This window comes from Dermacentor albipictus, chromosome 7 (genome assembly GCF_038994185.2).
Source record: "Dermacentor albipictus isolate Rhodes 1998 colony chromosome 7, USDA_Dalb.pri_finalv2, whole genome shotgun sequence".
Lineage (NCBI taxonomy): Eukaryota > Metazoa > Arthropoda > Arachnida > Ixodida > Ixodidae > Dermacentor > Dermacentor albipictus.
This window is the reverse complement of record NC_091827.1, coordinates 99,642,942-99,787,120: the sequence shown is the minus strand read 5'-3', so window position 1 is coordinate 99,787,120 and position 144,179 is coordinate 99,642,942. Positions and strand designations below refer to the sequence as shown.

Sequence of the window (144,179 nt, the reverse complement as noted above, 5' to 3'; positions counted from 1 at the left end):
GAAATCCATGCAAGGCTTGAAGCGAACTAATACAAAGCCGCTAAAAACCCCTTGCGAATACTTGAGCAAATGTCCTCAGCATTTACATGGGCGACGGAGATGAGGTGGTGTGCGAGGCAAAGGCCGGGTACTCAGCCACCAAATTAGTTGACGCCGGTCGATCTCATGGCTGCCGTTACGCGGTATAGCGGGCATTATCCGCCTTCGAATATCACAGCTTGCCAACCACTGTTGTGACTACGGGGTGGTGGACGAGAGACGGACTGTTGGAGCAGACGAAGAGGAAGTGAAAAGCTTTATACAGTATGCACAGATAGAAGATAGTGACAGATAGCTGTAAGAGCGCAACAGACCAACGGGTCAACTGGTGACGATTCTCTGATCTAGAAATGGGCCGGTTCTCCTTTAAATTCCTTTGGGAGCCCATCGTCAGCAGGAACGAGGCTGCACCGGTGCTGCCGTCAACTGCGTCGCCTTCCTCTTTTGTCGCGGGCGCACTCCAAGTTGCATACCACTGGACTCCACGGCTAGGGGTCAGCAGTTTTCTGGAATTTTGAAGGCTGCCAGTAGATTCGTCGTGCGGCTCTGCGCCCCCAGGCTTCTGAGGTCGAACCACAGGAAGCGTACGGCAGTTTCGTGGAACTTTGAAGGTCTTAAAAGGATGTTTGAAGCCCAGCACAACAGTAATCACTTCAGAAGGTGTCGCCTCGATGATACGCACGCAGTGTGGCGCGATGACTACTTAGCGCAGAGGAAGGGGAATGTATTCGCAATGACCCAGCAGCTAGGCAAGCCCACGTTCACTCTGACCCTTATCATGTCCGAGCTGAACAATGAGCGCCTACTCTAAGTCATCGAGAGACTCAAAAAGGACAATCGGCTGCTTAGGGCCGTAACTTTTCTTAAGTCACGAGCCAACTAGCTCGCCAACAGGTTTTGTTAGATAATAGAGAGTACAAGAGCCGGTCGAGGCGCACCGGCGAAGGGTCGATGATATAGCCAGCTGCCTGCAAAATGCTTTCCATATCTTCGATTCCTATAATAAGTGGATGCGCACACTTTACTCCTTCGCAAGTTTGTTCCTGTTCGCTAGACGTCCTGGTTTTACTGCTATATTCTTAGCAGAATTCTTAGCTCTATATTTAGCACTGCTTAAATTGAACCCCTGTTTTGCACCAATAGCTATTATAATCGACTTACTCTGTATCTATGTTCATATCTTATAACGTGTTGAGACTCGACTATTTTGCAATATATCTATGCGTCTGTCTTATTTGCGATTTCTTCATTTAATTTGGCGGCCTGGACACAAAGGTTTGCCTTTGAATGAGTGCGCCGGCTAATTGGCAAAGGCTGTCCTAGGTGTTCCTATAGCTTCTGTCATTCCCCCTACCACCTATGTCACTACTGTTAAGTTTTGGATGTAAAGATTGATGAACAAGTCCAATAAATCTGGCCTGGCTTTGCATTCTGACTACCACTATCTGGAGCCGTAAATTGTACGCTACAGGCAAATCAAGAGATTACATTCAACGAGGCTACGCTGGCGCATCCGGATACTGAAATTCCATGTGCACAAGACTGGTTTGGCAGCCCCTCCTTTTGTGAATACACTGGCGGGAACCGGAAACAATTGACAACTTTCTCTTTGTCGGTCATTTTCCTCATTAAGAATAAGGTTACTTCAGGTCCCTGTAAGCAATGCTGGCCTAAGCCTTAACGTTCGCGTCCTGCTTCCATTGGGACTTTCCACGTTGGCATACAACATCCGGAATGTTTGCTATCTGATGAGTCCCTTTATGCTTGCCACCCACCAACTGCCTTCCTGAAAAAAGTAAATTATTTTGATAATGATTTGTTCTTTTTCGCACACTCTAGCATAACGACCCTTCTGCTTCGAATACCAAGCATGCCTTGGACACGTCTTTCCCCACTAAAGATCTCGCTCTACTTTGTTACTCAAAACAACTTCCACTATTTTTGTGCAAACCGTCTAAACTCTTGGCCAATGCCCCGCGGCAGGTATGTGTCCCTTTTTCAGAGGAACAGCACCAACTACAATGCGCTTCATGCATGACGCGTTTTTGGCGCTGGCGATACGGTGTGTTGCTGCGTTATTTCAATGCTAGTCGTATTAAGGTCGATATTCATCGCGCGATGGTGTATGCCTGAATTTCAAAGTCAAGATCTCTTCGGGAGACGAGTCCATTTGGGGGTCGAGGTAGCTGGTCATTATTGTCGCATCAAATTAGACGATTCGAAGCCTTCTAGCGCTCCTAGGACAACAAAATAGGCGTCAAAATGAAAATTGGGACATAAGAGACGCCCCAACATAGCGCCGAGCTATGTATGGAGAAGAAAGAGGGCCATCGTTAGCTCAACACAGCGACATTAAGCTCAGATGCACTTGTTCAATCGGCGCCCACCTAAAACTGGAAGAGGGAATGTGACTTTACACGGCGAAAAATAATATAGGTCGCTCCCGCAGATAGCGCAGTCTAAACATGTGGGCCAATCCTGCAAGTAAGTGAAAGTCTAAACAGCAAACCACAAGGTACACTATATAGCGTCTAAAGATACCTTGTCTTTCTTGGATGTCAGCCACTGTTGACTCGCCTTTTTATTCAATTATATAGACACTCCAGGTGCACTTCTGCCGTCGGCGTCGCCGTGAGGTTCTATATAAAATGCAAGGGCAGTAAAATCGTAGCGGCGCTCTATATGCTAAACTTGTGCGAGTAAAAGCGTGCGAAGGTGAGTCGGCGATCGCGGCTCGATCTCGCCACGTGACAGATGAAAGCGGGGAGGAAGCGCCACCTTCCGGCGCGCTCAAAGCTTCGGAGGGAGGGTAGGGAGGGCGTGCGCGTTCTACTGGGGTGGCCCGTGCAGTCGCTCGCTCCTGCTGCCGCGCTTCCTCACTCCAGCGTTTTGGCAGTGGGTTTCCGTGGTCATCGAGTGAGATGTGTTCACGTTTGCCTGTGCGAGCGTGAAACAATGCTCGTTAATTTAGTTAGTACGTGTATGTTTACAAATTTTTACGGCCGATAAAGCTACTATCCTTACTTCGCATAGCTGTGCACTAATTTGCTAGCGCAAGCGGTGCTTCACTTTTCGTGCAAAACTGTGACTTTCTTTCCTAACCAAAACTTTCCTTGCCTTGACGTGTGGCTGTGGGGTAGGCCACAATCTCTGCCGATATATATATATATATATATATATATATATATATATATATATATATATGTATACATGTGTGTGTGTACACATGTTACATGTGCACGGAGGGAAATCACCCCAGCATAGGCTGACATAAAGCGTGTATGCTGACCCAGTATGCGCAACAAGAGTTAGTGGAAAACAAAGTTTCTTCATAGAGCCTGCGAATATAAAGTCGGCTTGAAGGCACGCCATTCTGTTAAAACAATGGTTAGTAATACCTAACAATTTTTAAATTTGTTCGTATACCTTAGTGCTACTGGGTCTGTGCTCGTTCTTGAACAATTGTGTAAGATACGCATGGTCTACTATGATTTCTACAAAAATCCAGAACATACAATGTCGACTCAAAGATATCTCTAAAACACACATATCTGTTCACAGAATGGCAATTTATATTTAACGTGTTCTTTGATTTAGTTTACTTTCTTTGATTTAGCCATTCGGTATGAGCCACTGGGGCTGCTGCTGCTTTTGACCAATCTTCCACGACGGGTTTGTTCAACTGTGGCGCAAGAGGCACAGAATCCCTAAATGTTGCTTGATACTTCTCTTACTTTCCGGCGCATATAACTATCATCACAATTCTTGCCTCGACAAGCATCATGCATGGTCTTCGTCCTTGGGCCATCGCTGTGTGTGGTCTTACACTGTGCGCCACCCTGATTTGAAGTTTCTGTTTCGTCCTAGCTTGTGAGCAATGTAATCCAAAAACATGGTTTGTCTGGCCGCATGCTTGGTCCGCGCATGGAGAGCTAGAAGTTTTCTAGAGACAGGCAGTGCGTTCTGCTGCAAAAGTCTCGCCGAAATGTTCTTTGTAATCACGTACCGTATGGTAACGTCTGATTGCAGCCGTTATCTCGACCAGTCTTGCTTAGGTTTATAGCATTACAAATTGACAGAACAGGAACAATTACACAGCACCAGTTCTGGACCACGAAATCTGTTCTCTATTTTTCATGCAGACGCTATTTTCGCCGAAGAATGTGAAATACAAAAAATACAAAAGAATTGGCAAGGCAGGAAACTTATAGGCAGGCAGCAATTCAGCAGAAGAGCTACGAACGAAGGCTATGTAAGGTATGAAGAGGATACACAGTCTACATTTGATATTTAGATTAAGGTGAATATTTTTATTTTTACAAGGGAGCTAGTTGGTCCAAGGGCATAAACCATGGACAACGGGGTGTGGTCAAGCAGATATAATTTTGGAAGCAAATGCCAGTCGTACGTCATGTGTATCGGCACGGCGCACGATTAAGGATCGCACTCAATAGCAAGCACACCTTTCTACCTTAACTTCTCGTGAATCTCTTCGCCTCTTCCTGCATCTCTCGACTGCTTTCGTTTTTCTGACGAATAATATCATTCATTGAATTACAGATGAGGTCTCGCAACCACTGGTCGACAAACTCATTCATGAGTCGATTAACTCAAACTGAGACAGAAGCGTGAGTCTGAGTGAACACGGCGAAGTACAGTTTTGGTGATTTTGAGTCCGAGTGAGCCCGGCTTAGTAGAATTTTGGTAAATCTGAGTCAGAGTCAGCCCTGATCAATAGAAATAGTTTGTGAGTGAGTCTGAGCAACTTTTTTTTCATTTTACAGACTTATAATAAGAGGGGAGGCGTCGCCATGGCAACACCAGGGCCTTCCTTTTGTGACCAAAATATGAATGTATATTATATGTGAAACGTATGATATACATTTATTACCTTGGCACCTATAGTGCAACCGACTCCTCCCCGAACAAGAACGTGTTGAATGGTCAACGGATGCCGTAGGTACGTTTTGTTTTTCAGTTCGTCTTTCTTTTTCAATCCGAAACAAATTTACCGTTTCTTTCGGAATAGTACCTGAAAAATCAAGGGAGCTCTGTTCAACCACGTCTCTCCATTTGTTCCACGCTGCGATGCTTCCAACACATTGTCATATTCCGCCGATTGGTTGACCAATCGAAAGCATAGATTTCCTTTGATTGCCACTCTTGCGGTGCAGGGAAAGGAAGTGTGCGACCTGTAGAAATGAGCGTCCTGTCTACGCCGGCTTGTGCGCGTCACCGCGCTCAAGCGACGCTAATGGTCCACTGTAGGACGCCGCGTGGAGCACGTCACCGCTATGCCGCCCTCTCGTCCGACCTCGCACTCCTCGCAGCCACAGGCGGCGCCTGTTCCACGCCAGGATACAGAAGAAAGCGACGAGCAACAGCAGGAGAGCGAGCAGGAGAAGCAAGGCTGCTGTAAGGGCTGTGGACATTGTCGCCTTGCCTGCGCAAATGGTGGAGGTAACAACGGTGAGCCTCGGTTTAGGTACATGCCACCAGTTGATTAGTGGCAGCAACGGTCTGCTGCAGAGTGCAGCGCCGCAAGCTGTAGTTGCGGCAGGACCTCCGCTTTCATTATAATGGCACAAAGAAACTGCAATATACACATACATTCTGATGCACATTTTACAGGACTAAAAAAACGCTCACCATCCGTGATCTGCTATAGCAATGCCATTGCATGCCGCTGTTCAGCTGCCGCTGTTCAGCATTGCCGCTGTTCAGCTGTGATGTAGCTCGACAGTTATGGCGTTGTCAGCAGCCATTTTCTCACTTTCCTTTTCTTCATAAACTTTCCTTTTCTTCAGATAAACAACCATTTACTACGGCAATGCTTGGTGCCAAGGAGCCATGTGACTACGCACACGAACAAGAGCCATTGACAGAGCCAGGAGTGGCATTCGGAGGCACTTTCAGCCTGCTGTTTATTTCGGGCATTGTCTTCGAACTTTATACAGGTACGTATGTTACGACGTTTTCACCAGGCTTCAAATTTTAGACATAAAAAAGGGGGCTGTGGGTAGAGTTGTAGCACCGAAACACTTCAGCCTTCGAGTCTCTCCTATACGCCACTGTCCAGAGCTACTGTTCCTACTGCGGGCGGCACCCGTCGCAGATCATTGTAGCCGACTGCTCTGCGCTAAATGCGTTGAATTGGTCATTGTCATGCTTTCCTTCTGCATTGAATTTCATAACAACTTAAGGAAGTCTTCCACGTGAATTGCGCTCTTCTACATCCCGTGTCCCAACATGATACCGCATTTTTGTAATACGATTGCAATAAAGGCGGACTGCACACCCGCTCTCTTGGTTTTCGTATCACGAAAAATATGGGCCGATCCCAAAGGCAGAGCAGTCCAAAGTCAAATCAAAGCGCTAGCTATCATGCATGGGGCGGGGAGATATCCGAGAAAATGACACGTAACGCACACACAAGAAGCTTCAGATAGCGTTTTCGGCACGATAAAGGCATCCGTGTTATCGTGGCCTGATATACAGAGCATTGGGCTCCTCTGCTATAGTAGACCGAAGTCGGCTCCAACTACCGGTCACGTGTTTCTTTTATAACTTAAAGCTGCACTTCACCCATTATTCAGGTATCTAACAGGAAACTCGAGGTGTGTTCAGTGTATGAGAGCGGCATCAGTGTGTGTAACCAATCGCAAGTTAATAAAATATACAATGTATACAAACGTCACTATATTATATAAGAATGTGCGAGGTCGCCCGTTAAAAAAAAATTAATTATGGGCTTTAACGTGCCAAAACCACTTTCTGATTATGAGGTGCGCCGTAGTGGAGAGCTCCGGAAATTTCGACCACCTAGGGCTCTTTAACGTGCACCTAAATCTATGTACACGCGTGTTTTCGCATTTCGCCCCCATCGAAATGCGGCCGTTATGCACGTGCGTACAGCTGCGTGCTATCGCCTATACTTAGAAGGCTAGCATGCGAAATTCTGGCCTAGTTTTCTACTTTAAGATTACCCAGGCAAGTTCGTCCAAAGTGAAGAAAAAAACACGATCTAAAGCTGAAGGCGTTTTTTGTTTTGCATTTCATCTGCTGAATTTCAGGAATGTATGAGCCAGAGAGCTCTGTTCATGACCATCGAGTACAGCGTTTGCTTTGCCGGCACTGCCCAGCGTCCTGGTGCTTACTCATAGAGAAAAAAAGTACGAACGAATGAATAAATGAGCAAAAAACTCGAATTATACTTCCGAAAACCAAATAAGGAGCGCGCGATGTAACATAGCGGAATCGATAACGTGATCTATCTCGTTACCGTGTTTCTCGAGTAGAATGAGCCCCACCGGCCGACTAGACGCTGCGCCAAGAGGGTTCTCGGCTGTGCAGGCATAGTGCTCGAGTCGGCCTTGCCTCTGGCGCCAGCGAAGCACAGTGGACAGCGGGGGCACGTCCCGCAACGGCTCACCGTCACGTGTCCAGGTGAGCCGCAGCGGGGGCGGGTTGGCGTCCACCCGGCAGCGAAGACACGCCCAGCCTGCTGCTGCATTGCACGTCTCCAGCTGCACCTCGGGAGCGTCTGCACGCAAGTACGCCGAAGAACCTCAACGATTCGGGCCCGGAGTTTGAAAGTCGCGTTTGAAGTACGTGCGTTATTCGCTGCTAATGGCCGAACAAACAATTGTCGAAGCATGCGTCTAAGTTGCCTAAGTATGCCTAAACATTGTGCCACTTGCTTATCGCCACGCACCTCATGTCGTTATAAACGTTATGAAACTTGATTTGACCCGCGTAAACCCTTATTAACGCTTACCGATTGTTATCAACCTTACCGAACATTATCCGACCTTTATCAACTCTTATCGGTCCTTATCAACCTGGATGTCAAGTGAAGCTGTTGCAAAACCACCACATTTGCTGGGGGGGGGGGGGTGCATTCAATGTTTTATTGATGGTTCGGATGCCCGTCCTGTCTTCTTCTAGTCTGTGTCAGTGTCAATTCGCGCTGCAATCCAAGATCATGTTACCGTACCAACTCGCCCAATTTTCTATCCTTTTGGATTACATTTCTTGTTTCCTCTGCCTTAAGGGAGTATCAGCCATTACTTACGGGAGTATGACTCATTGTTTAAGGGGGTGTAGCTAAGAGAGACGCTAGTGGGTTCAGCGCTACTGGCTCTAAACAGTAGTGGGTCGAGCGCTCCTGCTCAGCAACGGCTCTCGTGTTTGGAAGCTGTGACTGCCCTGCCCGTCGACGTTGCGCTGCTCCGAGCTCTGCCTAATAAACACCTTTAGAATTAGTGGAGTGTGCGGGGTACCCTCAGACGATCATCCTGGAACTCCAGTCTCGTACCCTACTATCTACCATGCCCCAAGACGCCTCCCAGCACACGCCTCTTCCTGCACCCACTGCGTGTCCCGGGGTGCCTCGTCATCGCGACCCTTCTATCTACACTGGAGCGGGCAACACTGACGTGGACGAATGGCTCACGGCGTACGACAGGGTAGGCGACCATAACAAGTGGGATGAAGCGGCCAAACTGAGCCATGTTCTGTTCTACCTCGCTGGAGTTGCCAGCCTGTGGTATAACAACCATCAAGCAGAGTTCCAGACATGGTCGGAATTTAAGACTTCCCTCGCCGATGTATTTGGTCGCCCTGCTGTTCGCAAGCTGCGTGCCGAGCAACGTTTGCTAGAACGAGCTCAACAGCCATGCGAAACGTTCACCAGCTATATCGAAGATGTCCTGGACCTATGCAGGAAAGTCGATTCGACCATGGCGGAGTCTGATCGAATCCGAAGCATCCTGAAGGGCACAGAGGACGACGCCTTTAACATGTTGCTGGCCAAAAGTCCACGCTCTGTGGCTGAAATTGTCACACTGTGTCAGAGCTATGAAGAACTCCGCAGGCAGCGCTCACTGACCCGTCGATCTCTACCACGTGACGAACACCTCGCTGGTTTGGCTGCCATGTCCAACCAGGCAGCGTTGCTCGCAGAAATGAAGGCGTTCGTCCGCGAGGAAGTTGCCCGGCAACTCTCGCTGATGGATTTTGCACAGCCGCAGTCGGTACACGCGCCTACGCCAAGTTTTGCGCCTCCGCTTCGCCGTGTCATAGCGCAAGAAATGCACGAGGTCTTGCCTGAGCACCACCAGCGTGTTCTTGCGGCTGCGCCTCACAGCTACACCGAAGTCATGACCAGGCCCCAACAGATCCCGACAGCTGTGCCACTCAGCTACGCGGAAGTCGTCACCCAGCCTCAACAGCTCCCTCAGCGGGGACCTCTCACGTACGCCGAAGTCCTCGCTATGCCCCGACAACAGCCTGCTATGCAATCGATTCACCAGCCGCCACGTCCAACGCGTCCTTCCACATGGATGGGACCTGCCGCAACGACTCGGTGGCGTACAGCGGACAATCGATTGATATGTTTTGCGTGCGGCTACGCAGGCCACGTCGCACGCTACTGTAGTCGCGTGCAGTCGCCTAGCGCTACACCATATGGGCCAAGTTCTATGGTGGGTTCTCCGCGCCCTTATTACGACGACGAACCTCGGGCTGCGTCACCACCATTCCGCCGGTCCGCCAACATCCGCCGCTCAACTTCTCCACGCCGACGCTCCCCATCACCGATGCGGCCTCGGCCCGAAGCTCGGGATGAGGAAAACTAATCGTCGCAGTTCATGAGGCAAGGACTGCGACCCCATCGAAACGCGGAAGTCCTCAACGTAGCCCGACCAATGTGATAGACGTGTTAGTTGACGGTGTGCGCACATATGCCCTCGTGGATACCGGAGCCGCTGTATCGGTTATGGACGCAAAGCTTTGTCGCTTCCCTCGAAAGGTTACGACGCCCATTGCTGGACTCGCCCTCCGAATAGCAGGCGCACAGCGTATTCACCCGATTGCGGCGTGCACCGCTCGTGTTCTCATCGAGGACGTTGTATACGCTGTCGAATTTGTTGTGATTTCCTCGTGCTACCCCGAAGTTATTCTGGGGTGGGACTTTCTCGCCCGCCACGATGCCGTCATTCATTGAGCACGGGCCGAACTAGAACTGTCGCCGATCGCGGATGTGACACTTGCCGATAATGCTCCTTTTGCGAACAAACTACTCGTCAGGCACGACACAAACGTTCCAGCCAACTCATCAGTGATTGTGTCAATGCAGTGCAGCAGCCTCTCTGACGCCATCGCACTACTTTCTCCGTCGGGCCACTTTTATACCCGAAAAGGTCTACTGCTGCCTTTTGCGACTGTGAACGTCAAACAGGGCTCCACAGCTATTTTTGTCTGTAACCCCTTTCCATACCCTGTGATGCTGCTTCAAGGCGAATGTCTTGGCCACGTGGAAGTGATCGACGCCGTACAAATTACGGTTGTTCCCGAAGACACGTCCTGCGCCAGCTACAACACGCTCGGTTCTCTCTCTACGTCGGACCCTTTGCCCACAGGTGTGTTCGATTCATCTATTGCCGATGGCCTCACCCCACCTCAGCGTTCACAGCTTCTGCGCATCTTAGACGAATTTCGTTCTTCTTTTGATGTCGGGCAACCTTCCCTTGGCCGGGCGTCTGCTGTCACGCACCATATTAGCACTGGCTCCCAACCGCCATTGCGGCAACGACCATACCACGTCTCTGCCACAGAACGTCGTGTGATTAATGAGCAAGTGGACGATATGCTTCGCCGCGAAGTGATCCGACCCTCGAACAGTCCATGGGCATCTCCTGTCGTCCTTGTTACGAAAAAAGACGGCTCGGTACGGTTCTGTGTAGACTATGAGCGCCTTAACAAGATCACTCGCAAAGATGTATACCCGCTGCCGCGAATCGATGACGCCACCGATAGCCTACACGGAGCAGAATTCTTTTCATCTCTAGATTTACGCTCCGGCTATTGGCAAGTACCCATGGCGGACGTCGATAGGCCGAAGACAGCCTTTGTCACACCCGACGGCTTATACGAATTTAACGTCATGCCGTTTGGACTTTGTAATGCGCCAGCAACCTTTGAACGCATGATGGACACAGTTCTCCGCGGTTTGAAGTGGCACACGTGCTTATGTTATCTCGACGACGTTGTTGTTTTTGCCTCTGACTTCACCACGCACCTTCAACGCCTACAGCGTGTTTTGACGTGCTTAGCAAACGCTGGCCTCCAACTGAACCTAAAGAAGTGCCGATTTGCAACGCGGCAGCTCACGATACTAGCTTACGTCGTCTCGAAGGCTGGAATCCTCCCCGATCCAGACAAACTTCGTGCCGTAGCTGAATTTCCTAAACCGACGTCCGTCAAAGAACTGCGCAGTTTTGTAGGTCTGTGTTCCTACTCCAGGCGCTTCATTCGCAATTTCGCCGCCGTCATATCGCCCCTGACGAAGCTCCTTGGCAGCAACGGACCTCTCCATTTGTGGTCGTCCGAGTGCGACGAGGCGTTCACTAAGCTCCGTCGTTTGTTGACGTCTCCTCCCATTTTGCGCCACTACGACCCAACGGCACCTATTGAGGTACACACAGATGCCAGCGGTGTTGGCCTCGGCGCTGTCCTAGCGCAGCGCAAAGAAGGGTTTCTTGAATATGTTGTGGCATATGCAAGCCGTATGCTTACTAAAGCCGAGACCAATTACACCGTCACGGAAAAAGAATGCCTGGTGATCATCTGGGCGCTTACCAAGTTCCGGCCCTATTTGTATGGTCTACAATTTGATGTCGTCACGGACCACCATGCACTATGCTGGCTGTCGTCATTGAAGGATCCCTCAGGCCGTCTCGCCCGCTGGGCGCTTCGCTTACAGGATTACGATATCCGCGTACTGTACCGGAGCGGACGCCAGCACGCTGATGCTGACGCCCTCTCACGTTCTCCCTGGCCAGTCGACAATCCCTGCTGCGCAATATCCCAGTTTGACGTTTCTTCCGTCGACATTGGGACCATCGCTTCTGAGCAGCGCAAGGACCCCTGGATTGCCTCCATCATAGACTGCCTTGCTGATCCGTCATCGCAGCTAACCACTCGTGCATTGCGCCGTCAAGCTCGCCATTTCGCCATTCGAGACGACCTGCTTCACCGACGCAATTACACCTCTGACGGCCGCCAGTGGTTATTAGTTGTACGTCGAAGCATGCGTTCTGAAATCTGCGCATCGTGCCACTCTGATCCACAGTGTGCTCACTCGGGAATTTTTTAAAACCTACCAGCGCCTCCGACGACGCTACTACTGGCGGGGAATGTACAACTACATTCAAAAGTTCGTTCGCTCATGCCCCGACTGCCAGCACCGAAACTCTTCACCCCACCACTCGGCAGCTGGTCTGCAGCCTCTACCCTGCCCTATCCGGCCGTTCGGGCGCGTTGGCATCGATTTGTATGGGCCACTTCCCCTGACGTCGTCTGGTAACCGCTGGGCCATTGTGGCAGTAGATCACCTTACACGATACGGCGAAACCGCCGCTCTCCCAGCAGCTACAGCGCGCGATGTTGCGTCATTCCTGCTACGCCGATTCATCCTGCGGCATGGTCCACCTCACGAACTGCTCAGCGATCGCGGATGCGTCTTCCTGTCGGAAGTCGTTGAAGCGATTCTCAAAGAGTGCCACGTTGTTCATCGTACGACTACGGCTTACCACCCTCAAACGAATGGCCTCACAGAACGCTTCAACCGTACGCTCGGCGACATGCTTTCGGTGTACGTTGCCTCCGACCACACGAACTGGGACGCCGTTCTGCCATTCGTCACCTACGCGTATAATACCGCTACGCAGAGCATCACTGGATTTTCACCCTATTTCTTGCTGTATGGTCGACACCCTTCGCACACTATTGACACCATTCTGCCGTACCGGCCGGATGCATCCGAGTGCGTGCCTATTTCTGCCACGGTCAGACATGCAGAAGAGTGCCGCGACCTCGCACGGGCCTTTACTTCCGCTGATCAAGAGCGCCAGAGGAGCACTCGCGGTGACGCCACTGCCACGGTCACCTTCGATCCGGGAGCGCTCGTGTGGCTCTCAGTTCCTCTAACTGCCCCTGGCCTCTCATCAAAACTGGTCCCTAAGTATGAAGGCCCTTATCGTGTTCTCGAACGTGCATCTCCTGTGAACTATGTCATCGAACCAGTTGAGCCATCTTCAGACATGCGCCGCCGTGGACGAGACATTGTCCATGTCGACCGTTTAAAGCCGTACTACGACCCGCTCATCGTGACGAGCTGTTAGGTCGCCGGACGGCTCCCTTCTCGCTCCAGGGGGGGGGGGGGGGGGAGGGGGGGGTTGATTGTAGCGAAGAGAGACGCTATTGGGTTCAGCGCTACTGGCTCTAAACAGTAGTGGGTCGAGCGCTCCTGCTCAGCAACGGCTCTCGTGTTTGGAAGCTGTGACTGCCCTGCCCGTCGACGTTGCGCTGCTCCGAGCTCTGCCTAATAAACACCTTTAGAGGGGTATTAACCATTGCAGTAGTCTTATGCGACACACGGACAAATTTCTTGTTGGGTGGGCATAGAAATGCTTATGCATTTAATAATTTAGCGCTTACCTCACTTTTACCCTTGCTGAAATTTCGCAGACATGTTTCATTTCATGGTCTGGATCATTCAATGTAACTTTTGTTCTAGGTACTTGCATTGTCTTTATCCCTGTCAGACGCCACTATATCCCCTTGATAGAAATCTTGCTTTCAACACTTTTACTGAATCTTCAGAATCATAGAAAGTGTACAGCTGCAGGAAAGACTAAGAATTTCATACTGTTTATTGACTTTTGTCAAGTTTACAGAATGTGGACTCCATGAGAAAACGCCCTACAGGAACATCCAATAAGAGAACATAAACCATTTCGCGTTTTCAAACGCTTAAAAAGCACTCATCCAGCCACTTGAAAATTATGCCTGGCGCATGACACTATGATAAACAATGAAAGAAGTAAAGCCGCTACATACAGCATAACGACACCGAGTAAAAACACCCAACCTTCCCACTCCTTCTGCTAAAACCTTCTGCACATCATTCAAAATTGCAGCACAGCTCCAATAATATATGTTTTAAGACGTATGTGATACATTTGAAATATCATTACTCACATCAGTGCTTTTGCTATTGATGCACTATCTTGCTGTACACAGTAGTGTAGACAGCGTCTGAAAGAGATAACCCTTTCAGACTGTCTGAAAAAATGCCTTTCGGCAGCTTCAGAAACAAGCTGTTCCGGAAAGATTGCTGCGTGTTCAAGAAAAGCGGCCAATGCGCGACGATCAAAAAAATAATTGTCAGTACAACGCAAATATTGGATTCTATATGAAGGGAAGCTTGCATAAAGCGGCTAATTTAGCGCCTTACAGGTAACGGCGACGCGCACAATTTGGCGATGGCGAAGGAAGGCTTCGCTCTAAAAATTGCTCCCTACACGATGGAATCGGCTGATACAGCATAAGGGTGCTTGTCCTCGAAATCTCCGAAAGAGGCCTCCGTCAGTAGCATGCGGATGACGACGGCGGCGCCCTTACAGTGCACGTCCAGTCGTCGCGAGTCTTGCACGGGCAGGACGGTGGGGGTCTTAGGGTTACTGGCGGCGCACACCAGGCGGCGTCCGTGGTCCGCCGGTGTCGGTCTCAGCGTGACCGTGGCCGTGCTCACGTTCCGGCCGTCCCAGTGGCTGAAGGCCGAGGCCAGCGGGCGGCCGCCCAGCGTCCAGCGCAGTGTCGGCTCGGGACGCGAGCCCCAGGCGACGCACTCCAGCTCGGCGCTCACGCCGGCCACCAGGGGACCCCGGCGCACGAGCAGGGCCTGGACGGGAGCGACTGCGCCCGAGAGTTCGAGGCCCCTTCAGTGAACGCACGTGTTGGTAAACACGCATAGAGTTGATTTGCGTCGAACGCCGATTGCATGAATATGCATGAATAAACCGAATATGCATGAAAATAACGAGAGGACGGCTAAAAGGTGGGAGGTCTCTGAAAAAGACAGAAAAAACGTATATTACGATTATAATGCGGAATGATACCACAAAGGAGCACGAAACGACGCATTACAGCGCATACACGCATGGTGCTTTAAACATCGTTAGTTAGATCTGCATTAGCAGAATCAACTGAAAGGACGAGTGTATGCGCGGTTTAGTCGTTGCTACAATGGCAAGAACGACGTCGTCCTCCGTACCACCACGGTGATTAGGGAGGCAGCATTTCAGAAGTGCCGGCGGCAGAACGGAACACGGATCCATTCACGGTAGAGATCGTTTGGTGCCTTTTGGTTTAGCCCACTGCAGTTTCAACTGCCAGAAAGAAAAAAAAATGCATTATATTTGTCTAACGAACCAAAAGAAAACGCGAGGCACGTTCCCAGGCCGAACATAAAAAAAAACGCTCCTGTTACATTTGCGCTAATACGGTAGGTTCACTGAGCACATCGTATATAATATGCCCAGGTGTATGAAGCTAACCATGGTAGAAGAAGATAGGTTTCTGAAGCCAACATTTCGAGAAGGGTGCACTTGTTTTGCCACAATTAACATTGCAAGCCTCTATCTTCCTGTGAACCCATCTATTTGTTATATGAAAGCCAGGAAGACAATTGAGCATATCTTAGAGCTCAGTAATCTTTCTTACTTTCAAGTGGCGGTGCGCTGAAACTCATTTAAGCGCCCATTAGACAAGGAAACATGATTGTAGGGGGCATGTAATGGGGACAAGAAAGAGCTGTTGGGACGACAACGAAAGAAACGGCCGGTGGCACTGTACCCTGATCCTGTTTACTTCACGCTTCGTAATTGTCACACTACAATGACGGATGAATGCCGTTGCTAATCATGAACCATATATGGTAAACTATTAAAGCTCGCACTTGAGCCAAAGTATCGCGTGATGCCAAGTTAAGGCGGAACCGCATGGCGCGATTTCAGGCGCGATTGACGCGCGGATGGTGGGACGCGCGCGTCATTTTGACGCGTGCCCAGCAGGATCCATCACGAATTCGCGCCGCCGCGTGCTGCTGTTCGGAGTTGAAAAAAACGCGTCGCGCGGGCGCGTCCACCAATCAGAGTTCAGGTAAGTCACGTGGCATTTGCTCACATGACATTGTGGTTATTTTTTTGCCACCAGATGGCCCTAGTCTCTGCGCATCTCGACGGAACCTCCTTGGCGGAACTTTTTTTTTTTTTCTCGGCAGTACTGGCGCGCGCGTCAAGGAAAACATGTGCTACCGTGATTTCGTTCGCGCATCGTGTTCACCTAAAATGAACAAAGCAACCTTCAACGAGGCCCTAATAACTAAAGTGGAGAAGCGTCGCGTCTCATCGCTAATACTGGCAAGACAATTTGCTAATAATACCAGTGTATGGTGCTCGCTCTCTTCTCAACCAGGCAGCCCGCACCCACATGTACCTACTGACCCGCATTTTTTCTTGCTTCAGTATCAGCATCCCCCTTAATAGTAGCAGTCGCCTCTTCTGCTCGGTAGTAAGCGGCCGACCCTCCTTTTTAAATGTGAAGTTGTAAACAAGCAGCGGCTTCTCAGCATGCGGAAGGTACATAGTCGCAGTTTCGCACACTGTATTGCTGCTTGAAATTAAGCTTGATAAATACACCTCGGAAAGAAATGTCGCTGTCTAATTACACTCAGATTATTTTTATTGTAGTGTTCTGTAAGTTTAAGGGCATATTATATATGCGGTAACAGAGACAATACATGTCGTTGAGAGTTATGTTGTCTGGCGACCCGGAAAACGCGGCGCGAAAGCGCCGCTCCTTTTTTTTCGTACGGGTGCTCGCGCGTCGGCGGCAGCGCGGGCGTTTGCCGCCCGTCGCGTTTTTCGCGAGCGAAAAACGCGCCATGCGGTTCCAGCTTTAAGGTGTTCATGATGCCGCTTGTAATCCACATCTAGGAAATCTATGCTGGATGACATCTTCATTGAATTTCTAAAGCCTTTGATTCTGTGCTTCATTCTAGGCTACTATAGTAAAACTGAACGCCATAGCTATACTTAATAAATGTCGTCTTGTTTCCTGGATAGCCAGTTTTCTTCAGTTGTTTCATTCAATTCAGTAGAATCTTTCCATGTTGACGTCACCTCCGGTGTTCGTCAGGGGTCCGCAAAGGCACCTTATTACTCCTTATTAGTTTTAATACATATTAGCGACCTCTTTTGCAGCCCCTCGTCTAAAGTTAGTCTTTATACAGAGGATTGTTCTCTGTATGAAACCATCATTTCATTCAAGACCATTACTTTCTCGTCCAATGTTTCATGCCTTCTTGCACTTGGTCTAAAACATCGTAAGTTACCGCCATCTTTAGTGAAACAGTCGTGGTGTCATTTACCAACCGATGGAGCTCCTTTTCTTTTGGCTATTCTTTGAATGGCGTTTGGGTTCGCCCTTAAAGAGTGTCTGAGTATAAATATTTAGGCGTCATTCTAACAGAAAGCCATTCTTCGTCTAACCACATTGAATATGTAAACGGAAAAGCACTAGAATAACCAGGCTATTTGTGCCGCGCTTTAACAAAGACGCTCGTGACATAAAACTGCCTTTATATAAAGCTAAGTGTATCCACGTTCTCGAATACGTGTCCGTGACTTGGTACACCTAAAGCACTGTGGAGCATTTGCAGCAAAATTGCTGCGCAAACTGCAGCAAGCATGCTGTGCGAGACCTGGAAAAAAAAAGAGCTCTTTTGGACAGCTTGAGGAGACCTGGCCACCACAACGCTGAGCAGCACGTGGAGGATTGGTGAAGAGTTCGGCACAATACAAAGCACAGTGCAATGCAAAAACCTCTAATCTTGCAGATTCTAGAAATTAGATACATGCTGAAAAGCTGAGAGAAAAAAAAACAGCTTCAGATCAGACATGACATACCAACAGAGCCATAAAGCTGTACAATATCACATAATACTTAGTAAAACAACATAGAATACTTGAAGAAGTTCAAAGTACACAAAAAAGAATTGTATCACGGGTTAACAGGAGTTCGCTTCCAATGGGCTCCTATCTATACGAATTTTTGTCAGTTCGTTTAATGAAGCATTAGACAAGTTAATGTTTCAAGTTAAGTTATTGTTTGTACCTATAGTTACCGACAGCCAAATCTAACAGAGAAAGTAAGTGGGCATGTCCCGAAACGATTCCCTGCTATGTGCCATGGCACGCTTAGTGGGGGTTGCTTTAAGTGCGCTATGGCGCGCTGCAGTCAACGGCAGCTCATTTTACGATAGAATGAGCCATGGACGCGGAATACACGAAAGGTGCGCAGAAAGCGAGCAGCACTGCCTAGATCAGTGCACGGTAGTAATCGTGCTGTGGGAAGAGAGGAAGAGAAAGTAATAGAAATGTAGAGGGATTAACGACATTCCTACGGGTTTGCTACGCCACACTGGGGGAGCGGGAGGCAGGAAGAAAAATGCCCGATTATGCAATCGTTGGTGCTACGGAACTCTATCAACGGGAACTCACAGACCTCTACGTGATTTCCAACAAGCGCCATGCGCGAGAGGAAATGTATAGGTGTGTGAAGTGGTAAACTAGTTTATCTCGTTGCACACCTGGCTTAGTCATTCTCCACTTCGGAGCTTTGAATAGTGCAATAGGCAACGTGCACCCCAGCCATTGAGACAAATTTTATTCAACGTATAAGTCCTTTCGTTTTCGTTTCGAATGATAAAAGGTCCACTAGTACACTGGCAGACCTAGAAGTGGTTCCGCAGTCCTCTACTATGGCATGCCTCCTAACCGTATCGTGGTGTCGGGGCGTAGAACACCATAATTTAATCACTTACAATCAGGATTTCATTGCCTGCATTTGCTTGGATGAGCCTTTACACTTCTCCCCCACCCGCTTTTTTTCATTTTGTCCTTGACCCTCGTATCTTTACTAGAGTTTCAAGGTTCAGTTTATTCTTCGGCCTTTACCTGTAGCGTTTCCATGACCTGTCTTCTTGCTTTGGAAACAATGGGCAAGTTAAAAAATTGCGTCACTCACGTCGCTCTTCAAGGCATGCCTTGAACTTGGACCAGCTATTTAGATAACGCCCGCCGAAACTAGTACGCATACCACTCGCTTCTTTCTCGCTCACAACATGGCGTCAAGCGACGTAAGGGTCGTTTTGTGTTGGTCTCCTCCCAATAGAGGAATAAAAAGCACTGATGGAAAGGATCTCGGTCGCGCTTACGGAACACGTCCAGCGTGACAGAGGCCGACGCAGCCCCGGCCACGGGCCGGCTCGCGGTGCAGCGCAGCTTCAGTCCGTGGTGGCGCCGGTCCAGCGCCTCGACGCGCAGCAGCGACCCCGTGCCGCTCAGCAGCACCGTGGTGCCAGCCGCGGTCGAAGACGAGGGACCCCACTGGTCTTGCAGCTGCCAGCGGATGCGTGCACTCGGAAACTCTGCGGCAGCCGGAGGATTTGAAATTTTGTTAGCATAAAGCTAATGGTGCACGTGCGCATAAATACATATTTACAAATTAGGGCGCCAAACTCCGAAGACGTTTGCCCAAGACCAAAGCCTAGTCCGAAGACCGTAGGTCTACCGACGTCGAGAAGGGCAACGCTAAAGCACAGTAGGTAGAGAGCAAGAAGGCGAACGTAACACTGAAAATAAAAGCACCTTACAAATAATTACGAACAACGAATAAGAGTATGAAGATAAATATATGAAACCACCACAAGGAAGCTTAATAACGCGATGCAATGAGGGCAGTATGGCCATAAAATTACGAAACGGAGACAGATCTTAGGACTTTCTCTAATTTATGATAGCTGAGTCGTGCACTTTACATATATACTGTATTTGGCGTTACTAGCGTATTATCAATAGGACATGAAAAGAAGAAGCGGACACCAGCAACGATGGCGAGAAAGAAAGAAACTGCGTTTGTAATGTATGTGCCTTGTATCTACGTACTCTTTAGACTGCTCTAGTAACGTGAATCAATAATCCAGCAACGATCTACTGTGTTTAGCAGCGAGACTTCATGTTAGCTGGCAAATAAATCCAAAATAATATCGGTGATATTAACGACTATTTTATTCTGCAAATATTGTGAACTCGTGGTAGTCACAAACTTTTCTTCGTCACTAAACGAGTATTATTAGTGTTAGGTAGTGAGTTGTTGTTAATAGCTTTAAAATACAGTTGATTATTAGTAAAAAACGCACAGGTACGATTGCATTGAAATAGCTTGCGTAGGTGCCCGCAGGTGCATTCCCTTACGGAATGCTCCAGAAGAAAGTTTCCAAGCGACGCTTTTGTGTGAATGCAATCTACTGCCTGTTGTTTGCTGCTGACATTTCATTGCAGTTCCTTGTGTATAATCGTTTAAAACGTAATAGAGACATTAAATTACGTGAGAGGCATGGTCGACCTGGCGGGTTTCGTTTAGGCTTCTCGTGGCCAAAGTTGTGAATACTGTTTCTGCGTTATGAATGGCGTTTCACAACAACGCCGTTTTGTTATTTAGAACAATTATGCCAAATGAAAGTTGTAATTTGTCTTGTTTTCTTTATGCATATTAATCCCACCTCCGCGCCACATTCAAAGACGGAATGCACGCTTGGCTTGAGCACCTGATCTACACAATTAATGGACCGCACTCCACGTGTTGACAATTCGACACTATTGATTCAATAGCAATGAGGTAGCAATGAGGTAAAGGTACTGATCAGCCACATTATACTTGCGGCCATTACGCTACTCTGCGCCGTGCTTGATAAACTATATTTTGGCTTAAGGGGAAGCTGGGCTCGCGCCCAACTTCAATTTCCCCGTTCAAATACTTGTAAAACCCAAGAATGCTTAAATGAGAGAGGCGCAGCACCACTCTGACTGAAGCTTGTTGCATATGAAAGACAAGGTTTAATTTTAGCGTCTCTTGACCCGGAATTTCGCTTTAGTGCGTTGAACTTTCACAAAAATGTTTGAACATTTGTGAGTTGAAAACCATTTCAAGCGCGAAATTTAAAAATTCGTAAGTCTGCACCAAAAACAAATATCGTAGTTCCTTAAGCGGCATCTGTTAAGCTGTAAACTCAACAAATGCCATTTATGATTCTACAGCTTACATGAAACTGTTACAAAGTGTGTGACGGTTTTGCATAATTCCTACTTACAGATTACTGCTATATTTCAGAGCGATGTATGTTACGTAAACGTTCGTCGCTTCACAACTAATTTCGATAACGTTCTTTTTTGGTGAGTTACAAAGTTGGAAACACGATACTAAACGTTTTTCTTTTCTACACTGTGAGCTTTTCAGTAATTTTTCCTAAATAATTGACAAGCTAAACAAAAAGTTTCCTTACTACAGTCACTGCACTTTAACTTTTTCTTTTGAATGCAAGCAACCTAGTTCTAATTCGGTGCAGTGGTTGTCGAGAAAAGCGATTTTTCCGTTCTAATGTATTTAGATAAAAGCCGTCGAGCTAAAGCTGCATCTTTAGTACGTGCGATCGCGTTGGGACGAAATGACACACATTTTAATTAAGGGTACTTGCAAAAATAACAAAATCTTTTTAGCGGGGGGGGGGGGTTGAGAGTTGAAGGCTGTGTTTTACTTAACAAGGCGAATTTCTTTTGCCACCTATGTGTGAAATATATGCTGGATCAGAGATTTTGAAATTATGTCATTATTTTCGTGTCCGCAAAAGTAAAAAATTTCACGCTCGTATGCCTGGTTCCGTGCTCGCGGTAAACAGCTTTCACACGCTGTTTCACCAGCCCCTTACACCGAAGAGTCAGCGTAAATTAGACACGTACGAGTGCTTGACTACAGGGCTGGAGGAATCGCTAAACGGGGGTTGTTCTGGTATTGTACGTTTCCCTTCCCCAGCGAATTCTGTCCCAGTTTCAGTTCACCGGGGCCTTTCATATCTGGTAGCAGGCCAGAAAAACCTCACGCGCGATCTCTAACAACCCGTGCACCATTTACGGTAAGTGCACATGCACCTTGAGTGTAGCCATGAAGCATTACCTGTTACGCCGAGGGATTTGCTTCCAGCAAAGATATGAACGGAAATGCTTAACACGTGGGCACCATTCTCTAACTGGATAAGCGTCAATGATGTGTTTCCGGCTGGGAGTGCTGTCACTGGAGCATGTATTTGGACACCACCATACCCTGCGGTGGGCTGCAAAACAGCTCCAGTGCCTCGCCCTGCACGAGAGAGCCTAGCTTGGATCCGACAGCATTTCCGTCGGAGTCAGTGATCTCCGGCGGCGACATCGAACCTGCACATAAAAGTGGAATGATGTTTTCGAACAACAACAAGAGACGAGGGGATGGAGGGGCTGCTGTTTAAATTTTAGTGCTTTGATGCGCCGCAATGCTGATTGTATAATGCTGATATATAAACAAGAGGCAAGGCAAATGAACGAGACACACTGTAGACTTTCTGTTGCCTTTTGTGAGAAAAATACGCATTTCCCCTCAAGATTGCGTTGTCTTGGTGCCTGACCATGAAAAGACGAGTTGTAAAGCAGCGTGACACTCAAATTACTTACGAAAAAGCCACTTCGTCTTTGGGCTTGAAGTTAAGGACAGCCGCACAATAAAAGATCAATGTTCTCCTCGCATCCGCAAGCATCACATGCAGGACTATCAGCCATTCCAATTAGTGTTGACTAAGCTTTTGTGAAGGAAACTCCCACCCACATTCGACACAGAAGAGGCGCTTGGGGTCGGTGTAGTCCGGCCAGAGGTCAGTGTTGCAGCGAAGGGTTTAGTCTGTGCAGTATGGTGCGCCTTCTATGCGCGGTATTCCACTCAGCAAAGGATAATGTGCTTGCTAAAATCCGAAGCTGTCTCGCAGGGTCGGTCCTTTAGAGAGGTATGGGGACGCAGTGTTCTTCTTGGTTTGACGTTCGAGCTGCCCTATCTGCGTCATCATTTCCAATGAAGCCGCAGTGGCTTGGTATCTATTGAAAAGAGATATCATGCTCTTTTTCTCCCAAGTGATGGATAAGTTGCACAGTTTCATACGTCAGATCATCGCGAGTGCCATGTCGAAGGAACTACTGTACGCATTACCGTATGAAGTGCAACAAGTTCTTATACAGCTTGTCCCACATAACTTGAGCCAAAGTTTTAAAAATGAAAGCCACTCCGGACGCGAGTTGAACCGAATGCATAATGTTGACACTGGCCTAGAGTTACTAAGGCTATCTTTTTTTTTATTTTCCCCTTAACTAGCGCATAAGTTATGTTTAATTAATCAACTATTTAAGTATTGGCTGCAGACCCCAAGTGTCATACGCAAAGTTGTAGAGCACCGTGAGAAACCTCTCAATAAATTGTTTCCAACACGATATATCTCACGTGGTCCTTTTTCCGCGTTTTAATATTCCGCGAAATACGAAAAAATTTCACGTGATGGGGCGCTTGCGCACTGTTATTGTGCTGTTCTCAAGCGTGCGATGGATGAACAAGGTCGCCTGCAGCGAGATCGGCCCGTAACAGGGCGTTACGCCTGGTGTAGGTATCTGGGCGTGCGGCTCTTATCGCATGAGGGTGCAAATGCATGCTGCTGGCCGAGCGTTGCGGACCTTGTTCATCCATCGCACGCTTGAGCGGCGCACAATAACAGTGCGCAAGCCCTCCGTCACGTGGTATTTTTTCATATTTCGAGGGCTTTCTTGGAACGCAGAAAAAGGGACCACGTGAGATATATCGCGTTGGAAACAATTTATTGAGAGGTTTCTCAATGTGCTCTACAACTTGGCGTATCGGACTTGGAGTCTGCAGCCAACACTTAAAAAGGTAATTAATTAAACATAACTAATCCCTCAGTTAAGAGGAAAATAAGAAAAATAGCCTGAGTAGGTCTGGGTCAGTGGCAACATCATGCATTCGGTTCAACTCGCGTCCGGAGTGCCTTTCGTTTTTAAAAGTTTGGCTCAAGTTATGTGGGACAAGCTACATAGCGCCAAACGCGGGCGACAAACAAACATTTTGCTGCGAACGAACAGTAGTCCAGAGGGGTAACCACTAGAATAAAGGAATGGTAACTTCCTTCTGGAAAGCAACAGTGGGGAATAAATTGGTCATTCAGTTAAGTATAAACAGCGCTCAAGGTGTAACGTGAGAAACTTGCGAGAAAAGCAACTGCGAGGGCCAACAAAGCACAGAGAAAGCGACGGCACGGATCGCAGAGCGTAAACGACCACACGGCGTCCTCAACAGGAAGTTCCTGCAGATGACGCTGCATCGCACAATTCTTTGCGAGATACTGGTCTGCGCTATCTGCCTATTTTTATTTATCTCCGCTATGAGTATTTCTCACTCTAGATATGCAGCGGTGGTTACCGCGACACAATAAAAAGTCTGGGGTGGCAGACCTTGGTGTCAGTGTTGCTTCCTTTATCCGAGAACTATCAAGCAGCGTTCACCCCTGGCATGAAACACATGCGCTTGATAGTCTGTGGTGCCACTCCTGCGAGGAATTTCTCGTAAGGATATAGTAACCTTCGGATATAATTCCCCTTGCCAAGTTTGCCTCGTTTGTCACTCGGCTACGTACTATGGCGGCAGCATGCACCAAGAAACGCCAAATATTTTCTCATTAGAGGATAAAATGCTTCGGAAAGCGATTCCGAAGTGAACATGATGGTCCAGGCCAGCGAAAATCAATTTCCCTGATAATAAAGCGGGGTCCACATGCCCGCGCCCACTTTTGTAACCGTGTTGAAAGCAGTGCAAGTCAGAATGAGTTATCTAAGAGTATGAAAAAACCAAAAAGAAACCGGGGACAGTAGTAGGGAAGCACTAAAGTTATAAGTGTTCATTACGTGACATTTGTGACATGCTCACAGCAATTAGGCGCAAGTATGATGTCCATTGCTGAAGGTTGTTCAAACATATAGCGTAATAAACACTGGCAAGTCTAACGCCTTTCCGCCGGATCTCTTTCCCCTTCTGCTTCCACTTTCTTGACTTCACCATACGTTTCGTTTTCTCGTTCTGCGTTTTTCTGTGGACAATACTATGCAATAGATGCGAGCTCGCCAAAACCGCCACCCTTGCGACCTTTACCGTTCTTAGGCTTACCTATAACCTCGAGAGCATACGAGCTCCAGCGGCCGTCGTCCCGTAAACATTGGTAGCAACCGGAGTCAGCCGATCCCAGTTGCGTCAGCCTGAGAGAAGAGCCGTTCATAGCCACGGGGCCTTGTTGCACGGGCAATACGAGCTTGCCTTCCTACGAACAGGCAATGTTGAGAGTGCCTTGAACACATTTATCAATACGTACTGGTAGGTCTCACAGTTGAAGCAGCAAATGACTCAGTTTACAATAGCATGAGGTGGGGCGAGCCAGGAAGGCAAGTGATTCAATGTATTTGCGGCTTCGCCATGTTGACATTTCCGCAACGGCTTCCCAAGAAGTCAAACACTTTGTTAACCCTTGTTCAGCTCTGCCTCCTTTCCTCCTTTTACCTATCTTTCTTTCACAGCACTTGCTCGGAGCTAGGTAATTGTTTTTTTAATGCATTGGGTTAACACTTGATAAGTAAGCAATGAAATCTCGGGAGCCATTCTGATGCAAGGTTGCCACTAAAGAAAGCGTTGTGATATCGGCGCCTTAACGCGTTCGCGAACGCAATCCTTTGAACGGCAAATTGACAAGAAAACTTCAGTCGACTTCTTGCCCTCAAAGAAATTAAAGCAGGCAATGTTGAAAGTGCCTTGAACACATTTATCAAAACATACTGGTAGCTCTCACAGTTGAAACAGCAGAAAGCTTTTGAAAGAAACATGTTTAAACGTACGAAATTTTTGTTTTTCCTTCGCTGTTTTTTTAATATTGTCACGCACAATATCAATAATGGCGGTTAGGAATGGAGCCTTCAACCAGGTTAGAAGTCGCTCATTGTAGAAACGCTAACGCACTGGCAGTGACAGAAACGGCAGTACGTCAACCACAGGAGGCATGTCTGTTTCGCAAAAATATAAGACCCGCACTAGTTTCGAAGTATCCAGCCTTAAAATGTGTTACGAAATAAACTGCTGTTCCATCTAACAGTTTCACAAAAGGCTCCTTGAACAAGAGAAAGATCATCATAAACAGTAAACAAATTGGCTATTTAACTACTTTAGTTGACGGATATCTCAAAAAATGGCGGTTGATTTAGTATTTCTGCTAAGTAGATATGACGTCACTACTGCCCAGCGACAGTTTCGCTATGGCAATGAGTGCCCTAAAGCTGTTAAATAAAACGGAAACAGTGAATACATTTATTACTTTTCCTAACATGCCAATTCCTCATCAGATACATTGTACCTGTTCCTTAAATGATCCCCCAAGTGATCCCCCCTCCCTTTGGAGGAGAGGGGCATGATGCTACTTGTCATCGACGACTTTATTTTTAAATTAGCATGTGCTAATGGAAGAATAGAAACTGATGAACACAACCCCGAGAAATAAATTCGGTTTATCGAAAGTGCAAGGCAGCACACAGTGATTGTGTATGAATAAAGAAACATCACCAGCACACTGCAGACGCACAGCATCACAAGGAGCCGAAGCTCAAACAGATATCGTGCGAGGGGTCAATTTACGTTACCTTGTGTTAAGCAGTGAGCTCAGTTGAGGCGTATAACTGAGCCTCTGTACGCACCATAACTGCGCTGCTTCGCTTTCCTCTGAGGCCTCCTTTATAAGAATGTGCGTGTATAAGAGCAATGGACGAAGCCAATTTCCAAGCATCCGGCCAAGGTTTAAAAACAACTTTGCCTTTCTCCGCACAGTTTACGCACCTTCATTGTAGCCTTCGCATAAACAATCAGCACAAGCCAGTGCCTTCACGTGACCTTATCCACATAACGATGAACGAAACTACTAAGTTAGGAGCAAGGCAGCGAGGCAGAAATATCACTCGGGATTGCCACACCACTGACTCAAATTGGGTTGACACTCAAAGCTTCCTTACATATAGTGCTACCATGTCAGGCAGTCCGCGCACGTTATTTAGCCTAATTACCGTATGATTTCATCCGAGGTCGCCAAAGTTCAAGCTATCTTCAACTCGTAGCAAGTTGCGGATCTCTTAGACTATTCCACATGTTTGCGTAGATTCCAGAGCGGTCATTCAAGTGATCAAAACATTTCACAAAGCAGTTTAAGTCTGCCAGTCGATGTTTTACATCTCCTGTAGCAACACAGACTACCTGTGCAAAGGTACACTTGATTCAACACTATGCTGTGAATCCGTTCGCTGTTGCTTCCCAATAGCAGTGACACACTTCTCACCCGGTGCAGATCTGCCTCCATCTTCAATCCCTCACCTTATTTCACTGCTGCGAAAATTCTCTCAGTTAGGACTCACGTGCTTTTACACAACCGTGTGACTTGCCCCTTCTTTTCAACCTTGCAATAGCGAAGAAAGTTGTGCGTTGGGCCCTATGAACCGGGCTGGCCCTTACGTCAGCTGTCACCTGTACTTTGAGCTAGCGATACTTTCCCCTGAATGTAACACATTTAAACTGTCCCCTCCGAGCAAAGGAAGCTGATGCTCACCACTTACTACACAGATATTTTTCATTGTGGAGAGCAAGAGCCTCCTTTCTGAACTGGGGTGCGGCAGTATACACATAGGCACGTGTGACAGCGTCTGCAATACTATTGCGCGGGTGTTCACGCGCAATTAGCACAGCACAGTTACCATTGTGGCGACGCCCAGCGCGGCACCCTTGTTCAAAAGGTCGGTCTACTTCTAGTTTACAACAGCAGAAGCGCTCGAGTTCTCCAAGCTGGCCTACGGTACATTGCCACATCCAGCTGTGGTAGCCGGTAGCGCCATAGCGGAAACACCGAAACGAGGCCTGGTCTCCCTCACCTCGAGTATATAGACCAGATACATTATTTCATTTTGCAGTTTTTTCCTACACCAGCAAGCCCAAATGTCTACACTGATGGACATTATTTTATACGGCGAGTTGCCTTGAAGATCAAAAAACAAATAAGCATAAGCCATGCTGATGTGTTACAAGTGACCTTTTTTCTTATTTTTCGCCCGACAGAGAGACTCCGTAAAGTCTTGCTTAGCAGTTGGCGCTGATGATGGGGTCTACACGCACTGGTGGCTTTTCTGCTGTGCGCTGCAGCTTAGCTATGAGTCGACTACGCGCGCCCGTTCCTCTGCCAACATTTCGATGTGCGCGCATTACAATGAACCGTATCTAGCAGTGCCTAATGGCCCCAGGCATTCGATATCCCTTCGCCTAATCCACTTATCCACCAGGTTGGTGTGGATAAGAGGGGTAGCCCGTGCTCTCGTGCTTTGAAACACAACGGCTTTGGCGTTGCGCTGCTAAGCCCAAGCACGCGCGATCGAAACCCAGGCACGCGGCGGCCGCATTTCGAAGGGGGTAAAATGTAAAAACACCCGTGTTTCATGCATTGGGTGCGCGTTAAAGAACCCCAGGTGGTCAAAATTAATCCAGAGTTCTCCACTACGGCCTGCCCCGTAAAACTGCATAACTAAATAATTTAGGACATTTCAACAAAAAGGCATCGAGCCATTCTTTAAATACATTATTATTTCTCCCTCTGTGTTCGCGAAGTAAAACACATATTATTTAGGGGAGGGAAGGAAGGAGCGACCGTATCCACACATCAGTGGCACACACAAGTCACATGTTGCATTGTTTCCAAATTAAATTGTATGGTGATGCGCAGTTTTAGGTAAGTGCTCCCGTTGTCCTGCAGCTTGGTCCACAAGGGGCCTTTATATTTAGGTTGTTACATTATCCTCTGCCACTACCGTCCTTTTTTTCCCGCAGTGCCAGAGTGCGACAATTATGCGAATTTTCACTTTTTTTAAAAAATCGTCATTCTATTCTTTGTCTATTCTGCTTCACCCATAAATCTCCAGCAAGAGGCTCACCTTGTACCACCTGATCTGACCGCCGCTGTCGTGATCTGCCCCAGCGCAAGGCACCGACACGCTGGAGCCTTGAAGCACTTCTCGGCGTGGCACATGGAGACAAGTGGCTGGCGGAGCGGCCACTTGGTAGGACAGCCCGTGCGATTCACCGGCAGCGATGAGGAGGCACCACGGGTGCACTACTACTTGCAGCGCGAGCCAAGGGACCAACACGCACTTCGTGGCCATCTTTGTGGGACAGAGTACTAACCGCATAGAATTCCCTCGGCACAACTCATTCAAATACTCGCTTTGCTGCGTCTTACTTCGGTTATCGCTCTAGAGAGTAACATGGGCTAGTGGCAAGAAACTTCAATAGCTGTTGCTGCCGCAACCGATTTGACGGCATCAGCTAACAGTTCTTACCATGTGCATAGGCGGTTACCATATTCTCCATTCAGAAATCGGTCGTATAAGCAGACAGATGCCCACCTTTTCAAGGGTTGGCAGGCGCCCTACGAAATGGCGCTTCCAGAGGGCGTGCTTCGGCGCTTCTGATCGTTGGAATTCCGTGCCAAAAATGCTAACAACGTGTGACGACGTTTGCCGCAGCTAAGTTTCAGTGGAGTGGTCCACAGCTACAAAGAAGGCTTTAATCTGTAGAAGCTAGGCTGCAGCCTCAAATGAAGTGCCTGGTTACCATCGAATTCGAGACTAGAATGGCTTATATCGTAGAAACTCGTGCCGCTCCACCGCATTAAATGATTTCGCATGCTCTCAGATTTTGAAGTAACCTATCCGAGTCCTACTTCATGCCTGAATATTGCTAATTAATCACTCGCGGTGCAGATGGAATGACATAAGAGATGTATGTACTCAGACACTCGAAGTGCTGCCGACATGCAGCGTGCGTAGTACGGTTCCGGCGTATAACTGTCGCTAAAATGTTGACATGTGCGTCTATGGTTTATCAACCGTAACAACCTATGTCTTGCAGGTTAAACCAGTTGCACACATATATGGCATATATCACGATGCAGTGGCACAGTGGCAACACGACGACTATTCATAGAAGTAGTACTGCTGAATACTTCTCTTATGGGCTATAGTTACAACTCCGTGCATTACACGTGGTTTTCCGGAGGGTCAGCAGAACACCAAACTTTCTCGTTCGTTGCAAGTTGAAGCTTAGCGCACCTGCTATTGCCGGTAGCGTTTCTTTGCAGATGATATCTTAGCACAAAAGCGTGGCAAAATAGCTTCTTTAAGATAGGGAGGAGTCGTTAACCGTTGTATTCTTGAATTGAGTTGACCAAATGAGCATTTGAAAAAGCTGATTCGTGGCTTGAAACTACGCGGTGCAGTACCGACGCAGTTGAATGTCAAGAAAGGCCATCACACGCCACGTTGAAACTTTTATGACACATTCGTAGAAATACGTTAGGAAAAAGCTAGGGCCGGCCGAGTTTGTTTGCAGCACTCTCAACTGAACTCGCATAAGCTGAAAACGACAAAACGCAGTCTGAGAACGGAGAAGCGTACCGTAGTTGCAGCCATCGACTTTCCTGCGCCGAAGAGATTCTATGGGCTCTGGAGCTTCGAGTAGGATCTATCCCGTGAGGCTAGCAGGGAATAGTGCGAGCGCCACAATCTTGACACACAGAGGCTGAGAGAGCATGGTCAATTCTCGCCAAGCTGGGGCCAACCTATCTGCACTCCGGTCGCGTCCTTTCCTCAGCGATGTCAGATCTTGCGTCAAAGATCGCCTCAACGACTTAGGTGCTTCCGGCCGGCGGCTCTTACTAGAAACCAAGGACTCTAGAGCGAATGAAGGAAGGCTGAGAGCCCGCGTGAATAATGAAGTGAAATTGGAAGCTCGCGAAGAAGTTCCACGATTCAGGTTTCTCAAGAAGTTATGACGAAACGAACTGCCGCTTAAAATGCGAGCCAATCGTCCACGTCCTCCGTAAAGCGTAGATCTTCGAAGGCGCTACGGGCGCATCCTACGCTAAATTCTCCGCCGGACAATTTGCATGCGTTAACGCGTCAGCTCGCGCGAGTCGGGTACCATGCGAGTTGGGGCGCATCTGGCCAGGCGCGTCAAAAACCGTTTAGCGTTTTCCGACGCTGCGACGCAACGCCAGCAGCGTGTAATTATCATGGTTCGTAAAGTCACTCACTGGGCCCCGATTCAGTTTGAATTCAAGCGGGCATGTTAGAGCCTTACGTGTAACTCTAGCAGGGATACTTGCGTATAAGTTGGAGTAAACTCTGCGGAAAACATTCGAGTTCGCAATCTTATTAACATTTGTCTGACGAATACGGATGCCAACCTTCTTGGTAAAGTTTTTTTTCTGCATTTTCTACTTGAGGAAGCCCATTATAAAGAATGTCCCGTTAACTAATGTCATATAGCACCTATAAAAAATGCTTCGAAAGTGTGAGTATGTCTGATAGTGCTAGTAAATTTAAATAAATAAAAATAATGAATCATAATATACTTATATTGGAGCCCGCCGTGGATAGCTGAGTGGCTGTGGCGTTTCGCTGCAGTGCTCGAAGACGCGGGTTCGATCCAGGCCGCACTGACCGCATTCCGATGGAGGCGGATTGCATGAACGCTCATGTAACGGGCATCATTGCATTCTGCAAATAATAACACATTCGGCGTAAACTTGGAGCTTAATGAAGGAGCTTGAGAACAAGTTAAGTAGCGAGCAACGAGCGATTGAACGAAACATTTTAGGCGTATACGTCAAGAGAAAGGAAGACAGCGGCGTGGATAAGAAAGAAGGGGCGTAGCCGATACTCCAGTTGGCATTAAGGGGATAAAATGGAGGTGAGTAGGCCATGTACTGAGTAGGGAAGATAAGCGATGCTCTATTAGAATTACAGGATGGGTTCCAGGAGAAGGGAACCGCAGTCGAAGACGGCAGAGAATTAGGTGGTGGGACGAAATTGGAAAATATGCAGGCACTTCTTGGAATCAGGTAGCCCAAGACAGAGGTAATCGGAGATCGCTTGGAGGGGCTTTCTTCATGCAATGTGCATAAATGTAGGCTGATCATGGTGATGATGACGAGGAGGAGGAAGAGGAGGAAGTCGAGGAGGACTATGCATCGTGTGGACGTAAAAGAGCTTGAGGTGGCTAAACTTAAACCGAAGTACACCGGTTTAATTCCACGGGCATAATAATACCACGTTTCCGGTGCATAACACGCGGGAATTTGATTTGATGTTCGGCGCGTGTTTTCAATCCAAGTAAGCAATATAGCAAGTGTATCGAAATGGAAATGAATAAGTTTGCAAGATTTGCAATTTTCACAGAGGTAGTGGGAACTTTCGTTGTTCATTTAGGGAAAACGAGCAGACCCATCCCACAACATCGCATATATTCTTCCGTAACAAGGTTAGGTCTCCAAAGTGAAATACACGAGTGAGCACGCAGCAAACCATAATTAGGCTCTGAAATTTGTACAATATATACAAGTATTCTTAGCAATGCGTACGAAGCAGCATGAGACGTAAAGCAGTCGATCAGCATGGCAGAGGCAGATGCAAAAAACCACACTGACATTCGCGTTGTCGGCAGTGTTTCTGCACGGTCTTCTTCCGCAAGTGACAGCATAAACAGCTTACAGGGAGAAAATATAGAAATAATGAAGAAAGATAGTTCACCGATGATTTACAGTAGCCCCTAATGCGAAATTTGGGCGCAGTTCTTTACATATGCTTTCATTTCGCGACATATTGAGTAAAATAATTTGAGAGATACATGAAACAGAGTCCGCAATAGTCAAAAATTTCAGCTGCAGGTCAAGCGCGTCGGCTCTTATACATGTTTCGTCGAAGGTTTCTGTGTAATCGCTGGTGCCGCGTGGCTTCCGGAAAGTACTACAGAATTAGCGTCGCGCATACAATCAGATCACAAAGCAATTGTAAACCATGATGATCGAAACAAACGCGAATGAGAGCTGACGCTAGCAGGCGATAGTACGAAACAAGTGGTCAGGCTGATGCCAGATACGAGTAGGCATCGAGTGGTCGGGCGGGTCCGCATGACACAAGTTTCGCGCGCGCATATCCCTAAGGGGCCGCTGTTCTTGGTCTCCGCTGATCGCGGCTCACGTCTTTCATCTATCGATCCCCGTTCGCTCTTTCATCTTTCGCTGTGCTCGTTCGTTCGGTTACGCCGCCGACGCCCACACTCGTCGCAGGGACGGGCGCCTAAGAGCTGTGCTCAAAAAATGGCGGCAGAACCCATTACACGATGGCTGTCGATGGTAATGCGTTAGCATTGACTCAGTAATGTGACACAGCTTATTGGCACTGTCGAAACGTCTTATGCATGAAGCGTGTACTGCTGCGTGACTCCTCTTTCGCACTTCCCTACACTCGGCGCCATTTAGCACAGCCGCCGCGAATTCCGGCGCGTGGCCTTCAAAATGTATGGCGCGTCGGTGAGTGCGAACGCTAAGAAACGCGTCATGCAACTACTGGGCTCCTCTCTGGCGTTGCTTTTCGGACACGCTGCGATGCTTAGTGGCACTACCGAGAACTCCGTGAGAGGCGCCCCGAGACGAGAACCGTGGTGCGCTGGTGTCGGCGAACGCTGAGAAATGTTCCTTCGATTGACGCACACTCAGTTGGCATACACTCAGAGACCCATGTTGGCGAGAGATTCACTGAAGATCGGCACACACATCGCGCCTTAATGGCGCAGCTCGCTAAAGCATTGGCGTGAAAGGCATTCATTGGAAGCGGCACATAGAAAGTGCCTTTGTGGTGCTACTTGTTGATGCGTCGGGTTGCTGTCAATGGGGAGCCATTGAGACGTGGATTGGAATCCACCCAGCATCGAAGAAATTTAAGAGAACTTCTTCGCCATTGAACAGCAGCACATCCCCAGTGGCACGTTAACATGTTACTCGTCATTTGGCGACAAATACATTCACTGAAGAGCGGCACACATCAATTGGCACATATCGCAAGACACAAGTTGGCGTCAAAGAGGTTCATTGAACACCAGGACGCACCGAGTGTCACATATCAGTGTTAAACGGCGCCAAAAAGTTTCTTCAAACAGTCGCACCTACCCAATCCCGCATGTACAGTGACCCATGTCGACATGAGAGAGGTTCTTGAAGAGTGCCATGTCTGTACTACACAATGCCACATACTCAGTGGCCCAAGGCGATATGATGGTTGGGTTGGAAACCGGTTAGCTCAGCACAGCAGCCCGATGGCTAACCAGGCCACGGAATACCCAGTGACCCAGGCAGGCGGGAAAACGGTTGGGTATATAGATAGACAGACAAATAGCCCCCGGAACGAGGGTGAAATAGCCGAAGAATGCCAAGGCATTAAAATAAACAAAGGCTCTCGGGATAGCGAATGACGCTGGCACGCAAGGTCCAGCGTACAGTAGCTCTAGCTTGTGTACACGAACTTGATTAGATGGTTGGCTTGAGGCCGAGTGCTGGCTCTAAGCCCAGCAAGCATGGTCAAACTCTTTTCGCAACCGGTCACTTTTAGAATCCATTCCTTTTCTTTCTTGGCAGGTAAGCTGGCAATGATGAACTGAGCCCTTACACCAAATGCATCACGTTCGAACCTAATTACTGGAATTTTTGTTCAAACTACGCATTCTCAGTGTTTCAGCCGTAAAAAGCGCCTCCCAGATACTATCGTACACTAAAAGATAATCCTGAAAACAGTATAGCTCCACAATCGACCTTTCCATTTCGTAAACAGTGCGGCATCAGGGATTATGCGCAAAGGAAAGTTTGAGACATGTGCAAAGAGCTGGTCAATAAACCCACTCGCGACATGGTTTCCACGTTAGCTGCTGCGATGGATTTGTCGGAGTACAGTTTCTTCCATTGTTGTGTAGATCGCGCGGCGACACCTTGTATCATAGCGAAGGCGCTCGCGAAAAGCAAGCTTTGCAATGTGGCACGTGTGTAACGCCGGGCATGCACCTAGGCAGAGGAAACGTGGGCTATAAACACAGCAGCCGCTGCCAGTTGCCGACCGTGTAACAGAAGCTAGCTGCAGCTGCACTCTCCGTACTGAAAGGGACTGTACTCGATCTCGCTGCCAGAAACTGCCTGTCACTGATGCGTCGAGAAGCTATTTGTTTGTGGCGAGCACTATCCTTATCCTTTCCTGAGAGATGGCTGGCTGAACGTGCGATTTGGCAACACATGAGGTTACTTCGTGAACACGAACACGTCAATTTCTCCGTGCACGTTTCCGGCTTGGCCAACTTCGGCCGTTTAATGCAACGAACACATTTACTGTCTTTGTCTCAATGTGCGAGCGCATGGAGGCACACGTCGATGGCGCACGCGCTCTTTTTTTGGAACCGCACGCTCTGACAGTGATATCGCGGCGGTGGAAGACGCTAAAACTTACCGCGACATGATCACGTGCTGGCCAGGCTTTTTTTTTTTTTGCTTCAACTGTGTTACGGTATGCTCGCTCATGGTGTTTTCCTTTCTCCAATGCAACATTGGTCGGCAGGCAGAGCGTGAAAAAAAAGGCACAAGGACAGGAAAACAGTGTACTTTGGTACGTGCATTTAAGGAGGCGTGTGTGCTTTCAAGTACCAGTGCTCAAAACAGTAAAATATTAGAAGCAGTGATTAAAATAAATACTGTGATGCGTGTGCCAGATTTCACGCACAAAGCAAATGTTCCTAGGAATTCAAAAATTATAGATGCTTTTGAGAAGCTGCGAATGCGTTGCCTCAAGAGTACCGCATTGTAAGCACAAATCTTGTGATCATGGACTCAAAAACCGCACAAACACAGACACAGAAAACTTGGAAAGGAAAATCGATGTGATCCCTTCACTAGAGTTACATCGTTAATCACTACATAAAATGCATTGTTAGCTAATTCAGTATTCTTTATAATCTTTATTTTTGCAGAAACTGTACATGTGTCGAAACTTTTTTTTTTCAATTTTTCAGAGGACCATGGTACAGTTTGTTCATTCCTTCGTCGCGCTCATATCTGCTACTGCCACCAACTAGCCGTAACACACACAGCTTTCTACTCGTGCTGCCTTACCAAGTATTTACTGTGACCAAAGAAGCCAAAGAGGTTACAGCTTGAGGTCTCCCTCTGCATCTGTAGCGTGTGAGAAAGTGCATAAGTCGAATGGCATATCTTGGTAGAACGTCGCAGTGTCCATTCATAAGCGAATGAGCCCACAGCATCTTCGTCCAATGCATTAGGCGTTAGAGCTAATAGATAACATTATATAATCTGGGGTAAAGAATAGCAAACGATGGCACTAATATAGCTGGCGCAGACACAGGGACGCACAGAAAAATAACCTTCTACGGCACAATTTTTTTACAGCCAGGCTGTTTACCTCGAGACCCACATGCGTTTCCACAGGGGGTACTTTGAGTGGCTTACGTCCGTATCCGGGACACGGTGCGTGGACAGGAATGGGGACGGGTAGTGGAGAGAGGAAAGAGTGTTGCGACAGCGCTGCAGCAATAGAGACGGGTAGAGAAGAGGGGGAAAGAGTGTGGGGATAGCACTGCAGCAATGGAGGCGGATAGGAGAGAGGGGGAAAGAGTGTGGTGATAGCACTGCAGCAATGGAGACGGGTAGGGGAGAAGGGGAAAGAGCGTGGTGATAGCGCTGCAGCAATGGAGACGGGTAGGGGAAAGGGGGAAAGAGTGTGGTGATAGCGCTGCAGCTATGGAGATGGGTAGGGGATATGGGGAAAGAGTGTGGTGATAGCGCTGCAGCAATGGAGACGGGTAGGGGAGAGGGGAAGGAGTGTGGTGATAGCGCTGCAGCAATGAAGTCGGGTAGAGGAGAGAGGGAAAGAGTGTGTTGATAGCGCTGCAGCAATGGAGACGGATGGGGGGGAGGGAAAAGAGTGTGGTGATAGCGCTGCAGCAATGGAGACGGGTAGGGGAGAGAGGGGAAATGTGGGGACGGCATCATTGCCCGTGGCCTGCGTTTCTGTGGTTATGACGTGCCGGAGGTGCCGGCGCCGCTGCAGCAGCGGTTGCGGCGCATCAGTGGAGGTGGGGTGCGGCGACCACGGCGGCGCTTGTGTCAGCCTAATCTGCTGGCGCTGTTGTAGATAGCGTCATGTATGCTACATATAAAACTAGGATGTGCGCTTGAAAGAACTGCGAGAAACTGGAGATGGCGAGACGGCGCAGTGCGCTTAGGCCGGAGGAACAAGCGGAGTGGCGTCTACAGCAGAAACGCGAATACAACCAGCGACAGCGGGAGTGATGTAGGAGTTCATAATGTTTGTAGCCTGTATATGCAGACTAAAGTTTCGCTGGTAATCTGTCGCGATATCAATGTTGCGGGCACACGAATTTTTCAGTTTGAATGCTTTATGAGCACGAATCATGGATCTTAAGGACCCATGATAAGCGCAAAATAAGGTAAAATTACCGTGCTCTATGGCATCAGCTACGACCAATTTCAAAGGAGGTGCTTATAGTAGCCATCAAAACTATCCCTCGGTCCGTCCGCCCGTCTATCCATCCGTCCCAACAGCGCAGACTCGACGGCAAGCGCTGATGATTGTAATGACGAGAGAAAGTACTCCAGTGAAGTGCAGTGAGATATAGTTTAATGGAAGCAAATGACGTCAGCCCTGCTTAAATTAGGCTTGCTACTTCAGGTGAGGTTGTTTCAAATGGCACAAAGAGGAGAACAATGGAAATAAAGCAAACAAAACTTTACAAACGTGGATTGCGTAAAAGAAATCAAGCCACCATGAGCAATAGTGTGTAAACAAAATACGCATAAGTCCTGACGAGCGTGAGTATAACAGCCGCAACGTCGTGGCTCGAATTTTGTTCCTACGTCTGTCACACAAAATCATTAGTCCGTATTTGAACTCGTATACTGAGTGAAGTATTTGTTGCAAACCGCGTGGTGGCATAGCAGTAACACAGCACGTGCTAAATGTGATCAGGATGTTTACACTACGTGCACCGCAGCAGAATGAATTGCTCTATGTTAAGCATAAAACTACTGGTGTAGGCTACACTAATATTCAACCAAGTAATTACACCCAGTCCCCTGCAGACGCTGTAGCTGCACTGAGGATCGATACAATAAAATTGAGCGTACTGACGATCAATCCACTCCACACACCAGAGCTTTGGTCCCACACTTCGGTTGGCGAACACAAGTTGCCTGTTGAGCCGACTCTTATCGTCGGTGCTGTAGAGAAGTTTCAACTAAGGGACATGGGGATGGTGTTCCCAGCTTAGACACGAAATAACGAAACCAGCATGAAAGAAAGCCACGGCGGCACATATTAAGCAAGCAGGTGACGCCTTGTGGTAGAATGTAAAGTTTCGCATGAAAAACCGACGCAGCAAACCAAGCAGTTCGCACACGGTCGCGAAAACGCAATATGTCCGTATGCTGGCTGTTGTTGTTGGTCGTGATCGTTTTGCTTCAAGATATGGCTCGTACCCACGAGTGCGAATGGCAACACTGGATTGATTTCAAAGTGCACCCAGCAAAATAAGAAAAGTGGTAAAGGAAAACATTCAAAACGAAGCATTAAGCAACTAACTGGTAACACAAAGCTTGAGAGGGCCTATAGATAATCTCAGGTAGAAAAAATAAATAAGAATAAAAAAAGGTGCCCCGCTGTCGGTACCCCTAGCGGTGTAACGTTCTGGACGATTCAATGAAATTGTGCAGAGCAGTAATCATCCACCCATGGCTTGTACCTAGCTGACAGGCACCAAAGGACAAAATGTTTGATGTAAATGCTAAACTTAGATTACCATTCGGAAATATGAGGAACATTCTGCTGAGGGAGGCGGAAGAAAGAAAGAAATGGTCGATAGTTTCTGGTTCATTACAAAAATAGCAGATGTTAGTTATGGATAAAGCAAATCTATGAAGGTCAAAATATAGGCGGAGAACGCTACAACGGAAGCTTCCTAACGTCACGTCGCATGGACATGAAAGGCATTCACTCGTATTCCACGAAAACTTTAGATGTCTACAGTCATCTGTGGCAAGTAGGGATGATTCATTAAAATTTAGAAATTAAAGACGTTGAAATCTAGCTTCCGTTATGAAAGAGTAATAACGAAGAATATTTAAGACGGCCATTTAGCGGCCACGATGCAAGCGACTCAGCTGATTCATTTAAAAAGCTTGTACTACGTTAGGAGACTCAGACAAACTTGACTTAAGAGAAAGAATCACGGGAAAGAGTCGAAAATATACTCAGAAGGTGTGACCGATTATAAGATAAATATAGAAATATTTAATAACGTCTTCCTCCTATCGCTACAGTTATTCCTTTTTCGCGAAGATTACCCTGTAACATTAATTTTTATTTAATGGAAACCGTTGAGCCCGTTCTAAAGAAAAAATTGCAGCAATGGCTTAGCGAATTTGTCCGTGAGTCAACGCCAATAACGGTCTGCCTAATCTGTTCGTAGCTTCATATGACTTAGCATCATTTCTACAATAGCCCTCGTCCTTGGGTATACAACCACAACAGGCGGTGACTGCATACAGTTAACGTTACTAGATTAGCTAACATTGTAACATTCATCGGAAAGTAACGACGGCATACTGCCAACGCAACGTGAGCTGCACTTAGAGCCTTTGCTTGGAAACCGCGCATGGTGCTCAGTTGTTTTTTGTGCTCAAATTATGGCAAATACCCACCGCGGGGAACGGCTTTCGTGCTCGCATGGTTGAGAGACGCGCAGTCGCGATGCGGATTTCATCCCTTAACTAGGTTTCAACTTCGTGGTAAGAAACGAAATAGCACAACCATTTGCGATGAATAAGACAAGACAAGAAGCTAATGGAACAGAATATGTCAAGTATACATTCCACTGTCGTCATCTTCATTCTTGCTTTTTATTTTCTTCTTTCTCATCCACGCTTTGCGCTGTGGTTAACAATTAATGCATGGTTATACACACAGCGTTGAGTTTTGTTTGCTCTGTAAAGGCGGCCTATAAAAAAACGTACAGAAAACAAAATGGACATTTGTTCATCCATACATCGCACTTTTCAAATACGGAGAGCAACCAGGTTGTCAAGGGTACGCTTAGTCATCATCGCCACAACGACTGCTATTTGTTGGTTACTTTTACCTCTTCTACTGGGTTCACTCTGAAGAAGCCACAGCAAGGAGGCCGGGCCCTGGGGCCGCTCTTCTTGCTGATTTGCCATCAAAACAGAGGAGGGTAAGCGTAACCTTTTTTTTTCTGCCTAAAGGTGCATTGCTCGTACGCCACCAAGTGTATAGCAGCAGAGGAAAACGTAGGTACGTCGAAAGAGGCTTTGAAATGCAGCTACCGCCTTTCTGGTCAGAGATCGCGATACCTGGATACACATGTCACGCGATCGAGCAGGCTTCGGACGTGGCCGTTTAGCAAACACGTACAACTATCGGTGCGCCAATGCCATCGCGAAACGTTCGATTTTGAGACGTCGCCGTCCATCGGGGTCCATGGCTGCCGTTTATGCCGTGGCTTAATGGCGTGGGCGTCTGTTCTAAAATGACCGAGCATACGACAGCCCCTGCACCTCACAGGCTGCCGCGGTCTTCTCTTATTCACAATAGGGAAAAATAAGTTCGAGTGCTTGCATTTAGGCACCCCGATGAAGAAAGGACGCATGTTATAAGTACTTTTTTTCTCCGCACCCGTTCCGTTCTGACGACCGACCAGTCTGGGCAACAGCGCGAACGCGGCATCTTGCGCGCTAATCACAAAGTTTAGAGAAAATAGCAAAAATTGAACAGGCTTTACCAGCGATGCTGCCGCAGTGTGGTGCGTGAAACGTCTTGTGCTAGGCGTCGAGTTTTCACGGGCACTAGCGTACGGAACAAGCGTGGAATTTATTTAACCAATTGAACACATTTATGCCTTGTAACTCACGATGAGCACTAATATGAGTTTGATAGTCGTCGCTATACTATGGCATAGTGAGCTCTCTCAAACGCGACCATCCTGCTCTGTTAGACAAACAAGATGCCGATCTATATGCCTCTCTGAAGAGAGAGAGAGAGAGAGAGAGTGTGTGTGTGTGTGTGTGTGTGTGTGTGTGTGTGTGTGTGCGTGTGTGTGTGTGTGTGTGTGTGTGTGTGTGTGTGTGTGTGTGTGTGTGTGTGTGTGTGTGTGTGTGTGTGTGTGTGTGTGTGTGTGTGTGTGTGTTCTTTTTACGTAGCATTATATTGAGGTCCATTGGTTCGGTGCTGTTCTTTCAAGCGAGATTTTATGCACCAGCCGTTACGCCAAGTAACAATAAAACTACTTAATACCAAAATGAAATGACCAAAGGTGATTGATTGAGGATGCAGATACACTGCAGAAGTAGGACCACAAGAAACGGTGCTAAGCTGTAGCCGCCACCAGTACGGATGATAACACGCACAGCCGTCACGTGTAACGCTTCAGCTGCGTTGAGGCTGTCAACCGGGAAATTAAATTGAAATATTGGCTACAACAAACAACTTTATAACGAATTCGGAAAACAAACTTACCTAAAATGCTCCACAAGCATGCAATTATCGTACGTGTAAACGAACTTCGCTTATAATATTCAAGCAGCTTGATATCTGTACCTTGTACAGATATCTCCACAAAAGCTTTATTTAAGACTGCACTTGGTAACTCGTGGGAACATATTTACAGCGGGCGCAAAATTCAAAGGCAAGCGAAACGACAGCACACTTCCAACTACTTGATCTTCCGAAGAACGGTATATAAAGCTCTAAATGTACGATAGACGACATACAAAAATCACACGTAATTATGCAAGCAGAACCAGCAAACAAACAAAATGGCACTGTAATCCGCGTTGCATGGCTTCCTTGTGTGACTTTCAAAGATTGCTGTTTTCTTATTGACAACTTAGGGTACACTTTTTTGTCCTCGTCTTCTGATAACGCTATTAATCTGTTACCATATCGCCAAATTTACATCAATTCTTCCGCATCAATATCGCAGGATTACTTCGTGCAGTAATCGTGCAGTCTGTACGATTACTTTCATATGGTATATTTTCATAGCACCCCGGTGAACTGCGCAATTCAGCGATTCAGTTTAGTACTAGAGCTCCTGTGCCAGCATGTTTTGTCCTAGCTGCAACAAAAAAAGAAAAACGAACAAGCACGTCAGAGTTATTCATGCTCGTCCATCAGTTAGGAGCTCCTTGGCAGGCGCACCGTGGTACAATGACTATACAAAGCGATGCGTATGTGTCAGTCGTGTGTATATATATAAATATATCTGTCGTATTGTGCTGCTCCGTGTCTATTGTATATTTTATAAAAGAAACAGCCGGGCAACGTGCCCTAGCGGACCAAAGCACCCTGCTTAGGCAACTTTTCAAACACCTAAGCAGTGCGAAACCAAACGTAATTTCTGCGATTTGCTAACGCTCGCAAGACATCATTGTGTTGCGTAGAATTCGATGCTCTTCTCATCGCACACAATAGCAATCGCATGTACCGGAGCAACACACAAGTGAAGACTTACTGTCGCGCGATGTGGCTTCAAGTAAAGGTCTATACGCTGTGTTGCTCTCCCTCTTTTTGCAGGAAAGCGGCTTCATTCGTTCGCCAACCATGTGCATCAAGAGTCGATCCGAGGTCTTCGCCCTGTCAATCTTGTGCGCGGTAAGTACCTCACTTTTTCTCGCTGCAGCGATCTCGTAGTCATACCACTGCCCTTAGTGCATAACCCAATGCAATGTACTCGCTGCTTCCCGCAGATATACAACGTCGCCTACATACTCATACATGCCATGAATTTAGGTAAGTGCACCCAATGAAAGCTCGCCGTACACACCGAGTCTCTCATTCTTTTCGCCTTATTTTACAGCCAACACCTTTCATTAGGATTTCATTCTTTGCGTGACATGTGATATACTAGCGTCATACGTTAAGCTCTCTGCGCATGCGCCTGCTCTCCGCGGGACAACGGCAGACATGCCGAGAAATTGGCGTTTTATGTTATAGCGTACCGTCATCGGGTATGGTGTTAGAGCGTTGATTCATAATGTCATGCAGTGAAGAAGTAGGCTTCTAGACCATTCCACATCGCCGATGCACGAAGAACGCTCATATTGTCACAGCATCTGCTTGGGGGCAAAGGAAACAATTTTCCTGCTCAGTGCCGCCTCTCTAGGCTTAGCTGCGGCAAAAAACAAAAGACATGGAAAACGCTGGTCTTAATAATAACCACAAAATAATCGTTGATAATTTGTTATCGACGTGAGCGGTCACTAAGCACGAGGGCTGATTTATCTCTTATTTGTTGCTGTCAAGACAGAGAACAAGTAGCACGGACGAATTCAGATGGGTCCGCACTCGGTCTTGGCGCTGTTATGTCTTCACGCAATCACGGTAACATGTGCGGCAGTCAGCTGCACAAGACGTACATGCTCAGTAGGCCTAACGCATCGCGTACTGTGGTAACGTACCGCGTGTTGCACATGGGAAAAACTCCGTTTTGTATTTCAATAACTTTAAAGAACTGTGACGCAGGACAAATAAGCGAAGTGGCAGGAACACTTAATTGCCTCGCGTTTTTGCCTTCTGAAAGTAATGGAAGCGCTCGTGCCAACTCGCCCAAGTATTCATCCTGTTGTAGTAGAACTGTGGCTGCGACCCTTGAGCCGATGATGGCACGTTCTCGCTCACTTGGTGCTCTGATTTTCTTCTTGCTACCGCTTCCCAGGTGCATAGGTGTGTGGTTAAATAAAAGCGCGCACGGCCCTCCTCCATGTGGAAATTGCAGTTGTGGTCTACCCAACTTATCTACCATGAGTAAAACCTATAACTGTATGTGAGACTCCTTTCGTAGCTTGACAGTTTTTAGTATCGTCTCTCGAGTAGCCTTCCTTTCTTGGTGGTGAATGTCCGCCGTAGAAGCGGGACATATTGAACAGTTCACTCGTTCTGCAAGAGTTGCACCCTGAGGCCAAGTGACGAAACACACCGCAGTCATAAATTGCAATGTATCTGATATTTAACGCAAAGCACACTATTTCTAAAGGGGCATGGATTAGGTACTCGTGTTTGCAACTCGTGAAGCGCTAAATATTTTCTGAAAAACTTGTGCTGCCAAAAAAGTCGAAAACATTACGTTCAAACCGTAAAATATCCACCGCCCGCAAGCGAACACTCTCCCTAGGCAGTGCAAAAAAAAACTGCTAAATTTAGTGGGGAAGACCGCGAAATTGGCAACACTTCTCTAAACGTCATTTGTGCATATGCTATGAGCTGAGGTAACACAAATGGAAACAAATCGAACTAAAACTTTGAATCAAGAACAGCAAAACTATGGACAAATATTAACTTACACAGAAATGGCACGCACGCTTTAATACAGCTACCGCCCTCGTGTAAAACAACCATGCTGCATTCTTTAACTTCCCTCAGAAGGAGCGCAACTGCCTCACTTGTGCAATCATGTTTCTAGAAAATGTACCAGAGGTAACTGGGACTCTAGGACGTCTATAGAGCTGCACGTTTGGCTGTTCAGGAAGCGTGGGGAATGGTGGATTTGCGCAAACCTCATTTTGGCTTCAAACGCTTTTGTGACTTTGATGACTCATCAATTTCAACGAACTCTTGCGGTTTACCAACTCTGTGATTATTCAGGTGTGCAGAGGCTCATCGCCTTCGTGCGTTTAGAAATAAATGTTCATAAATAACACCCTAAAAAAGATTGAAGCCACAAGCATGAAGATTTGGCAAATCCACGTTGTACCCTTCATTTCCATAATGGTTGAATCATCAGAGTGCCAGAGCTCAAGTAATTCACCCTTGTGTGCCTTTGCTTCATTGTTTGTTAGTGATTGCTACTAACCAAAATAGGGGGCTCTCGGTCACCCTTGTTCATATTAAAGTAATAGTGAGGGTCTTGATTCCAGCAGCTTTGAAGCTTCCATGTCAGATACTGGGTTTTATAGGCCAGTTGCCATTTCCCAATTTCACGTATTAAGTGACGCCTGCGCAGAAAGGATGTTCTACATCCACCGCATGGCCGTGAATTGTGAACTTGGCTAACATACCCGAGGCTAGATCTTGAACACGTATAATACCCAAGACAGTGGATGGAAAAGCGCCGCCGCAACAGGTCAATTGATAACTGCATTCTACGCACAATCCCAGACGTGGGTTTTGATCTCATCCGCGCAAGTTGTTTTTCATCCACTTTCCGCTACATTTACTTCATAACTTCTACATTTCAAATAAAAAACCAAATAATTAATCCTGTTCTTTCCTGTATTTCATTGTCAGTTGGTTTCTAATGATGTCGACTAACCAAAGAAGGGCCCCTTGGTTCCCATTTAGTTGAGTTCACTTTCTGTATGCAACGTCGCTTCTGTGTGGTGACTAATGTCTTCTTTTTTTACGCCATCACGCTTTCTTCTGGGGGGATAAGGAGCATGTACCGCATTCTGGAATTGTCACTGACTATATTTGTTTACTTTCTCGCTATCTGTTGACTATACTACAGCGCAGTACTCGCGCGCTATGATGAAACCGTAATATCATCGGATTCTTGAATACGGCCAAGTGACGACGGGCCCTATAACTTAAAACTATTCCAAACTTTTCTATTCCGATTCTGCAATCTGCCGTCGGCGATTGGTCAAAAACTTTTTGGAACCCCCCCCCCCCCCCCCCCCTTTTCATCTGCCTGTCGCTGGACGTCACGAAAACGGCGATAACTACCTGTCTGATGTGACGTGTACACGCTGATTATGCATGAGTTGACCGAACAAAAAAAATTATTTCTTATTCAACGCATTTTCGCCATTAGCCCTTGGCTATCGGTCACATGTTTTCGGGCTGCGCTCACATTACCTGTCGTCATGCGACATCACAAAACCGCAAGAACTCACCACGTCAACGTGACGTGAACGCGTTAAAGATGCATTAATATGCCGAACAAAACTGAACTTTCTTCTGAATCACCGCAGGCTGCCCTGTTCCAAAAGGAATAAAAGATGGCTGCCTCCGATCGCTCAGGCACTGGCTACTCGCACCTGCCAGAGAGCATGGGTTTATTAGCGTATAACTTGTTGCGTGGCCGCGTAACGTTTTCGAGCAGCTTCGGCACGTTTACGACCTCGTTCCGTCAACTCTTCTTCCTTTTAGCGTCATTCTTAAGCTTCCGTTGCATGCCGCCGCGATTCTCGAGCAGCCACCGCAAGCTAAATAAGGGAAAACGGACTGATTGCAGACGCCAGCACCACCCTCTTCATCCGCTTATCGATCTCTAGTGCAGTGGTTCGGCCCCACCAAATCCCTCCCCACCTGAGCGTGCTCCTCGCCTCTTGTCAGCCAATTAGATAAGACAAGCTGCTCAGGGTAGGAAACGTTATTCGTTTTTCGAGCAGGCAAAAGTGGCCTCCTATGAACGAGGAGAGTGTTTGATTGGTCTGTCAGCCAACCCTGCGGGTCAACGCCTTATGCTTGCGTCGCCTGTTACGCAAACTTGACGTCAGAAGATTGGAATAAAAACTTACTGGAGTAATTTTACGTTATAGGGGCCCAATACTGCCCTTCTTTCTATTCCATGGTGCGCGAGACATTTGGCAGTTGCGCTAGTTGATTGTACAATTTCACGACAAAAACAAGATAGCCTGCATGTGACGTCACGGACGCTCCCTCTAACCGTGATGATTCTCCAATATGACGCCTAGCATGACGTCAGTATACCACATGCACTGCCGCGGGTAACCTGTTTCCATTGAGGAAGGAAAGCTTCGGAGAGGCCCCTGCCCTACCATCACTGTTGGAGAGCACTGGAGCCGCGCACGACGCCAATGCAGGCAGCTGTTGGCCGTGCTGGTTCACCAAGGTGTCGCCAAGGTTGACGGCAGTGCAAGCCATCTATACCTAAATACGTCAAAATGATGACGTCAGTGAAAGCCTCAGTCCACCCTAAAATGATAACTATATAGTGGCTTTCCTACAGTCCGGTTTTTGTTGCATTTCCCGGGAGGTCTCCGTCCCATGACGTCATGATGCAGAAGGTGGTCACGTGAGAGCGGTATATCGTGACATTTCGGCACTCGTTCCTATTCGCTCAACCATCTTCAATGCTGCTACTCATTGCGTTGCCCGATATATTGCAAGTGCTGACGGAAATGTCACCATGTTGTGCTCTTACGTGAGGACCTTCCGCATCATATCGTCGACACCTAAGCCTTCCGAGAAATCAACCGGGACTGTTTCGTAGGAAAGCTACTATAGTTGTTATTTCAGGACGCTCAGTCTCTCGCGAGTATTGTTTCTAAAGTTTCAAGTCCGAGCACTTTCACATAAAACAGAAAAAAGAAACACGTGGAAAGTGGTTAACGTCCAGCCAATACTTCTTTAAAAGAAATAATTCCGTATAAAGTCGGCCCATCTCAATGGCCGCCCGTTAGTGACTGAGGCCTCGGGTTTATTTATTTTCCGCAGCCTACCACAGCAACTTCGCGAAGCTGCACATCATGTACGTGGCCATTTACTCGATGGGCCTGCTGATCTCCGTACTGTTCTTCGTCACCATCATCTCGGTACGCAAGTGCTCATTTTTAGGCTTACCCGGGCTGACAGCACCGTGAATGAGCCGTTCTGCGTGTGATAGCGTCGCTTATTGGATACTCGGGCACATTTTCATGGCGGCGGGTTAAAAAAAAAGAACCCACACATTCCACACGCTGGTTTGGGCGCACGTTGAAAAAAGTTCTAGATAATGCTGAATAAACTCGCTACCCTCCACTACGCTTCTCTCGTAGCAGTAGCTTCCCTTGACGTGTTCAACGTTGAAAAGCAAATACAAGAGAGCATTTCTAAACTTCCAATGCAAAGGAAAACGCCACCCATACTTCCGTCACTAGGTGGGAAGCAAAAACGCTCTGCAGGCAAGAAAGGGGGCTTTGTCAGACGCCATTTGGTTCCTTCGGCCTCAGCATAGCATCTTGTTCATTCAAAGTCCGAGTCAGTCGAAGAGGGGTCTGTTCTGCGATAGCTGCACCGTTCTAGTCTGCCAGATTATTCACATGTAAGAGAATGTCAGCTTTCTTTGCCGCGATACGTGATGCGCTATGCCTGATGCCCTTGCGCGTCCTGCATCGTGGACTACCGTGGCCGCAACATGCGGTTAGCGGGCTTGTGCATGAACACGGCAACGCCCAGACGACCCAGAGCCCCCGCTTCGATCCGCATTTCCACTTTATGTTTGACTTCCGTCGCAACAACGACAAAGGGATAGCAAACTAATCCACCCCTTAATCTCATCTTATTCTGCGAACAAAGTGTGAGCAAAATACTGTCGCTAGTATTGAGATCAGGTGCCCGTTTTGACACTGATAGGCTTACAGGAAACATACAAGAACACACGCAAGAGGCTGGACTTCCAACTGTTTATTCGGTAGAACAAATAAACTGTTCGCAGTTCAGCTTTTTTCCTACCTTGTGTTATTCCTTGACGGTTGGTTGTGATAAGCCGAGTGTGCGATGGTCAAGTGACAGAGTGTCCTTTATAAATTAGAGCACCGTTCTATCGAATAAACAGCTGGTAGTCCATTAACTTCGTTAACGCGTTGGCCATGCGCAAAGCTCTAAATGCCTAACTCTTCACTACATCATTAATTTAGTACTGTGCTCTACCACGGTGCACGCTATGCATGTATGCTAAATGTTCATCTGTCGGCGTGTATATAGCGCGGTGCTGCGGAGTGGTGGCGCATTCATCGTGTGCCTAGCGTACCACGTTTCACAATCATTTATCACGCTATGCGTAAATCTCAACCTCTCCGTTTCAGGCATTAACAAAGTTCAATTGTAGAGAATATGCTAATTTTAATTTCGGGGCTATCACCTATTACTAGTTTACTTTTACTTCCTGCGTTATACCAATCAAACTCGTGGACCTCGTGGTCCCCCTCGCAATTCGCAGCGAAGTAGCCATCGGCCTCACCAATAGCAATGTCGAAAGACCTGACACCAGGCATAGTGAGTGGCGAGTGACGTCAGAAGAGAGCAATGGCGAGCGATTGAACTGTCATTTGCTCGCATGGCCAGCCGACACCAGGACTACATGGTTGTGCACACAGGTGTTTTTTTTTTTTCGTTCGAGGACACAGATTTTTTTATAATGGCCTGTGACAGTACCATAGTTTTATTCCCCGAGCTCGATCGCTCTAAGAGGTGCTCGTTACATAATAAATCGAAGTACATTTAGACAAATTACCAAATTTTAGCTAATCGACTTTTAACTATTTATTTTGGTCACATATATCAATTTACGAATTAAAGCAAGTTAACTCTCAGGACACATACACTCGAAGAATATCTTGAAACAAGTTTCGGTTTAAGGATAAACGCTGTCAAAGTTGACGGTGAAATAGATTGCTGTTCTACTTGCTTTGTTTAGAAAATGTCTTTTTATGCATCGCAGGAGAAAAATAACTGCAACACTGATACATTTCGTCGCCAACTTCTGGAACGCATATCTGAAAACCAGTGCGATTCTAAAAATTCGTTACAAGTGGATGCGCCTGTCGAACTCGCAAGCTACAATTCGTTAATTGCATAATGTGCCCTCAAGTGACTAATTAAAAGGTAATTACGGAGGCTTTGTAAATTAGTCGATTATGCATTTGAATTCATCGTGCAAATAAGGTCCGTCACCTCAACTAGTACAGCTCTAGGAGGGAAATTGTGCCGCTCTATCTTCTGTATAAGCCTGCATTTCTTTTCTTGTTTTTTCTTGCGTTATCTGTGGGTGTCCAATAACATTTCCCCCCCCCCCCCCTTGTGTAATATCCCTGCGGAGTATTTAAAGGTACTGTAAATGAATATTTACCAGTGGAAGAAATATGTTCTGCTGTGCAACTCTTTCAAAGTAAGATACACTACATAAGCGCCCATGTCGCGCTAAGGGATCTGTTCCTTCCTTGCATACACAATGCGGGAAAGCACGTATGCGCTAAGGCTGATTGCCGTAGGCAAACGGGGGCGGGAGGGTGGAGGAGAAGGGAGGCAATGCAAGTAGGCTCTTGTACCCTGCATCTCCTGCACGGTATAGAATTCCAGGAGATTATTCTGCGCTCCTCCGTTACGGTATGCCTCATAAGCAAGTTGTTGCATTAGCGCGTAATACGCAAGAATTTTATTATTCAGCTCCCTAGGAGTAGATCTCTAGATTGTATGGCAACTGGAAAGATTCTCTATTGCCCTTCGCTGTAATCTGCGCTCACATAGTATTTCTTCATAAATTATAGTGGACACTGCGCAATGTATAAAATGAAAACACATGTGGGGCTTCGGGGAAGCGGAAACGCGCATTTCTTCTACCGTACGAAAAGCGGCATTCTTTGTATAATTTTTTTCACATAATATCCACAGTAGGGTGGCGTAAATGGCATTCGAAAGAGAGTCAAAATAGCTCCACTATACTGCTTTGTCGTCACCATGAACCTCTCAATTTGACGCCACCAAAAGGGGGGAAATCAGTCTTGCTTTTTTCTTTCTTTCCTTTTCTTTCTTTTCTATGCTGCTTCTAGACTGGACTGCTATGCGTATGGAGAGTAGAACCGCTCTTCTGATACATGCCCTTAAACTTTGTTATTCAATGCATTGGCGTTCCAGGTAATGAGTCCCCAAAGCAGCCCTCAAACAGTTTGTGAGGACTTGAATTGGAACACCAATTACCTTTTCAGCGCATAAGTGATACATATCTGTTATTTATTTAACCTATGGGTAACCCTCATTTTGGGTGTCATTACAGGGGGTAATACACAAATACAGAACTGATATGGAAGGAACTTTCATGTACCATCCAACAAAACACCATCCAAAAATATCAACATCATCGAACAAGTGGCATGGAAAGATTGACAAGGAATATAGCACATTGCGTGCAAAAAAGCCACAGCAAAAGATTGAGGGCCGATACGGTAGCAAATAAGTGCGAAATGGTAATCACTGCACAAGAAAAAATTCGGTTTTATTAAAAAATTTATATTTTTTCTTCACTTTGTCTCTGCCACGTTCCTTGTTCAGTCGCCACTTGGCGTGCAACTTCCGACCTCTGAAGTACCTCAAAATTAGCATACCTTAGCCGCAGTCGCAAATAAATTTTTTCGGTGGCATCCCGAGTTCCCGTAGACAACCAACCTTGTTCTCCTTTTTCTTATTGGTTTTCGCAGAGGCGAGCCGCGACCATGCAAGTGGGTGTGTTTCTGTGCAAAGTAAGGATCGCCATCACGTCCATAGAGGTTGGTTACCTCGGCTATAGGGTAAGACACGCACAGATTACTTGCCAGCTGCGTTATGGTTTTCAAAGGTGCAACAAAATGTGCTGAACAATTTATTTAGTGTTATTTTTTATGTTTTATTTTTCTCGTTGTTCTTGCTCTAATAGACAGACGATGTTTTGTGCAGCTAAAATATTTGTACGTTTATCACCCTCCGTTTGCTTTTCACAAGGAAAAACGTTCGTGCAGTGAATATTGATTGATTGATTGATTGATTGATTGATTGATTGATTGATTGATTGATTGATTGAATCCTGCCGTTTAATCAAAAGTTCATACTGTTCGACAAGTTCTGTCTTTATTTGTGTGTGTTGCGTTTTCTTACCATTTGTGCTAAAGTAACGTGGCAATTAACTTTTATTGTACCTACAGTGTCGCAGACTCGCGTAAGAAGAAATCTATCAGCCAGCTTCGTACATTAAAGACTGCTTTCGACGTAGCACCAGCGCCATCAAAAAATGCTCTACATTCTATATCCAACGCCAGTGCCACAGCTTGTCAGACACCGCGAAGGCACATAGGGCACTGATATCGCGGTACATTGGCACCTCGTAGGCACGGTAAAGAATACAACACTGGTATTACTGCTAGTGAACAATCGCGCACTTTAATGCGCATACATGCTCTTTGAAAAATCAGTAACATTCAGAGCACAACGTTAATGGCCAGTACAGTCGTTGGTCGTCGAGTCCGGTCCCGCCAGTCACGTGCATCCGCTATTCATGAGTGACTCATTGCACGTTCTAGCGCAAGCGCTCGTGCTCGCTTACATTTAAGAATGCATCGCTGCAATCGCGTCGCGCCGTTGATCTGATCAAACGAGACTACTTGGCTTTACAGAACCGCGACATTGTGCGAGAATTTTTTTGTAAGAATATGCGCGTCTCTCACCGAGAGAGAACTTGATCGCAGTGAAAATACGTCCAAAACAAATGCCTGCAAAAAGTAAACGGATGATGCATGTCTATAGGCATTTGTGCACCGGCCGCCCCAGATAACACGGTGCGAGATTAAGGAGAAAAACCGAAGCCTCCTTTTTTTTTTGCGTATGGGGAGGAAGTAGAACTGCTTGCATGTTGTTAGCAACCTTCGAAAGAGGCGGCCAGTATTAAGTAATTATTGCTCAATAATTAACAAACCTTAAAAATGATCTTCGTTACGTTACGGCAACAAAGTTCATGCGAGGTGTGTAGACCCCATTTGAGGACCCCACTGTCATTTTTCTGTCTCCTTCACGCATTCTTTAACGATAGTTCGCGAAACCAATAAAAAAGGCGTCGCCGCTAGCCGATCGCGCACTGCAGCGTTTTGTGTGTGTGTGTGTGTGTGTGTGTTTATGAGGAAGAAGAAGTTACGTGCAAAGTAGAGCGTCGCAATCAATCAAAGTGGTGTTTTCAAATGTGCTCTACAAGCACTGCATTGAAATTGTGGTCATCAATTTAATAAATATCAATGTAATTTATCGTCGCAATCAATCAAAGTGGTGTTTTCAAATGTGCTCTACAAGCACTGCACTGAAATTGTGGTCATCAATTTAATAAATATCAATGTAGTTTAATAAATCTAACTATTTTTTCTTCCATGCAGATAGCATTGGGCCGCTACGACCTGCCGTTGCACGTAAGTCACCATTTGTGATGCAACTCGTAAGCGTGTGATTTTTGCGAACCACAATTATCTGAGAGCCTATTCACGAACCATATAACTTGGTAGAAGGCCGCAACGGCACCTGAAGCGTCCGTGGCGGTGAATGAGCGTCAAATCTACACGGGTTCTCAAGGCATGAGGCAGTCGTACTTACGGGTTTGGCTCTCTTCTATGGTTCGATGGACTTTCATGGTTCCGCATATTTTAAATTTAACTACTTGCTTGTTTTTGTTTGTACTTTCTTTTTAAACCACGTGAGGCTGATACCGTTGTTGCGTCTCTCGGGTGCATTTTATTGAAGGAATGGAAACTAACTGCATGAGAGATTGACACGTCCAGGTAGCTAAGGAAAAAGATTGCCCAACTAACTTTTTTAATCATTCTCTTTAGGACAGAATTTGAAACAATGAAACTGAAGCTGAGCAGCAGTGAAGTTGTCTTTGTTTAGCGGAACGCGTAAGGCTATAGCGCCACTTTCTAGACATCCGGCCTTAAATCATGCTATGAAATGCATTGGCGTTGCAGCTAACAGTTCCTCAAAAGCGTGCGTGAGGAGTTTCGGAATGGTTTCATGTGTAACGCAAATGCATTGTATTAGTACAGTTCAGGAGTGGGTACACTGATGGTGCCGCTAACCTCAGGATTCCAGCTGTGTATACATGAGGTCGTTTCCGGTGAGCTTCAATTTCGCCGTTGGGAAATGTGCACTCAATATATATATATATATATATATATATATATATATATATATATATATATATATATATATATATATATATATATATATATATATATATATATATATTGAGTGCACATGTCCCAACGGCGAAATTATATATAATAATATATATAATATATAATAATTATATATAATATATATATAATAATGTAATATTAATAATATATAATAATATTAATAATATTATAATAATAATAATATTAATATATATATATATATATATATATATATATTCTTTTTTTATGTGCAAAATTAATGAACGATTATAGTCGATGCGAGCGAATAGCCGAATGCTTAACTTAATCGCTTTATAAAGGAAATGATACGCTAGGAGTCGTTTACTTCCCGCAGTAAGCATTTTTAGGTAGCTTTTGTTCTTGCATTGCATTATTCTTAAAGAACAGAGCCGTTGCGCACATACATAGCGGCAGTATATGTGTCCATACATATAAGGCGATTCATCTTGTGCATGCTCCCTTCAGCGCCGGCGTGAAAGGCAACTAGAGTCCTCCTTTCGTGACGCCTTCTGAGAGTTAGTCTTCTCCTGCCACCGACGCAGGGGGAGAGGGCGGCGAGTGGGGAGGAGAGCTGTCCTTCGCGAGCGCTCCACCACGGCACTTCTATCTTCAGACGCCCCAGAGCTCTCATTCGACAGTACATGTGTCTCAAAGAAAGCTAATTGTTGGCATTCGGCGATGAACATACCCTGCACATGGGATGAGCAAGAAAAGCGTATACCCTTACCCTTACAAATGCTGCTATTCTCTTTAATGTAATTTGACATCTGAGCATACAATTTCCTGCACAAGTCCAGCCCGCCTCTTCGGGTAATTCCCCTGATTTAATTTGCATGTTTGTGGCGTCGGACGCTCTTGTGTTTTCGTTTATTGGGCCTTATCTGCCTTCATTGGCAGATAATGTGTTTGCTCTTTTTTTTAGTGCAAAAGGCAATGAGTCTATGTGAACACGCATAATCGCTTTTAATTGAAATGGTTCTGCTTATTCGTGCGTCCGTGGTGTAATGGTTTCAATATCGGGCATCTGTGCTATAGGTCCTATGGTCGAATCCAGCAGTCGGACAATTTCAGTAATCTTCATTTAATTATTCAAAACGCAGCACTTCCTTGAAAATGATCAGTTTGCAAAGTCACGAAGCCGGTTAAAGCCAGAAGGACGAAATTTCGGCAAATCCATATCATTCCCACGCTGACTGAGGCGCCCTGCTTGCAGCCCCCGCAGACACTAGCGTCACGGTTCCATCTAGTAAATGCATGAAATTATGAGGTTACAACAGTGAAACTCAGAATCGGACAGGTCGAATTACTTCGTCTTGCTTTAAACTCGCTCTTATGTTCACACAAACTCAAACTTATCACGTGAAACCAGTACCTGCATAATGCCGAGGCTTCGACAACTTTGTACATAGTTGAAATAGATGCAATGCTCTGGCTAGATTGATAATTGAGGCTTACCGTATTATTAAGGGGGTGACGTAAGCCACGCTTGAATATAGATTGTGTCGAAGGATCTCGTTTCGTCGCATACGTATGACTTCTGCTTTTCCTTCTTTCTTTTCTTTTTCGCTCGTTCTTTATGCTGTAGTGATGAAATCGCCAATTCGCAGGCCTTGAATGGAGCCCGCTAACGCAAGGCAAGGATCGGCGAAAAACAGAATTTGCGATATCCACAGCCAGGAGTCACTGCTTTATGCGCTGCGGCTGGCGAGAAATACCCATTTCGGGATGGTGTAAAATACTTCAACATCGGCGCTTTCATGACAGACGAGGCAGCGCTATAACACGTAATGTGCTAAGAGAGAATAAAATACCTGCACCGCATGGCACTGCTAAAACAGTACTTACACGCCATTTTGAATTTCACTTCTTGCCGCGTATGTAGGTCCTGTAGACTAATGTCCTTGACACACACAAAAGCAATGTCCTTTGCAGTAAAGCCCTTTTGTTGTTATTCTGAAGGACCCCTTGCAGAAATCTGCAAAATGACCCTTGCAGATAGGAAAACCACCAAACGTTCTTAGGTGGTTCCTCAGATCGACGCTGCAATAAATAAATAAATAAATAAATAAATAAATAAATAAATAAATAAATAAATAAATAAGAAGGTAGCGCTGCTTGTTTGAGCAACAAGAGTGAAAACACTTTAAAAAGAAGCTGTGCATGTAGATTATATTTAGCGATTGTAGAACCTAAAAACTTTCTTTTTCCATTGTTGATGGCTTATAATGCGCATGTTTGTTTATTTTCTTCGTGTCTTTGCGTTCTTGGCCGCAATTTAAATTGAGCTACCAACTATAGACAATCAGTGTTTTGCTGTGCATGCTGCGTATTATCGCGCTGCCATGGTACTTGCCACGTTTCTTCCGTCGTTTGTCACGTTTCTGTTGTCCTACAAGTGACGTGATGCGAGCGTTTCAGAGTATAGATAGAGTAAGCCTTCACTGTTCGACAAATCGCATTACGGCCAAAAATTGAAACATTTTCGCAACGTAAAAAAAATACTTATGGAGCACCATAGTTTTGTGACCGGTTTACCTTTATCGACAAGCTATGCACGCTGTGTACGAGAATAATGCCCTTCCCGCTCGACATGTAAATGCGCGATCTGCTTTCCAACAAAGGAAAGTTGCTGTAAGACAGATACTCCTTTATCGTCTGTTACTCCGCTTAAACGCCTTTCCGGTAGATGTCCCTTTATCTGAAGGACTTTAGAACATTCGCGTGTCAGGAGTATAAGAGCTTTCTACGCATCAGTTGCGGTTTCCTTTTCAAGGAGGAGTGTGTGCCATGGTGTCATAAATCATAAGGCAATCACGCGGGAGCAAGCCATGACGAAGTTCTTGCACTCGCTTTGGCTCGCTCGGTCGTCCGCTATGCTTAAATCGGGCAGCTGATCGAGCAACAGCATAGCAGACGACCGTAGCCGGGGACGAGCCGGAGCAAGATGGCTGGCACTGACGTCATCGTAGACGCCATGTTGATGAACCAGCACGGCGGGTAGCTGCACTCGTTGGCGTCTCGCGCGGCTCCAACACACTGCAGCACAGTCGGTAGAACAGGGCTCTTTCCTAAGCTTTACTTTCTCCACGAAAACAGGTTACCCGCAGCAGTGACTATGTGATTGCATCAGTCAGTACCTGCGTCATTCGAAACGCCATATTAGAGAAACATCGTGGCAGGAAGCTGCATTCGTGACGTTACGTGCAAGCTATCTTACAGTTTCTATTCTAGGACTACTCTGAGGCATTCCAACATACACGTTATCCATAAATAATGTTCAGAAATTTAGATTTCAATAGTTTCGAATAAATGCTAGACAATAAGAAACGGCTTTTCACATGTGACACGTCTACACGTCAACGTGTGCACCCCTAGTGGCACAGACAGCATCCAGTCTGGCCGTCGTACGTATCGATATTGTCGGATTGCTTGCAAACGCCTGCCTTACCTTGTCCACGTTGGCATGTGAAACCCTCCTCCTGTTCATGAACACTACCTGTCTCCATAAATGACCGATAACAAGAAGGATAGTTGGTCGGGACGGTGGTTCTCTTACATACTGTGTCCGAAAGTTTCGTTGCACTTGGGCATCGGACTTCGTTTGTATGAACCAGGCTACACAGTGAGATTTCTCCGGTGGTGCCCACATTTTTCAGCAAATCTGTGTCACCTGAAAAAAATAAAAACAAAATGTTTACGGTCTATCTCGTTACAAGCCTAAAACCGTTTGTTATTATCAAGTGCTGTTTTAAGGCTTTTAAAGCCTAAAGTTGTAAAGGTAATTTATAAACACCCTATGTTCTAGGATTTCGAAGTCGAAAACCTTCATTTAGGGCAAAAAAAAATGCAAAATCCTGAAAACGTCATGTGAGTGCTCGTTTGGGTTAATTCCTTAATCTGCGGTTTACCTTGCGAGTCCGTCACTATATTTACGGCTACTTTTTCTTGCAAGTAACTTCGACGTGCCCTCTATTCTAGTTGCTTACCCTTTCAATACTGAACGAGCAAAACGCTAGTTCCGTCTGTCTGAACAAAAGGCAACTTTGCTATTACCGCAATATCGCCCAGAACCTGGGCCTTAACTTTTCTAGAAAGTTACATGTTGGGCACACATTTTCACTCAAATATATCGCGTATTTAGGCCATGGCAGTCTACCCAACATGCGATTTTTTATAGATATCGCAAGAATTAAGGGCTCGCAATGTAATAGATTTCCTCATTACTTTGAGATGTTCTGCTTTTGCAAGCTCTAAGCACAGTGACACTTTTTGAGGTGCACTTAGACGCACTTTATGGGCTCTCGTTACCTTAAATACCCATGTGACAAAAGCACTAAAGCAGTGTTGACAGATACAGCATTCTTTAGAAACCCTATTTTCAACCACCTCGTGGTTGGGTAATTGCTTACTATAGAAGAGAACAATAAAAACTTCAATTTTTTTATTTTGTGCCGTAACCGAAGTGGTGGTACGTCAATGCAACATCATAACTTTAAAAGTATCTCCCTGCATTTTAGTCGTTGTAAAACACTAAATGTTCGCCATAGTTCATGACTTCAGTTTTCTTGCTCTTTTAGAATGCGCTGCAGTCCATTTTAACGAATGAATAATCGACTAGGCCCAAGCGGGCGCTGCCAAATCAATGACGTCACGACGTCTTGCTGAGAGAACGTTAGGTTGGTGTCGCCAGCTGTCTTTTGTCTTTGCGACCTTTCTGGCTTGCCTCTCCTCACGGCCAGAGTGGCATCTTTTGCTAAGAAGGGTAATTTACAAATATTTTGCTGTTCAACTATGAAAGTTCAAGCTTATTTTTCTCTTTAGTGTTCCTTTAAATAATAACGAGCGTTTTGATAATTTGTCGTCGAGCACGAGGAGAGAATAGGCGTTCATAAAATGTACAAGAAAAATCTACACTTAATTACAGCGCGAGGCATCATGTTTAACATGCTGTAACGTGACATGTTATGCTTTATAACGTGACATCAGCCGTTGCAGTTGAAGATTCTGTGCCTCTACAAAATTTCACTCGGATATATGTCAAATCTGGGTTTCTCAAGAAGTATACGAAATACCAACATTCGGACGGATATTATACCCTTGCACAAGACAAGAAGCATCGACGAACTATGAAAGTGTACACTTTTTTTCGAAGTTGGAGCGTTTGCAGTGCGCCATGGAAGAACCGGCCATACGTAATCACTCTTTTTGTTGCAGTTTTTCAAGGGGGAGAACCAAAAGAACGCTGTGGTAAGGAATGCCCTATAAGTTCCCTAAAGAGATGCGAGGTTGCACTCAAGTTAGCTCACCAGTGTATGAGCACTGTCTGTCAAGGAGCAAACAAAATGGATGCGCTGTCACGTCAGAACACCACCGGCCGATGGTACACTTCGTCTCAGTAGTTCCATGCTGTGCAGTCAAAGTTATCAAGCGTGGCATGGCTGAGCCAGCTGCGCCATTTACCTATAGTCACTACAAAATTTTATCTCTGCGCAAAATTTGAGTTCGAACGAGTCAGCGGTTTTACAGGAAGAGCAATGTATAGCTGGTGCTTTCATTATTGTTTAATTACTGCATAGCACTCATCATAATAACTCTAGGGAGCACCTTGTGATTGTGCGATCAAAATTGACTAGTACTCAAAGCACAACCATCTTGCAGAAAATGTGCGTAGCACCGTTTTCCTGAAATACGGTGAAGAAATGCGCCGTGAAATGCATTGACTTTCCAGTAATCTTTTTCCCCGCATTTTTCATGTTACGCAAATGTATTATTTCGAGCAGCACTCAATTTCGCTGCATATCTTCAGTGCCAAGTCCTATTTCTTGTAACTTGTGGAAGGCGCACACTTTCTACCAGAAGCATACGTTTTCAGTACCGGTCGACTTCAAATTTGGGATTATAGCGTGTCTTCGAAAATCAATAATGAAAAGGACAATTAGTCGCAAATTTCTAAACAATCCCTTTGCGGATAGCGTCAATGTCGCGCTTTTGAGTGCATTCATTTAATCAATCACGAATACGACAAGCGCTAAAACATATGTTGCTTATTAAATGTGCTGATAAATGTGTGTATTACGTTGCTATAGTGATCCGTGAACAAAACTTATATATTTATATCTTATTTACTGATTTTAACTTTGCCTTATTGCCATTACGACGGTTTAGGACTTTAATTTATTCTTCTTTCGAGGATGGGAACGAGGGGGTTTAGTTCACCTTTATCTATCTAGTAACTCTAATAACGATATATTCACTTCGTTATCTCTGTATTGTATTTCTACCTTTTCTATATGTACAGTCGCGGACAGAATATTATGGACCATGAAATCTAAGAAAAAGCTGAATATCTCCGCAACTTCACAACGCAATCTGGTATTTGCATTTTGGACCTGGACTAGAATATGCTAACAACGTTGTCGTGGGCAGTTTTACTGGTTACTGCTAGAGGCTGCTCGGGAATTGAACGTTTTCGGTGATCCCGTGGTCCATTTCATTCTGTCCGCGACTGTACGTTCATGTAAATACGCACTCGTATTACTTACATGTTTATTTCCCCTTGGCGTATATTCTCTCACTATGCTACCCACTTATTTCGAAGTTCCTTAATGAATATGTAGGCTACAAGAAATAAACATGTAAATTCGCAAATATCACACAGTCGTTGCTCAGACACTCAATGTGTCTCAGTATTTGTTCTAATAGCAACAACCCTGATCATTAGAAACTAGGCTTACCATCTCTGAATATGTGCTTAGCCGGAACGAAGATGCTGGGCGGGAACATGGCGGCGTTTTTACCGCTTGATTCACAAATTTCATCGTCGCTTCCGCACTGCCACAGCAGTGCAGGAGAAAGACGAGCGCATGTGACCTTGCGTCTCACGTTTCATGTTCGCGAGTCTTCCTGTCGAAACGTTTGCTCCAGGCTGACGCGTTCCTTTCTCAGCCAGTTGTCGTCACTTCCTAGGGAGAACGTGTTTGAACCTGTTTCAACCTCTCTAAAGTGTATCCTGGGCGGCTCAGTCAGGAGGCTATCCCGCTCAACGAAGAGAAAACATTCGCACGAACAAAAGTGCATTCGGCAGACAATATGCGATCGGCAACGATAATGGGCAACCGGAGCTGAAACTTGGCATGTCAACAGCAGCGCTGTACCACACGGGCTACAATGGGCGGAGAAAACAGCTATCAGCAGGTCAAACTACAATTTCGCGCCAGCTAATCTTTTCCTTTTCACGCCACATAAATAATCAAAAGAAAAACGCACAGAAAGGAAGCGCACACTATCTACAACTTCTTTAATATGGCCACGAAGCCTTCCCGGCATACTATCAGTACTAACGATAAGTGCCGGAAAAGCGCCTCTCAATCTTAGCTGGCATACAGTGCGCAGAATTGGATCACGCACATCCCGAAAAAAAAATCTGTGTACAAGCGGTCGTACAAAAAGTTGCGCCAAGCCCAGTCACCTTTCCTTCACGTGTCTGAACAGATTTGTTCGGCTACACCTTTCCCAGGTAGAGCCCGAGATAAAAACCGCCAACACTCTGTGCAGCCTTTGCACGTTCACCCTTAAACAGTGTAACGTCTGCATGACGTACCACAACTTCACAATAAAAAACATGTTACACACAGTTGCCTTTGCGAAAATGCAGATTGATGCCTTTCCACCTTTCTGCTTTTTCTCTGGTTTCTTTTGCTTGGTTCGTCCAGCATTCGTCGCTGCTTTTGTAAGTGTCCATGGGAACACCTAGATATTTCGTCGGGGTTTTTATCCATCTCACATTCACCTCTCATCTGATACATCATATAGCATCCTTCGGCCGTGCCAAGTGCATGTGTTTTTACCACTACCAAAGGCGAACGAAGCTAAGAGCAAACCCCTCTTCTTATCGGTACAAAAGATTGGGCTAGTTGGTATTGACTGAAGATTAAGTGCCACGTGTGGACGTTAGCAACTTTTTGAAAACACGCGTGTTTACTATCATCATCATGTAACAAACGCCAAGCAGGTCGTGGAAGCGTAATAGAAGCAGACTCTATTCATTCTAGCCGCAACAGGCGTGTAAGTCATTAAGTAGACTAGTGGTGAGTCATTACTTCAGCAAGATCAAATTGCCTTCATGGAAGCCACGCGATAATGTTGTGAATTTATTTTTCTCTTGTTTCATAGCGAAAATTTCTTTGCTTCTTTCCCCACTTTGCCAAATTTCGCTGCTGGCTGAGCTACTTGCTGTCTGGCACGATTGGTTGGCACAGAACATCGGCACCGGAAATTATGCGAAACGAGGTGGTCCTCGGCGGCATTTCATGTAGGGGCTCGGCCGCACACACGGGAACGTCGCCATTCCGTCATCGTCATTTCATCGTCTTCATTCCATTGTGACCAGTCCTTCGTTGCCATCTCATCGTCATCGTTTCGCCGCCTTTACCTGGTAATCGTCATTGCGCTGTCATTTTTGTCGTCATCACACCACCGTCATCATGTCATGATCATCATTCCGTGTCACCGGTTTATTTTCCTTCCGTCATCGCTATTCGTTAGTCGTTACATCATCGCCGCAATTTCATGGTCGTCTAACCGTCGCCGTTATGTCACCGCAATTATGCCATCGTAAGTGCACCGCCATCGTGCCATCGCCTTCACACTTCCTGGATCCTACCGTCACCGTCATTGTGTCGTCACATTAACTTCCAAGTCATACTGTCTTCGACATGCCATTGTGGTTGTTCCATCGTCGCCATTCTATCGTGGTCATTCAACCTTCGTCCTCCCATTGTCGTCACGCCGTCGCAGGCATACAGTCGTCGTCACCGTTCCATCACCGTCATGCCATTGTCGGCACGCCGTGCGTCCTCATAGTTTGTAGCGTCATCCTATTGTCATCATGCTGTCGTTGTCAAATACTATTGTCGTTATTTCATCGTCGTCACTGACTCGTCGTCATTCCATCATCGTGGTGGCTGGGATCCACTTGTTTGGGCGCCCCTTATTCATGTTGAGCGAGGCGTATGATGGTGAAAATGTGTCCAACTTGGTCACGTGGTTTTTCCTTGTATATAGTTGCGAAACAAGCACACCGTTCTTCACAGAAACCAATCAAAGCTCATCGTCAAGTGATTCGCACAGCGCGTGGAATCTGTACACTTCTTTTACTTTGTTATGCTATGTACTTACCCAGAATTTTCCTCGTGCATAGGTATTTATGTCCTTGCAACAAACCTCTAGAAGCGAATGCAGCGCTTCTACTGTAGCGCTTGCTCATTTGTCTTGTGTCGCGTCTGTCGCACCACGGCGCATTATTGTCGACCCTTCTTATTGCAGCCCTTGGCCGTAGCCAGCCAGCGCGTTTTCAGGAAGAAACTTCGGAGTGATAGAGAGTGGAGGAAGGTAAGACACTAATACCACAACATTTTAGTCCAAGTGTAGCGGAAAGGCGGAACCATAGAGCCTATAGTATTTACCCAGAGGCTAACTCGTCCTCCCGTTGCAGTTGTATGTGCACGAAAATGACTAACTTTGGCGCTGAGATCATTCGCTTACGAGGGAATGATCTGTCTAATCTTCCCAGTTGTGGCTTTGAACGTTGTTGATTTTTGTATATACAGAAGGCAAGAAGGCTCCGTACAGCTGCGTAATCATTGGTGGTGGCTACCGTTATAACGAAACATAATGTTGAAAGCTATCACCTCGCAAAGTCACAAATTCGTATAAAGTCAAGAGGAATAAGTTGAGGGAAATTCATGTACTGGCTTTCATCCCAATGGTGGCTGAACCGCCATACTTACAGCTGCCGTAGACAATAGCGAAAAGGACTAACCGCGCGAGGAGGTTTACGTATATTCCAGTCAGGTTCACGCAACGTAGATTTTCTATTGCAATCATGAGTAATTGGGTTTTAAAGCGAAATCTGGATGACGGCCCCCAAGCAGGCCGTGTTGGAGCATCACAGCGTCAGCATTGATTGACTGCCGCAGCCGCGTAAACTTACGTGACCTACAACGTGGAGGCGGTAAAGTGCTATGTGAAACACAATAATCGGGACTACTTGGTAATTAAACGACGCATCTCAGTTGTGATTTATTTGAACTAACTATACGTAAGGTAACCTTTATCATTATTGATCACTACGCGTCAATCGTGTGCCAATCGTGTGTCAATCGTGTACGCATCAATCGTGTAACCAGCGTGTGTCGGAACACCTAGTCGGCGTTCCGTTGCACACGTTGCGTTGCCCTTGCGTTTTACACCGACCACGTCGTCGCACGCCCGCCTTCAGCGCCGCACGAACACAACTGCGGAACGCCAATCAACAGCTTCGCCGTGAAAGACACGTTGCGTGTTTGTATCCAGCGACCGTGACTCTTCACTGCATTTTCTTTGCATCCCGTGCCGCAATGAAGTGATGTCACAGTTCGAGCGAGGGAGTAAAATGTTTCATTATTTCGTTGGAGCGCTTCGCTTATCCTTAAAGCGTTTTTCACTACGAAGACGCAAATAGTTTTCCCTGTTCATGAATGCTTTCATTATTCACAACAATCCCTTTTCGTTGTTCTGTATTCGGTGCAATGCAGTTCTACCACGTCTCCTATCTCGGCATGGAAATCTGCTTGCTGATTATTGACGTAAGTGTTTTGAAAGCACGATGAAAGAAGCAGGATTTGTATAGCTATGTCGAGGTGATTCTAGCTTAGTTCGTAGTATTACTGACTACTTCCGCATCTTCGAAACGTTTCACAATCTCATTTGATGGTATCTTCGGCAGAACGCTCCAAGCTGCGGCTCGCAGCAGTCAGATCTGGAGCCCCTCTTAGTCATAGCCAGAGTCAGGGCCCCTCAGGTGAACACGCCTAGAGAGACGGGAATGGATCCGTGGGAAACCTCCGAAAATACGAGACTGCATAGCCAAAGTCATCGCACACCACAGATCCACGAAAATTGGCGACTTCCGCTTTCACCACTCAGGAAAAGGAAGTGGTGGTCGTCACGTGATCGGAGCGGCTCCAATTGCTAGTGAACAAATCTGATCACATGGAATTAAGTGGCCAATGCAGGCTTCGAGCACTCCGTTTCAACCAGCCAAATACGGTGTCGCCTGTCAGAGCGTCTTAGAGTACTCGATAACTGCCAGCCGAAGATACCATTCGTGTCAACGCTTAGACATTGCTACTTAAGCATGCTTTTTCATTCACTGAGCACTGAGACTTAATTTAAGTACATAAGAAATCTAAGGAGAAAAAAATTATTTGAAATAAAGAACTTGTGGCGTCCGCTTCAGCGGAGTGCCGAAACGGCTAAGAACCAGTTGGTTCTGATATCCTATAAGAAATATACCCGTAATGGCATAGAGCCTGCGACGTCAATAAAGCGCCCCTCACCAGATCTGGCCGCTTTCAGCTGACAAGCGCAGAGCACACATTGCGTGATAACAATCGTGTCTGCAAAGTAATACATCGCTTCGCGCCGCGGAAAGATCTGAAATTGCAATCCAAATGCCGTTTCCCTCTTCACTCGCGGCCTCCGCGCTCCAGCTGGATGGTGACGTAATCTTGCCCCTGCGCCTACGTAATCATGTCCACAGTGTGACGTCGCTCGTGGTGACAAGTGACTTCAAGAATTATTCAAAGCAACAGCTGTCATCTGTGCGATCTGTTGTTTGAATAGGTGAATTGAAGTTGAGAGAAATAATAAAACACACAAACGGAATGTCTGTGTGTTTTTTTGTTTTTGTTTTTACTTCGCACCGAAGCAAGAGACATGTACACCCGGCCACAAAAATTTACGGACCAGGGGATCGCAGCAAACGTTCAATTTCGAAGCAGCCTGTAGCAGTACCCAGTAGAACTGTATACGAAAATGTTCTTAACATATTCTAGCCGATGCCCGAAATGCAAATACCAGGTGGCGTTTTGAGGTTGTGGAGATATTCAGCTTTTTCTCAAATTTCATGGTCCGTAATATTTTGTGGCCGGGTGTACTTCCGCTTCGTCTGCTTGTTCCCACGGTCGTGCGGTCACGTGCGCAGGTACCGAAACAATGTCATTTTCTACCGCGTTCCAGCGCGTGATCACGTTCTGCGATCCGCTTGTTCTGCCTCAGTATTTGTGTAGCACTGAATTATACCGCTAGTCATTTTTCCTTGTGCACAGCGCGCAAAATCTTGCGCTGCGCGAACGAGACAACAGCTCGCGCGCGACACCGTCGTCGGAAGTGTGAAGCGCCGAAAAAGAAGCGAGGAACAAAAGATAAAAATTAAATGCGGGGCCTGTGACGTATATGGGAGAACGCAGGGAAGGAATTTCGCTTGTCAAGGCTAAAACGGGGCGACTGGAGCGGGAGACGGCCTATGCAATGGAGCCCATCTGCTGAAATCATGGGTTCGCGGCACTGAAATATGTCGGCTATTAATGAGCCGACTTGAAAATTGTTTGCGGCAGAACGCTCCCTACAGGACACGTAACAACTTCCAGCGTATAAACAAAATTCGCTATGGGGCCTGGTGAGGGGCCCTTCAACACAAGAAACTCAGTGCCACATGCAAGGCGAGTGACAGGGTCAAACAATAACCTCCAGGTCGTTATTTTGGACTTAGTACATATTCATTGGTGCTAGTCCTGGTGAACAATATATCCCATGGTGGCTTCACGAAGACTTGTTTGCTGAAAACACGTGCTCACGTAATATTTGCTTTATTCTAACTATTTTACGCTTAGGTGTGTAGTTCCGACTACAAGATGTGAATCCGCTATTTTGCTTGTAGTTTTATATCTTTGCTCAATCTTACCAAATCCCATTGGAATTAGGACACTAGTTTAAGCATTATTTCCAGAACTATTTTATCTGTAGGGAATCGGTAAGTTTTTTGTCCGCTAAGTTATAGTATTATAGTGGCTTTACAAAACACTTAGGACTTCGGGAAACACTTGCAACTAAATATTCACCCCTGTCATCATTTTGTCTTATTGTATTATCTTGTTTTTCAAGCTTGTTGTTTCATACACTAGTATCGCTTGAAAAATAAATGAAATAAAGGAACGCCAGCAGTCCAGATCGGCCTGATCGTGTTGTCACGAATTATAACGAGACGCGTTGCCACCTCGAACCACATTTCTCACGCCAAGGAGGCTCCTCCTCCTGACTTGACGTGACTTCTCCAGGTTCACTTCTCAAAACGTCTAACGTTGTCTCATGCTTCCTGCACCCGTACTGCTTCATTGGTGTTTTGCTGCTCAGAAAGAACAAGTTTGAAACGGGACACGCTGTGTTGAGGATTCACGCCATGTTGTTTAACTCGCTGCTTTATCGGCGCAGTAGCGTGCCTTGTTATAACTCGTGACATACTTTTCGGCAGAACTTGTTATCGGGCTAGTCGGTTCTCGCCTATGGCAAGAATATTAGCGTCAACACTGCCAACACAATTAGTGACAGGACTGACGTTCGCAGCGCAGCGTTTGTTTCAATAACGCCTCGCCACCAATCAGACATGCGAGAAATACAACTGTAACGCAAGGTAAGACGTGATGATCAACTTGACAATAAAGAAGCATTGCCCAGTGGTCTGAGTAACGTAAAGTATATGAATAAATAGCATAACGGGGCTTAAGCACACTCGTTCGTGACTATAAGCGAGACGCTCAGGCCTGTCGAGGGCAGTTTCGCACTTGACGTGTATGTCGTTCTGCCACAAATGTATTTTATTGCGTAGGCATAAGGTACCAATGTCGAAAAAAGTGTGCGTGAAGTATGGGAAACCTGTCACGTGTGTGTCACATGTGCGTGCGGGTGTGGGTGTGCGTGCATGCGTTTGTGTATGCCCCTCTCTCCTCAAAGCGGTATGGCGTGTGTTGAGCGAGCTTCTGAACAACACGTTGCAGTGTGATCAACGCGGCACAAGCTATGGATCTGGGACCTCAAAGAGATGCGACGTTGCTAACGCGTTTCTCTTGCATTTACCGCTAAATCGCGAAATAATTTTTCTCTTCTTTCTTTTCTCGTTTTTCTCGTTCGCAGCTCTACGCTACCTGGCGACTGGATTATTTTGTGGAAAATATGGTCTACAAGGGCCTGTTCTACTGAGGCATAAAAATTCAGCGAGATTCTCCGCAATTGCTATTTTATTAGCGTACGAAATGCATTACTGCGAACACATGGTGAAGCAGTTGCACGCGTAATCCTTGTTTTCCACTCGTGTTTGGAAATCAAGAGAGAAAGGAAACATTGTTGTGCCGAGAGCAACAGAATGCACGGATGCAACAACCATCCACAAGCAATGAAAATACGCTCTTCCGGTCACTTTGTCCTCTTTCTCTGATGCGCATTGGCATTCGAAATTAAGTCAAGATTACACGAGAGCTGGTTCCGTAAGGTATACACAGCAGGTAAAAGGCAACCGAGAAAGGACGATGGCACAGGAGAGAGGCGACGATTGACTCGGCGCCCTTCTTGCCAGACGTGCGCGTACTTTACAGGATGTAGGAATTTCTCAAACCAATAACCTTCCCAGAATATCGTTCGGAAATTTTTTGAAGTATTAATCAAAAAAGTTACCCGACTAGCTATTCCTCTCACTCTGAGCGCATTTTCCGCGAAAGCACGATTTATAGACAGTGGCGGACTCTCACAGTGAGAACTGGCCCTGCTAAATAAAGCTTAAAATATAGATAAAATAAATAAGCGAAGGGAAGCCAAGGGCCGTACATGTGCTTTTCTTAAACCTAATTCGCGAATCAACTAGCAGACTAACACGTTTAAAACGCAACAGTACTTGTTTGCAATACAAATAGCACCTTCTCAAGAGCATCTTGCTTCCGATGTGCATATTGCCATTTTTGTACGCTCTGCATTCTTGCTCTATTACTGCGGCGGTAGGCCAGTGGCTGTGGACCTCTGCTGCTTAGCACGAGGTCGCGGAGGTCAAGCGCCAGGTATTCAGCGCAATGTACAGTACCCGCCAAAATTATTCCACAGCTCCCGTTTACGCCACGGCGACGCAAGGAAAAGGGCCGACGTAGGGTACGCACGGCGATCCCAGGTTGCAGCATCCAAGTGTTGTCACAGTGAAAGCAATCATGTGCGATATTTCGATTATGGGACGGGCGTTTGGTCGACAGCAGCGATTTGCCTGTGATTCAAATAGTGTCTGCCCCATGGGTATGGAAAAAAAATTGGTGTCCAATCCACTCTGTGAAGGTGGTTGTACAGCGAAGCTGTAAACGACGCCTAGAATGCTTACCCATTGCGACGTAGCTTGATATTATTCACATGGTGACATCCACACCATGCACTTTCTTTAATTATTAGCCTAAGACGTTTCAACAGCCAGCGACTTGGCTGGCGCTACTTGATGTACCTACAAAGAGGACCAGACACAAGAGAAGTGGACTTAACACTTTCGCTGCGCCTCGTATATGGATGCTCCTCTTAAGAGGAAGCTTTAGCTCGGGCCCAACTCCGACGTCGCCTATTCTTATACATGTAAAACGCAAAAACGTTTTTCTATGGATAACCTCTGGACCGATATTAATGAAATTTGTTGCATTTGAGAGAGAAAGTTAAAGTCTCGTCACTCTTGGAAGCGAAATTTCTATTTAGGGCCTCAATTTTGTTAAAAAGATTTTCAAAAATTCCGAAGTGTGAAAAAAATTGAACCACGAAATATATAAATTAACAGCTCCGCATCAAGAACAAATATCGCATTTCTGTAAACGGCATCCACTAGATCACTGAAAGCGGACAAATTTGATATGTCAAATTGGCCAAATTTGAAATATGAATTTGTTACGTTGTATACAAGGGTCCCACAAAAGCTGTATTTCCATATTACTAACTTTTTTGAGATTCATGTAACATAACAATTTGTAACATAACAATTTTGTCCACTTTAGGGGTACTATGAGATGCAATTCAGGAAATTCTGATATCATTTTTATTGCTGCGTTACAGCGTTGTAAAACTTGTAAATTGTAAATTTACAATTGTAAATGTAAATCTTGTAAATTTTTGGCTCTTCTTAACAAAAAAATTACAACCTATATCGAAAATTTGAAACAAACAGTCACTAGGTAGTTAGTGTTTTCTTTTAAATGCAACAAACCTCGCCAAATTTGGTGCACTCGTTGCCCATAAAATCGAATTCTCCTTTTACATGTATTTAGATAGGAGCACCCGAGCTTAAGCTTCATCTTAAAGAGTCCTCCCTATGCCTGGCCTTCCCACAGCACTGTCACAGAACAAATCCATTGCTAGACGGGTTAGCCTTTTACATACGAAAGTGTAGCTACGTCACTCCCTGCCTCGTATACTACAGTTGCCACTTCCCGGCAACTGCAACTTATGCAACCATAATCTTTTCCTGAAATGCTTGCGGCGAAGGCTATGCTTGAAGGCGCGAGTTCTGCATCTTTTTTTTTATTTTCGCATGGCCAGCGCCGCAGCTGCCGCAGATGCTCGGAGGCGAGCGCCATCTGGTGGTGCTGCAAGGAACCTAGCGCCGCACGCGTTCTGCTGATTAGTTCAGTTTTTGCCCACGGACATGTCAAATGCATTGGGGGGTACACGTATACAGCTTCGCTGCGAAAAAAAGTAATTGATCTAATTCCGTGGTTTTGCATTCCAAAATCACAATGTGATTATGAGACACGCCGTAGTGGGCGACTCCGTATCAATTTTGACAACTTGCGGTTCCTTAACGTTCACCTACATCTAAGTACATGAGCGTTCACGCCTTTCTCCTACATCGAAATGGGGTCGCCGTGGCCGCAATCAAACTCAGGCGCAAGATTTTTCTCTGCTGTAGCGCCGGCAGAGCAGTCAATGCGCATGGCTGTCAGCCATGCGGACATAAATATGCGTTCTATTCGTGACAGCCTCACAGAAACTAGCTGCTGCATTATGGAAGTGTACAAGGCATTATTTGAAAGAGAACGTCAAAGTCGTGGGTTCGTCTCACACCGGAGGGGGTGAGTTCGGATCTCTACCTTCACAATGTCAATTGGAATCTAACTTCGAGATATTGCCGGTTCACCCACATCACCAGCTTGGTTCGACTGCCATCAAATGTCGTGGGTTCGAGTGCCTGGATTAACTGTATCTTGTTACCTGTGCCTCAATTAACTTTGCCGTAGTCAACACCACAGGTCGTGCGGACGCTTCTTCTTCTCCTTCGCTTCACGCTTTCTTACAAAGCAAGTGATGTCCTCATTCGCACTAATTAACACCAAAGGTGCTGGATTCCACTTCCACCAAAGGTCGAGAGTTCAACTCCCTCTAATTTTGGTCTCATGAATTTCGGTGGCATAACGCCGAACGGTGCAATGTCGGACATGGGATTTTTCGCTCCATGAGCAGTCTAAGGCTTTCGCAATAATAAGGAAATTCAGCCATAACATGCGGTCAGTTAGCATAAGACAGAGGTCATTAATACTCACTAAAACATGTCTTCCTTCAGCAGTGGAAAAAAAATGGGCAGAACGCATCTCACGATGACGATCGACTGTAGTGCGTTTAGCATTGAATGAATGCTGCGAAACAACGTATTGTAACCATCGACATGAGTTATCAGGCGTGCACTGCAGCGGGATTACTCTTTCGCGCTTCCCTAAAGAGAGTCGTAGTTTCGCCCGAAAGGCGAAGCATCGATTGCCATTGCAAATTAGCAGACAGCCATACGAAGTAAGGATAGTATCTTTATCGGCCGCAACTACTTGTAAACATTCGCTCGCTAACACGCATGGAATCAGTGTGCGCAGCAAACATGAACGCATCGCACTCGATGACCGCGGACACTCGCGGTCAGTGCGGCGACCTGCGGAAGAAGTGCTTCGGCACAGCGAGCGAAGTGACCTTCGTGCTGTCTATCGCTTCAACGCAAACTGAGCGCCGAGAACTCTCAGCACGCAGAAAGCTACGAGCCGTAGACACACCTGGACTCTGCCCCCAACGCAGATGGCTCTCAAGATGCATCCACGAGACCGCGTGCAGCCGCCATATACGCTGTTCCCACCAGAAAAGCGGCACATGCCCAATGCATTTGTGGCGCAGCCTCCAAATGCGTCGGGTGGCTGTCCTCGAGCAATCCTTGTGACGTGGGTTCGATTCCGCTCAGCATCAAAGAAATTTAAGGGATCTTTATTATCGTTGTATTATTGTCATACCTAGTACCGAAGCTGGCATGAAAGGCGTTCATTGAGTTGCGGCGCACACCTACTGGCATATACCCAGTGACCTTAAGGCGGCGTCAAATAGTTTCCTTGAACAGCGGTACCAACCCACTCTCGCATCTACAGGGATCCATGCCGGTGTGAAAGAGGTCCATTGAGGAGCGGCACGCATGCGCACAGTGTCGCATACTCAGCGACTGAAGTTGCTTTGATGGTAGCTTTCGAACCTTGAACACAGCAGGCCGATGCGACACCCATTCGACCCCGGACTGGCCAGGGACCCAGGTAGGCGGGGAAACGGTTAGATACATAGTTCCATAAAGGATGCTTTACGCAACTTGAGCCAAACATGAAAAAAATTCACATGCTGCGTAGCTGGATGGAACCAAGGTAATGTTGTTTGACGTCGCTTAGAGATAGATTATTTCTTGCATTCCTCCTCCATAGATAATAAATTTTAATTTATTCCTAATTTTATTTCGGCATTACGGTACATTACAGCATGTACAAAAATGCCGGCGGCCCACTTCAACTTCTCAATCATTATAGTGAGACTAAAAGTGTCAATGAGAAAATCGTAGAGTAACATGAAAAACTCTCCATACAGCTTTCTGGTGCTCAATACGTGCTACATAAAAGTGTTTCTATGAGCGTGAAAGCAGCCCGCGAGTAGACGCACTATTGCCGCGCGAGTCGCCACTCGAGGCACTTTGCGTGTACTATGGGCCCGAATAGACAACCTAGTGGCGGCTGCAGTCTGATCTAGGAAACAGCCTGGTTCGTATGTGCCACTTCATATGTTCTCGAAGAGACAACTTACGCTTCATAATTATATACCATAACCGTAATCGTTAAAGTATGTGCCAATAATGAATTCCTCATGCCCCCCCATCATGCTACATATGCACGATAACTTAAACGCTTACCGCAATTACTTGGTTAATCATGCCGAAAAACGTGTTTTGGTTGCTTTTTCTTTGAAATTTATCGCTACGCACTTTGGGATTGCGGCGACGGGCGACGACGGACGCCGCCCCCAACGGCGGGTGTCACATGGACTAGATTGGTGAGTCCATAAGACATATCGGTGTAAAAATACTTTTAGCATTTCCGCTTCGTAATGTTGATTTTCGTTTATAGCGCCCCGTATGCCTACTCTTGCATAGAATGGTTAGTGTACTCGTACTATCACTCACTCAAAATATGGGTCCTACGACACAACCCTTTGAAAATCAACTGAGCCATCTATGATTACCTGTGGCAAAGTTCAGTTGCCTTCATATCTTGTCTCTTATTCTCCTCATTTTCAACGCGATAGCGTTAAGGAGCCCGTGTCGCAGAAAAGCCGGTGTCATCGGTGTCAGCGGCGTTAACCGTGAGCGATAAATCCCAGAAGGCACGTCATAAATAAAAAAAAACAACTTGCAAAATGGGCTGGGTGGGAATCGAATCAGGGTCTCAAGAGTGTGAGACGGAGACGCTACCACTCAGCCACGAGTTTTTTTTTTTCTTTATTACATGGAAAAGAAAACTGAAGGTGTATTACAAAGTGGACACAACTACACACTTAAAACTCAGGCAAACACACACATGCATCCAACAAGTGCATCCAGTCTGGCGGAGGTTCCTGCACAGCGTACACACTTCTTAAATACGCAGCACTTTCGTGAAAGAAAGATTTTGTAGTTCGTGGTAGTTTGCTGGTTCAAAGTAGGGCAAAAGCGCTTCTAGTGAATGCGGTGTTGCTTTAGAAACGTGCCGCAGAAAGTTATACTGCGGTGTATATCGGTAATTATGAGCATGTAAGTTACAGAAGCCGCAGTTACACGAGTAGCGAAGTATGTTTCCGCTACATTTCTTCTGCGCTCTGCGCACACGCAGAGCCATCTTGCGGCCAACACAGAAGACCCCCTCCTCACAATGTACGGCGTTGCCCCGACAGGTGGCGCGCCACTCGCCCGCGCGATAAAGCCCCTTAAACTTCGTAAAGTAGTGCCACGCTTTGAAGAATGCCACCTCCTCCTCCAGCGCTCTGGCCGAAGCCGACGCCGCGTCCCTATTGGCCTAATGGCATCAGGTGGCCCCCTGCGCCGGCTTCGTTTGTTTACAGTCGCGCTCCAGTGCCATCTTTGCTCGAGAAGCGGCGCTTGTTGGTGGCATTCCTTCCGTTCCTGTTCTGTGTTGTTTTGATCTTGTGAACGCCTTGAAGGATGTTTTGTGGCGAGTGCGACGTCACTTCACGTCATTTTCTGTTACCATGACCTGCTGCGTGTTTGGCTGCCAATATAGTTTTAGCAAAGGCAAGAATATGTTCGCGATACCGTCCGGTAAGCGCAACGAGTTAAGAAGAAAGACATGGCTTCACCGAATCGGGAGGGAGAACTTCCGACGAACTTCCTCCGCGCGACTATGTGATGTAAGTTGTGGCTCTCTGAGTATAGTATGTGCCAGGCTTGTGCATTGTGCTGCGGGCAATAACCTAGTAGATATTGCACAGTTCACTGTGCATGTTGTCATTTGTACGCACGCTTTAAGATGATTTTTACGCAACGTCTGCTTTGCTTATATGCGCACTACGTCGTCGTCTTAGTCATATTTGGTGCGCTTAATCGTTTTGAACGCCAACCGGCTTGAATTCGCAGGCACGCGAGGTTGCGTGCGATGACGTGACTACGAAATTTTTAAGATTCAACGCAATACTTTTGATAAAATTTCAGTCTCGATCATAAAAGCGCCTCAGGAGAGCAACTCTCTGCTTTTGTGGTTACTTACTAGCCTTTTTTAGACAGACTAGCTTTGTTTGCCACATTTGTTCGAGTTCCTCGTTGGCGGTAGCCCGGTGGATTTGCGATAGAGAGGCACCGATGAAAAGCGTTCGTGCTCTCCCGAAACCGTGTTACGCGGTGCGTTCGTCGTCGAGCGACCGCATCATAGGTAATTGAGACGTATGTGCTAATTCGCGTGAGCTTTAAAGTGTGCGAAGCTTAAGATGCGGCGGTGGAGCACTCGCAAAGAAAACGTGCGGTCGCCCGCCCGTTCGCTGGCTGGATTAGTCGTCGTTCGTGCTTAGTCGTTTGCTCGTTCGTTCGCGCGCTCGTTTAGTCGTTTGCTCGCTCGTTCGCGCACTCATAGAGTCGTTCGCTTGCTCGTCTATGCCACTATTAGTTTCTACAGTCACTATGCCTAATTGAGACGCGCTTGCTGTAGGACTCATAGGCTGGAGCGTTTATTTACGCAATGAGACAGTAAATGGTGCACACGGACATGTGACTGCAAAGGCAAACCTGTAATGCATCTATGTGAAAATAAACTGTTGACTTGCAACTCGAATGCCGTTTCATATCATTTTAACCGATGGATAAAACATCATTTCACTTGCCGCAATTTCGGCCGCGTCATGGCGGGGGGATTCTTTGCGCGATCATGACTTCACTAAAAAAGTCATGTCAACTCGGTTCACCACAAGTACGTCACTTAGTAAACGGACAAACCAACGCACGATGAAGTGTTATTCGTGATAAGTCATTAACTTGAAAAGATTACTGAAGGCCACAGTGGTCTCGTTTGAGATTGAGTCAAGCATCGTTATCGCGCTCCCGCTTCGCGCACGAATGCTAAAAACTCATTTTATTTTCTTGTGTACGCACAGTCCCGACTCGATGATCGGCCGCGGTATTTCTGTCGGCGTTGAGACACGAGAAACATAATAGCACCAGCGCCCACCTCTGAGGCTTTGCGCGCGCTTAGATTGGGAAGCACGCAGGTTGGCGGCACTGTAGCTTGTAATACACTTTCGAACCTCCAGAGCAGTGATCTCCGACAGCTTTTATACGTCATAGCTGATACGCGCTGCGAATTCACATGGTAAGGGCGGCGCGGATTCTTTAGGCTGAGGGCTTGCTGGAAGCCAAGAGGTTGTCATTCGATTGTAAACGTGTTATTTACAACCATTCGCAACAAGATATTGCGACGCGCCCTTGACAAATGTGACGTACCTAATTGTAGGGCACGCGATGCATTCGCAGTCGTCAACGCACAGCGTTAACACTCCTTCATATACTTTTTTTAAGAAATAGTTATCAAAAAGTGAAACAAAAGCTGCCGTTACCGAATTTGTATAAGCATCCGACTAGAAATTCTATGCTGTACACGAAGTTACGCGGAGCTGGAAAGCCAACGTGAACGCCTAAAGAGCACTGGCTTTCTATGCGTGCATTCACTCTGCGAAAGGTCGTCTGCTGCGCTCGAGCATCGTAGGCGGCGCCATGGTCGAGGAGGGAGCGTGAAAGAGAGGATAAACGAGGAGGCGTGAAGGCGGAGGAGGAGAGTGGCACTACTTTACGAAGTTTCAGGGGTTTTACCGCGCGACGCGGCTCCTCTTTCCGCTCACAGCGCGATTCCTAGGTGCAGCGTTCGATGCGGGACGCCTTTGACGTGATCGCTGTGCCGTAGCGCGTCTGGTGGGAAAGCGTCCCTTGCGATATGTGCCGTGCTGCTGGCGAGGAGCCATGCGTCTTCGTGGTGCTCCCAAGCGAGATAGAGGACGATCCCATCCAGGCGTCAGCCCCATGATCGCGTCCGCCTTCATGGCGCGTCGCGGCCCGGCTGTCTGTGCCGATTGCGACGTTTTGCTCGCGTAGATCGTTTTCAGACACCGAGTTCTTTGGTTGATTCCGCTTTCTCAGGCGCAGGTTTCGTCATTGTGTGACTCAAGAGCATGCCGAGCGAATGAACGGGCGGTGCGAACGGGGCGCTATAACCCTATCGCGTTCCGCTCTTGAAGGCGAGGCTTAAGCGTGCTCCATTTTTTTTTAACCTTAACTCATCCTTCAGAGCTGAGTAGCCAACCCGACCGTTACTGCGGTTAATCTCTCTGCGTTTTTGTTGTTTTTGTTACTCCGCACAGATGGCACATACCCACTGTAGGGACCGGCCAAGCATTAGGCGGTTCGGAGAAAATGGATGAAAAAAGTCCAGAAAGAACGTATTAGGGGAAGACGTGTTCTACCTGGTGTTCAAAGTGTAACAGTCGTCATGCTGAAGTCAGCCCAAAAATAGGTAAATTATATAAAAATTTATTGCTTTATGAAGACGGCTAGTTGGTGCCAATAATAAGGTCTGTCATCGCTGTGCAAACATACTGGTGGCTGTGCTTCAACGTGGAAGTTCCAAAGGAAAGCAAGACGCGGACGTTCATGCTGAGGCCAAGCTTGTTTATAGCGACACCGAGCATCCTTCTTACTGAGGGAAATAGTCGGCATACAAGAAGAAAGTGGTCAGTTGTTTCTGATTCCCCACACTGTGTACACAAAGGAGGTGCCCCCAAACCAGCCTTATGTGTACAGAATTTAATGCCAGGATGTGGCAGTGCAGCCTTGTTAGCGTAACCTCTAATTTGCGTGTCAGGCCCAATTTACAGTCCCAGGGCAATAATAGGTGTTGTTTGTCAGAATAACAGAAGGCCAGGATGTATTTCTACAACTCGTTCATCATTGTCAAACTTCTAAATTTAGCGGCAGTGATACAGGCGGTTGGGAGAACGCCAGATAATAAAGGACCACCCAGAGAAACCTTTGCTAATGAGTCGCCACACGGATTCAAAGGTACACCTTTGTGCCCAGGCGCCCAAATTAAACGAACGAAACGCAAATGAGACGAAGCCATAGATACTTTGCTTGCAAAATATTTCAGTCACTACACGTTGTAGGCGATGAACATAGAGTGAGCGGTAATAATAGCCACTGATGAATTAGAGGGGCTCAATGTGGCCAGTGGCCAATACAGCTCAGAATTCTGTTAGATAGATAAGAATAAAATCAGGAAGCCTAATCGAATAGTGCCAATCTAGCGAGTGAAAACAAAACTCCTATACCTGCCTTTTCTTGTTCTGTGAGGCTTCTGTCGTTATTACAATGTTCGTCTAAATATGACTCCGAGGATCAAGAGTCATTGAGAATTCGTTAAATAAATGTTTTGCATTATTTGGGTAAATGTTATCAAAAATATTTTCAAGAGAGACAGTAGTAGAATTTGCTAGGTTTATCTCATACACTTTACCATTGCAGAGTTCGAGTCATCTCTTATTTCTTTCTCTTTCTTTCTCTTTCTCTCACTATATGACAATAATAAAAACTACATTGGTAATGTATCCTGTATTGTTCATTCTCTACGATTCTCCCACTGCTTATTTCTCCTTCATAAAATTTCAAAATTCAGACTCCAGAAAGATAAATTTGAAAAACTGAGTTCAATATCTTGTGCACACTCTTCTGCTTGTCGTTCTTAACCTTTCGTTTGTCATGTTGTATATAACTTTCATTTTGCAAGCGTAATTCTTTCTACATAGATTGTTCTCTCTTCTTTTGTAATTTCATTTATACTCGTATTACGAATTGATTCGTATCCTATTACCCAAAGCGGGTTTGTTCCATCTTAAGCGTGTTTATCATTATCATCTCCTTTATATGTCTCGCTGCTGGCACACCCAGTACTCCTTACATGCGGACGATAAGACGACGACAAGGAAGAAGAAGCGCGCATGCTTGGAATTCACGCGCTTGCACACGGGAACAGGACAACGGAACCATGAACCGCACCTCGAAGAACGAAGTTCAACGGTTCCCGAAGCATCTTTCTCAGTCGAACGACCGACGAGTTTCCTTCGCCGAAGAGAGCGTCGCGACCAGCACCGACGAAACCACCCGAAGCAACTCGCAGCCGTTCCCAGTGAGCCTGGCAGCCGTTCCCGGTGGCCTACCGCGGTCCTCGTCGACTGCCCCCCGCACCTCGACTGGAGGCGGTTTCAGCCAGCGCACACAGAGCTGCGGGCACGTGTTCGCGCCTATGGATCCCTCGATGACCGCTCTGCTCGGTCTTCGGCTGACTCCGGGTTCGCTCGCTTGTGAACCAGCGATGACACCCAGCGCCTACTCACCGCCAGGAAGGTAAGTATTGCAGCAGCGCCGCCTATCAAGCGTACGTAACGAGTCCTTCGCGATTACCCCGAAGAAGCCTTCTTACCATTTTCTGCGCAGTCCTTACTGGGTACCCCCGCCATTCGGAAGCAGCTGGTCGGACGCCTTCGAGCAGCCTTCCTCAGAGACACGATTGTTCAAAGAAGCGCCACCTGCAGATGACCGCGACAGTTCGGCGTTCCTCTGGCTGCGCAACATCGGCGTCGGCATGATGCTGGCTGCGATGCTGACCGTCGCGCTGGCGCTGGTGCTGACCATGGACATGCAGGACTCGGACATCAGGCCGTGGCCTAGCTCGCCACTAGCGGGCGGGATAGAAAGTATCGGCTCAAGCAGGGTCGCAGTCCCACTGGGGCCGAGGAATGTGCCGCTAGAAGGAAGAACATCACAGGCGCGCGACGTGACCAGGCATCACCGACGCGCGGTTAGAGTCGAGCGCCGCGACAGGGCATTGGCAGTGCAGCAACCCCGCCTACCGCAGCCTGATGCCGATAACCGTACGGTGAGTGACAGGAGCTTCTTTATGGAGCTGGGCGGTGACGTCCCGCTAGTGCATCATATATATATATATATATATATATATATATATATATATATATATATATATATATATATATATATATATATGATGTATTATTCTACCAGCGACTGCATGACTGCGAGGCGCCGGCACCTCGACGGGCCAACCGGCTTTTGCTAAATCTTCAGTAACATAGCATTATGAGAAACCTTACTTAGGATTCCTTGCATAATTATATATATTAATTTAACGTATGTGAACACAACGATAATTTCTGAAGTGTTCTTTACACAAGCGCCCGTTACCTACAACTTGGCGTGGTCAAATTATGGTCACCTTGTTCCACCTGCAAAATTTAGAATAAAGACCTTCGCGGTAGTACGTGTGATTGACGCCGCAACGCGATATTTAAAAGCGTTGTTAAGCAGGCAGGCACCTAGGTGCCAGTTGCTGTGGTACTGAGGATGTCACAAGGGAAGCCGTATTTTTCTTGCGACTTTCTTTAACCAGTCGGACTGGTGGTGCTCCTGCGGCTGGGCCACCAGACAAGCGTCAAGGCCGTTCTGAAAGCTACTTTGTGCCTTATCTCTCAAACTGATGTATTTCGCGGAGCTTTCAGCAACTTCAGCAAAATCATCTTGAGGAAAGCCTGCTCACATAATGCGCCTAACTTGGCCTTTCACACCATAGGTCAGCTGCTGCTCACACAATACCCTAAAAACCGCGCGTTGCTAGTTTACAGCAATGTCTCTCTTCGCTATCTTCAGTTTCTCGGTGTGAGCCTACGATTTAATCAGCGAAACACACGGGCGTCCACTACACCAGCCTAGGACTGATGAAGAAATTCTGTAATATACAACAGCCCATTCTCAAATTCAATGATCAGCAATTTTTATGTCATTCAAACACACACACCCACAAACACGCACACACATATTGCGAGAAAAGATAATCACCATAGCAACATACACGCAGTACAATGATACAATGTGTCACCCCTAATGTTGAAGCAGCATACGGTATGCGGCATCACAGGAAAGCTACCTTGCTGTTCCTGAAAACAGTTTGATGTCGGACTACTTTGCACTGTTTGCACTATTTAGCGCTCGTCTCACAACAACTACCCTTTGTGTCCCATGCAGTGATTTTCTCTAGCACTGCTGTAGGTACATGCAGGTAGCGACGGCGTGCATGGATCAGCTCATGACAGGACAGTACCAAGAGCGGAATGTTAAGTAACACAAGCGTGCGCGAGTATGATGGTGGTTATATTGTTGAGGAACAATGGTACCCTTCAAAAGGCGTGAAAAAGTTTCAGAAAATGTAAGGGGTGCACTTTGAAAATGGATCTCCCAGTAGGAAGACAGCAGCCCTTGACATTATTTCTAATAGCACATAAGAAGAGCCCTCTTTTGGTTTACACTCTTAAAAAAACTTGAGATGTTATTTTCTTTCATAAAAATCTCATAAATTTTCCAAGAATCAAGCCGCAGGATCGAGATGTTGGCAAGCAGTGTTTTAGACTATAGTCTAAAGCACTGCTTGCCAACATACAGCTTCTAAAGATCCGATACGTTAGGACAGCATTGGTGACGTACACAAAATTGACTTTAAAAAGGCACCAAAGGAGAAAATAAGGCCGAGCTAGAAAGATAAATTATTTGTCTAGAAGCCTATCATTGTTTACCGTCTGCCAGTGTGCTAGAATATCAATTTCCTGCGTAGAAACTCTCCGCGGAAGATCCCGCCGTAGTACCTCGCTTTGAACCACCCGAGCCAAGATGACGCAACCTCCAACCCTTTTTGCCACACACTGTGACTGAGCTAGTGCTGACGTCACATGAGGGATACCTTGGTCCACAACAGGTGGCGCCACTTCGACTTTATATTTTCGTAATTTTCTCGTTTACGAAAGCTCAGTCCTGGCTACGAATGACCAATCTTTTTATTACCAAAGCATAATCTTTCAATTTAGCTCGCCTTATTGAACGAGGCCACACAGGAAAAGCTAAAAGTAAGAACTAACCATTAAAGCAATGACTTGCGAAGACTATTACCATGGCCTAGGCGCACGGCTACAGATGTCCGCACGTCTTGGTCACCTTTCGGATTGACTGCGAAGCACAAAAGAAAAATCAGCGGGAAAGAAGTTAGTCTGTTTTCAAACTGAACACTACTTAATACGGTGTGTTTATAATTTATGTCAGCGGGATATTACCGTACACACATTATACTTGCAAGGCCATAATGTAAACATATTCCTTCTCCATTATTAGTCTAAAATGCAAAGGCTCGCGAACGAAAGATTTACCAGGCTTCATCTCACATTATTTTTAAATCCCTGATCACATCCTTGACTATGCATAGATAGTGCATTCTCTCTACCAGAAATTCTTCCATGTATACTGTAATATTATGAATTTTCAAGCGGCTTTATTTTTTTCGTGCGATTCCAGTCTGCATCTTTTCGAAAATACGCGCAAATTGGTGTATGGCAGTCAAGGCAAATTGCCGTTGTGACAGGGTAGCGCGCGGAGGGATATCCCTTAATGAAAGCGGGTACCAGTTGCGAATTTAAATGAAGTTATCATAGCTGTAGTTTAAGATGGCCCGTACAGAAAGCACTATGGGCATTACTGCCGGCGAATAGTGCACTAACGGGGAAGTCGACAGAGAGAACTTCTTGTTTCCACATCCCACGTCCTGATCAGTCTAGTAATCCAGACTTGGATGTTGAAGGTCTCGGAAGGTGGGGCAGGGTGTGTTTCTTTAAAGAGGGCACAAGCGTGGGCTCTCGCCATTCACGGTTTCGCGGTGTTTAAGGCACGTCATTGCTGAACGTTTTCTGTTTCCTCCTAAATGACATAACAAGAGAAAGTTGCACGCAGTGCTTTCTGCAAGAACACCTTCCTTTCTGTCGTTGTGCGTGTCACCTGATCCAGCAGCTGTCGCAACGGTGCCGGAGCCACTTCCACAGCTACTGCCACCGCGGCCGCGACGAGGTCTACTACAGCGCCTCCTTGCGCGCCTCGACGGAGGCCGACAGCGTGCACGTCTGCAACCACGGCGCCAACAGGTTCACCAGCCTCGAGAGCTGCCTCGCCAGCTGCGTGAACGTCGGCACTGGGAGGCCGCAGCGGCACTGCTACGAGTACGCCCTCTTCAGCACATGCTCGTGGTGAGTGTTGAGCAGGCGACCAAAGCAGTAACCTTTAATTAGCACACTAGAGGTTAACGATAGGTCAGACTAGACTTGTAAACTATTCTTTGAAATGCATGTCAGGAGGAAATGGAGGTGAGAATTTTTCTGATCGGTTAAACTGCAGCGTCACTGGCTCCTTCGCAAATATAAGTGCGTTTTGGGCCATTGGGATCATTTTTGAGAGAATAATTTCTGAGAGCTTGCTGTACCTCATCGCAGACCTAACTTCTTGCGCTGCAGCGAAGAATACACTGCTCGTGTCGCCCATGCTAATGCGCTCGCGAAGCCTCCACTCGGGTGGCACCATGCTGACGGCTGTCAACGGCGGACAATGCACAAGCCCTCTTTCTGGTTCTCTCTCGAGGTGGTCCGACGCGTTGCGCAGCCATCTCTGCACTGTGATCTAGTTGGTGACGCGAAGCATGTGTTTAGCCTTTACTTCCTATTCAGCCCGTAGGTAGACACGAGAGGGTGGAAATGAAAATGTTTGTAAAGCCAACCAAACCGGCGACGGACAACCAAACAAGGCGTAATGAGAGGAAACTTATTTGCATAGGACGATCGGTGCCGTGGGTTTGGCAGTCTGTACCAAGAGCAAAAGTTTCTATCTACATACTTCCAATATTGTACACATTGTACCAAATACTTGCACACAATTTTACGGGCCACGTAATAATTTCCAAATGTCTTGCTTTTTAGGGTTTAGAAAGTTTGAGGCGTTTTTAAATGGCCTTTCAGATTATTGTGGCCATTCGATGAGCACCATTACCTATATTCAAGAAAACCGACTCGCTACGGGAGTGTGCCCATTATGGTTGCTTACCTTTAGTCGATAATGATATCCGCATGAATTAAATGCACGAACATAACTGCCTCCTTCTATAAGAATAACTTAATTGTAATATAAAGCGGTTTCTTGCATGCGGTTTTAATCAGGTGCATTTGCAGCGAAGCTATTTATCACTTTATATACTACATTGTCTGGATCTATGCTTTCGATTTCGTTTCTCTCAGATGTGAACCAAATAGCAAGATTGTAACCTTCGACAAAGAAATACTATTGCATACAGAAAAGATGATAGTCAACCAGACAAACATAAATTCGACGGCGAGAATTTTTCCCTGCCCTGCGAAAGTTAGTGCCCGTCATCACACTCCTCCTATCACCTAATCACCTAATCCCGTTTTCACTTTCTGTAAGGCACCTTACCATTCTAGTTGCGGTTCGTCATGGTGTCTATATCGTATGAAACTAAATTCATGTCCACAATCACAAACAAGCTATTCACCATTCCCGACTCCCACTGTATATATTATTACCCAGAAGCTCCGTCGCATAGAAGGAAATTCCTGGGTTACATTAGCAGCACAGCCTGATTAGGCCTGTAAAATACGAACGTCGGCATTCATTTCGTATGTCGACGGCAAGGCACACTCGAGGTGCATAACATGTCACTGCTGATATAATATCGTCCTTCTAGAAGACGACAGAAACGATTCCTGAGAGAGCATATATATTTTTCCTTGAAAACTTTTGCAAGGTCGAAGTGCTTGCAGACGTTTCACGTTTGCATTTTAATGCGAAAGAAGTCATCCTTAGGCGCGTAATGATGAAATTCATACAATAATGATGCTGTGCGCAGTACTACATAGCCAATTTCTATACATAAATCGGCGGATGAACAACAATATGACGGGCAGGCTTTCTAAAATCGCACTCAAGTAGCTGCTCTTATTGGCGTTCTCATTCAGGCAGCGAAACGTAATCGTTCGCTCACTGGTTCTGCAGGCAGGACGTACCGGAAACATGGTGGTTCTTCGACGGCTCCCTCTGCAGCCAGTGGAACTTCCCCCGGGGCGAGTGTCCGCTTCAAGATGGACGCGTGTTCCGCACGCGCCGGGAGTGCGACGCGGCGTGCGTGCATCGTGAGCGAGGCGACAGCGACGAGCGACGCCGCTGCGACGCTCCCGACGCCGGCACCTGCACGCCGCACCAGGTGCAGCACCCGTACTTCGCCGACATGCGCGCTGGCGGCCCGGCTCGCTGCGTCGTCGCGTCGAGCGGCGAACTCGTCACGCTCCGCTGCCTCGTCGGCTCGAACCGATTCGACTCGATGGCGAGCTGCGAACGCGCTTGCCTCGAGTTATGACGGGCTGTAACGAAGTGGCCCGATATTCGTACGTTATGTGTGGCATTAAAAGCCGACGTAGATTTGATTCTTGGCTGTATTTTTCGTGCCGTGGGCTGTATCTAATTTGCATGTGCGGTGTCCTGAAGAACACAACTAGCTGTCGTACACTAAATTTTGGTTTGATACTTTAGTGGGCAGACGACACGGTAGCGGTGTGCTGCCAAGATGAAAATTTCTCTCAGTATTTTAACGCAGCCTACGATGGCGCATCCATCGCGAATTTAACTGGAAACGTATATGATCCGTTTGTTGATGGGACGAACCTATATTCTGCTGTTCTGCACATAGTCGCAACAGTACCTTATTCTGGTAGACTTCCGGTAATTTCACTACGGTTAAAGTAATTTTTCGGTTAATTCGATACCGACTTGCGTCGCGGACCGCTACCACGCAATTGGCACAAACTTTCGTTATTTCGATCCTAGAATTGGCATCGTGACAGGTAAACGGAAGTGAGCAATCGGCATTCACGCGCCTGACCCCTATGGTGACCACAGTGACGACCGCTTTAGTCGCAGCGTCCGTCTCGGTCGAGCTTAGGGGACAGTGCATAGGACACACGCCAACTCCTATCAAAAACGCCTGTTTTCGGCCCGCCCCAGGATCATTTACATGTAGTAACGGTAGCTCACGACGTGTTATTCTAATGAGCACCTTTTGTTTTCTAAAGAAATTGGGCGGTAAATTGCGCGCGCGGTGGCAATCGTACATGAAACCGAAACCATCTTCGCGGCGTTTGTACGCTTTACCACATAATGCTACTAAATTGCGGTGAAGCTTACTTTAAAAATCATGCGCCAAATTAATTTCAGGAAACCGGGTGCCATTCTAAAAATTGGATTCGTGATAGACTTTAATTTTCGTCGGACGCTTTAATATACATTAGTTCTCTATTTTGAACACATAGAAGGTTCGCCTGCGTTTGATTCGGAGGCATCTTCCAGCAAATACTGCCATATGCATCAGCAATGCGTCTTCGCGTTTTCTCTGCGTCGTGTTTAATTCAATCCGCTGTATAATTTCACCAACATCGTCGGTCTCGTCAAGGTTAAATAAACGGAAGGCGACTGCGACACGGTAGAGTTTGCCGTGTGAACTTTTCATTACTGTGTTAGACTTGCACTAGCGCACAGAGCCACGCACTGAATACGGAAATACAGCGATTGGACTGGTCTCAGAATAGGCCGTTGTGCACTCTTGATTAGAGGGAAATCCGAAGTACAGATTCTTCGTTAATTTTATTGTGATATCAATTCTATGGACACTCTAGGTGCGTTTCGCCCGTCGATTTCGCCGTGACGTTCAGTATAAAGTCCAATGGCGATAACATGGGCGCTGCGCACCGTATGCTGTATGTGCGAGTGAAAGCATGTGAGGGTGAGCTGACAATGACGTCTTAATCTCGCGCGTGCAAGGGAGGAAAGCAGGGCGGAAGCACGCCGTCTTCCGTCGCTTGCTAGACATCAAGGGGAGGAAGGGTGGGGGGGAGGGGCGCGTTCTACTCCGGCGGCTGCTGCTTATGGCGCGGCTGCGCGGGCCCTATTTTGAGTACACAGCCTAGGTCCGCGGAGGGCTCAAAGCTTCGTGTTCGCTGTGTTCTCAACGCGTGTCATTGAACCGAGAGGCAGCGCGAAGGTCAGTTTGCCCGCTAATGCTGCCGCCTTGCCTTTTAGACAGCGTTTTGACAGAGAGTTTCCACGGTCGTCGATTAAGATGTGTTCATGTACACTTGCGTGCGCATGGCACCATGTTTGTTAATTTAGTTAGTAAGCGAATGTTTGAAAGTTTATACGGCCGATAAAACTACTACCCTTACTTCGTATAGCTGTCTACTAATTTGATAATGCAATCGATGCTTCGCTTCTTGGGAAAAACTGTGACCTTTTCAATTCTGTAATAAACACTAATGCAATAGGTGTCTCTGAACATGTTTATCGTCATATGTATGGCCACCTTGACACAGCTATGAAGAAAACTGGCCAGATCTCAAGGGAAGGTTGTGTCGCCAGGGTCAAAGCGCTCTCCACTCGCAGTACCGCAATAACGAACGACGCTAGACAAACGCGGACGATGATTCGTTCAATGTAAGGTCATCGCAAAAATCGCAGGGTTGTAAAGTAGGATAAACGTGAAGCTGGGCTCCTTTCAGTAGCGTGACTGGTCGGACACTCGATGACAACGGCTCCAAATACTAGTGGAGTGCACGTAGGCCACTCTTAATCCTTGCAGTAAACATGGGCTTGCTGTAACCACATACTTATGCACTGTAAAGAGCCCGGCACAACTATGCTTATATGCTAAAGCTAATCTTGGAGAAACATGTTGTGAACTGGGGTTTGCAACTTTCTTTGACGTGGTTTTCCAGCCCACCAACAAGCTTGAACATGAGTCCGCTCCGAGAAGCCTGGCAACCACCAAATGTGCGTGTGCCACAAAAACGCTTACGGATACAACGTAAATAGTTGCTCATGATTCTGCAGTGAATGGGCGCACCACCAACGAAGAAAAAGACTTCGGCGACAAAACTGTTTTAAAACGCATCGTCTGCCAGTCTTTTATTACGAGGCGAAGGGATGTATGGATATAGTACGCCTGAGAAATTGCATTGCCGATTTCCAATGAACTACCATCAGTGCAAATTTACGACTTCCCTATATTTTTGTTTCCTGCAGCAACATGGTTTTTTTTTTCACCTTGCTCTTCTTAGCAGCTTTTTTCCATTGCGAGCTGAACCAGATAAATTATATTTTATCGCTAAATGAACCATATAGATTATGACTTCGTTCTTGTTGCTGTTATTTAACATCACGGCTCATACCCACCAAGTAAATTGGACATAACGGAATTGTGAAATAATACACACAACAAAAATAAATGAAAAATGTAACAAAGCGCACTACACGAACAACAGGATTATTATGTGTTGCTTTTGGTCGTCGTTTTAGTTCACCTGAAAGTCCATGGCATGGACATGCCATAATTGGTGGTTGGTAACGAATTAGGTTCTTACGAGAAACGGGCAAGGACGCAAAAAGATTACTGCTTCATTTTTTCTTATTTCTGATGTAGCAACATGGGAGATAGGCCACGTTAGAGCCACCTCAATTTGTGCGTTATTACGAACACAAAAGAAATTTTCGGGTGCTGAAGGTATGAAAATTAAAAAAAATCAGGGGTGGAATTCGCGAATCTCGGCCGTTCGTATACAAGTTCTTAGTCAGAACGTGCTTACGCGAAGGTTGAAACCGATGCCGCAGCGCATTTAATTTACGGCGTCATATGAGGGTCAGTAGGAACCAAAGCTCAGATTAAACGAAAAGGAATGTAAAAAGTACGGTCAACTGTTAGCATGATCGTACACCATGCATCTGTAGTTGAGGCTATATTCTCACGCCAAATCCCGGCACACCACTGTTCGACAGCTTCCTACCCCTTCCGGGCATTTGTTACACCGGCCACCAGCACAACCGGGCTCGCCGGTTCACCGCATCGCCGTCGAAAGAATGACAGTGGAAGTGTCACGCATTTTTGTGTGTGTGTGTGTGTGTGTGTGCGTGTGCGTGCGTGCGTGCGTGCGTGCGTACGTGTGTGTGTGTGTGTGTGTGTGTGTGTTTGTGTGTGTGTGTGTGTGTGTGTGTGTGTGTGTGTGTGTGTGTGTGTGTGTGTGTGTGTGTGTGTGTGTGTGTGTGTGTGTGTGTGTGTGTGTGTGTGTGTGTGTGTGTGTGTGTGTGTGTGTGTGTGTGTGTGTGTGTGTGTGTGTGTGTGTGTGTGTGTGTGTGTGTGTGTGTGTGTGTGTGTGTGTGTGTGTGTGTGTGTGTGTGTGTGTGTGTGTGTGTGTGTGTGTGTGTGTGTGTGTGTGTGTGTGTGTGTGTGTGTGTGTGTGTGTGTGTGTGTGTGTGTGTGTGTGTGTGTGTGTGTGTGTGCGTGTGTGTGTGTGTGTGTGTGTGTGTGTGTGTGTGTGTGTGTGTGTGTGTGTGTGTGTGTGTGTGTGTGTGTGTGTGTGTGTGTGTGACTTCACGAAACCGAAGCCTGACTTAATTCATTGGACTTCTCCGTACATTCATAAATACCGCACGTGCGCATGTACAGCGCATTGCTCAACAAATAGCCATTTAGATACTGGGAAATAGTATAGATCCCTGACCAGCACGCGTAAGTGCCATGACTTGACGTGGTACTTTAGAGGGCGTGCTTTTTTCACACCAAACACACATTAACAGTTTGGAGCGATGAAAGATTCGCGTCATGTAACATTCCCTATATTGGATCGGAGACCACTTTTCGAGGACACCCGGCTGACCTACTACACGACGCTTCACGACGGTGTGAATTTTTGTAGTCCATTAGAAGTTCGAGGTACGCATCATCTTGACAGGTGTCTTCCATGAAAAAAATTGTAGCCCGCAGAGACGAGTGTTCGTAAGCTGTCCTTTAACATGATTGGCTACAACAGGACTGATCTGACAATTATTGGATCGGTGTTTGGCATGTACGTTATTTCTAAGCAGCAGGCTTGTTCAAGCAGTCCAGATGATTTTCGTATCAGTGGTGGTACGTGCTTTTATTCATTTCCTTTTGTTTATTGACATTGTATTGACGTCCCGATTGATATTGTAGGCAGGATTGCCGTCCGCCGTACGCATACGTTCCCTCACACCGTAGGCCACAGAATGAGCAGAACCGTGTGCACAGACAAGACGTCGCTTCGACTTTGTGCTGAATTCAAACTATGGGAAATGAAATAGAAGGCTGAGGCTACAGCACGGAAGAGGACAGCTAATTGCCCATTGGCAACAAGTTTTGATATTTAGAAACGTTTACGCATTTTTTGGTTGTTTCATCTCGCCTGGAGAATTGTAGCCTCCAAAGAGTCGGGAAAATTAATTAACCGCCGCGCTAGGAGCAAGAGAAAACTCAAACTAGAAAAAAAAGAAACGATATAAGTGCTTAAAACAAATTGATGACAAACTTAACAGTTGTCAGGACGGACATCACACGCCTCTTTGCTATCACTCATAGAGTGTCATGACAAGTTTGAAAAGTCAGGCAATTGGGCATAGAGACACACAGCCTAGAAGAATTAGGCAGAATTTCGCAGCACAGCATTATTGTTACTGCGTTCCACAGCAGCACAAGTCGTATATAATTATGCACTTAAACTGCTCAATGCACTTAAAGAGGACAAGCCATAGTGAGCCACAAAGATATAAGCACATGCCATCCTCGATTATCATTTGTGACCTCTGACCAATTCGCCGCTATAGCGCGCTCCAACACTTACCCGCGTCAGCTCCAGAGGCGCAGATAAACATAAATATATTCGTATGGGACTGCTAATCACCTATCGTAAAAATCTCTTCTTATGTGGGCAGCTGTGACTGCTCTTTACGTTTTGTGAATCCACTAGCGCTCATTACTGGCACTGAAGCTCGCACCTGTACTACTATTACATACATGCCTTTTTAGAACTGCAGCTCTGGTATGTGCAGCGGTCGGCAGCACAAGCTTACTGATCTTTGAGGCTTCTATCGCAAGGCTTTTCTTACGCCAAAATATGTGCAAAAGTTTGCTTGGTGAATTCCACCCCCAGAGCCTACAAACAAATATAATGCAAGAAGATACTTCGCAAAATTATGCAAAGGTTTCCATAAGACCAAGGGAACAGAGATAACCATTTCTGCAGACGCTCACCATATGCTGTGGCTCTGTCCAAGGACAAAGGCCACGTGACGGAAAGTGTACGAGCCGTGGTTGGTCAAAGGCTCCGGCGTTGCGCCGCTAAACACGAGGTCGCGGGATTATATCGCGGCGGCTCCGGTGGACCGGATTTGATCGCATTTCCACGAGAGCGAAATGCAAAAACCGCCGTGTAGTTGAAACTGCCCATGTACATGCAGGTGCAAATACCCCGGAGGATCAAAATTATTCCGGAGTCCCCCCTTACGGCGTACCTCATAATCAGATTGTGGTTTTGGCGCGTAAAACCCCAGCTTTAAAGAAAAGCGATGGAACGAGGAAAAAGAAATAAAGAGAGAAGACAGGGATGTTAACCAGAAATGCATCTTGTTGGCTACCCTACTCTGGGGGACGGTAAAGAGGGAATAGAAATAAAAATGATGGAAAGTGCTTAGTCGAGGTACCGGAGTACTGACAAATCACTCTAAAGACTACGACCGGTTAACTAATCGGAGTAGGCTCCGCATGGTAATTATGAAGCTTCTTTAAGAAGAGCGGCTGTACGCATTTATTTATGCATAAGATGCAGACAATCCTTGCGGCGGGAAAACGATGATAGCGGCTCCAAGCTTCAGCATTGCAAGTACAAATCAGCCTAGCCCACGGATGTCAGAAACCAAGGCCGAATCAGGCCCGCCGAGGCGTCCCGACCGGCCCGGTTCCGGCTGCGGCCCATCCGTCAGCGACCGAACCGTGGGTGGCTCGTTTCCCCCGCGAAACTCCACGAATCCTGCGAGCGAAGCTGCTCCACAAAACATTTTACGCCGTTGCCCTTCTTCCTGGGATAAAACAGTGATTTGGGCTTCTTGGCAGCGCATCGTTTCTGCGAATAACAGGGCAGAAAAAACGAGGACGGATAGGACGAATGACGCTCACCACCAGCGCTGCCTAGCTGCTGGATGATTTAATAATCCATGGCCACATATAAACAAGCACAAATAATCGTCCAAATGAGTGAAAGCTTAAGGGATATCTGCTGCAGAAACCTAATAGCTTTATTGTTATATTCCTTTGGTGTTCGGCTAGCACAGTTTTCCTTTTCTTCGGAAATGTGATGAGCTTCTGCCACTTCTCGAGGGGTCTGATATTGATGTATAGGAGCTATCTTCACGTTCACAAAAAGTGGTGAAAAACCGTACGATCGGTAGTGTGCGGCCAGATTGGTGGAAGCTGAATTTTGTTACAGACGTACTACGTTCTATTAAGCATACGTTAACAGAATGTTCTGCCAGTTTCACGTAAGTTTTACTGCATGTAAAATAAATCTAATAAACAGCACCACAATCACACAGTACTAACTTTGCACGTTCATGATTTCACAGTTCTCTCGAGCTGCCTCATGGTGTCAAGTAGCTCGGTTGTTAACAAGAGGGCACATTCGGCTGAGGTTGGTAAAGCGCGATACTGCAATGGCGGCGCTAGGGTCTGCAGTAAGAAAGTAATGCAACTACCTAGTTGAAGACAGTCTTTTTTTTTCAACAAGTGAGAAAACTGCCGTAAGCGCGATTCCCCGTTGCTTTTATAATAGCAGCGTATGAATCGTTCCTGGAACAACTCAAGCTATAGAACCCGCAGAACCACAGAACAGTGCCAGTCAGGCAAGTAAAGATATGTAGTCATTCCGTACAAGCACAAGTTAGCGAATGTATGGGCTCATGAACATAGGAAAATGTCATGACGTCAACGTCGCCTTTTCTGCCAAAGATAGGTTCAACCCTGTGTGCCCGCATACAGCTAAAATCGATTATTATCGGTCACATTTGCTGGAGAGGACATGTGAGGGAGTTGAAAGGGCACCAAGGCCAAATATTAGGTCATTCTAATGTGATAAATTAGTTCACTAGAATCGCTAAAGTGAGAATATTATCGCGAACAGAACCTTAGTAATGGAGCAATTGAGGTAAATGCAGCTCACAAAGACTTCCCCAGGACATCGAAGTACCTTCCCGATGACGAAGGCACTCCTTACTTGAATTCTATTACCGGTGCTCAACCACTCATTATAAAAACACCACTCTATTGCATTATTAGACGAAAGGAAATGCTACTTGTCCAATTCTATTTAATTTTTATAAAAAGAACTGATTGACATTACTCTTGACAACGGCGCCAGCAGTCAAAAGGTTTCGTTTTCGCTCGACTCTGGGCTGCCCTAGCTTTCCGTTTCAGTGATTGCGTATCGCGTACTATTGCACTCGTTTTGCTAGCTCACTAAACCCGCACAAACTATCGCCAGATGCCTAAACGGTCCGCGCCACTTGACCAAAAGCCGCTGCAGCGGCGAATTCACCGCTCTGTCCTGTCTCGGTTTCTCCATAGCCGCGCATTAGCGTTTTCTGCAAAAACTCGTACCGCCGTCTGTCGGGCGCCATTATACTCACCGACGGCAACAAAGGACGATGGTGGTTTATGCAATCTTATCACTCCCCGGTTGAGTGGCGGGAGGTTTGAATTGCGATAATGGTATTCGAACCCTTCAGATGCAATTTTATCATAAGGTAAGTATCTTATTGGCACGAAACAATTGTTTCAAATTTTCGCTAGTTGTATTTGACAGTCCACGTCGATTTAATATTTGCTTTTGGTTTCTCTTTAAGAAAGGACTCGTAGGGCACATCCCAAAAGCTATTGAAGCTGCTGCATTCTCGAAGCCAAAATTCTTGCACTGCATGATTCACGAGCTGGCCGTCTGTGGCAAACACGTGGGCAAGTGCTGTGCTCTGAAGCCTGTTGCTTGAGCTGATAATGTTATGAGGTCGCATGGGCACTATCTGCACTAGTTTCTTAATTTCCCACAAGCGACAGAATTCAAGTTGCTAGATTAGACGTATAACTGAGCTACAGAAAAGCTTTGTCTGATTTCTTTAAGCTTGTGGAAGAAAGAAAAAAAAGACCTCATTTGACAGAATGATCCTATCCGGTACGGCCAAGCTACGAGCGGCTCTGGAAATTGGCCTTTTACAATGGTTTAGCGGACGACATGAATAACCTTAATGTGAAGCTCCAAGGAGAGACACACATCATTCAAGTCCAGTACATTGACGTAAAGGGCTTAAGTGCGAAAGAGCATTCCTGAAATTAGGTGTGAGGCGAAATGCGAAAACACCCGTCCACATATAATTTGGTGAACGTTAAAGAAACCCTGGTGGTCCAAATTTGCCGAAGTCCCTCATTACGGCGGTCCTCATGATCAGACTGTGGTTCGGCACGTAAAACCCCATTATCAATTTTTTAAGTAGGTGAAACATCGAAAGTGAGAGCATTTCGGCTATTTTTCAAGGTCAATTGACGACAATAATACCGCATTTTCTTCCGCATTTGTGATAACAACCTTCGTTAATATGCACGCACAGTCTTGCAAACGATTATCTGAACTTGATGCAAAGAAGGCAGAACTACAAATGTTAAAAAACCTATTACGTACATTAAAAGCACTTCTTGTTGGGCTAGTTGGTAGCTATTCCGTACAAACTGTGAGGACGCCAAATAAACAGACACACACAAGACTTCTTGTTGGGCTAGTCGGTAGCTATTCATTATAAAATATGAACAACGTCAAGTAAACAGACACACACAACGCGCCCTGTCCCGTTTTCTTGTCTTGAGTGTGTCTGTTTATGTGGCGTCTTTATAGTTTATAATGACTATTACGTACAGTATGGTCACTGTCTAATCAAAGTAATGTGAAGGAACTGAAGTCAGACAACATCTTGAAGTAAAAGTCAACAAAGAAAATCTAATCAATTCATATAAAGTAGGTGGCTCTCTACAGTTCCCGACCTTAAAGCAGTTTACCTGGGTGTACATATCAATTTTCGGCACTACCTACCATTGCGAGCAAGCTTTCTACAGAATAAAAATATGGGAAATCGAGACCCAGAGCAAATTTATCTGATGAACACCTATGTTATCCGCTTAATAGGCTTCAGCGTGCTTGCCGCTATACTTCTTTGAAATAAAAAGTGAAAGCGTGCTGTTCACCACTCATATTAGCCCCCATCTGACGTCTTGTCAACAGCAGGACGTTTGCGATGGATTCAAACATTGATTATTCCGCTCACAGCCCCTGCACCATTTTTCTGTTGTCACATGCATCCCCATTTGTATATATGTTACTACTACAAATGTTTAATTGTGGATAATACATTAATATTTTCTTGTCACTTTAGGTTCTTGTGATGATTTTACACCACGTTTATTTATTGCCCCTTTGTTACATAACGCACTTTTCAGATTTTTCGTTATGCAGCTGCTTCTGCTCTGACATATTTCAATTAGTACTGGCTCCGAATGACGCCATTCTGATAGCACAGTCTGAGAGCTTAGTCTAGTTTGCCGGAACTTGGTTGCTGCTTTGGTTTCTGGAATGCCCAAGTTATTTCCTGTGTTAATCAAAGATACTCTCTTCGAAATTCTTTTCTGCTATTGTTATTCATTTTTTTCACCAGAGTGCTAGCCAGGAGTTATAGTTATTAATAGGCCTTTAAGTTACTCATTTTTCTCGATAAATTGGTTCCGGTCATTCTGTGTTTTGGTTACGCTTATAAACTCATTTATTTACTGACGCTATAACATTCTTATGTATTTCTGTTAAATTAACGTATCCGGCCTAGGCCTCCAATGGGTTGCGTCACCTTACTTAAACCAAGCCACAAACGAATCAAGCAGCCGTTCGCTAACAGTCAAGATTAAATGAAACAGAACTCACGTGTATCATTCCTAACATATACCCCATAGTGGGTATGAACCACTAATAGAAGAGGCCAACCAACCAATCCCCCACACTATGTTTGTTTCTTCTTTTTCGACGCGTTCATCACCATCATTAGGAGAGTGCGAGGAGAGCGAGAGGAAGCAGCCATGCTCGCTTCGTCCAGTAACCGAAGGTCGCAGCCACCGAGGTGTTCCTCGCCGCCCAGCATGCGACGAGTGTACTTCCCTAATACGACAATCCAAGATAGAAACGACAAAGCCAGCCCGAGCTCATTGCAGACGTTCCCAGCGCTTTGTGGCAAGCACGTTCTGCTGACCCAGCCTAGTGCTCACAGCAGCTCGGCCACAGATGGCTTTTGGGACCGCTACAGTCCGCAGCACTACAGGCCCGACTTGGCGCCTGTGGATTCCTCTACGACTTCACTGTTCGGGAGACGTCCCCCATCCCCAGCTGCGTTGATCGCGGACCAACAGGCCATCACTCACAGACCCTTTTCACCAAGACCAGGGTAAGCCTTCAGATTTCACGGATGATTACATTCTCAACAGTTGTCACCACCAGACGTACGAGAGATGATGTATACATTTCAAAAATGTCAAGGGTAAAGAAACGCAGTACAGGGTGCAGCAGGATAATGCGGTCATATGTACAGAAATTTGCAATGCAAGGTTGAGATCCAGGAAAAGCCTTTACGCAAAAGACCTAAATGGGATGATAGTGTCGATGACAGAGAATGCGCTCTGAACAGGCATTACCAATCTTATGGAGGCAATAAAGCAATAAAATATTTCGTAGCTCCTTACTTCGTAGGAGCACTCCGGCATCTTATAATCACTAGAAGTACAAAACTCTGTTCGCTTTTGCTTATCTGCTTCTGTAACTTCCCCGCGGCGCAGTCCACACTGCTCAAGCTCACCATTCGGGAGCGGCTGGTCCGATGACTTCGATCAGCCTTCCTCAGACGCAACCTTCCAAGCAACGCCGCCCGCAGAGGACGGCGGCACTTCGGGGCTCTCCTGGCTACGCAACATCGGCGTCGGCATGCTGGTCGCTGCCATACTGACCGTGGCGCTGACCATGGCGCTGACCATGGACCTACAGGACTCGGACATCGGGCCGTGGCCAGCCACGCCGATGCCGCGAGGGATGGAGAACATCGGCTCGAGAAAGATCGCCATCCCTCTGCGTCCGATTATCGTGCCGCAGGACCGAAGACACGGAGCGATATTCCGCCCCGTATCTGAGGCGCACAACGTTACGCGACGTCTGCGACCTGCTCCGAGATCGGAACCACCCCGCCTGCCATGGCCCCAAGCCGAAAACAGAACGGTGAGTGAAGGGGCAGGCACAGTGTGATATAATTGCCGCTAAGGCCCTTTTATAACTTGCATTCTCTTTTTTGCAATATAGAAGGCTAGAGTAGAATTTAATATTTTTTTTTCCTTTGTAAATTTCGTTTGACACTACAGAGAGTCGCTTTGGCTAATAAAATGCGCATCATCACGATCCGCTAGCATCTGCTCTTATAAACAGTCGCAGTGCCACGAATGCTTTTTAGAACAGAAGTGGTTTTTGTCTAGCTTTTCCGCCACTTCCGGTATCCGAATGGAACGGAAACTACATCATCGCTCGATATGGCCACACCGGACCTGTTCACTTAAGGCTAAACCGATGCCATGTCTAAGCCGTTTGCCTCCCTCGCAGGAAGTGACTAGTGTTGGACACTTTCGCTAACCTTCATCTCATCTACAGGCAGGAATATTCGGGCGTTATCTTGGCGGTTTCTTGAGATTCGTTCTCGATATCGAGGCATAAAAGCCTAGCTAAGAAGCAACGCAGCAGCGGCTTGCACTGTCACTGGCTTGGATTAGAATGGCTTCAGGAAGCTTGCATTCTTTGTCCGTATACATGGTAGCTCGAACCTTGAGACTACTGAAACCTTCATTGACATGCGCCGAACGAATGGACGCGTGAAAACAAATAATTTTAGAAAACGCGGGGATTACAAAGATTTAGCGTCATTGCATACGCTACAAATGTGTACTAATGCTTGTATTCAGAAATGCGACGTACCTCAAACGCCATGCATAACTTCGTAAAAACAGAGGCCGTTAACAATTTTTTCCTGGTTGCGAAAATTTTATGGGAAAGCTTCATATGCTGTCGAAGGTAAATAGGCGGATAAAGTGCTTAAGTATCTGAACCTGGAAAGCGTGAATACAAAATTGAGGAAGAGATCAAGAAAGTTGGCAACCAATTACATTGTAATTTATACTGTAAGTAGACAACCAGGAATCCTCACAAAGAATGTGATAGAAACAGCAGTGAATTAGATGCAAAGAATATAAATATAAAAAATCTCAGTGCCCTTCCACTCTGTGAAGAAGGATCACCAGCGAAGCTGTGTATGTGGGCCCCTTAATGGCGAACTGCACCTCCACTGCGGGTCGGCCCGGAATTGCACGTATTGGGAGTGCTTAACGCTTGCTTCACCTCCGCAGTGGGTCGGCCCGGAAGTGCAGTATCTTTAGGGTCGGCCCACGTATGGGGAGTGCGTAATACCTGCTTCACCTCCGCAGCGGGTCGGCCCGGAATTGCACAATTTTCTGGATAGGGCTATTGGGAGTGCTTAACGCTTGCTTCACCTCCGCAGTGGGTCGGCCCGGAAGTGCAGTATCTTTAGGGTCGGCCCACGTATGGGGAGTGCGTAATACCTGCTTCACCTCCGCCGCGAGTCGGCCCGGAATTGCACAATCTTCGGGATAGGGCCACGTATTGGGAGTGCTTAACGCTTGCTTCACCTCCGCCGTGGGTCGCCGCGCATTTCCACTATCTTCGGGATCGGCCCATGTATTGGGGTGCTTAACGCCTGCTTCATCTCCGCCGCTGGTCGGCCCGAAAGTGCAGTATCTTTAGGGTCGGCCCACGTATGGGGAGTGCGTAATACCTGCTTCACCTCCGCCACGGGCCGGCCCGGAATTGCACAATATTCGGGATAGGGCCACGTATTGGGAGATTTTTGCTTACAACAAAAAATTTCATTGGGCGGTGGGGGTATACAGCTTCGCTGTAAAAATCCATACATATTCACATGAAAGGTAAGAAAGAAACTAGAAGATTGCAACTAACGACTGCAACTTTATAATTGCAGTCGTTAGGCGGAATCTTATTGGAGAATTGACATCATGGTAGAGATCATACCCTTTGGCTAGAAGCTTCGTGCGTGAACCTATTTTGAGACAGACGTTCTTAACACGTGCCGTTCAACGCATTGCTCTTCCACCTAACAATTTACATGCAGAATTTCACTTCAGTGCAGAGACAAATTATCTAAAACGTCTATGCATTTCACAAGTCGAGCACTTTGGTTGCACTTTACCAGCGCTGATGAAGTTACTTCTCAATACCTGCACACACGTTCCGCATGGAATTCACGGCCGCGAGAACAGGCGTAATCGAGAGAGCATTGTTTTGTTGGACTACAGCTGTTCGCCGCGGTGTCCCGGCCGCCTCTGTCGCACATTATCATCCACGCCAGCATGATGTTTGAACTCACGTGACCTAAAATACATTTTATGCCAGATTACTGCGCGAAAGTTGCACGGAATTTAAAAGCAATTCACTATTAAGAATTATATGTGTAGCTTGCGTAAAAATGATGCGACTGCTATCACATTTAGAGAATTCGGCTAGGAATTATACAGGTGGACGCGAAAGCCAGAACTTCTACCGAAGATCTCAGCGCTGCCAATTACAGTCTTCGTGCTATCTCATGTGGAACATTATCTGCTGTTACGTGACCTATCACTTCTTTGTCTAAGGGGCACAGAGCGCAATCGAGATGCACGTTTTCCAAGACCACCAGCAGTGGCGCCTACTGCTCCACCTTGGTCTCGAACCTTCACTTATAATTACACGCACTTTGGACATTGGTGCAAACCCACCATGCCGTTGGCATAATGATAATGATTTCAGAATCGCCTTCTAAATGAGTTGTCGCATATGTCACCTAGCTAATTGTTTTAACTTACGGATGTGTCGCAATATTTAGGTATATTTACGCGCTCACCTTCATTCACTAGTAAATAAAAAAAGTATGGCACGATGTAGCCCTTATATGAATTGTTATATCCACAGAACATCTGCGCGCAATTGTGAGCACAATATGTGAATTTCACAGAAAACGATGCTCTATGACGGCTATGAAACAGCAAACGGACACGTAGCAATAAAGGCACTGACCAGCTTCTTTGTGAATGTATCGCAAAGCAGTGCATCGTCAGTCTGCCTCCTTTCATTTTGCCGCTATAGCCCACCACAGCATCAGGTGACCTGCAACCCGCGTATGCTAGAAACGTTATGGTACGCGATGGCAGACATGCCGTGATCACTGAATTGAATAAGACGCAAACTTACGACAAAATCGGTGAATCAATATCAGATGTCAAAGAATCAGAATAATATGCACTATATGCTCTCATCGGCAACAAGCAGGGCAGTATTTATGGCGCCTACTTATTGTGGGTCATGGAAAGTGCTAGAGAATTGCACTTGACATCGATGAGCAGCGAAACAGGAGCCGCTATACAAAGCCGCACATTATCGAGACACTATCGAGATTTTACCGAGGAGTTCCGAGAGGGCGTTGGTGGGCTGGCTCGACGGAGACACACGGAACGATCTCACTGATCACGTTTTCGCATTTACTGCAACAAATATCTCTTCTCTCGTCCTGTTGTCCACTTTTCGTATAGATGGCACAGCAGTGCTTGGTGGAACTGCGCAGCTAGCATCTGCAACGCATTCACACACTTTCAGCTGTTTAACATAACAATCAACACTCTAGTTGCTTGTTATGTTCCTCTGCTCGTGCTTGTTACTTGACTGTATATTGTGCGCGCGATTTACAGTAGCTACAAGCAGGTGCACTGTGTCAAGCAGGTGCACCTCAGATGACATGCACTGTGTCATCTGAGGAAGCACTCTGGTCGTATGGCCAGGCGAACATCTGCCGCTCCCATTAAAAGATGTATCGCTCTCTCTTTCAGCAGCTCTCGCACCGGTGCGGCCACCACTTCTATACCTACTGCCACGAACGCCGCTACGAGGTCTACTACAGCGCCACCTTGCGCGCCTGCACTTCGACGGAGGCTGGCAGCGTGCACGTGTGCAACCACGGCGCCAACAGGTTCGCCAGCATGGACAGCTGCCTGACCAGCTGCGTGCACGTCGCCAACGGGAGGCCTCAAGACCGTTGCTACGAGGCCACTCTCTTCGCCACCTGCTCTTGGTGAGCGCTCCACGGAAGGTTCAGTGTTCAAGAACCAGTACTGCCCTTAAGGCACGCAGCACTGTAATGATCCTAACGGAGCAAAGGTACAGACATGTAGTATACTAAAGCAGCTGTAATTTACTAACGTGTAGCGGAAATCTGCTCATCGTTAAATTTACTATGCCCGCTAGCGTTTGTATCACCTTTGAAAGTAATTTTTAAAGAAAACAATAAGCATCTTGCGAAACACATGAAAGTAGGCTGCACTGAGAAGCTCTACCGCGGCCGAGAATTCTCGATCACAAAACGTGCGATGGTTCAGACGATTATACGTGGCACAGATGTGAATAAGCGCTCCTAAATTAAAAAACAAAACAGAACTACAGCATAATTCCGCCAGTGACTGACACATTAAGTCTATTCCCCAGCTTATAACGGTTCATTGCAGTAAAAGCCAGCGTTAGTCAAAACACAGAGTCTGGAACGCCGGTGCATGCGCACTACGCCGCGCTCTTCCTTCCCCCCTCTTGTATTCTTATGCTATTGCATGTACGCTCTGAGCGAGATGAACTATTTCATGAAGCACATTCGCGAAGTCGGTCAGGAATAAAGGCGAACTCGGCAAACGCCCCACTATTGAGGCATCGCCAAAAGCGTGTTCTTGTGCTGTCGTGCCTACCAATCAATCCTGCTACTGAACTCGAGCCGAATGCAAAAAATAAAATTAGTTCACTCTCATGCTTAGCTAAGTTTTACTTGGAAAATTAATGCTTCAACAGATTTCGGGGTCACCTGCTAACGCTGTCTAGGAATTTTCAGTTCTTTGAAATGTTTCTAGGCGTGCCGGAGGTTCAGGTATCAAGGAGTGTGAGTTCGTAAGCACGGTTCGAGGTAAGCGAGTACAGGGATTCAAAGGGAAACTGACTACTTAGAATGGGGATACGTTTTGATTTCAAGCGGTATAGTGTTTTGGAGTCGGTGGTAGCGAACACTGACAGTCAAGGAACCAGCTACGGTGCAGGAGTCACGGCACGATCAGAATGGTCGGACGAGACATACTTTGCAAGCATGCTGCTATAGGGTAGGACTCAGAAGATCCGTGAGACCATCAGTCTATGGGTGGTAAGACGTAGTCAGCTTGTGCTTGGTTGAGCAAGACTGCAGGTTGTCGGGGATGACTTTAGAAAGAAACGTCTGACCATGGTCAGTGAGCAGTTGGTGCGGAGTGCCATGCTGTAGAATCTCGTCGCGTAAAAGAAAATCGGCGACACCTGTGGCGCAGCTCGTTGGAAGAGCTCTAGTGATGGCGTAGCGATTGACGTAATTTGTCGCCACAGCGACCCGCTTGTTGGCAGACGTGGATAGAGGGAAAGGACTAAGTAAGTCCAAGCCAATGCGAAAGAACGGCTCCGAAGGAATGTCCAGTGGTTGAAGGCACCCGGCAGGGAGCGCCGATGGTGTTTTTCAGCGCCGGCGAATGCGGTCGTAGGTGCGGAGACGCTAAGGTGACCTGCTGTTGGTAAATAGTGAAGTTCTTGTAGAACAGCTGACCAGAGGTGCTTACGAATGACGATGAGAAAGGCAGTACCTTCGGGGCGTACATTGTGGCGGTATATAATACACCATCCCGGAGAACAAACAGGTGGAGGAACGAATCAGAAGGCGAAGATTCCGAGCCATCAATCATGGCACGCAAGGGGGCATCACGGCGTTGCTCGTCGGCAGCGTGTAGCAGCTGAGAAACGGAGAAAGCGCAAGCGGCTACATCGGGGTCAGGGTCAGCGGGTGGTTCGTCCACGGGATAGCGTGATAAACAGTGTGCGCCTTGGTGTAATTGGCTCAACTTCTACACTACTACATAGGAATATTCTTGCAGCCGGAGAGCCCAGCGACCAAGCCGGCAGGTAGGATCCTTGAGTGAGGAAAGCCAGCAGAGCCTGTGGTGGTCCGTGATTACAGAGAAGTGCGTGCCATACAAGTACGGGCGAAATTTGGAAACCGCCCAGACGAGAGCCAGGCATTCATGATCTGTAATCAAATAGTTGCGCTCCGCTGTTGCGAGGAGGCGGCTAGCGTAGGCGATAACATGATCTTGACGCTGTTGGCGCTGGGCTAAGACGGGTGCGATACCATGACCACTGGCATCGGTACGCACCTCTGTTGGAAAGGACGGGTCAAAGTGCGCCAGTATACGTGGCGTGGTGAGAATGTTGATGAGCTGGGCCGACGCGGCAATTTGAGCAGTGCCCTCGTAAACGGCACGTCCTTCGTCAGAAGATCAGGAAGCCGTCGGGCAATCGCTGCGAAGTCTTGAATGAAGCGTCAGAACTAGGAGCAGAGTTTCAAAAAACTTCGGACGTCTTTTACTGACTGAGGTACAGTAAAATACGCGAAACCATGAATTGTCCCTGGGTCTGGTTGAATACCGGAAGCTTCGACGAGGTGGCCCAGCACTGTACTCTGCCGACGACTGAAGTGACACTTCGATTAATTTAGTTGCAACCCAGCCTCGCGGAAGACTTGAAGAACAGCTGATAAGCGCTCATGGTGTTTCTCAAATGTAGGAGAAAATATGAGAACAACGTCTAGGTAGCAGAAGCATGTTGACCATTTGAGCCCTTGAAGCAGAGTCCATCATACGTTGTAACGTTGCTGGGGTGTTGCATAGACCGAATGGCATAACTAAGAATTGATTTAGACCATGAGGGTTGACGAACGCGGTCTTCTCTTGGTCATTTTCATCAACAGAAATTTGCCAATAACCAGAGCGAAGGTCTATTGATGAAAAGTAGTTGGCACCGCGGAGAAAATCGAGGGCGTAATAAGCGTTGTAATACGTGATATTATCAGCATAAGTTCACAAGGTGAGAATTCCGAAAATAGCCCAACACGTCGTGTCCATTGAATGCTCAACAGGCATTGCAATAGTGGCTTAATTGATACTCTAAAACGCACACTTCTGACTACACGCACATTTAAATACCGGCTACATACAGAACGAATACACCCCGAAGATCCACGAAATTGCACGTAACCGGCCACTCTTATCGGTTATCGTCATGTTCTCGCTTCAATTGGTGCTCTTGGTACGTACAGTTATCTTACTTAACCCCGCCACACTGCGCATACAGGCAGGACGCGACCGAGACGTGGTGGTACTACGACGGCACTGCCTGCGCCGAGTGGAACTTCCCGCTGGGCAACTGTCCGCTGCAGGACGAGCGGGTGTTCCGCACCCGCCTCGAGTGCGACGAGGCGTGTCTCCGTCGGCAGAGAGGCGGCGGGCGACGACGCTGCGACGCTCCCGACGCGGCCACGTGCACGCCGCCCCAGCTGAAGTACCCGTACTTCGCCAGCATGCTGGCGAATGGTGCCGCCCGCTGCGTCAGCGCGTCCGGTCACGAACTCAGCAGGCACCGCTGCCTCGTCGGGTCGAACCGATTCGAGTCGGTGGCAAGCTGCGAACGGGCCTGTGTCAATCCCTGACGCACTCCGCGAAGCATCAGTGTAGTTTCGTACTTGCAGCCTGCAGGGTTGGATCCGCGAATAAATATGCCGCAAGCGCTGCTGTATGTAATGAAGCCGCAAGCGTTTCCTTAGCTGATGGGCTAAATTTGACCGCTTCTCCTCCTTCGCTACAACGCTTACAGCCGCTCGAAAACCGGCCACATGGTCACATATACGCACATATTTATTCATTTCTAATACAATGGCCTACAAAAAACTATGGAAATCTAAGGCATCAGTTAACCGCAATATCTATTGGTGATTTCGCGTGAGCGCTGTTTGTGTTTCTGTGACCTAATTGTCCATTTTTTTTACAGTGAAGTTGTTTGTAGGTAGGATCTGCAAAGGACGTGTCCGAAATGTTGACAAAAACAAATTATCATGTGGGCCGTTCTTAGTGCAAGTGCAGAAAGGGTCCGAGTACCAGACGCCCAACACCTGTGTACCCTGCATTGGGCGCACGTTGTTAGATACGGGACCTTTTCCTGAGCCTCCTTCGAGTTCACCAGACCACATCGAATCGCGCCAGACCTAAGTAAGGAACGCAGAAGCAGATCTACCCCGTTCCCGAGGCGCGGCACGTGCAAACGAGTTGGCGTCCCCCATCTCGTGCGCCGCAGGTGGAGCTATTCACTGCTTGACTCTTCCCGAAAGTGTAGCGGGAGCCTGGCACGGTTCCAGGTAACGCAGGTCCCGAGCAAAGCTGCTTTGCAGCACTGAAACGTCGCCTCCTTCAGCCTATTGTGGCGGCGCTTGCAAGCCAGCAAGGCAATACCGCAGAGAGAAGTAAGCACTCGGACAATTGGGGCCCAAGGAGCGACCCTCAGTGCCGGGTGTGACACAATCGCACGGGCGCCTACCATCGGCCGAAAATGGCGACACCTGAGCGAGCTCTCCGATTGGCCGAATGTGACGTGACTTCGACACCGAACGGCTTAAAAGCCAGAGACCGGGAGCAGCAAGAGAGCATTGCTTGATTCATCTCTTTCGAGATTCCTGCCACGGGCCGGACCGTCCTAGTTGCTGCCGGCCCGTAATGACTTTGACTGTTAATTTGTTTGTACTCTCACTGCAAATAATGTAAATAAACCTCCAGTTTTCATCTCCAAGTCTTTCTCAACCTCGGTCAACTCCCGCATCCAGCGGCAAGGTCTAAATATCTGGGGGACAGCAATTGGGATTGTCCTCCAGATCCTACAACTGGTTGACAGCAGTGGGATCATCCTCAACTCCGATAGCATGTCCGCGCACAATGTTTTGCTTTCGCTGTGAGCGCGTTTTCGCACCGTGCCGTGAGGTTTAGGCCGCAGCATATGAGCATTTGACAACACACTAGCAACCATTGTTGCGTCGACGCTATCAGAACTGTTCAAAAATAACTTCGTTATAGAGACTTCGACGCGTACGGCGACTGTGATGTGCCGTCGCGACGATTCAATCTTTTTTTTTTGTCTCCTATATTCTTGGACGTTTCAATATTATGTCTCAAGTTGCGTCGCATCGAATGTTTATCGATCTTCTCAGCGTGGGGTTTCAATCTGCTTCTTTTTCGTAAACCAGTGCATTATTTCATAAGACAAACATGACCATATGCCATGCCTTTTTTTAATGCGCTTCTTACCGCTGCCTTTCCATTCCAGTAGAACTTGTTATAGAGTCTAGGATGCATCACCATGATACATTCCTTGTCATGCCGTCATGACCATGCCGTCCTCGTCACACCAACGTCATCATTCCAGCTTAGTTATCTGGTCGTCATGAGGCCATCGTCGTTATACGCTCGTCGCCATCTAATTGCCCTCATGTCAGCGCCGTGACACTGTCGTCGTTATACCAACTTCACATTTCAAAGAATAGTCATCTCATTGTCGTCACGCTGTTATCGTTATACCGCCTTTGTCATTAAATCGACATCATTCCGTCTTTGTGATTCCATAGTCATTAGTGCGTCGGCGTCACACAGTCATTGTCATGCCACCATGCTTAAGTGTTACTGTGGCAAGCGTGCCATATAGCATCATGGGAGGATACGTGATTATGCCACGCATAACCAAAGCAACGAGTCTCAGAATGTCAACTACGGATGTTAAACATACTTGACTTCAGGAATACTCGCCTTACTCGAATACTAATGGCATTACTATCGACATTCATTGCGAGATGAGTTCTGCCTTATTATTGTTCTTTTTTTTAGTCTGCCGTCATTCCGCATCTGTGAGGAAATACATTTAAGGATCAAAGTTTAGACAAGTACGAGTGCATCTTTTATTTTCGGACATTTCTTCTCGAGGCCCCTCCTCCTCTCGGGCAATGTCACTTAAACGCTCGCTCAGCCGTTAAAGAATTTCTAATCATTTCAAGGAATTTTTTGGTTAAAATTTCTCCCCAACATGTTATTAGAGCAAGCCTTATCAAAATGTTTGCCTCTTCCCCAACTTCTTGTGCGCTGGCTCCTGCTCTCTTGCCGATTATACAACTTGGGCCACTGAATATGTGTCATCGGTTATGTGCCAGAACAGGTAACTTGGGCCACCAGGTACGTCGGACTGTGCATGTGACACTATAGGCACGTTAGCATACTTGGCCACTCCCCGAGAATGGATATATGCCACTGTGTACGTGCCGGAACAGACACGCCGAACAAGGGACAAGTGAAGAAGTGGGCATCAAAAACAGCAGTTTGTACAGAAAGAAGTGAAGTGAACAAAACTGAAACCATAATGTGCATTGAGCGAGGAGCCTTGAGCTACATAGAAAGGAAGAAAGAAAGGAAGTAAACATTCGCTGATCTCGACTCAAAGAAATTTCAGTGAGCATCCAAACCAGCTTCACTTATCCCCGATTTCCACATGCGCATAGAATGCGAAGATTTTCTTTTTCGTTCCTTTATTTTTCCGTAAATATTTACGTTGTTTTCTAAGCAGTGGCAAACGTCTTCTTCTAAAGCCATCCGACTCGCGGTCCATTCCCCATAGCACAGCGATAATAGGCTCGCGCGGCGCGAGCTAAGCAGAAGAAGAAGAAGCGTCCTTTCGGATCGCCTCGTCCGATCGCTCCTCCCGTCTCGCAAGAAAGCGTTCTGAAGAAACCAGCGCGGAAGGCGGCCACCGACAGCATCTGAACGCACGAGTGGACGACGTGCCTCGGAGCAAAACAACTGGTCGTACCGACGGTGGCTGCCGGACTTTTGGTCGGGAGGAGGCGCCTGACCCACTCGTCCAACAAGGTAAGGGCTGCTGTTCAAGATGCCAAGCTCGGAAAATTTTCCCGCTGTGCTATAGTACAGCTGCAATACCATGGCGGCAACATTGTGTTCTAAACAAAATGTTATTTCGCCGGCGAGTCCGGAGGCGAGGGCTCACAGGCGAATAAAGGAACGAAGCTTTACCGAGCGGCCCATTCAATTCTGACGCTGTTACGGTGGGTAACGCAACGCAGTTTTACACATGGTTGTCTACAAGGGGCGCTACACGATCGAAACATATGGAAACTGAAACTGACATTGATAAAATCCACACAACATTGAGGCAGCGGGTCCGATTCCAGTACTGTCCGCACAAGGCAGTTTGACGCACCCTGCGCAATGCAGTTAATCACCATACGATCGCCAGACATGTTAAACTGCGAAATGGCATTATGTAGAGCTTTTGATTGTTCTGTTGATTGCAATCCCTCCTTTTAGATTTCTCGCCGCGATTTGGAGCCTCATATATCTCCTTTTGGAAGCAGACCACGAAACTAGAAATTAGGGAAAGTGCAGCATCACAGAAATATGCAAAGTCGCAAACCGGTTTTAAAATAGACGATAACTTTTGCAGAAGCGCCGCGACGTACTCTACCGAGGACAAAGCAACCACAATAGAAAGCGGTATTTGCTGTAATGAGGCACGTAGAGAAGGGCGCAGAGTAGGTATTATAAAAACTGCGCAAAAACCAGTAAACAATACTGTCGATGTAGGTGAAGCCACTCGTTGTTGGACTGTCTGGCCGCCTGTCGCGGCCGTTGAGATTCCAGTATTTTCCCTAAAACAGCTTCATGTGCTGCATCCCTCTCGATCCATCGACGGGCCACTCCATACGAGGCCATCTTTCTTATGTTACCCTAGCAGACAAGCCGAAGCGCCTATGTAACACACGCCACTGGGGTGCTTTCCTTCTGACGCGAGCAAGCAGGAAGAGAAAGAAAAACCTGTAGGGAGCATTGCGTGCTGCACCTGAAGCCAGGAGAGAGGGCCCAACGCCTAATCGTATCGCGATGGCCTTTAGTTACTTCCAGTGCCGCACTCTGTGCACTCTCTTTCGAAAGCACAATGGATGCGGCCACAAGGCGCATCCTTTTACCATACAACTACAATTACCAACTTTTACCATACAGCGCTTGTCGTATCAATTTTTCTGCTTGCCTTCTGGTGTTCGCGCTGTTTTTGCTCGGTGCAACTCGGAACCCCCGGGTTTGTTTACCGTGCCCCAGTATGTGAGCGTTTGTGGCACGCTGTCCTGAATTGAACCCGCGACCTCGTTCTGCGGAGCAGAACGCTGCAGCCGATGAGTCACTCGTTGCGTGTAAAAAATAAAAGCAAGAAAAAAATTCGTCATAGAACGTCTCTCTTGACCCACAACAGCAACTGAAAGGTGATAATAAACAGCCTTCTTCGACTCCTACCTATTGCTTCCGCCGTGTAGTCTGGGCACTGACGAAAAAGTATTTACCGCTAAGTAGGTCGTGAATTAACTGGAAGGGAAATGATCGACGGAACTCAGTCTCGCTGGGTAAGACTTGTATCAAAATCATTTCACGCTAACCATGTCCGGACAAAAATAAATATATACACCGTGCTCGGGAATGCGTTCGCCTCACAAGCGAATTTGGTCGCAGTTCAATGAAACGACCTGGTCACGGCCCAAAGAGGGGCGCCGCTGGCTGACCAGCAGACTTGAATCTAATCTTGGGTTTCATTTCGTGACAGAGTTAACATGGGATTATCGTCATTTCTAAGCGCGCTGTTTCAGCGAACTGGAAGTGGAGTAATTGAAGTACGTCAGGCCATTGGAACACTTTCATCGCAACCGTAAAGCTTGGCAAATTATTTTTTCTCTACGCACAAGAACCTATAAATATGGGCGATATCCCTCAACATAAAAGTTCACATGCTTCTACATTGCCCGCAACTTCGAAAAGGTTTTCGGAAAACGGCAGTGCTCATGAGGCGTGCGGGGCTAGTATATATTTCGCCAGGACAATAACCTAAATGATTGCCTCTGTGATCGGTGACATGCCAAAAGCTGAAAAAGAGCCAGTGTTATTTTTTCTGTTTCCTGCGTCACAGAAGTAAGGGGAAAAGATCGGGTTCAGCGGTGAGAACAAGTCGAAGTCGTTTAGAGCAGTCATGGACGAAAGGAAAACAGAGGAGATCGCAGGCCTATTGTAACTGCAGTACCATTCTGCCCAGTAATCACACTATACCAACTAAAGCAAACCGCTACCCTTTCAAGAGATGGAGTCGGTCTCGTAAATGGCATAGGAGATTTTAGAATATAGTTATAGAAATACCTTTAGTACGAGAGAGAGTAGAAATGCTCGACTGCAGTACAGGTAGTTATATCTGATTAGCTCAAGCGGACCAGGTGACTGTCACCGCTCCGTCCCAACGGAGATGCCATGAGAGATAACCAGTGATCACCTAATTCCTCGACTTGCGACGCCCGCCCAGCGCCAGGAGACTCGGCTGTCGCCTCAGACCGGCGATGAACGTGCCCGAGGGCACCCCGATGGACACGAGCGTGTCGGCCGTGGAGCAAGCCCGCTGCCTCCCGCCTGGCAGGCTGCGCCAGGAGTACCTGGACCTCCTTGAGCTGCTCGGCCACGGCCGCTTCCAGCTCAGGGTCCTCTTCTGCGCCCACCTGTCCCTCGTCATGGTGAGCGCGAGAGATCCTATTGCAAGCTAATTTATGACCGAAAAACGCTTTTGAATCAGTCATATCCAGCGATTACAAAGACGATGATGATGTCGGTCTAACTGATAAGTTAGAGGAACGTAATAATCTTAACAACTCGAATACGAGTGAGACGTTGGGGTAAAACGAAGAGAAGCAGTACACAAGCAATCAGGCGTTTTAGCCTAAACAAAATAAAACATGAAAACAGCTTTTCATTCCATATCTGAGGCACAGCGGTGCAGGATAAAAATATTGCGAGTCATTTGGATCATACTGGAGAGTGAAGTCTGGTGTGAATTTTTATAGTTTGGTTAAATTGCATACGCTTCAATATCCGACCTCCCAAAACAAAATTCTGAACTCCTAAAAAAATTTCACTTTCGTATACAAGAAAAAAATAAATAAATAACGAGAACAACCCTAGATGCTGCTTTCGTGATGTTGGTGACTTGAGACCTTATCTTAGCAAGAAGATGTAAGTTTGTTAATTTTGGAAAGGTTTACAGATCTCGGCGATATTTATTTAGTGCATTTCTCCGGCATTCTGGTCATGTGCGTCAAGGGGTTTGACGGAAATTTCGTGACTTCTAATAGGCCACCACCCTTGCCATTTCTTACGTCAGCACGGTGGTAGGAGCGCTGGAGCACATATCGGGAAAATCTGTCTGAAAGAAGGACTAATGTGCTTTTACAACCATAAGCACCTGTTGCTGTGCTTACCTGCTGGCGTAAAAGTCCCGGCAGTGATGCAGTGTCAGTTATTTGCACCACCTTAATTATTTGCCTTACCATTAGGATCAGTTCACTGCTACAACGTTTCATGTAATCCTTGTAGCTGGATATGTTTTCTAAAGACTTGCTACTAGCGCTCTTGCTTTAAGTCATCTTTATATTTTTTCCTACATCTTAAATAAAATTTTTGGCTTTTGTCTTTTATCAAAAGAATAGTTCTCTTACGTTCATTTCGTTTTTTTTTTAGCTCTGCGCTCCAGGTGGTTTCAAGTCACGAATTGCCTTAGCGTATCACCGAGATACACCGTTATTGACAGGAAAGCAATAATCAGATGAACATAAAACAGATGACAATAAAGCCCCGAAGAGCGCAAAATGTTTGCACTTTTAACTTTTGTTTTATTAGCTTTTTAACATTTGCAGGGACAATAATTTGCAATGATAACTGACTTCCCTGGTCGTGTTTATGCCAGTAAGTACCGTCCCGGGAATTCCAAAATCGTTTCCGAGAAATTTCCAACAACGAAAATCCAACTATGCGGCGAGAATTGGGACTTACGACCTGGCAGTCGACGGTTATATTTCTCGCAGCAACTCCAACGGTTCTACAACAGTGGAGAATTCTGAAGAGCGTGATCGCGCCAGAAGCGGCCATGGTTGGCTAATGCCCGCTCAACATGAGTGCCGGCTCCCGCGCCTTTCAAGTTGCGGAGGACCGTAGTCTTGAACACGTATAATGACAACAGTTGAGCATCTCTCACTCGTCTTCAGTAGTCTTCTTCTAGCGCTCGGCTTCTTGTAATAATTACTGGATGGCGCTGACGTCGTCTTAACTTTTGTAGCATAGTGAGCGCCCTGCGATAGCCCTCGATAAAGCTTTCGACTATGTTAATTACGATATTTTTCTTTCAAAGTGCTGAATACTAATCTAGGCGTCATCATTAGTGAGGAGATGATATTGGTGCATCCTAACTGCACCCACTCGCTTTCAGCATTTTTTTTCTTTTAAATAAACGTTTTGATATATATATATATATATATATATATATATATATATATATATATATATATATATATATATATATATATATATATATATATATATATAACTGCACCACGTTATGATTAGTCAATCAGGCACTGAGTGCTCCACCATTAAAGTAAAACATTTCGCGCAGCAGGGATGTCCTCTCAACCCGCTATTGTCAGTGTATATATATATATATATATATATATATATATATATATATATATATATATATATATATATATATATATATATATATATATATATATATATATATATATTGACACATGCCATGACATATGAGCACATGCACGCATAGTGTTTGGAAGAAGAGAAGAACGTTCTCTTTGTCAGGTTCCGGTAAAGACGTGGACGCCTGGCTCTGTCTGCTAACGCACACACACACACACGCATGCCTATATATATATATATATATATATATATATATATATATATATATATATATATATATATATATATATATCATAAGAAGCCAACAAACACTGACACCAAGGACAACATTAAAGGGGATGGGAAAACAGCGCCGCGGTAGCTCAATTGGTAGAGCATCGCACGCGAAAAGCGAAGGCTATGGGGTTCGGTTCCCACCTGTAGCTAGTTCTCTTTTGATCCACTTTAATTTCCGTTATTTATCGTTTCATTACTTCACTTATTAAGCACAAGTAATTTCCCCTATGTTGTCCTTGGTGTTAGTGTTTGTTGGCTTCTTATGATATGACTAATAAACATCGGGCCCCTCGGTTAACCCCCTTTCCTCTCATTGATATATATATATATATATATATATATATATATATATATATATATATATATATATATATATATATATATATATATATATATATATATATATATGGTTGAGGAAATCACGCTGGCCTCGGTAGTAAAATGAGGAGAAAGAGTGCGACGTACGTTGAATAAGCACAGTATATTTGACCGAAGTATCGGCTGGTGGACCCGCCTTTGTCAAAGGCTGGTCCGTCAGCCGGAACGTCAGTCATGTATACTGTGCCATACTGTGCCTATTCAACGTACGTCGTACTCTTTTTCTTCATTGTATATATATATATATATATATATATATATATATATATATATATATATATATATATATATATATATGTCGGAACACCGTCAAGGGGCATTACTGAATATCAGTCCATTTATGGCTTTCGTATAAAAGTGACTGAAGTTAAGCTTTTGCCATATGCAGACGATATTTCCGTATGTTACATTGAAAAACAGAGCATCCAAAGAACGATCAGTATTGTGTAAAGCTTCGCGATGTCATAAGTATGTAAACAACAGAAGTGGCGGGGGCTCTGGCATGGCGATAGGCCATCGAACTCGGGCGCTTTCGCCATCATAAAGTGGGTTAGAACTTCTGCCGAATTTCTTCGCTGTCCCGTTCGAGGCTACCAAAAAAACTACTAATATGGGTAAGATGAAACAGCAACAATTAAAGCTAAATCGAATTGATAAAGGGTGGAACATCACTCTATATTTGCCAGGCTACCGAGCGTAACCTACTCGTTGTGTCGACGATCTGGTACGCAAGGCCATTGCTGCGCTGCCCCCTCGTTAGCGCGCAAAAGACGAATGGATCGCACAAATCTATTTTGACGTGCGTGGGTATCGAGTATGGGTTTGTCTCACCTGTCCTTGTAACAGGTGGTAAATCAGTTTGTTCCTTCCGTGGTGTAACGTACACTTTTTGGAAACTAGTTTCCATGTGAGGCTCAAGTGTGCATTACACCAGTGTGCAGCAGACACCAATAGCGCGACGGGCACGACTCGCAGTTGCCTAAAATAAGTAGTGGCAAGCGTATGATTTTTGGGCTGCAAATTGTTCGACCGAATATTTGTTTTGTGCTACTAAAAAGCAGAGTCGAGGTGTACGTCATGCAATATATCTTGTCCCTATGTATAGAGACATGGGCAGTGCAGGCCAGGGCAAGGACGTGCTAAAACTATTGAAATGAATGCAAATTAGTCAGGGAGCGGAGTTCGTTTTCTTGAAACATTGTCGCTGGTACATTTTTTAAAAGAACCTGGTTTCTTTACACCTTGAGAAACGGTCCTCTTTTTAAACTGGTGACTATATTCACCCTGTTTTTCTTGACTTGTAGGAGGGGGTATATTTTTGTGACGTGTTACTGGGAACGCTAAACAAGGGCATTCGCTAAATTCATGTAGCATAATATGTCAGCGGCAACAGACATCGTATGACTTGACAGCTGTAGGACTTCACAATGTTAACTTGTCTGCACTGCCTCTCGCCACACCCTCATCAAAGAATTTCACTGTAAACCGGGCACGCGACCTACCCGGCTGTTTCTATGCGAATGCATGCTATGATCCACAGACTGACAACGCTCGAAGAATATTAAACGAGAATGCAAGTCCGCCGGAATTCATGGTTCATACTGTATATCCATTTGTTATATTCAGTGCATATTGATTTGCTATGTATGTTGTGTTTTTTTTTTCTCTGTGTTTTTGCTTGATTTGCGCTCGTCGGCGACCAGAAATATCAAAAAATTATCGGGCCCTAATGGTTAGAGAATTGGGCTGCTGTACTGGGCGACTAAGGTTTGATTTCGACATTGGACACCTGAATGTTGTTGTTGTTGTTGTTGTTGTTGTTGTTGTTGTTGTTGTTGTTGTTGTTGTTGTTGTTCACGGCGTCTGAAACGAGGCAACACAAATACCTGCCTACAGCAAAGTGCCTCGAATGAGCCAAAAAATACTTCTCATTAAAACAATGACACGATACGCGTGAACCTGTCCGAACCTTATTACTACAATTTGCCGTGACAAAGGAGACGGTAACTGAAGAAAGGTACACGGAAACAGCTGCAACCTCAAAGATACAATCACGCCCATTCAGACATTTTTTCTGCCCGGAGAAGGGGCAATCGCTCAAGTCTTCGGGGCACTCTGGTGTCGTCAGGAGAATGGCTGTAATAGATTATGTGGGAGCCAAAATTTTCTGTTATTATTTTTTAATGGCACAGGCCCACACAACAGTAATGTTGTCTTCTTCTGATCTTTTTTCATTTCTATGGACTATGTGCCCGTATTATGCTCTCACACCTACAAGCATGGCTGGCAATCACTTTGGTAGACTATATTACGCAGGCAGGTAGTGTGGTTTCTTGTGAAATTGCATCTGCAGAGCACATTTTCATTAGAAATGTGTCAAGCAGACGTTCTCGTTTGATCTTGCCTGAAAATGGACAGTGCTGTAGATGCCAAAAGATAAAAGAAGTAGAACAACCAGCACAGAGTACCCTATGGGGAGAGTAAAGATAACAATGTAGGAGGCCAAGCAAGGGTCGATCACGTGTCCACAGACGTACGACTGGACAGAATGAGTTCCCCGTTGGGCGCGGCGCCTGGGAAGATGACACACTGATAGCGACCGACTCGAACTGACAAGGACGTCGTTTATCCAGGTCATCAAGACAAATGCGTGCACGGAGAATTGAGTTGCTCTCCTGAACACCGTCAAATTCTGCCATATTTGCGTTTTCAGACATAGAGGCCCTAGCAGCCCTATGGGCCAGTCGGTGCTGACAAGGTGGTGGAATATGACAATGTGATGTCAAGACGTCATGTTTATTTTGCTTCATCAAAAGGAAGGAACAGGAGCATAAAATCTGCTGCATACGACACTTTGACGTGGTGGATTTTTGGCAGCAGTGAACACATGAGCACTACCTACTACAACACCAAACTTTCGGATCAGCACACAGCAAGAGAAGGGAAACGCCCATATGCGTAGTAGGAACGGGTGCTAGATCCACTAAAATTTCAATAATCAGACAGCGAAGATACGAAAATGAAACAAAGTCAAAAGCCAAATAAAATGGGCGGGAGATGAATGTAGTAGCTTCTCTGAGGAGAACTGTAAGTGGAAAGCGTCAGCATGTTTACAGCTACAATTCCCGTAGAACATTGAAGAAAATAATTTCGGGATCTATTACATAGTTTTGACAGAGTGCATATAGAAGTTCGGGCAACCTAAACTGAAGAATTTGTATAGTGCAATTTGTGTGGCAAGTACAAACATACGAATGCTCAGTATGGTGTGTTCTATATTTTGGTGCTTTCTCTGTGCACTTCGCGATCTCAATGAAGGTGTGATTTTTGTTACTGAATCCTGACTTGCAAAAGCGGGAGATTCCAAAACTGTACAGTGACTTAACAGGGACAATATGAAACTATTGCTACAACGGGTCTTTGCGGGAGCAGTAAGGAACATTGCAAATTAGTCGAATAAAGCACACAAAAAATGCTCATTTTTATTTTCTGCAGTAATGGTTGCCCATACAAGGCACTGCTGGCACGGGTAGCGCTGACAGTGTTGGGCCCATATTTGTGCCGGGGTTAGCCGTGCCATGGCCATGCTGCGGCCAGCCTGGGTGTGCTGCCTGGGCGCGTGACCGGCTTGCCACACTTACACACACACACTTTTAATGCGTGAGCATTCTTATCCGACTCACCCAGGAAATATCCGTCAATTTGTGCGTCTGCAATGCGTATCGCAATGCGCTCCATTCAAAACCAAAGAATATTATCTAACAGAGAAATTCGAAAGGAAGAACGTTGGCAGTGGTGTGTTTCTAAGCTGCAACTCCACGCTCAGAAGCGTTGTGTCATACCCATCGGGCTAAACTCTCACGCTCGCAGAAGGTGAATACATCTAAACCACATGAATTTGTTGTATAGGCGGTACAAAAACTATGTCAAAGGAGAACAGATTCTATAAAGGTTATCTTGACAGATTTGCTCATGGTGGAATAAAATGCATCTCTACGACAACATGTAGACCCAACTTGGATCATTGTAGACATTAGAAAAAGTCCAATTTTGCGAAAATTTTTTGCCAAACATGCCACATTCCCTATGCGTTTCGATGCACCATCCGTTGGGGCTTTTCTTCACCGACCGAAATGCAAACAACCTGTGAGAGCTCATGCGCTTCGCATTGTAGAAAATAGACGGATAACCAGTAAATTAGTTCACAAGTATGATCAGGAGTGATGAGGAATTATATAGGTCTCATCACACTTGATAATGGTTCGACGCGGATGGATAAGGTGTGAAAGAGCGATAAGGGCCTATAATCTTCGGAGCAATTATGATAAGGTTGGTAGGACAGATAAGGATTTATAAGGATCCGATCTATTGCGATAAGGTTGATAACGACCGACGGGGGTTTATGAACGTCGCACTGAATCCGATAATATTGATAAGGACCGAAGGGTTTGATAAGGGCTTATACTGATCGGATCAAGCTTCACCTAAGATCAATAATGACACCCGGCTGCATGGATATGAGCAAGTGGCGCAATGCTTACCCATACTTAGACAACTCAAGTGGAGTTTATGCGTAATTTCTTGCCACTTTGAGACTCCTAATGCCAACGCATTAAAAGAAAAACACCGGGTTGATTGGAGCGGCCAGGAACTTGCATGTCGGCCTCGCCTGCCGGGTCTGCCACATGGCCGTGACCTGACCGCTACCAGCGCAGACACTGGCTGCGGCGGACCGGCCGACGCGGCAGCCATGCGACCCTGCGCCAGCATAGAGTTAGTACAGCAAATCTAGGGGAAAAGCTCGGCGAAAAAAGTTGCAACCGCAAAGGCGCCGCCCTGTAGCTACGATTCACTTTTTAACGCGTTAACCGCTCCGTGTCGCGGAAGATCTCGCGCCGGCGTCGGACGTCGTTTCGGCAAAAAGATTTTCGAACGGCCCATACTCAGGCCTACCTTGCTGGTGAAACAGCGCACTGACACGGACACAGTGAAGACACACAGGGAAATATGACACTTGCTGCTATGTTTCCTGCGTGTCTTCACTGTGTCCGTGTCAGTGCGCTGCTTCACCAGCAAGGTATGATGTTTACTCACCATCTAGCCCAACGTTCCACTTTACCATACTCAGGCCGTCCATGTGGCGCAAGGGAGCTACTGAAGTAATGGGATGTCACAAGCAAAAATACAACCTACAGACATGATAGCGTCGGATTGTAATTTGGCTATACGAGAAAACCTCATTATGTTCCGCGAAAACTAAAAAAAAAATTTCCACCGTTTCTGCCCATTCACAGACCGGCTACGGCGTCTGCCATTTGCGCGCGCCGGCGCGTGGGTAACTCGGGCGCCACGGAGCGTCGCGCCCGGTTGCTTGTAATACCTCCAGCCAGTGCTCGCCTCCGCCATATCGCGGCCCACGCAAGAGGCCGCGTTTCTACCCCAAAGCCCGCCTTCATGCACAGCGCTGGCGGCCAGCTTTTCCCAGTAACCCCCCCCCCCCCCTTTACGGTCACATACGCTCCAGTTGCCGGGAAGAGTGAAAAGCAGTCAGGGATCTTTGAACGATATCGGGCGTTGCGCTCTTAAAGGTGAAGCTTAAACGTCCTACATCTTTTTGCTACTATACATACTCAAAATATTATGCAAAAAGTCATTACACGTAGCACGTGCCTGTAGGCCACATTTAAAGTTCAATGCGCATATTTTTAGAAAGATCAGATGACTAATCACAAAATATGGATGAGAAATTTATGGTTCGTTCAGGTGCCTTTGCATACAGCTGAACTAAAAAAGAACATTAAATAACGGGCTTTTACGTGCCACAACCACGATCTGACTGCTGAACTAGATGGCGCCGCCATACTGATGGAGGCTCGAGATCGCGCTGATTTGTGCGTCTTGTCTGAATCGCATCTCATCGTCTGCGCCAGCGCGCCTGCACAGAGCGGCAACATGACGGCACCCTTGCGGATACCGATGTCAATGCATGGGCGCTACGGGGAGCTTTTTCTCTATTTTTATATTTCTCTATTTTTCTCATCCATCCAACCAGTCTCATCCATCCACCACATCCAACGAGTTGGTCGCGCCTGCGGATTCCGATGCGACGCCGCACGCTGTCGGAACTTGTTGGAAGTCTGTCGGGTGCGGCTGTTGGTGTGAATGGTGGTACGACGGATCGCACGTATGACTCGCATCACGTGTCTCGCACTTCAGAAATGGTTTAAGAGTGGTGCCACTCATAACACATAACGCAGCACAGTGCCACACATAACGGCGTGACAATGCCTTCTGAACGCATTCTTGGATAGCAAAGAAGGTTGATTATTCATAAATTTTCTACAAAACAAAGAAAATTAGAGTCTTTAACGAGTGCTCGGCAATGCTAGACAGATTGAGTGGTTTTATTTACTGTCCCATTAAGGCGACTTCATCGGAAGCTGCACACGTCTAGAGCGAGCACAAAGCTGCTGCATGTTTTTACACATTTCTTGGTCCGTCTCCGCCAGTTGCTGTTCCACAACTGGTCTGCGCACGTGCTGACGCAACCCGTGGACCACTGGTGCAAGCCGCCCGCGCTGTTCGCCCACCTGACGCGCGACCAGTGGCTCAACGTAAGCGTACCAATTGTGGAGGACTCGCACGGCAACCGGCACCACAGCCAGTGCGCCATGTACGATCTCAGCACCATCGTGTTCAACGGTTCCCGCTTGGAGGTGCCCTGCGACGCGTGGGACTACGACCTGCCGCCCGACACCAACACGATGGTGTCCAAGTGAGTACGCTCTCCCAAGCTCACTCTCCCTCTCACTTGCACATCAGAGGAGTTCATACACTGCACTAAAGCCTTGATTCGGCTGAATTAGTTTATGCTTGGTTGAAGCGCCGGGCGACTGGCACAAACACTAGCGAACACAGGACGAGCGCCGAGACCAGCTTTAAAGTAAAACTTCCCTTGCGAACCCTACACGAATTCGCCTGGCCAAGACTGCTGGGTGCAGCTGCTGTCCTGTTCAATAGCTCATACATAATAAAAATATGAAAGTACAAGGCCGACGGTGGGTTCAAACCTTGGTCCGCCGCCAGCGCAGCAGCCCAGTGCTCTAACCGTTAGGCCACAATTGTTCGTGCAATTTCATCGTACCAACGGCAACGAGCTCCTTTAGGTGACTACCACGTGTGTCAGATTGCGTGGCACGGGTTCGCGAGAGCAAATGGTCCTACATCTATCTAAATGTATGAAAGAATGGATGGTCTGAATCGAACTCACTAATGATAAACGCGAAAAAAAGTAATGCTGTATTATTTAGGCCTCGAAACAAGATTGCTTATACTCCACAGTGCTGCCTAAAGATGGGTTCGTCGTCCATTCAAATAGTTCCCGTGGTCAAAAGTATGGATGTTTTCTTTAACGAAAATTTATCCTGAAACGGAGCACGTTGAAATGGTCAGGGGCAAGTTGTCAAAGGTTGTTGGTATCGTGTCCCGACTGCGATATTTCCTACCGAAGCATGTTAAGCAAATGCTGCACAATGCACTGTTTTCTTCAGTCGTCTGGGGTACCACGTCATTTACTAATATAAAATGACTGCACATGCTTCGGAAAAGAATTGTTCAAAATATTGTTGATCTCTCGAGATTTGAACATACCGCACCGATCTTTGCGTCACTTGGCATCACCCCCTTTCCCCAACTGTATGAAAATATACTATTAAGGCTGTAAACAAGTATAATACAGAATAATACATTTATGTTATACCTGGAAATTTTGGAATGCAAGGAACTTAAGCATGCTACCCGCACTGGCTTCACGTGGTTTGTGCCTAAAACGCGAATGAATTATGGTCGCCAAATGCTTTGCTACATTCGTCCACAGACGTTAAATAACGCGCTGTGAATTGATGTAAACTTAAGTACCGCTTAAATTGTTGTCATGGTGCTTTAGGCTTGTTTTTGTTTTGCCTGTAATGTTAAAATGCTGTTTCATTTGTGCTAATGTTACTATTGTGAAAGCTGTACACATGCCATATGATACACTCTGATACTGTTTCCATGTCATTGTAGGGTGCGTCGACCGCTGTAAAGCTTTTCATCTGGCTTTTTGTCGACGCACCCAACATCCTCATGATGTTGAATAAAGAACTGAATTGAATTGAATTGAAAAATGCGTGTGCACCAGCTGCCTTTGCGCCAAAGACGCAGAAATGAAATGGGCAAATTTATGGCGTTTGATCAACCCCTTCCCGACAGCTTCGCTTCACATGTATTCGAACATGTTCGTCAGATCTGCATCAACTTTTACTGCACTCCCGTTGTGTCGTTTGATGCGCAGAATACTGGTGTATCACACAACAAGAAAATGGTGAAAGGGGATCTAGCCGTGACACATTACCTAAACACACAAAAAACATGCTCACGACAAGCATGGTTCGAAAAAGAAATATATTTTATATATGAAGCAGGACTAAAAACTAACCGGTGGAGTTTGACAACACAGTTTCTCGTAATGCTTCTTGTATCGAAAAAAAAATTCTTATCGTATATATCGAATTTCAGTTTCAGCACAGTCACTTTGCACCCTTAAAGAAGTGAGAGGTCGAAAATGCAGTACTCGCGCTATGAACTGTCGGCGTTTCCTAAAGCCCCTAAACTTCGTAAAGTAGCGAGATCCTCCTCCGCCTTCAACCCTCCCCGTTTCTCCTCTCTTTCACGTTCCCTCCTCGACTGTGGCACCGCCTACGCAGCTCGAGCGTAGCTACGGCGCCGACATGCGCTCCTCGCCACTCCGTAGACGCTTGTCGAGCAAAAATGGTGCTGATGCACGGCGCGTGGGCCCACGTGATGCGATTAGGCCAATAGCGACGCGGCGTCGGCCTAGGCAAGAGCGCGCAAGGAGGAGGCGGCATTCTTCAAAGCGTGGCAGTATTTTACGAAGTTTAAGAGGTTTTAGCCGGATGGATGGATGGACGGACGGATGGATGGATGGGTGGATGGGTGGATGGATGGATGGATGGATGGATGGATGGATGGATGGATGGATGGATGGATGGATGGATGGATGGATGGATGGATGGATGGATGGATGGATGGATGGATGGATGCATGGATGGATGGATGGATGTTATGAGCGTCCCCTGGGTTGCGCCACCAAGCTCTTGCTATTATACTGGCTAATGTCCTACCTAGGTTAAACAATAAAAAAACACTATGAAATACCACACCCAAATTTTCGTTCTTCCACCAATCCTCCAATCACCTCTTACTAATGTCTATTACAGACATGTTTGCTTTACCACTTCTCCCGCTGAACCCAAGGGCTTCAAAGAGGCCAGTGGTGCCTAAATCGACCACTGGGTAGACGTCTTCACATTCTAATAAAACATGCTCCGTCGTTTCCCTAGCTTTACCGCAGCAAGCACATGCTTCTTGTTCCTTCTTATATCTCGCTTTATAGGTGCGTGTTCTAAGGCATCCCGATCTCTCCTCTAAAAGTAATGAGCTTCCCTTTGAGTTATCACGGCCTCTCCCGCATTGTACTCGCGACGCGCCTCTGCAGGTGGGACCTGGTGTGCGAGCGCGCGTCGTACGTGCCGATGGCGCACGCGTACTACACGGTGGGCGGCGTGCTGGGCGCCCCGCTGCTGGGGCAGCTGGCCGACCGCGCCGGCCGCCGGCCCGTGGTGTTCGGCGGGCTGCTGCTCTCCATGCTGTCGGTGTTCGTGGCGACGGCCGCCGACTCGTTCACCCCGTTCGTGGCCGCCCACGCGATCGTCGCCCTGTCCGCGACCGCCGTCCACGTGCTCACCTCCGTCCTGCTCTTCGAGGTGCGCGCTTGCCTGATCGCGCGAACACGCGACTCGACTTCCCTCGCGCGTCCGTGGTGGCGGCCATGCAGGTCGTTGGTGGCGATGCATGTCGTTGCACCGCTGAGCTCGATATTGCAGCTTCGATCCCGGCCGTAACCACCACATGTAGATAGGGCTGAAACTCAAAAATAAAAAAATGCTCGTGTACTTTCACTTAAAGAACACCACGTGGCCAAAAATTAATCCGGCATTTCACCCCACCCCCCCCCACCTTCATACTACGTGCCTCGTAGTCACATTGTGGTGTGGGGCACATTAAATTGCAGAAGTTAATTTATCGTAACTTCCTTTCTGAAAAATGAATGAGGTGGCATGTAGCGCTGAGCAGCTTGACCACCCAAAATACCAGCCCCGTCACTGGCAGGAAGGTGCTGCGAATGCATCAACTTCTATGAATCAGACAAATGCAAGATAATGCACGATAGTGAGTGTTCTTAATACTTTCTCATCCTAATCTTTTGAGTGAGAAGAAAATTTTATATACGTGCGCCTGAATGAACCAGATTGTCAAAGTAACAGATTTTAATTGCAATCACTTCAAAATTTGTTTTATTCCATTGATCAAACACTCCCCCAGGAAAGTAATTCAGCAATTACTACAATATAACCGATTATTCTTACGTTACATATACTTTTATTTATTACTTTTGTTACCAACATTAACCTTTATTACCATTGCACAAATGTCATAAAGAAAACAATTAAGTCGGCCTTGTTCTTTCAGTAAATCATCTGGAGCTCTCACAAGTAGTCTATATTCACTAACTATTGCTTTCCGAAACTTTTGTCGGTCATCTTCTCTGGTTTTCCTGTAAAGACATAAGCAGCAACACCTAAAACCCAGTCGCTGACCATGGTGAAGGGAATAAGGACGCTGCTGTAACACACTAACACATTGCGCTCAAGTCTGTGGTTACTCAATGTCCCGACTGTCCCGTCTGGGTCTCCGATGAAGCGCAGCGGTTCATTATTGCTCGAGCTCAGCCAATTGAGCCTGAAATACTTAAATCGTCCATAGATCATTCCCAGGCATCATGATCGGAAGCGGCCGTCGTTGCCAAGCCACAGAAGCATCGTTTCAGTTTGTCAGTAAACATATGGACGGCATATGCTGCGCTCGTGTTTGTTTTCTCTCGTATCCCGTCCTCGCACAGTTCACCCAGAAGTTAACATGGGGGGGCCTCCACTCGGTGCCTTTCAGTGGTTTACCCATTGACCGAACAAATTGTAACGGACGCCAGCAAACGTTAAACTTCCTTTATAAGGTGGCCAGGCCTGTAATTTAATTAAAAATAAAGCTTCACTTTGTCACAGTTTTTGACGAAGAGCCGGCCTATCGTGATCGAAGAGACGATGAGGACAACGACGTTATAACCTGCCACGGGCGGAATATCGTTCTAGGCGGTGACTAAGTGACTTGGTATCATTACGTGCGCACGCTTAGGCGTAATGCGAAAACATGGGACCACTCCCCATCTGTGGCAAGTTGTTTTTTGATCCACTTTCAATTTTATTTATTTATCATTTATTGAATTCAACTAGTAAGCACGAGTTATTTCACCTGGGTTCTCCGTGGTGTCTCTGTGTGTTGGCTTCTTATGACGTGATTAATATAAATTGCAGTCCTCGTTTAACCCCTGACCTTCTCGTTCACACAAACAGACATATATATATATATATATATATATATATATATATATATATATATATATATATATATATATATATATATATATATATATATAAAGCTTGTGGAAAGGAGTATCTAAAGGAAGCCTTAGAATCTTCAGTCTATATATATCCAATGATTATTGTCTAAACATCTATAAACATTTTTGTGCGCCAATATGTCGCTCTGTCGCGTAGGCTGCTGAGCACCAAATCGCGGGATCGAATCCCGGCCACGGCGGCCGCATTTTGATGAAGGGCGAAATGTAAAAACGCCTGTGTATTTAGATTGAGGTGCCCATTAAAGAACCCCAGGTGGTACAAATTTAAGGAGGCCCCCACTATGGCGCGCCTCATAAACAGATCGTTCTTTTGGCACGTAAAGCCCCACATTTTTTATGCGAAGCATATTACGAGGGCTCAACCCAGCTCCTCAGGCGCGGCGGTGACCATGAAATCACGTGACACCGTGACGTCACGACAGAGGAGAAGTGGCTTTGGCTCAACTCTTGCAAGACGGGCTGGGTGGGAATCGAACCAGGGTCTCCGGAGTGTGGGACGGAGACGCTACCACTGAGCCACGAGTATAACGCTTCAAAGCGGTACAAAAGCGCCTCTAGTGAATGCGGTGTTGCCTTAGAAACGCGCTGTTTCTAAGGCGTGCGTCTCTTGCTCAGGCGCACATTTCGTTGCCGCGCCGAACGCTGCTTTGCTCGACGCTCACCGCGTCCAATGCGGGGCGCGTAGTCGCTGCCCTGTAGCCCATTGTCTTACACCCCTTGGCGGGTCGACGGGAACGCTGTCGCGTTCCACTCTTGAAGGCGAAGAAGTAATGCATGAGTTGTTTCTTCGTCTAGCCGAACCAAATATAGCCAAGCAACAGCAGTTCACCAGGCTAAACAGTGGTTCAACAACTAAAATAAAGGCTAGTATGCTTCGCATCCTGGGCTTAACCTTACCTAAGCCACAGCCATTTTTTTTTCTCGCTTACAAAAGCTCTGTTCTCGCCACGAACGACGGAACTAGTTATTACCAGACGTTTCAGTCCAGCTCAACCTGATATTTTTCTCTATAGGCTCTCTTTGTGTTTGAGAAAACGAGCTACAGACTGCACGCTCTCTCTGCGGGCCCGTGCGCGCGCAGAGCTCGTCCTCGGCCTACCGGACGCTCTACATCGCGGCCGCGGAGACGGGCGCCCCGCTGATGCACGCCGCCTCGCTGTGCCCGTGGCTGCAGGGCATGGACCTGCGCTTGGCGCGGATCACGCTCGTCCTGAGCATGATCCTGCTGTCGCTCGCCTTCCACGCGGTGGCCGAGTCCCCCCGCTGGCTGCTCGCCGTGGGCCGCTACGACGCCCTGACCGCGGTGCTGGCACGGCTCGCCCAGGCTAACGGCGTCCAGCTCGGCGACGTCTGGCGCCTGGTACACTACGCCGAGGTCGTCAAGCCCCTGCAGGTTAGCCGCCCTCTAAAGCAACTCCAGTCTCTTCTTTCTTTAGATATACTGCGAGTTACTACCGGCTTTAAAGAAAAAGGCGCTAGAGAGGAATAACCTAGTTGCATATCTCAGCAGTAGATCAGAGTAAAAACTGTGATACTGTTCTGCCTTAGCTTCCGTCCAGTCTCCATTAATCTTCGTTTTAATTTGCGATTGGGTTTACTCCAGCGTTCTACGATCTCTGAATTCTCACAACAGGTGGCATGACGATCCCATCTTTCAGTTATGTTCAAGTTCTAAGCACATCTGCGTCATGATCGGGCTTTCGCATTGCGATACGACCAGTGACGTGCCATAGGGTCGGTATCAGTTTTTTCTTTTGCTACAACTCTGTAAGGCAGTTTCCTGATGGCTGGTTTTCGCTGTGCTAAAGCTAATTCAAGGCAGCTTATTCTTCACAGCCCCGTCTGAAACTATTTTCTCATTAGCTTGCTGATAGTGGTTTTTCGTTACGCTATAGAGCTTCCTAATGAGAAGCGCCCGTGCCATCGCACTTTACTGTTACGCCGTAACTATTTAAGGCAAGCCGCCTTGGCGATCGCGCTTTCCCCCTCGACGATACCCTACCTCCCACGTGACAGGCGGGCAGGCCATTTCGGCTCTCCGACGTGCTGCTGCTTCCGGAGCTGCGCTCCCGCACGGTGGCGCTGTCGGTGGTGTGGTTCTGGTGCTCCTTCACCGTCAACTCGATTGCCCTGGTGCGACCTAGATCGACGACGGGCATGCTGAACCTGGCGCTCGCGCTCCTGATGCTGGTGCCCGTGTACGCCACGGGCTACCCGCTGGTCACCAGGTGGCCCCGCTGCACGAGCCTCCACGTGGCTCTGATGGTGGCGTCCGTGGTTGCGGCCACAGCGGGAGCCGCCGCCTACTACGAGAACACGCTCATCGTCGAAGTGAGACCGCCTCTCTCTGTCTGTCTGTCTCTCTCTCTCTCTCTCTCTCCGTTAGCGTCGGAATGGAGATTCGCGGTGCAATGATACCGACCCTCGATTAAAGCACATAAAGGTGTAGTGCGAATTGCATTTTCACAGACCGAATCGAATACGAATCGAAGAGCGCCAAAAGAGAATAGATTCCATATCGAATATTTTTCGAATAGTTTGCTAACATTGCACAGCCTTATACCCTATATTATTGAGCAATGTTAACGTCCTCATATTGACAACAATGGGAGGCTTCTGTCGTTACAAAGCACCACATAAAGCACACATTATCAAAAGCTCAAAAGGAATAATTAGGCAGATTGTTCACAAACTCGGGTTCCTTAGGAGAATACGTGGTCATGAATTATCATATGGTACCGAACAATACCCACGGCGCCTAATCTCTTGTCTAAGGAAGATTTTGGTGTGGGTGATCGTGTTTAGCCGAAAACGTATGGCTGACTGAGCCATGCAGCGTACATATATCCACTGGGGATGCAAAGAAAAATACCGCATTTTTCGCTTCAGCTTCCCGTTCCATCGTGAACACCATATTCAAATATCGACTATTGATTCAAGGACCCAATGGAATAATGAGGATTCGTTCCGAGGACGAAATCAATTACGACAATATTTGTTTTTTCACTATTCTAGAATTGCCACACCCCTAATAAAGCTGGCAACCGCATGATTGTTGGGTTGCCAAGGCATTTTATCGGCTTTCTGAAATGTGTTGCCAGTAGCGCTTGCCCCGTGCGTCAATGTCTTCTCTCGTCCCATATTGAAACTGCGTTTACCAGTACTCATTCATCAGCGTGAACAAACTAGCCCAGCAAAAAAAATGTATTATCGCCTTCGGTAACAATGTAAGCATTTGTGTAGGCGTTTCCTTTTTGTGAGTTCTGTCCAATTGAAGTGGGGGACAAGGAAGAAACCATGAACACTGGCCTGCGAGTAGAACCCCTACTTACTGACTGTGACTAAATTTCACTTCACAGTGTTGGTTTGTTGAAGGCCGTACCATATCAGAAGGGACCGTCGACGAGCTGCGGAAGGAATCGATTATTCTCGCTCTTAATGCTTCCGATCAATAACAAACTTGTTCAGGCACTTTAAGCCAAACGTTCACTATCGCTTGTGAACAAACGCAATTTGAATAGCGCTATTTATTTCTGCACCCTATATCAAATGTAATTGACTTGCAGTTATGGCGACTCACTAGAAGATGCACAATGCATCATCACGCCATCTCGACTTTCTTTCAATGAAGTCTCCGGCACCTCGAAACAACATTACGAGGATTTGATATACTTATTGACAGACCATCATAATTTCCGACTCAAGGAGTTTCAATCAGTAAATTTTGTCACACCTTAATTACAGTGCACAATTTTCGTGCACAATGTGTTAGACAGGCCACCTGCCAACTGCGGTTTTCTAAGTTGTGAAAACACACGGTAAGGTATGTCACGAGCTTTTTCTCTACAAACTAATTCTTCGTAATCTGCACTGTAACCTAACTAACCTAAAATAATCGTTTTGCAAACGGTTTCTCACTAATCGCTCACACCTAGTAAGCACTAACCGTTATACCCTTTTCTCTAAAATAGGAACAGGTGTACTACATGGTTCCGTACTATCTCTTATATGTATCCAATATTGGCTTTTTTTCAGCCATATGTTCTCGCTCCATGACAGAACCCAGTGTCTGCCTGGCACCCTTTTATCCTTTTTTTGTCTGACCGTTTTTTATCTGACCGCCACCCTTTTATCGCCTTTCACCCTCTCCACAATTGCTTCTGAGCGCCTAGGTAGGTTTTAGTTGCAAGTGATAATCACCATCTCACTCTCTCCTACCTCTCCCTGCCCCCCTTTGTCCTTTTCCGCGTGATTCGGACTTCACAAGGAGCATTGACCCCTGCGCTTTTCCTTTTTTTGTGTGGCGGCCTCAAGGTAGGTGCCGCTCTTTCCAGCTAACCCCTCCCCACGTTGCACGCATTCCACGTGCTTTGCTGGCGCTTCCTCTCCTGTCACGTCAGGATACTGCGTTGCATTGTCACGAACATTCTCGTTCACAATGGTGGCCCTGTCCAGCTTTAAGTCTGCTTTAAGTCTTTTCTCTACCACCTTCCGTGTATAACGCGCCATACTCAGCTCATTTTTGAGCTCTTCGAACTGATTCACAAGCTCATCCTGGTCATCCTCCATTTTCTTCAGCCTAGCATCGACATCAACGTGTCTGCCGATTGATTCGATTCCCTCTCCATTCTCATCCTGCTTTGAGGGACCCCCCACACACCGCACGCTTTCCCGTCCTTCTTGCCATGTATTACACGGCTTTTTTGTGCAAATGCGGAAGCTTTCAGTGCACGTGCCTTCTAGTAAAAACCGATACGCACAGAATCTAAATCCTTAAAATGCCACAAAGTCATTCTCACCAATGTTTTAAAAGCAACCAATGTTGCACTGACTTAAGGTGTGACACGTGTGCACACGTGTTCAACCACGCCGCCACGCTCTTTCCTACCGAAGCAATATTCCCGATACCAAAGCGCACACAGTAAAACTACTAATAGGTATTAACCTTGCGACTTCCAAGCTACTATTTATTAGCTATAAAGACTCAACGTCACACCCGGTTGCACGTGTTGAAGCACGTGGCGCGAAAGGACGCTTTGACTATCCTGCAAAACCAAATATACACGAAACACACACATGCACACGATAAGAAAGAGAAAAAAAAAGAAAGCTACCAAAATTTTTTAACGGCTAAAGAAAATCAGCAAATCAATAACAGAAGCAAGTTCAAAGCATGCAGAAAAAACTTGATTTCGTCGCCGTCACAGAGCCTTGGCAAAACACGTCCATCCGCCAAATAATCTGTCACCGCCAGCTGCTCCTGAATACTGCTCCTCAACACTGCTCCTCAACATCCAGCGCCGCCTCCAAGGCATGGCGCGCATATTCCCATCGCATATTGAGCGCCTACATGACAGTCATGAAGAGAGGTCATGTAGGCCCCCTAGTCGCATTCACCTGACGCGTCGCTCGAGCATCCTCATCAGCGTCTCGCTCAGGAAGCGATACAGGCGCGCTTTGCGAAGCAGCGCGCGTTAAAATAATAAAAGAAAAAAATTGGAGGACGCTTAAGCTTAGCCTTCAAGAGTGGAACGCGATAGCGTTGTCGCACCCCGTTCGCACCGCCCATTCATTCGCTCGGCATGCTCTTGAGTAACACTAAGATGAAACGTCCGTCTGAGCAAGCGGAACGAACGAAAGAACTCGGTGTCTCGGAGGAAGAAACGATCTACACGAGCCAAACATCGTGATCGGCACGGGCAGGCGGACCGCGACGCGCCATGAAGACGAAGGGGAGAAACGGGCGAGTGGCGCGCCACCTGTCGGGGCAGCGCCATACATTGCGAGGAGGGTGTCTTCGGTGTTTGCCGCAAGATGGTGTACGTGCGCGCCAAGCGCAGAAGAAATGTAGCGGAAGCGTACTTCGCTACTCATTGAATTGCGACTTCTGTCATTTACATGCTCATAATTACCGATATACACCGCAGTATAACTTACTAAGGCACGTTTCTAAGGCAACACCGCATTCACTAGAGGCACTTTTGTCCCGCTTTGAAGCATCGAACTCGTGGCTGAGTGGTAGCGTCTTCGTCTCACACTCCGGAGACCCTGTTTCGATTCCCAACCAGCCCCTATTGCAAGTTGTTCTTATTTATGAATTGCCTTCCGCCATTTTTCGCTCACAGCCAACGCCGCCAACGCCGACGACACTGGCTTTTCTGCGACACGAGCTCCTTAACGCTGTCGCGTTACAATCTTAAAACTTCCGGCGTGCTGCGTGGAGAGGCCTTCTACAGGACGGCAGTATTGACGACGCTGGATCTATCGTGCGCCGCCTGCTTATTGTTTTTTCACATCACAGTTCTTGGCGGCGAACAGTATCGTCACGCGTCCAGTGATTGGTGCTGTTTTCTGAGTTTTGTGCATAGGCGGCACCAAGCCAATTATTTTTCAGAGGTTGGTTCATGTTTCGTGGGCGTCTAGCCACCTTCTGTGGGTGCCAACAGCCCGGCACTTATCATCGGTGAATGTAATCTAGTAAGATCAATCAAGACTGGGGAATGAGAGCGGACCCCGAAGGGCAGGGGGCGCAGGTTAACACAGGGTCCTTGAGCGTTAGCTGCGACGAGGCGAGAGCGGGACGAACTGACACGCTCCCGATCGTGACACAAGGAAGAAAGCCATTAATTCTAGTGGCCGAATGGGAGCTCGAGCGCACACAAGGGCTCTAGCTCGTGTTATGTGGGACTTGACGTATACGTGCCAGCCGTGCCAAAGAAGAACGCCTCTAGGACGAAGTGCTTGGGGCGTCCGAAATCCTTCATTACACAGGTCAACCCACCGCGGTTGCTTAGTGGCTGTGGTTTTGGGCTGCTAATCACGGCGTTGCGGGATCGAATCCCTGCCACGGCGGCCGCATTTCGATGGGGACGAAATGCGAAAACACTCGTGGTACTTGGGTTTGGGTGAACATGGAAGAACCCCAGGTGGTCCAAGTTCCCGGAGACCCCCACTATATGGCATGACTCATAATAAGATCGTGGAACCCCATATATAGTTGTTATTATTATTATGCAGGTCACTTAATTGTAAAGGTCGTGCAGCGTACAGCTCACACAAGAACAGGCCAGAGTCATTCCTTACAGGTCATTATAGGTGCTCGACTGTAGTAGGGGTCGGCATCCCAGAAACACGCGTAGAGTTTGAACATCGCGCCCCTGTGTGTGTTGCGTTGGCGGTTCAAACGCACCGTCTATGGAAGAGTTCGGGACAGTTTTCACATCACCATTGCAGCTAAATGAAACACGCGCAAGCCTATGTGTTAGCGCTCATAACCACTGCAGTCACTCTGGTAATCTACGCAGTTTTCTAAAAATACTTGGTCAAAGGCTGGTTACCGAGAAAATCAGAGCAGTCCTAGTGCATTGGTTCTGTAGCAGCGAAAGCCTTTTATCTCAACATATCCCATGCAAAGCCCTTAAAGAGCACAAACTCCATGTTGAAGGTAACATTTCGCAATAACACGCCTTTTGAGAGTCGAAAAAAAAAACCACGACGTCGACCTCAACCCTCATTTGGAAGAAAAATCGCATTACGTGAATGTCACCGTGTAAGTGCGAAGTCGTCATACTTGCAGTGACCCAAGTTGACGTCAAAGAAAGGTTCATTGATAAGCAGCAGATGCCCGTTGTCTCCTGGGGCATATATCCAGTGTCACACACAGAACGGCCGCATGATACATACTCAATGGTATGTATTTCATTCATTTTTCATACGTCACCTGTGAATTTCTTGTGCTCTTCCCCAACTTACACGGTTAAGTAGGCGACAATGTCAACGCGCACAGCAAATAATATCTGGAATATAAATTCTGGAGCTCCATGTCTTAGCTTACCGCGCCGAGCTCTATAGGCGGGGTGTACTTGCATTGCAATTTGCACTAGCATTCTGTGTTATATAGTACCTGGTGCCAGGAATGTGGCCTGCCTCTTTACGAGTGGCGACCTTCCTCAAAAGCACGCACACGGAAATTCGTTTTACGGTATGTCAGGCCTTAAAACCTGAAGTGCAAAATCACTGCAAGCACCGCAAGCGCTTTCGTTCCATCGTCTGCTTCACATGCCAGTGTTCTGACTTCTGCCGTTCGCGGAGTTGTTCGCCAGTGCGTCGTAGTGTCCCTGTATATGCCACCGCAGGGAGCAGGGTCGCGCATAGGTCCGCTTTAAGTTCCAGCTCTGCAGCGGAGCCACTCCTCGCGCTTGCAGGAGGCAAATGTCGCGCGGAGTTCCATTTGTTGTTTGTCTGTTGGTCGCGAGCTACATGCGGCCACTGTTCGCAAGCGCTGAGCAAGATGATACTTTTCAATGCAGGCCAAGCTCGAACGATTGGCGTAGCAGGAGAGGTGCCAACGCTCCGAATTTTTTTGTTTGTGCGTACATATACAAACACCCGCACGAATGTACTTATAAAGAAGAGGACCCCCCTCGATCCCTCGAATTAATATCCCGACTACGTCCGTGGCTCGAACAGCTCAAAAGTTCGCGTGCAAACGCGCATTACCTTGCAATGAAAAGCGCTGCAATGTTTTTCAGCATGCATATGAAGTTTTCTCGCGGAGGCGTAAGGGAAGAATTTTTCAAATGGTGTTTAAAGAAAACTTCACACACGTGTGGTAGACAATTATGTGAGCACATTTTGGCTGCCGAAATGAGACGAATAATGAATGTCACCAAGAAAACTATCGTGCCTGCACTTATGTCAGTGACCGGTAACCGTGACCGTCATTCATCACTAAACGTCGTTCACAGCAGCTGCATGTTTTCGATATATGCCGTGCAGACACGTAAATTTAAACGCATTTCAAATGCTCACATGCGCATGTTTTATGCATAGCTTATTTTTACGATTCATACCGCAAACTTAACAGCTGCTTCACAGCAGCAAATCTGCAACAAGGAAAAACATTCAAGATGCACGAGCTTCTAGATCAAACTTATTTCGTACGAGGGAAGGAATGAGCAACGGCTGGTGGCAGCAGGGCATCAGTGCTGGTTCTTGGAGCCTTGTGGGGCAGAATTCATAGCCACTGCAAAGGCAACAAGTTATTAGGAGTAACAACAGGTTATTGGTATTGGACTAATCACATAAGTTGACAAACTTGCAAAGTAATTATTCGCGCATTGCAGACTGTAATATGACAGCACATTTTACTTTATCTCTTCATACTACTCAGGTAGTATGAAGAGAGAGGTGGTATGAAAATATATCGTGTACCTAGGAGTGTTCAAGACCGCATGCATGCGTCAGATTCGGGAAACAAGAGGTGAGGACCATGGAGAATTGAGACTATAGACAGTTTTAGTACTGCGTACGTAGCGTACGCAACGGCGTTGCGTACGTAAGATCGCTGCGTTCTGCAAACTGCGCATGTGCAGAACGCAACACAAACGCTACGAGATGCGTACGCGGCCGCTGCGTACGCACGCATCCGATTCTTGCGTGCGTACGTGGGGAGCCTTGCGTGCTGCTCTCGTGGTTCTCGTTCGTTCGGGAGAGCGTGATACAAGAGTTTCGAAAAATGGCAGCGTCAAAGGCGACCAGCGGAAAGCGGTACTTTTCAATGGACTCCGATTTGGCTTTGCTGCGTGAAGTGAACGCGCAGAACCCATTCCCAGATCCTGCACGTTGGGAATGCATAGCAAAAATAGGAACTTTGTTTTTGAGAAAGTGTTCAGTGTGTGCTGTTTGCGCGAAAGGCTCGACCTGCTTTTGTCGCAGTTTGTCGCAAATGACCGTGCCAGCCCCAGAAAGCAAGTACTCGGTTTTTATTTTTGTCGATGTGATTCGTGCATTATATCCGCATTAAAAGTAGTCTCTTAAAGACCTAAATATAGTTCGACGAAGCGGGAACGCGCCCACACGTTAAATCACGTTAGCGAGATCAACAGCGTCTTGTTCGACCAACGGTTCGACGTACTGGCGGACACGGCCATACGCTCCGACGCGCCCGTCGTCTAACGCTCGCCCTCTTACGTACGTAGGCATTTCGCAGTTCTAAAAGCCCTAACGCGACACGCGCTCCTACGTTCCGCAAAGCCCTTGCGTGCTGCGTACGTATCGTCATGACGCAGTACTAAAACTGTCTTATATCGTGCAACCTATAGCAAAACCCGCAGAGGGCGGACAAATCAGCGGATCTCTTAGGCACGTAGGGCCCTCTGGACCACACTTTTCGGCGATAAGGTAGCGTAGCAGCCTGCGGGATTATCTTACTGAGCTATGTCGAATGCTCGGTTCCGGTAGTCGGAAGTTCAAATCCCCCCCCCCCCCGTTTTGTTTCTTTATTTTTTTTCTGGGGAGGGGGGGGGGGCTATGATGTATCTGAATTTGACATCTCCAGTGCACTACATCTGCAGGCTTGGAGTGACGCCTGACACCGGCGAACGGTGTCGAGAGCGATTGATGCTATACTAATCCAGGTGAAAACAAATTAGGAAGGCCCACTAGCTTGAACAAAGACACTCTCTCACCAGAACAGGAATTGGCCTCCCTGCCGCAATATTCGGCCACAACCTCCCTGATAATATTTAGAATTAAGCAATGGCCCTCAGTCCCAAGTAGATGCGAAGCACCTGACCAAGGCGGCGGCCAGACCTGTAACGCAGCAGAGGGTGCTAAGAAACTCTGGACCCGGACAGGCCGCCAATGGAAACTGACCATGTCAACCTTTCACAGCCGAACTCTGTCGAGTGTGGCGAGCTTAGCAGGACTCCTTGAAGAACTATCAGACATTGTTTGGGATGTCATTGGCCTTAGTGAGATTAGAACTAGTGAAGCTTATACGTACATTGCTAAATAACGGCCATGTCCTCGGCTATAGAAGTCTGCCTGATAAGAAGCAATACGGGCTAGGATTCCTAATTCATAAGGACATAGCGGGCAACACTGACGAATTCTGCAACATTAATGATAGAGTAGCAGAAGTCGTAATCAAATTTAATAAGAGGCATAGATTAAAGGTAGTACAAGCTTGCGCTCCAACATCAAGTCACGACGATGAGGAGGTAGATCAGTTTTATGAAGATGTTGAATTAGCGATGAGAAAAGTGCAAACTCGGTATACAGTAGTAATGGGCGACTTCAATGAAAAAGTGCAGAAAAAGCAGTCGGAAGAACAGGCAATTGGCAACTACGGCGTCGATTCTAGAAACCCTAGACGAGAGATGCTGGTAGAAGTCGCAGAACGGAATAAGCCGAGAATAATTAACACCTTTTTCAGGGAACGCAGCAACAGAAAGTGGACCTGGAAAAGCCCAAATGGTGAAACAAAAAATGAAATTGATTTCATATTTTCAGCCGATCCCAGCATAGTGGAGAATGTAGAAGTGATAGGCAAGGTAAAGTGCTGTGATGTCAGTGAGGGCTAGTTTCACCTCAATTGGAAGAGACAAAGAGTAAATTGGTCAAGAAGAAACAGGTCAACTTAGAGACAGAAATGGTAAAAGCCGACAAATTTAGGCTGGTACTTGCAAACAAATATGCAGCCTTAGAACAGACAGATGATCATGATGACTTAGAGGTAATGAATGAAACCGCAACGAGGCTGGCTTCAGAGGCAGCAATTGAATGGGCAGGCTAGGCACCAAGGCAACCAGTAGGCAAGCTCTCCCAAGTAACAAAGGGATTAATAAAGAAACGACTAAGAATGAAAATGTACAACACGAGAGATAAGATAGAATTCGCGGAACCGTCAAAACTGATCAACAAGGCGAAAATAAGTGATATTCAAAATTATATTGTGAGAAAGACTGAAGAAGCCGTAAAAAATGGACGCAACGTGAGATTGCTGAGAGGGAAAATTGGCATAGGACAAACCAATCTGTATGCACCGAAAGATAAGCAGGGTGATATCATCAGCAATCTCGAATGTATAATGAAAGCAGCGGAAGAATTCTATACTGACCTGTACAATACCCAAAGGAGTCAAGATACCTCCATTAGAAACAGTAATGAACAGGATAAAGAAACTCCTATACCTAGCGATGAGGTCAGAAGGACCTTGCAAGACATTAAACGAGGAAGAGCGGCAGGAGAAGATGGAATAACAGTCGATTTAATCAAAGATGGAGGAAACAAAATGCTTGAAAAACTGGCGGCTCTCTATACGAAGTGTCTATCGCCTGCTAGGGTCCCAGAAAACCGGAATAATGCTAACATTATACTAATCCACAAAAAGGGAGACGTTAAATAATTGAAAAATCATAGGCCCATTAGCCTACTCCCAGTATTATACAAAATATTTACCAAAATAATCTTCAATAAATTAAGGGCAACACGGGAATTTAATCAACCAAGGGAACAGGCTGGCTTCAGGAAGGGATACAGGAAGGATCAGGTTATTGAGAATCCGCAGGTTCAATAAGCGTCTCTATATGGCTTTCATAGATTACGAAAAAGCATATGATTCAGTAGAGATACCAGCAGTCATAGAGGCATTGTATAATCAATGAGTACAGAACGCTTACGTAAATACTTTGCAAAATATCTACAGAGGTTCTACAGCTACCTTAATTCTACACAAGAAAAGAAGGAAGATACCTATAAAGAAAGGGGTCAGACATGGAGACACAATCTCTCCACTGGTATTCACTGCGTGCTTGGAAGAAGTATTCAAGCTATGAAAGTGGGAAGGTTTTGGAGTAAGGATCGATGGCGAATACCTCAGCAACCTTCGCTTTGCCGATGAGATTGTTCTATTCAGCAACACTGCAGACGAGTTACAACAAAAGATTGAGGAGCTTAACAGGGAAAGTGTAAGAGAGGGGTTGAAGAATAATATGCAGAAGACAAAGATAATGATCAATAGCCGGGCAAGGGAACAAGCGTTCAGTCAGCCTCTAGAGTCTGTGGAGGAGCACGTTTACCTAGGTCAACAAATCACATTAAACCCCGACCATGAGAAGGAAATTCACAGAATAATAGAAATAGGTTGGATCGCATACGGCAGACATCGTGAGCTCCTCACTGGAAGCTTACACTTATCATTGAAAAAGAAGGTATACAATCAGTACATTTTACTTGTGCTGACATATGGGACAGAAACTGGGAGACTGACAAAGAAGTTTGAGAACAGGGACCGCGCAAAGAGCGATGGAACGAAGAATGATAGGCATAGCCTTAAGAGACAGAAAGAGAGCGGTTTGGATCAGAGAGCAAACGGCTATAAACGATATTCTAATTGACATCGATAGAAAAAAATGGAGCTGGGCAGGTCATATAATGCGCCGGTTAGATAACCGTTCGGCCATTAGGGTTACAGAATGGATACCAAGAGAAGGGAAACGCAGTCGAGGACGGCAGAAGACTAGGTGGAGCGATGAAATTAGGAAATTCGCGGACGATAGTTGTGATCGGTTGGCGCAGGACGGGGGTAATTGGAGGTCGCAGGGAGAGGCCTTCGTCCTGCAGTGGGCATAAAACAGGCGGATGATGAACTGTGGCGCACGCGATACATTCTGTGTCGTCATGGCACAGCGTTAGCGTTCTTTCAGGTACGTCTTTAAAATATCATTATCAGAACAGGAAAAAAAGAAAGCTCCCATGAGTGAATTTGTATAACCGTCCGTATAGAAATTCTATGCTGTACACGCGAAGCCAACAAACACTGACACCAAGGACAACATAGGGGAAATTAGCTTAATAAATGAAATAAAGACGCGATAAATTAATGGAAATGAATGTGTATGACAAAAACAACTTGCCGCAGGTGGGGAACGATCCCACAACCTTCGCATTTCGCGTGCGATGCTCTACCAATTGAGCTACCGCGGCACCGTTCCCCCATCCACTTTCTCGAGTATTTGTTTTCCTAGTACAACCCTGAGAGTGTTAGCCAGCGCCAGCACTCACAGACTTTGGCGGCGGATGTGGCACATCCTTTCTGCCGCAGGCGTCACGAGAACGTGATCTTCCATTTTTCTGTCATTAAACGTCTTGACACGGCGTTTGTGCAGTACCTGGTGGACCTGCTGTTAGCTGTGACCCAGCTGTGCTTGCTGGTGGCCAAGCTGCAGACGTACGAGTGCTTCCCAAGCGCCGTCAGGGCCACTGCTGTGCACACGGCGGCCGCAACGGGATGCCTCGGACAGGGCGCCGCCCAGTTCCTGGTGGACGCCGCGCAAGCCGCTCACGTCACCTCGGCCCTCGTGGCTGTCGCAGTGGGCCTCCTGGTCTGCGGGCTGGCCATCCACTGGCTACCCGAGACCAAGGACGTCGAGCTGCCCGAAGTGCAGAGGGAAGTCCTCGCGCAGGGAATGCAGCAGCAGGCTTCGTCGCCGTCCAAAGAACCAATGCTCCCGGCGGTGAGCGTCGACAGTATGCCGCCGGCCACGCGCCAGCGGGCCCCCTCCACAGCCGACAACGCCGCCGCAAAGAACTGAAGCGCGCGGAAACGTCTGCCGCGAGGCAGGTCGCTCTACCTTAGGTCCCGGCAATGTCACGTCGGAGAATACGGACTCAGCTAGGTGGCATTTGAGCAGGACCCAAAGGCACCATCGCGACCTCCTGTGCGTGTACTCCACGCTGGTGGTGTTTTATTTTATGTTTTGATGTGTTCTTTTCCTTCTGAAATTTGAGGACCCGATGGCGCTTCATCTGTCGAAGTTCGTGTAAAACGTACGCACGTGAATTACGACACCGGTGCTTTCTAGCGTTAGCCAGCACGCAGTGAGCGTTTACTTGTGGTTGCTGGGAAAAAAAGCACTTACTACCGTGTTCTTATTTGTAACTGTATTTGTCAAATATTGTTCATTCTGCCATAGAAACACTTCATGCCTCGTTATCTTATGTATTGACATACCGCGCGCTTTTTCATCAACCACCACCCATTTCACCACGTTCCCGTGGAAAATGATGTCTCCTGCCTTCCACACCGATCGATTACCTTCGAGTACCAAATTGCGAACTTTATGAGTTCACGCCTTCTTGTTCTGTTTTTCTTTCCTGCTTTATGTCGTGGTTAGGTTCCCCTGATTATTTCGCGTACATGTGTCGAACATAATCCGTACTAGCTGGAATGATCGGGAGATCGTTCGCCTCCTGCGTTAACTATTGTAGGGAAGTATATGCAGTTCATTCATTCAACCAACGACAAAAGTTTATTAAAAATATTGTCCTATTGGCAAAACACAGAAGTTAATGAAGGTCAACTGCATGGTCAAACATAATTTTATGTGCTGCGGCGGGCGTACAGTCTTTGCATATCGTTCTTGTGGAATTTCAGCACGGTCCTTTATGAAAGGGAACACGCTTGCTCGTGGCCTGTGCTGTGTGGAGGCTGCTTAGAGTGCCATAGAGTGGCAGCAAGAGGAACGACATCCGCTTGTGGCGTCTTGTATTGGCGACCAGAATAAACAGGCACGGGTGACGGGCAAGCACATGCTGGGCTCCCTCCCGCGCCAGACGGATGCGCAAGTGGCGGGGCCTGCAGCGCAGGGTTTGCTGTTGGCAATCCGCGCTCGGTACGCTAGCGCACTGGAAATTAACGTGGGACTGCCACCACATGTTCGCCAGGTGATAGGTACTTTCAGCGTATTTTAATGCATAAGAATTTTCTAGAGAGTACTCCGAAAAATCTGTAACTCGCGCGAAAAGTGTAATGCCTTGCATCTGTATAAGAATGCGTAATTTGCGAATACATTTAATCGTTATAACAGTGTAAATGTAGATGATCGGTAGCTTCATAAACAATAATGAATAACAAATACGAAACAAAATTGATTATAAAGCCCACACGGATACATACGGTTCCACAGAAAATGCCTGGGAAGCTAATAGCAGAGGTGGGCCAACCTAAATTTGTTGGTGGGGGTGGGTCAACCTAAATTTGGGGCAATAAAAATTCAAACAGCGCATAAACGACGGGACCAGAATGAGGAGGAGACAAACACGGCGCTGAACCGTGTTCCAAAGGAATTCCGTGAGGTGGTCAATGATCACACACCACTCGCGAAACATACGCCGACCTCGGCATCTAGTTCGAAGCAAGTCTTTGAACAGCCTCGCCTGGCGCCACCACTCACTCTTGAGAATTTTGCATATTCTTCTGTTGTGTCCCGTAGACGGACGTAGCCAGCCACAAAGCGCTTGTAATTCCAAAGGGCAGGTATCATACCGGCAGTGCCACGACGCGGTGCGAGCTCGGCAGATGGCTTCATTGATTAGGCTTCATTGATTTAACCTTCATCTGATTAGCCAAATAATTTCGCATAAATTAGGTTTCATTAGCATCATTATTCTTAATTACCTTCAATTATTCTTATTCTTGATTAACAAGATGTAATTTCATCGCAATTAATCTCATTGCACTTTTTTAACCTTATTTACTCTTACACCTCTTCAGTACCAATTATATATCATCATCATCAGCCTGGCTGGCTGGCTGCGCCCACTGCAGGGCAAAGGTCTCTCCCTCCCATTCTTCTCCAACTACCCCGGTCTTGTGCTAATTGTGGCCATGTTGTCCCTGCAAACTTCTGAATCTCCTCCACTCGCCTAACTTTCTGCCGCCCCCTGCTACGCTTCCCTTCTCTTGGAATCCAGTCCGTAGCCCTTAATGACCATCACTTATCTTCCCTCTTCATCACATGTCCTGCCCATGCCCATTTCTTTTTCTTGATTTCAATTAAGATGTCCTTAACTCGCGTTTGTTTCCTCGCCCAATATGCTCTCTTCTTATCCCTTAACGTTACACCCATCATCGTTGCGTCGTCCTCAATTTAAGTAGAACCCTTTTCGTAAGCCTCCACATTTCTGCCCCGTAGGTGAGTACTGGTAAGACACAGCTGTTATACACTTTTCTCTTGAGGGATAATGGCAACCTGCTGTTCATGATCCGAGAACGCCTGCGAAACTCACCCTAGCCCATTCTTATTCTTCTGACTATTTCAGTCTCATGATCCGGATCCGCGGTCACTACCTGCCCTAAGTAGATGTATTGCCTTACCACATCCAGTGCCTCACTACCTGTCGTAAACTGCTGGTCTCTTCCGAGACTGTTAAACATTAGATTTCTGCAGAATAATTTTTAGACCCACTCTTCTGCTTTGCCTGTCCAAGCCAGTGAGCATGCATTGCAATTGGTCCCTTGTGTTACTAGGCAAGGCAATATCATCAGCGAATCGCAAGTTACTAAGGTATTCTCTATTAACTCTTATCCCCAATTTATACACAATATTACCAATTATTTATAATGATAATCATAAAAATCAGTAGCAATATGCAGTCATAAGGTATTCTAAAATATACCTCCATAGGGTCCCATATATACCTATGCATGGTATATATCACATTTACATCACATTTACGCTCATGACATTAAAGCAGATCACGTGATGTAAAAAAAATAATAAGGGACGTCCTCACTCTGTCAGAGACATAGGATGCGGATTCGCTGCCGATAGCCGGTTTTCAACCAGAGTATCAGCGAAACCGTTTGTGCGCTAAGTGCGTTAATGTCGATACAGAAGACGTAGGGTTCAGTTAGGATGGCGGAGATTAGAACAAACCGTAGGTCGCCGCCTGCCGTTTTTACAGAGATATGGTACGTTCTCTGCTGAATGCAAAATAGTAATATTTGGCGAAGCTGCTCCCGGCAGCAGTGTCTCACATCTAGTATGATTTATATACCATGTTCCGAAAGTGTTGCATGGTGCATTCAAAGGTCACAGCTTTGATCTATCCTTGTTGGTATTCTTATATATGGGTGCTGACTATGGAGGAAGAAAATAACTTAGGAAGGAGCATCACATTACGCAGCCAGCCTTGGCAAGCCACCGTCATTTCCATCAATTCCTCCCTTGAAAAGTCAGCCCAACACGAGACCTCCAAGACTGAGCGAATTCGCTGAAAATGTTTCGTTCCTAGCAGTTTTTAATAATTGCACTCCATTGTTTGGCTCGTCTGCCAATCGTAGCTTTGACAACCGAGCAGGTTGTCAAATCACGCGTTGGACCACCTCATATGGCCTCAATCGCGCTGAGCCAAGCGCACTCCTAGTTATTTACTTCCTCTATCATAATAAAGCAAGTAAAACAATATAATACGGTGGCATGCTTCGCTAAAAAATGTTATTTTCTGAAGTGAGAATACCAGGTCCGGAACCACTTTACGCACCATCCTTTTTTAAGACTCAATTTATAGTTAAACAACCACCGTGATAACCACATGAAGATTATCATTACTGGGAGCAACTTACGAAAACGATCTATATTAACGTCGTTAGTGTAGCACAATACATTGACGCCCCAAAACTACGATATCTCACTTCACTGCTTTGAAAGGCAATAGTGCGATCTAGAAAGCGCTTACGTAGAGCATTTCATGCTGACATTACTAGCGGCAAAGTTGTTGCTTCAGCATTCATGCGAAAATCATCTGGAAATTATCGGCAATACAAACCTCCACAAATCAATTTTCTGTTGTTGCTTTCATTTGGGGGGGGGGGGGGGTGCAACTGTGCTGCTTCAAAAACTCGGAGTGTTTACTTTGAACAGAGTAATTCATTGGTGAAGAAATTCATTCCGTTACGCAATTACCAGCGGACGAGAATACCCTGGCTGTTCTGACTGTGTGCGTCGCTAAGTTTAATTGATGCTGCTCTTAGTCTCGATCTGTTCGAAACAACTGTTGCGATCAGCAATAAGCTACACACCACCAGAAAGGAATTGGAATCCACAAAGACAAAGTTGAGGCACATCAATGTATTTCGCACTGTTACGTATGATGGCTCAGCAGCAGTGCTGAAGGCGCGCACATAAACTGGTGACAAACTTCATAGTATCGATGTTAATGCGGGAAATAAAGTACTGTCGATCTGCGGCATGGAATGCTGCTTGTCAGTTTCAAGGAAATTTCCAACCAGCCCTGTCTATTGGTCCTCCGTGCAAATCTCAGCGCTTTAAATTTAAGCACCAGAAATCAAAATGCCCGAAGGAAATGTTTATTTTTCAGAGACATGTCCAAATTACGCTCAGAAAGAAAAATATTAAACGAAAAGAAAAAAGAATCTTTCCAAGTAATAATGATGCTTGGGCTAGTAGGAACGTAGTGCACCTAAATGTTATGGCGCGAGAAGGATGAGGACACGAAGACATATGAAAGGCACACCACAAACACCAACTTCCAACTAAGTTCACATGGGAAGTGGCCCACACATATGTTCGAAGTCCACCCAATAGCGTGAAAGTTACCGTTGCCGATAACCATTAGCCCGTGGCTTGCTACGCATAGCTTGTGGCAATATCTTCTTTTTTATTAAAAAAACATACCCTTTTAGGAAGTCAAGTTCGCTCTGTCACAAATGAATTGATGGAGTGTTAGCACATTTAGCTCCCTCGTTTTCAATAAAGGAATGTCTATGATGTTTCGCGTTAACTTGTCCCACTCTCGTTTTAAGAATGTCGTGCGGTACAAACAATTGTCGTCTGACGTGAAACAGACGGTGCAGTGCATTAACCTATACATCAACTCTGCGATACAAGAGTAATGCCGGGAACCTTGCATCGGTATTTCTCCTCTGACCGTGTTTTCACCAGAAAGTCAGTGACGTACCAAACTTCTTCCTCGCCCGCTCTTACTGATTTAATGCAACAAAGGGCAGTTGCTACCTGTCATTGAGTGTTGCCCCTCCGAAGTGATTTAGCCATAAGTTCCCTACTTAAAAGCAAAACTCAGAAAAAAACACTTCTTCTGCTACGTCAGCTACGCAACACTCGTTCAGAAAGGGCATAGGCGGTTATGCAAAGGTTGACAGAAATGCTCTCATCGTTCCTTGATTTACCAAAAACACAGAGTTTATTGCTAACGTCACAACAGGGAAATATAGCGCTGCTGTTGTTCACCTGTCATGTTAGTGATGTTTCAGCACATGAATTTGTTTATTCTTCGTACTTCTGGCTTCGAACTCCGTTGTGTAACAAGCTTCAGCTTTCAAATTTCCATCGCATGAAGGTGATCACTGCGCAAGGGCAGATTTATTACAAATTGCTGCACTTAAAGCAGAATAGTTCGCTTAAAGTGATCGATTCGCAAAGTCACAAACTCGTGAAATGCGATAAGGACGATGTTTAGGCACATCCACGTACTGCCCGCCATTCTCACGTCGGATAAACCCCCATATGTATACCTGCAGTCCTCGTAGACACTAGAACCGGACTCTCGTAATTTTTGCGAAAACTACATGGCTAACGCCATTCACTGAATA

At 46.6% G+C, this 144,179-nt stretch overlaps 5 protein-coding genes across 8 annotated transcripts; 4 read left to right on the top strand and 1 right to left on the bottom strand.

The window, feature by feature from the left end:
- Positions 1-4,292: 4,292 nt before the first annotated feature.
- LOC135916858 (advanced glycosylation end product-specific receptor-like) lies at positions 4,293-29,093 on the bottom strand. The gene is made up of 6 exons (XM_070522032.1): positions 28,866-29,093; positions 25,030-25,180; positions 19,163-19,375; positions 14,506-14,799; positions 7,322-7,582; positions 4,293-5,482 (listed from the first exon to the last, which is right to left on the bottom strand). The coding sequence occupies exons 1-6, from the start codon at positions 29,091-29,093 to the stop codon at positions 5,253-5,255; spliced, it is 1,377 nt and encodes a 458-aa protein (XP_070378133.1). The 3' UTR covers positions 4,293-5,252.
- Positions 29,094-39,934: 10,841 nt separating this feature from the next.
- LOC135916826 (uncharacterized) lies at positions 39,935-67,672 on the top strand. Its single transcript, XM_065450259.1, has 10 exons — positions 39,935-40,074; positions 42,435-42,512; positions 42,608-42,650; positions 47,319-47,416; positions 51,056-51,145; positions 52,751-52,783; positions 58,781-58,813; positions 62,891-62,956; positions 64,141-64,191; positions 67,577-67,672. Exons 2-10 carry the CDS (start codon positions 42,462-42,464, stop codon positions 67,640-67,642), a joined length of 531 nt encoding a protein of 176 aa, XP_065306331.1. The 5' UTR covers positions 39,935-40,074; positions 42,435-42,461; the 3' UTR covers positions 67,643-67,672.
- Positions 67,673-73,872: 6,200 nt separating this feature from the next.
- On the top strand, positions 73,873-84,637 carry LOC135916825 (uncharacterized). 3 transcript variants are annotated; one of them, XM_065450258.1, is made up of 6 exons: positions 73,873-74,140; positions 76,631-76,782; positions 78,213-78,668; positions 78,759-79,200; positions 82,164-82,396; positions 84,210-84,637. In XM_065450258.1, the coding sequence occupies exons 3-6, from the start codon at positions 78,223-78,225 to the stop codon at positions 84,568-84,570; spliced, it is 1,482 nt and encodes a 493-aa protein (XP_065306330.1). In that variant the 5' UTR covers positions 73,873-74,140; positions 76,631-76,782; positions 78,213-78,222; the 3' UTR covers positions 84,571-84,637. The 3 variants fall into 3 exon arrangements, with proteins under 3 accessions (XP_065306330.1, XP_065306328.1, XP_065306329.1); XM_065450256.1 differs by having other exon boundaries at positions 82,161-82,396; XM_065450257.1 differs by lacking the exon at positions 76,631-76,782 and having other exon boundaries at positions 82,161-82,396.
- Positions 84,638-95,165: 10,528 nt separating this feature from the next.
- Positions 95,166-104,832, top strand: LOC135916845 (uncharacterized). The gene is made up of 4 exons (XM_065450273.2): positions 95,166-95,570; positions 95,959-96,391; positions 100,114-100,352; positions 103,466-104,832. Exons 1-4 carry the CDS (start codon positions 95,209-95,211, stop codon positions 103,818-103,820), a joined length of 1,389 nt encoding a protein of 462 aa, XP_065306345.1. The 5' UTR covers positions 95,166-95,208; the 3' UTR covers positions 103,821-104,832.
- Positions 104,833-106,864: 2,032 nt separating this feature from the next.
- Positions 106,865-138,741, top strand: LOC135916832 (solute carrier family 22 member 7-like). Of its 2 annotated transcripts, none has more exons than XM_065450265.1 (7): positions 106,865-107,067; positions 109,553-109,757; positions 118,893-119,158; positions 121,940-122,207; positions 125,061-125,372; positions 126,124-126,310; positions 137,932-138,741. In XM_065450265.1, exons 2-7 carry the CDS (start codon positions 109,587-109,589, stop codon positions 138,399-138,401), a joined length of 1,674 nt encoding a protein of 557 aa, XP_065306337.1. In that variant the 5' UTR covers positions 106,865-107,067; positions 109,553-109,586; the 3' UTR covers positions 138,402-138,741. The 2 variants fall into 2 exon arrangements, with proteins under 2 accessions (XP_065306337.1, XP_065306336.1); XM_065450264.1 differs by having other exon boundaries at positions 125,996-126,310.
- Positions 138,742-144,179: the final 5,438 nt, after the last annotated feature.

Coding starts and splice junctions, on each gene's coding strand:
- LOC135916858 (XM_070522032.1), bottom strand. CDS start 29,093: ATGGCCACGAAGTGCGTGTTGGTCCCTTGGCTCGCGCTGCAAGTAGTA. Junction 19,376..25,029: donor GTATGCTCTCGAGGTTATAG/GTAAGCCTAAGA, acceptor CGGCTGCCGCAG/AGTTTCCGAGTGCACGCATC. Junction 7,583..14,505: donor GCGACGACTGGACGTGCACT/GTAAGGGCGCCG, acceptor ACTTGCGTGCAG/ACGCTCCCGAGGTGCAGCTG.
- LOC135916826 (XM_065450259.1), top strand. CDS start 42,462: ATGTGCATCAAGAGTCGATCCGAGGTCTTCGCCCTGTCAATCTTGTGC. Junction 42,513..42,607: donor CCCTGTCAATCTTGTGCGCG/GTAAGTACCTCA, acceptor TGCTTCCCGCAG/ATATACAACGTCGCCTACAT. Junction 62,957..64,140: donor GTGATAGAGAGTGGAGGAAG/GTAAGACACTAA, acceptor GGTGCAATGCAG/TTCTACCACGTCTCCTATCT.
- LOC135916825 (XM_065450257.1), top strand. CDS start 78,223: ATGCGGACGATAAGACGACGACAAGGAAGAAGAAGCGCGCATGCTTGG. Junction 79,201..82,160: donor CTGATGCCGATAACCGTACG/GTGAGTGACAGG, acceptor CACCTGATCCAG/CAGCTGTCGCAACGGTGCCG. Junction 82,397..84,209: donor CTCTTCAGCACATGCTCGTG/GTGAGTGTTGAG, acceptor CTGGTTCTGCAG/GCAGGACGTACCGGAAACAT.
- LOC135916845 (XM_065450273.2), top strand. CDS start 95,209: ATGCTCGCTTCGTCCAGTAACCGAAGGTCGCAGCCACCGAGGTGTTCC. Junction 95,571..95,958: donor CCCTTTTCACCAAGACCAGG/GTAAGCCTTCAG, acceptor CCCGCGGCGCAG/TCCACACTGCTCAAGCTCAC. Junction 96,392..100,113: donor CCCAAGCCGAAAACAGAACG/GTGAGTGAAGGG, acceptor CTCTTTCAGCAG/CTCTCGCACCGGTGCGGCCA.
- LOC135916832 (XM_065450264.1), top strand. CDS start 109,587: ATGAACGTGCCCGAGGGCACCCCGATGGACACGAGCGTGTCGGCCGTG. Junction 119,159..121,939: donor ACCAACACGATGGTGTCCAA/GTGAGTACGCTC, acceptor GCGCCTCTGCAG/GTGGGACCTGGTGTGCGAGC. Junction 126,311..137,931: donor AGAACACGCTCATCGTCGAA/GTGAGACCGCCT, acceptor GCGTTTGTGCAG/TACCTGGTGGACCTGCTGTT.